Below are 142529 nucleotides of genomic sequence, written 5' to 3' on the forward strand. Positions count from 1 at the left end.
ACATCTTATGAGCTAGCGTTGTAAACAATTTGGATATTGATTTAATCCAAGGGGATTCCTTGCACCTTTCTGCCATATCTGCGAACTGCTGACTTCTTCTCTTTGAGTCTTCGACCCGAAACGCTTAGCATAGTTGATGGCTGTTATACAGATGTTTCGTCACATAGATTACTAGTGATTGAAGTCAAGCACTCCTCATTATCTAGAAATAAAAACACCCACAATGTACTACAATGTCCAAGGGATTTGTGAGTTCAAGTGGTATTCTATTAAACTCATTGCTACGTCCTGTCGAAAAGTTTTACATTGTTTCTCACGTGTTTTCGGACTATAGGCGAAAATAGGCCCTACTACGTTAGCAGTCATATTTCGGTAACGGTAAATCCTATGAAGTTCCCCATTGCCTATCAGATACTAAGACTACCAGCGCGCCGTAGTTAGAGCAACTTTGGTAAATGTCGCCTTTGTCTAAAAGAGCCTAGGCTTAAGCTTTAGGGGTAACTGAGCCATGTGACTTAATGGTAATTGGTCCCTGTTTAACACGGGTTTAATATGCACTGGACAGACATTCGACACAGCTGTGCACTGTGTATATTTATTTATTTATTTGATTGATGTTTTACTCCGTACTCAAGAATAGTTCTTTTATATATACGACGGCGGCCAGCATAATGGTGGAAGCACTAGCGTGCTAACCAACTGAACCACGGAGGTCCGTCCCCAGTCAGCCATTGAACGCCCACAGGTGTACAGAGTCCAGAACAACTGTGTCATCCAATATTGTTTTTTTATATTCTTATTAAAAAAAATAAAGGGCATCTAAAAATTTCTTTCAGACTGGCAGGTGTGAAAGTTGAATTTTAGGTGTGGCAGATTTATTCAAGTATGACCAAAATTGCGGGATTTAACCTACAGGAAACCCTGTCATTCAACCAGCGTCGATTCTGTATCCCTTTAAGATGTAACTCAAGTTTTATGTAGAAAATATGCCACAATATATACGAAATATGCCGTATCTTAATCAGTGTTTTCGGACTTTAACTTAGTGTGTTCCGTTTTGTGCATTGTTCAAGTACTACTAATGAAAAAAAGATTGACAACTCAGTACAGGCTTACGCACACAGGCCTATACTTGGTCCAGGTGAGCAGTGTTAGCTAACATTGCTTCTGAGAAGATATTAAGGTTTAACACAAGTGTTAGATACAAATACGAAATATATCCTACCTTTATCAGGGCACGTGGTTTCGAAGGTTAAACAGTGTTGTAAAACACAATGACGACTTAGTATAATTCTTTTCACTGTTTTACTTTATGTCATTGGCAAATTTATCATCGCTCATTTTATATATATCCTATATTTTTGTTTAGATGCTGGATGTGGAAATGTCAGATGACATAAAACCCCCAGTATTCATTCACTCATCAGATGTTTATCCATGCATACATCTGATAATCGCTTGTGTTTGCCTATAATTTAATCAATGAACTGACTTCTAAAAAAATTAGAACTAATTGCTCCATGGAATCAAGCGATACAAAAAAATTTACGTCAGCCGAACTCGTCATACTGTGCATTTGTCTCCAAATGCCATTATAAAGGGAACTTTAATTTTATATTCTCTATCTATATGCCCTTGGGGTTCATTACCAGTGGGCTTTATCCGTGACCAGCTCTAACGTGTGTCAACATCTGTCGTGTAAGCATGCTTTATTAGAATGGCAATTATTCTATTCAGCTATCAAATCAAATTTAATACGGCAATCTATATATAACACATGCGATGTCAACTAGAAATTTAATGAGTGAAAAATGTCAAACAAAAAACTCAGCCAGATCATGAGCCGTGTAAATCAATTTAATAAGAAACTTCGAGATCTATTTATCTTTGTAAACATTTATGTTCACTTTGCATACCGGTACTCGGATATGCACATGTAGGTATATGTAGGCCTTTCGTGTAGCAGGATGAACGTAGTAACTTTCGACATAGCAGACAATATATATATATATATATATATATATATATATATATATATATATATATATATATATATATATATATATATATATATATATATAGGGGGCCTATATACAAGTATCTTGGGCCTTCGTCTAGAAAACAAACTGCTAGTTGAATTTATAAGTATGTCCATTTCTTAATAATAAAATTAACAGGACCAGAAAAAACGCAATTGTTGAGAACAGAAGCCGTTACCTCTGCGACTGGCCTGATGCAGGTTTATGACTCTATTGTTCTGAGGTTGCATTTCACCCAGGTCTTCAAAATCGCACAGCATGAAAAATAAAATTTCCTGGTAAACAACACACTTTCTTCATCCAGGAACGAATCCTTTGCGTACTGCCAGAGCCCGTCCAGATTGGGATGCAATTTAACGATGTATGTTTGAGATGAAACCACCAGGCACATGGGCGAGTCAGAAACATTATCTATGATCTACTGTCAGTTTGTCCACAGCCTTATATACGTATTTCAGTCCATTGGTATTGTCCACTTTCACCGCAAATGTGGCCTTAGTCATCTTTTCCATGTTTTCAAGTCCTCGTCTACAAATGTAAAGTCTCATGTCAAACATAACTTTATGTAATAGCCAATAAGGGGTTTTGGGACTGAGGTGAATGGAGGAATAAATCTTCTTCCTGTAAGCTTCCCAAATGACAGGGTAATGGGCTGTTGTACCATGGCCAAGTTGTTTCAGTTCATTAATGGCTGTTATGAACATTTCATTTACATCGGTAAATGCCGGGTATGTGATAATGTCAAATTTCTTAAAATGGGACGGAGCTTTCAGATAGAGATTTAATCCATACTGGAAACTTTCTAGGGAATAGATGTGGTAGTGAGTATTGTCTTCTTTGCGACAGTCAATGTAAAAGTGCGATAAAGCTTCATTAAGACTCATTCATTAATCCACATCTTGTTGTTATTCGAGGAGGTATTCCGGAACTATTCTCGCCGCGGCTGAATTACACTTTTTCGTCGACTTTGGAATAAGAGTAACTTTGGCTTTTTCTTCTAGCAATTTTCTTCGCTGGTATGAGATACAAATTTGTTTCTTGCTGCGCGCAGACACATCGACGTTATCTTCCATTTTAGGCGACAGACAACTCCAGCAGACGACAGTAGGCCGAATTGAGTTCTGCCCCTTATTATAATCCTGCGCGGTAATTCTATGACATTTAAACACCCGATGTGATTCATATACCCTATGTGGGCGTGTCCTGCAACTGTGACAAGTGTATGTCAATATTTTAACCCGTCTAATCAGCCAATGGTAATCGAGGATTACACATGATGTAGGGACAATAACAAATATCCTCCAAACATTACACGTGTATGTAGTGCCGATTTGATGCATATGTCAATTATTTGGTCGTTGAAAGCTGGCTGGCTGAATTGTGATTTTCGCACTATAGCTAGGTATAGTTTCCCTCGCCATTGTGATACATGCTATAAACATAAAGCCCCAAATAATACACACCGTAAAAGTCTAATTTACGTGCTGTCCAGATAATTATAATTCGCGTCAAGAGTAAGATTCTCTCCAAGATGAAAACAGGCCATCGGCCCCAAAAGAAACAAATCAATGGAAAAAAAACCTTTTTTTTAGAGGAAAAGACCAAAATTTTCAGGGGCATCCAATCCTGGTAATGGGTCACGGGAGACAGCGTTACACACAGGCTAGTACCTCATCGACAAACAATACACAGGCAGCTTTGAAATTGTGCAGTTTGAACATATACCCAGGAATGTAATTTCCGGATCCTTTTCGTGTGACTTATATTCCTCCCGATGATATATATATACAATATTTGTACGTTTTGGCATAATCTTCCGTGAGATATTTGACATTTTTGTTTCATCTGTCTTTTATTGTTAATGTTGTGTTTGTTGAATGGGTCATATATTCAGAGTCTTTTTTTTTCTTTCCTTTATTATTGTGAATGTAGACCTGTGAGAATAACAGAGATAAAAGTGTTTTGGTACATATAATCTCACACGCAAAAATACACCGCAATTCACAATAAAGATGCTGTGTGAAGTTAGAAGTGTGAAAATTATTTAAGCATTTGCAAACTGTATTTCGTTTATGTATTAAAGTATTGCAAACCATTCCTGATAGTGGCAGGCATTCACTGGTGCGGCATTGCAAACGCCGATGGCATCTCTCAAACTCAAAAGACAAGTCCTTGTACAACCAAAATAAGCTATGTTTATCGTTAAGTCGTAAACAATGGATTTATTTCCATCTGGTCGGTACGTAGAACAGTACATTTCCAAACCCCAGATAAACCTGCGTATATCTGTTGTGTATATGACACGTGTGCCTTAGTATGTATATCCCGGGGTTAAATTTTTAAATAAATTAAATATTTCTGAGAAAAAAAAATTGTGAGACGCTCCGACGTCGCCTCAATAACCAGGAAAAAAGAAAGAGTTAACTTGCAGAGATGACTACACGGTTGAAGCAGTCAGAGGGACTTGAAGCAAAGGGGAAGACCTTTTTTTAAGATTTGTGCACCAATCCATATGTCGAGCAGTAGCAAAACGAGGTCAGTCGAACTGTAGAGTTACGTGTGCAGTTACGCGTAGAGATGAAAACTTACCTGGGGATCTGTGCGCAGGAGGAGCGTTTTGTGACGGAGAAGCAAAGTGACACGACTATGAGAACTCAAAGAGACACAACTCGGGGACCCGGGAAAGAAGGTGGGTATGGCTTCAGATTTTAGTGAAAATGGCTTCGTGAATCGTTGTTTTAATTCCAGAGGTTTCTGGTTGTCTTTAAGCAAGATGTGGACAACCATTCAGGCGTGACGCACATACCGAGAGTACCGTCGAATACATGTATATATATACTCATACCATATGTTCCGAAAGATATGGTAGAATGGAAACGATAGGTTGCAGCATATGCTAGATTTATTTATTTTATTTATTTGATTGGTGTTTTACGCCGTACTCAAGAATATTTCACTTATACGACGGCGGCCAGCATTATGGAGGGTGGAAACCGGACAGAGCCCGGGGGAAACCCACGACCATCCGCAGGTTGCTGGCAGACCTTCCCACGTACGGCCGGAGTGGAAGCCAGCATGAGCTGGACTTGAACTCACAGCGACCGCATTGGTGAGAGACTCCTGGGTCATTACGCTGCGCTAGCGCGCTAACCAACAGAGCCACGGAGGCCCAATGCGCTAGAGGGACGTTTTATACATATACATACATACCTATCCTCATATACACAGATAACAAGGGGTTTCTTTAAGTCAAGGCCATCATTAAGCTCCTCAAGGTCTTACAGGTCGCTTATTAGAGTGTGAAAGAAGGTAATAAAAATAAAAGATTATGATGTCATTACTCGAGTAAATTAACAGAGAGTAATTCAGCAGAACATGGGTAGACAGTATGTAGTAAAAATACGAAGATAGTTGCCCATGTATTAGGTATATACATTTACCGTAATATCCTGATGGTGGCTAAATAAAACGCCGAAATATTGAATCACAATGAAGTCTTTTTTTCAGAGTTGCATTACTTGTGTAATACGTTTACCGCTTACAAGCATTATAAGGTCATTATGTTTTCTGACATTACAAAACTATCTTTTCCTTCCCTCCAGCCGGTTAGTTAAAGCCCCAGAACCAGGTATCTTGAGTGAAGTGAGTCAGTTTTATAAGACATTTTTTTATAAAATTACGTTATATGTAGTAACATAATTAATACATATCATGGTATACTTAACAACGAGACTAATAACACTAATGAGCGTTTCAGGAGTTCCGCGAGTTCAGTTATGGACCGTTATGGAGCGGGGGCTCTCGCAAACTAGTGCAGCTAAAAGGCGAGATTTTACGGTATTTGCTAGACTGACTGTACATCTCGCACAGAGTCTGTCGCCCGGTCTCCAGCTACCGTAAAATCACACCTTTTATTTGCTTTCAATCGTGAAAGCGCTTACTCTGTCTCGTCCAAACAAGCGTGAACTTACGAGATTCCTGAAATGCCAACTCGACTTACTGTGTGACCATTTCTATGTGTATTTCTAAAAACTATTAAAAACACAGACTTTTAATATCTCCGAGCAGAAACTTCCAGGTAAATTGTACCAAGAGTCGAGGAGCTGATCTCTGCTGGTATACAGACTCTGTCTACCTCCAGCAAGATTCTTTGGCCAACACTGTGAACAGCGGGTTTGAACCTATAGTAAGCTCAACGTGACCCATCTACCTCGATAGACCGCATAATGTCAGCGTTTGAGTAAAAACAACATAGCGGAAATGTAACTCTCCAGTTTGCCAGTACATATGCTCTCCAGCCGGAAACTCAACACGTCCGGTTTTCCGGTTTAACTTCATGAAGTTCTGCGAGTGTGTCAGACATGGTGTTACGTATTGCTATGTCTATACACCCAGAGCCTAAGAGAGCCTGTGAAATGTAGCTTTGAGGCAATAGTTATGTTGCAAAGAAGAGTGCTTGCATCAATCTGTTTTGGTCGAAGACATTTTTGTGCGTACGAGAATACTAAATAAAAGAGATTCCTTGAGAATGGGGTATGGTTGAGTAAATCAGGTCTGGCTTCTCTTATTCCACAAAAACGCCTAAAAGAATGGTCCGTGAAATATATCTCGCGTGCAGGTCGTAAAACATACACCGTCCAGTCTTGAATTTTTGACAACACTAGTACAGACGTTTCGGGAACATGCTCTATAAAATCTCAACAGATGATTTGAAAAAGACAAAATAATAGCTTGTCTCTAGTATTAAAAGTCCCACTTCAAAGCTCATCGTCTAAGGTATTGAGGTTTTATCTTTTGATCGAGTCAGCTCCTTGTCTTATTGTCCTAGATTTCGTGCTGCGATAGCAACATATACATGCCCTCAACTATATAAATACCATACCGATGCAAAGCTAGGCGATTATGTGTGTGGAACAATGGAAAGGTTGTTTTGCAGTAGTGATTAGTTGCATCTATTTGTTGATGAGTACGATAGACTGTCGTTCGGGTGCATATGCTCGGCTTGGACCAGATGAAGGGATAAGGTTAGCTGTCGCTGAGCACGACGACACTTTGAGGGGCCGTGGGTGTGCTGGAGTGGGGGGTGGGTGTATTACAGAGATTGTGTAATTGTATTGAATAGACCTTTGACAGCACATCCTCGCGCACGCTTATCCCGTACGCAGACCACTCGAGCAGGTGAAAATCAACCAGTCATTCCGGCATTTTCGCTTTAATTAAAGGAAAAATATGACAGGCACGATATATAGGATACAGTGCAATACTGAATCTTGTCCCCTCCGCCCGTGCCTGAGGTCAGATGGGTCGATGTACCTGCTGATCCCTCTACCATTTTTTGGTGGTTACAACACTACTGGAGATAGCTGATCCTGACCTTGCTTATCCATTACGAAATGCTATCTTTGAGTTTGCTAACGGTCATATGTTCCTGAAGATGGCCAGAAAATAGGGTCTACTGACATACCTAGTGGGAAATTGTCCTAATGATGTGTGGAATACTTTGGCCTAGAGACAGCCCGTTGCCGGTGCACGGAGAAGGTGAAGACACTTTTTTGCGCACGTTGAGAGGTAAAGTGCAGACATTCTGTGAAAAGAAGATGTTTGTAGTTTTTTTTTTTGGGGGGGGGGAGGAGTAAGGTACAGATATTCTGTGAAGACGCGATGTTTGGGAGGGTAACGTGCAGATATTCTTTGACGACCCGATGTTTGGGGGGGGGGGGGTAAGTAGCAGATATTCTGTGAAGACGCGATGTTTTTTTTTGGGGGGGGGGGGGGGGGGTAAGGTGCAAATATTCTGTGAAGACGCGATGTTTGGGGGTGGGGGGTGGGGGAGGGTAAGGTGCAGATATTTTGTGAAGACGCGGTAGTTGGGGGTAGGGAAGGGTAAGGTGCAGATATTCTGTGAAGACGCGATGTTTGGAGGTAGGGGAAGATAAGGTTCAAATGTTCTGTGAAGACGTTGCAAATGTTCTATTTGGGAGTGGGGGAGGGTAAGGTGCAGATATTTTGTGAAGACGCGGTAGTTGGGGGTAGGGAAGGGTAACGTGCAGATATTCTTTGACGACGCGATGTTTGGTGGGGGGGGTAAGTAGCAGATATTCTGTGAAGACGCGATGTTTTTTTTTGGGGGGGGGGTAAGGTGCAAATATTCTGTGAAGACGCGATGTTTGGGGGTGGGGGGTGGGGGAGGGTAAGGTGCAGATATTTTGTGAAGACGCGGTAGTTGGGGGTAGGGAAGGGTAAAGTGCAGATATTCTGTGAAGACGCGATGTTTGGAGATAGGGGAAGATAAGGTTCAAATGTTCTGTGAAGACGTTGCAAATGTTCTATTTGGGAGTGGGGGAGGGTAAGGTGCAGATATTTTGTGTAGACGCGATGTTTGGGGGTGGGGAGGGTAAGGTGCCGATATGCTATGAAGACACGATGCTTGGTGGAGGGGGTAAGATGCAGATATTCTTTGAAGATACGATATTTGTGGGTGGGGAGGGTTAGGTGCAGATATTCTTTGAAGACACGATATTTGGGGGTGGGGAGGGTAAGTCGCAGATATCCTGTGAAGACACGATATTTTGAGGAGATAAGGCGCAGATAGTTTGTAGACAAGAAGGTTAAGGTGCAGACGCTCTGTAAATACATGATGTTTTGGGTGTGGTGAAAGGCAAGGTGCAGACCATTCTCCAAAGACGTGAATTTTGAGCACGTTGGGACGTAATGTACAGACGTCCTGCAAAGACACAATGTTTTGGGAGGGGGTGCATTTTGAGAGTTAAGGTGCAGATATTGTGTAAAGGCATGATATCTTAGGGCGTATTCAGAGGTAAGATTCAGACACCTTGTTTTGTGCCACGCAGGCATTTTGTAAAGACAATATCTTCTTGCTGGAGCATGTAGAGAGGTGAGATGCAGAAATAGAATATGGATGTCTTCTTGGCACTGTTATCAACAACTTATATTCTAGCATGGTACACGATTTGAATACTGATTTCACTCTGTCGTCCAATCACTCAGTCCCGTAGAACGTATCTTGCGTCTTTCAAGCATCATTGGAAATTGTTGACTGCTTCTCTTTGCATGATTCCGTCCTATTTTCGTACTTTATATACTTTGTTTTCTGATGGTTTGCGTTACACGTCGTTTTAGGAGTTGACCTTGTGATAATTGACCTGGAACCTCCTTATTGACTGACGGCTGGTATACAAATGTCTGTTTCGACGTGTATATTTTAAAGGCTAACTGAAGTCGTCCAGGGGGGGCCTCCGTGGCTCAGTCGCTTAGCGCGCTAGCGCAGCGTAATGACCCAGAAGCCTCTCGCCAATGCGGTTGCTGTGAGTTCAAGTCTAGCTCACGATGGCTTCCTCTCCAGTCGTACGTGGGAAGGTCTAGCAGCAATCTGCGGATGGTCGTGGGTTTCCCTCAGCCTCTGCCCGGTTTCCTCTCACCATAATGTCGGCTGCCGTCATATGAGTGAAATATTCTTGAGTACGGCATAAAACACCAATCAAATAAATAAATAGAATGAAGTCGTCCATTGATCGATAGATGAAGGGAAAAAGGGTTGATACCTAATATGTTGCGTTGACATATTATTATGATGTGGTTAGTAAGCATTTGCCGGTCGAAAGGCTAAATGGATATAGTGCAATTGTTTTGCCCAACAAATAAAAAAAACACTTATAATATACCGTATAATTAAGACAAAATCATCAACCTGTTTAGACATGCACCTACACGAATACGTCTGTTAGGAACATAGATCAGTGACGTCTAATAAATTGCAAGTAACATCACTGTATTTCCTTACGCCATGGAGCTAGGGGTGTACAACTTGCCTGTGTTAATGCATTTACATGACCAGTTAAAATAAAACCATAACCTAAGTAAACTGACAGGAGGCCGTATTTCACTGGTTATCACGCTGTCGTCGCTGCTCTGGTTTTAGACTCCAAGTTGTCTAGTATATGTCTTTGTATTTTAATCGGATGGCCGTGCTCTGTCCGCTACGAATCTCCACCATAGCGTACTATTGTGTGGTGCAACAAAAACCTGGAGGGAATCTGAATTACTGTATTTTAGTCCCTAAGGAATCTCACATGTCCGCCTCAAGGCAAGGTGTTGGCTGTTATGCAAGCCCGCATGGAGGGTGTTTACAATGACAAAGACAAAGGCCTTCTTCTCGTTATCGAATGGTACTGCAGTGCACCTTGATCTGGAAATTCTGTGCTTGTTCGCCATTGCATTGCACCTTGAGTTGATCATTGAGGGTTAAGAAGTCTTCACTGAACTGGTATCTTTGAAGCATGGTGTTAGTATGACCAATATTTCAGATTTGATGTCTCGAAAAGTTTTGGCGTTCATTAGAGCAACACTTACCGTTGTGTGTTAGAGATTTGATCCTTGATCAGAGAACGTTGACTGCCATTTTTGGTATACACGTTTCTAGAGCGCTGATCCTGGCTAAAGAGTTTTCTTGTTTATCTACATTGACCCATGGGTACTCGGGTAATTCTACACTGACCCATGTGTACTGGGGCAATTCTGCACTGACCCATGGGTACGCGGACAATTCCACACTTACCCATGGGTACTCGCTCAATTCCACACTGACCCATCGGTACTCGGGCAGTTCTGCAACTTTTGAAATATGATAAATATCGCCAATTCCCAATGGATTCTCTGCTGGGTACAGTATCATTTTGATGACATGAGCAACAATACATCATGTATATGGTAGGACCAACAAGGTTATTACCTCAAAAATAAATCTTGACATATGTTTAACACAGGACCTTATCTAGAAAGTTATGTCAGTCAGCAAAGTCAAAAGTGAGTTACTCCATAAAGCTTCAGTAAAAGTACTCACCTTACTGTGAACCAACAACACGGTGGCAGAAAAAGATTCCTTCGATAGGCAGTCGTTGCTAACAGGTTGATTTTCAGATCACATGGATTATTTGGGAGCCTAAGAAAACATTATGTTTGACCACTTGATCGTGACCACGAGTTATGACATACACACATTGAGGTACCGGGTTTTGGACATTGGCTTATAACTATTGTTGAATGCCAAACCGCTGTACACACTCGGAGTAAACAAAGTCTGCTTTGGAGGAGGCCAAGAATAAGTGTTGCTTCTAAATACGACGTTTACCAAGGTTCTGGTAGAACTGAGAATAGAACTTCCTATGTGTAAAACCATATACGTCCCAAGAAAAAAAGCACACCTGAAAATTTACCATGGCATCCTTATTGCTCAAAATTATCGCTCCAACGCAAACCCGATAAGAGACAAAGAATACAGCAACATTTCCCAGCCGCCTCTACTTAATGGGCTAGCAAAAGTGAAGTAACTACCTTCAGTCAAAATATTACGGTTGCTGCTGGTTTCGTTATCAAAACCTGCTGATAGCCATCAGCTGTCTTTCATATCTTCGTGTTTCATATTTAATACCATGTTTAATAATTTCACGTATACATAATGCTGTTTTGCTCCGTCGTTATCATGCGTAATTTAGATGAGCACGATATATTATAAGCCCACTGGGTTTCTCAATCGCATCAAGGATTCTATGAAAACTGTTACGTTGCTACTAACATATTGTATTGGCCAAATGAATTATATAAGGTATCTATATACAGAACATATGTATTGAAGCTTGCATGAATAGGGTGCATCTATGTATGTACGTTTGTACACATCTGTTACTAGCATTACCTTCCTGTCTACTTCAAGTACCGAGACAATATAACAAAAATTATTAGCACCGGAATAGCTACCAGCGCCATAGTGAGGTATGACGACCCCTAACGCGATTGTCCATAACACATGGTGTTTGACTTCCCATCTGATTGGGACTCGGCCACGTGGTCGTACTCAAGCCCCACCATAAGACTGACGATAAATAACATCAGCCCGGTTAAGCTCATCTGTGTCGCCTGCACAAAGACGCTGTTGTCTGCCCCTAAAAAGTATGTAGAGACGCGGGTAATTCCCTCTGTTACACCGATAAGCCACAAACATAAGAAGCACTGTTATATTGTCCATCCAAATGGCGGCGAGGAGAAAGGATAATGTACTTAAGGTGGAGGCAACTGTTAGGCAACTGATGAGAACCTTTCGGTGAAGGTGGCCGAGTGTATCATAGACAAGACCGGAAAACAGATGAAAGAGAAGGTTTAAGGCTGTCATCGAAATTACCATTAGAATGCTTTTCTCGACCAATTGCATGGATTGTAAGAAGAGACTAACCTGGCCAAATGAAGACATGGTATATACCACTGAAACAGATTTTGCGGTTAGGGTTGTCAGTATGAATGTCTCTTAGGTTTCCATTAAGGCAGAAATGAAACCTTGTTTTTTTTTTAATTTGTCGACGTTATCAATGTTATCTACTTAACTTTTCCTATCCACTTCTGAATATTTTGAAATCGATGCGGTTTTCTTGTTGATGACTTAGTTGCTGGTGATGTCTATTACAGAATCACAGCCATAGTTCTTGCATTTGTCGGAAATCTCTTAGTCGATGGACCGATGCTCTACTGGTCATTCGAAGAACTCCCCGAAGTCAAGTAATAGACGATAAGGTAGAGCACTTTGGCCACAGTCGTTACTGATAATGTCAGCAAAAAGTAGCTGGTAAGTTTCTCCACAGGAAAAAAGTACGCGCTATATATTGCTGTAAACAGCCTCTGCCCTACCATTGACAAAGATTTATTTTATTTATTTATTTGATTGGTGTTTTACGCCGTACACAAGAATATTTCACTTATACGACGGTGGCCAGCATTATGGTGGGTGGAAACCGGAGAGAGCCTGGGGGAAACCCACGACCATCCGCAGGTTGTTGGCAGACCTTCCCACATACGGCCGGAGAGGAAGCCAGCATGAGCTGGACTTGAACTCTCAGCGACCGCATTGGTGAGAGGCTCCTGGGTCATTACGCTGCGCTAGCGCGCCATTGACAAAGAGGTGATAGGTGACTGCTTTCCCAGATTGCTGAGAAGGCACTATTTTTGACGTGGCTTTTAAACTCAGGAAGCACAGATATTGATGGCCATTTGCTGTAATAGAGAGTGAGTTTCATTTAAATACCAGAAATGGTACTTGTAGGTATCAGTTCCAAAATGTCTTCATTACGCATCTTTATGAATATAAATTAGCGTGAGAGTGCGTAGTGCCATGAGTTTGTAGATTAACAGTGAATGTACTAGAAAGTATTAACGGGTAATTCTGACGCCTAATAAAGCCACCGAAAAGGAAAGAAGCGAAGAAAGAACTGGATTTTCTTAAAGCGAGGATCTTTGTAGACAAGGTCATCTTTTATATTTATTTATTTATTTATTAGATAGGTGTTTTACACTGTACTTAAGAATATATCACCTATACGACGGCGGCCAGCATTATGCTGGGCGGAAACTGGGCGGAGCCCGAAGGAAACCCACGACCATCAGCAAATTACTGCAAAACCTTCCCACGTACGGCCGGAGAGGAAGCCAGCATGAGCTGGACTTGAATTGGCGACCGCATTGGTGAGAGGCTCCTAGGTCATTACGCTGCGCTAGCGCGCTTGGCAAGCCGTCCATCGAGATCCCAATGGACGCGACGTTTGTCAGGGAGAACCCCAGACGGCGATACATCGGATAAACCGGTAACATAAGGAACATCCCTGTCAGGAGCCCGAAGGAAACTCCCCTGCAATTAGTTCCACTACAATCACATTATAACGGAGAATGTTAAAACAAAGTATTGTGTGGCATGCGTTTTGTTTCACTTGAGACAACGAGAAATTAAGCTAGCAAAAAAGAGTGTAAAACGTTTTTGCTGGGAACGCTAAAAAATAATCTGCTAAATGTATAAAAAGTCTGTTATCTGAATGATGGTAGAATGTATTCTGCTATTGCAGCAGATTATTCCGTTAAACACAACACACATATTCTATCAATTCAACATAAATACTTTATTATACTAACAGGATATTATGTTGAATATTGTGTTTTTTATAACACAATACATTCCAGATTAATGTATTAATGTCAGTAAAAACTGACAGATTATATTTTTTAGTGTAGAGGCAGAGTTTACCCTGAGTTTGAGTTAGTTCCGTGAGGCTCTTCACGTCCACTATATACACCACGAAAATGACTTGAATACTGCAGGACAGTAAGTCAAAATGCAAGAATAAACGTAGAACACTACCACTGTAACAGAAATACCGATATCGCTATATTATTGAAATTACAAAAACAAACCTAAAAAACACAAGGAAATCAGATGACCAATGAGCTGCTAACTTCTAATACGCAAATACTATCCTTAGTATTTATATTATGATAAACGAGCCTGTGGAAAATGTAAGCTTGACTTTTTGCATTAGTAATCTGTGAATTTTCGGTTTTTGCCTTGCACTTTCCTTGGTTCGGTTTTCATTTTCCGCTCTCTGGCCATTTCGATCTTGTATTAGTAACTTGGGGACTATGAAAACCCAAGTGGCCACAACCGTCTTCCATAGTAATTGTCATATCCACACAGAGAGATGATTTCTGTTCACCACATGCATATACAGTTTTTATAAGGTTAAACCTTTGCTGTTATACATAGAATAGATTCAAGTATGTGGATTTAACCGACTGATTTTGGTTTAGGCATTTACATAGCTGCAGCAAAACATTTTTATTTTTAAACATTATATCCCGCGATATAATTGGACATTCATCTGTAAAGCTGTTGGAAATCTTGTAGGTAAACACGTTTATATGAACGACGATACGATGTTGCTGCGTCTTTAAAATGATGACAATCAGTGACACAAACGGATTCTCAGGGTCTTCATTTCCAAGGTAAATCTGTCTGTGCCTTGGAATAACTTTATAATAATGGGAACTGTGGCAAAACCAGTACAGGTTTGAACTGTTGAATAACTTCTATAGCGTCTTGTTAAACATATCGATGTACTTACACTACTGAATAAGCAGCTAACACGTCAGGCAACTACATCAAACGTGAATACCTGACTGTTCGACTTCGCGGAGGTGCAATGATGCAGTCATGGATATTTTCCACAGCACAACTATGTCCTTGCAACGCTATGGGTGAAATATTGCCGACGTGGCGTCAAGACTAATTTTTAAGACACGACAAATTCAGGTAATTTTATCACAGACAAACAAATCAACCACCTTGCAAGATCATACACTCCTCTTTCAAGGTCAATTTCGGAACAAGGTGTTATCTAAACATTCAGGACACTTTTGCATAGAAATGACGTAAACTGACGTAATCAATTTGAATCAAACCTTTCCATCCTCGGAAGTCACCTTCTGCATGAAAATCCATGATTAAACCCTTACGGGTTACACTCCCGCTCGGAAATGATTGATCAACATCTATGAAAACTGTAGCTAAGTCTGTAAAATAGCATGTTTGATTTGTCGTTTTATTATCTCTAGCACCAGGATTACTGAGTAATGTTCAAACAAAATAAAGATCGGGACGGGCTGATAGTGAGAGACATTTTTATATTTCTCATTTACACAGATGCCGCTATGTCTAGTTCATTTGTCTACTTCAAGAAAATTTGTATAGAAAATACACCACTGCCTTTTTTAACTTAATTCTATTGCAGTGATGTTTTTTTTAGCAGAAACCTAAACATTCGGAATAAAACCCTGACAGGTAGACTGGCAAGAGGCCTCATTTCACAGATAATGCGTGTGGCCTTTTGTCAAGTGAAACAGTGTTGTCACTGCTCTGGTTTTATTCTGAATGCTGTAGTTTTTTATACTGTGTTCCTATATACACAGGGTTCTGCTAGTGGACCACGCACCCCGAGGACTGGGCCCACTTGTACGTAGTCCACATAACTTTAAGCGGGCGTAACGGCCATGTCGACGTAATTCCTACAAAGCTGGTTGTCATGGCGTCATGGTTACGTGTTCGTAATATTGAGAATGCCATGGTCAGCCATGCGAGCCATGGTTTTCCTTACTTTGTTTTATTGTATATTAAATGTAATAACAGCACAGCATTTTGAATACTTCTAGACCAGTGACATCGAGTAAATTGAAACTAACATCACATCAATGTTTTTACCTAATTCGTCTTAAGAGATGGTGCCAGTTGAAGTCCACGTTGCTATTTTGCGAACGAAAATCCTGACCTGAGGTGAACTGATAAGAGGAAAAGTTCCCGCGGTTACTTGTGACCATTTGCAAACTATCACACTGTCGTTACTGTTCCGTTTTACTCTCTCTGTAAAAGTCTTTTATATTCAAGTGCTCATAAGACAGACCTTTTGTCTTCTTAGCTCCGTATGGTTTCATTCACATACCTTTGACTAAATGTAATCGTTTATCTGCATTCACAAGATTTCTTATTAAGTTTATGCATATGTCAAAATTGTTATTATCCAGTTATGCTTCATTTTACTTAAATTCCATTATGTACTTAGAGGTCCACTACATCACTGATTGCTAACTTAGTTGTTACCCCAAAGGCAGCGGACGCGGTGGTAGTCAAGACAATTCAGGTAGACTCGCTCAACGAAAGATTCGTTCTGTAAGACAAGTGCTCTAAAATCTCGAATCAACTGTGTAACAGCAAAAATCATATAATCATGCACACCAGCTTTTGAAACAAGAACTTATAGATCGAAATCATCACATTTAAAACCTAAACCAGCTTTCAAACTCGAGCTCAGACTAAGCTGGCTTCAACTAAATTAACCACTAAAATTGCTTTAATAGCTGATAACAAATATTAAACCACCACCACCACCACCACCAGATGACTCAGTTGTAACAGATCCGTCATTTCAGGCATTTCGTTTAATAAACCCTATATTTCCTCAATAAACAGCCAAGTTCGTTTCCTACAACACTCAGAGTAAAGCAGTATCATTTCTAAACATCACTTATTTTTCTACACACATTTGATTTTTTTCCCAAGTAAACGCTTTTAATTTGAGTGATGCAGATGTTTCATCTGGTCTGTAAACTCTAGATATTTAAAAAGTATCAAACACAATAGAAGACCATAAGTCCGTTATGATCAGTATTGTTTGGTTCATTAGTCAAACCAGCTGTTTTGAGGTCACACTGTAACCTTTGTTTGTACTCATGAGTGGTTTCAGTGTCGGATTCTAATTCGTCAATGGACGACCATGGATTTCCTAAGAGATCAAGTCCGACAGTGGAAAGGTTTGTTTTGAATTTGAGCACACGTCTCCCTATGTTGTGCATCTTTAGTAATATTCCATCCAGATTTTGTGCTTAGTATAGTTTCTTAGTTCTGTGGTGATTCGTTTCAGGAATTTTCCTTGAGATCACTGACCTGAAACGTCCGTTCTGGTTGACGGCTGATATATCAATGTCATAGATTACAAGAGTCGTGGATGATGTGGGTCGTGCAACTTGTCGTTCAGTAGGTCGCGCGTCTTGGCATGTGAGGGATTGTACCAATAGATCTGCTCTGAATGACCTATCTTCTTACACGACAGCCACTATGACGTAACGCAGGCTTAGTTTTTGAAGGTGTGAAACTAAGAGAAGTGAGACCTAACACCTTACATCATGCAATATGCAAAATGTGCAATGTCGAATGTCACACTGAGGCCTTAAGTTGAAGTTTTAATGTTAAAAAAGTGGAAATTTGTCGAAATATTTTGACAGCAATTAAGCAAGTTTTCCGCTCATCTGGGACGTTAATCATTTTGCATTGATCTAAGCACATTGGTTTCCAAATAAGTATGTAGAGCAAAATGGTTTCTTAAAGCTGTTATGATTAGTTGAGCCATTGTTACGTTCAACGTATTAATTATATAGCAAAGATTGTGTTACATCTTACATACAAAACAGTTTTAATGAACAATTCACAATATCAAGAGCTTAAGAATTGGTGCTTTTATTGCATTCTGTTGCCAATGTTACCATTTCTTTAATTTTACAGTGGTAGTCTTCTACGTTTATACATGTATCTTCACGGTGCTTTATGGGGCTGAGAACATTTTAGTGGTGTATATAGTGGACGTGAAGAACCTTATGGAACTAACTCAAACACAAGGTAAACATCGCATCCATGGAAAAGTACAATACTGTAACAAGCCGAATTTCTGACGAAACAATGCATGTCAGAAATCCTCGGTAGTGTAACATTTGTTTCCAGAGATTTCATTCACCTTGACAAATTTTAATAGCAATTTTGAGCTAACTGGTGTGATATAAGCCATCAGCATTTACCACTAATACATTTCTTTCATCTTGTTTTCAGTAAAAAAAAAACGAATATAAAAGGAATAATTCAAAAAGCTGAGTTTCGAGTTGGAACCCTTTTGTCGTCAAAGGTAAAAACAGCCCTTCTGTGCCATGTGACTTGTGAAAATGGTAGGCAATCTTTGTTGACGTTACTTTACTGATCACCTGTCTCAAACGTTTCCAGAGGTACAAATGACACCTCCTCCTGACAATCCTCCTAACATAAAGGTGCAGCAGTTAAGTTAATTCAGTTATTCGATTTATTGCTGTTCCAGGTGAAACAAGACACATTCACAGTCCTGGTTGATTATACCATTCTCTGTTGTTTTCCGTTTGCAGTGGAGCTAATATCTGCGATTTTCCTGATAGGAGCCTTCTTTATGTTGCCCTTTTATCCGATGTATCGTCGTCTGGGGTTCTTCCTGACAAACGTCGCATCCATTGGGATCTCGACACCCGGATTGGTCCTCCTGACACTGGCTGTGTATCTGTCAACTATCTTCCATCAGCTTTCTGTTCCTCTAGTGGTGGCGCATTTTCTAATTGGTGAGTTAGAGAAACCTTAAGCCAATGTAAATCTAAGCCTGTCGTACAACGACTATTCATTCACAAAGTTGCATTAAAAGTTTACCTCCTCTTGTAAAAAAAATCAATCGCCAAAATGGTGACACCTCGCAAAAATGTCATAGACACAGAAAAGCCATGGCCTCACAGTACAAAAAGCTTCTTATACACCGTGGTTGGATCTCTCCCCTGATTACAGTTACTGTAAAAACTTCACTTTCAAGGCACGCAATATTCCACAGAGAACGGAATGTCCGTTTTACAACAGAGACTTGGCTTAACTCCCATGACAATATAATGAAGAGATACGCCACCATTACGCATGTGAATGACATAGCTTTGCTCCAGCTTTGTAAAACGGGCTCCAGACTAAATATTATCACTTCATATTAACTGGGGTATACTGTAATTAGTAATCCAGAGTCCATGGCACTAAGCACCCATTGCTTTTGTCAAAGTATACGAAGACAAATACGTTAATGACACTCGTCACAACCAATTTGTAGCACTTAACTAGATACATCCTCCGTTGCAGCGAACTGCTACTACTACCTGATCATGCTGAATTTACAAACAGCCTTAGAACCTCCTCACGATTTCGAAGAAATGATTAGCTTTCGCAATGTAGTTTTACACATTACATCTCAATACAGAAAGAGCATTCTATGTATCCGTGTTCCTAGCAATCCATCTTATCATTTAGCAACTGACGACTGACTGACTAAACGATAACCAATTTATTCGATATCTAATTTAATCTAATTTAATCATAATTTTAATCTCTTTTGCAGCAAACGGCCATTACTATCTGTATTTACTGAGTTTACAAGTCACGTCAGAAATAGTGCCCTCTCGGCATTCCGGGAAAGCAGCCGGCGTCGTCATCGCTTTGTCAATGGCTGGACAAATGCTGTTCACGGCAATATATAGCGCGTACTTTTCTGGTATGGAGAAACTTACCAGCTACTTTTTGCTCACATTATTAGTGACGACTGTGGTCAAAGTGCTTTACCTTATCATCTACTATTTGACTGTAGGGGGTTCTTCACATGAACAGGAGAGTATCGGCCCATCGATTAAGACATGCATTGAGAAAAGCAATACCTACGGTAGTGATTCTGTAACGGAAGAGACCGTTACCAAATTAAGCTACAATAAAAAGCAACCCCTTTCAAAAGACTCTGGGGCCGAGGCGAAAAGCACCGGCACCTGTTTGGATATCGACAAGAAATCTGAAACACAAGAGCCCATTTCTTCCTCAAATGGAATCATGAGTGACAATAACGCTTCCAGCCATGTCAACAAAATCTGCTTCAGTGGTATCTACCATCTGTTCCTTTGGCCGAGTGCCATCAGCGTGTGTTTATGCTATGTATTTCGCAATAATGTTACGTTGTTGTTACAGTCCATGCAATTTGTTGAAAAGAGCAGTTTCATGGTGATTTTGATGACAGGCGTCAATCTACTTTTTCGTATGGTTTCCGGGTTGGTCTATGATAAACTCGGCCACCTTCACAGAAAGGTTCTCCTGCTGGCAGCTGCCTCAATCTTAAGTATTTTCTCCTTCGTGCTTGCCGTCATTTGGATGGACAATGTAACAGTACTTCTCGTGTCTGTGAGTCTTATCGGTGTATCAGAGGGGATTACCCGCGTCTCTGTATATTCTTTAGGGGCGGAAATTTTCGGAGTTGACAACAACGTCTTTGTGCAGGCGACACAGATGAGCTTAACAGGAGTGATGTTGTTCATCGTCAGTCTTATGGTGGGGCTTGAGTACGACCACGTAGCCGAGTCCCAATCAGATGGAAAGTCAAACACCGTGTGTTATGGAAAATCGTGCTACGGGTCGTCATACCTCACCATGGCAATTGCCTCGATCCCTGTGCCTCTTGCTTTTGTCTTCTTGTCTTGGCGTCTCAGGGCAAGCCACTTTGAGCAAACTGAAGTATACTGACACCACTGACAATGACTAATTCTTCTTACCCACAAGCTGGACAAGGAATTTGTGGATTCGTCTGCGATTACTTAGTAATATTTTATGTAAACATCTGTTTAACTAATATAATTAATAAATATAATTATATAATTATACTTCCAGAAAAACACTACTGTAGCTGTCAAACACAAGTTCAGAGTAAACTGAACCAACCAGATGATTTTAATAACTGATTAAACAATACTAAACCACCACTAGATGGTTCACTGGTAATCAAAGAATTTAAAATATATAAACAAATACGTTGACTAATTTTATGTGCAACAACAATAGAGAAATTCAAGGGAAAAAAACATCCTTGATATACATGTAATGTTTTATAAATTAATTACCCCTATTGGGAATGGTTAGCTGTGTTTCCTGTCTAAGCATAACTAATTTTTCTTTCCAAATATACGTTTTCAATGCGGGTGCAACAGTCCATTTCACTTGGTGTTTTGGTAAAGAATATATTAAAATAAAACGTGTAAAACAACGAGAAACCAATAGTTTATTTTGAACATCAGTGAGTTCACATGTCGCTGAAGACAAATATTTGACAAAAAATCACATCTGCTGATACTGCCCAAGCTTAAAAAGGTTTCTTTTGAATTTAACAACACATATTTTCTACATAAAGTGCTTTCTGCAGAAACTGGTTTTCTTTATGCAAAAGGTAATTCAAAAACTGTTGAAAAGTGACATCCTTTGACTTTTTTCATTAAATGGCACGTTCGTGTCCTGTGCTGCCCTGTACTTAAACGGTAGTTGAACTAAACCAAGCCGCTTAAATTATCCGCTTTGGTCGGCGTTTTCATTAAATGAATTATCAAGATCGCTAACAGCCCACTGACATCCGCGATAAGACTACTCCCCAGCTCTACAATGCGTAGAGATCTTTTGGTAATGGTCTGTCGGGATCGGTTTCCCCAGATTGAACCTCAAGATATTTTTGCAGTCACGCTTAAACTGACCCTCGATTTCTACAGAACTCCAGTTTATTCGCGGTAGTAACGTAATTACATGAAGACACTCTGTGACAAAAGTCGGACGTATGATTAACACAAGTCGTTTTCGAAGATTGTACTGTATTAAAACAGCAACGCTCAATCAATTTTTCATTAGTCCAAATTTATGTTCGATAACCAAAAATAACTGTTTCTTCTGTAGCCACATGCGATCTCTCCGACCTTGTCGCGTTCACTTGCTATATTTTCAGATTCATTAAGATTCGCCAAGATCTTCTGCGACTTATCTTATGATCCTCTGCATATTTTCAGATTCATTAAGATTCGCCAAGATCCTCTGCGACTTATCTAATGATCCTTTAAGACTTATCTAATGAACCTCTACGACTTATCCAATGATCCTCTGCGACTTATCTAATGATCCTCTACGACTTATCTAACAAACGGTATAAGATTTGCTCCGGACAGCCGCTATGTTTGGTTACAGGTTGCTACCTGGCAAATGAAGTATCAGGTACGTCAAAAACGCAGACAAATTGTAGAAAGAGGTTGAGGCCGGTCACCAGTGTTGTGGGTGATCGCCAGAGCAAGAAGGTTGATGATCATTTCAAAACTTGTGACCACGATGGGCACGATTGAGCTTACGATCTGAAACAGATCGCCACGACGAGTTTCACGATTATATACGACCTACCGTGCCACTGACCTCCATTCGTGAGTGATTGCACAACAAGGCATACCACCTACCACCAGTCGCATGTTGGAACCTTCGATGTGTGCAAATAGCAGACAATATTTCAAAGACTACAGTAGGGATTCTATAACGGAAAACACCGTTACCAAATTCATCTACAATGAAAAGCAATCCATTTCAAACGACTCCGGACTCGATGCCACAAGCAACGGCAAGTGTTTGGACAATGACGAGAAATCTAAAACCCAAGAGCTCATTTCTTCCCCAAATAAAATCATGAGTCAAAATAAAGCTTCCGGACATGCCCACACAATCTATTCCAGTGGTATCTATCATCTGTTCCCTTGGCCAAGTACCATCAATATGTATTTATGCTCTTTATTTTGCAATAATGTCAGCTTGTTGCTACAATCCATGCGATTGGCTGAAATGCGCAATCTTTCACAATCGGTATCTTTCACCACAATTTTCGCTTGCTGTTAGTTGCCTCCACCTTAAGTATATTATCCCTGCTGCTCACCGCTATTTGGATGAACAATATTCGTACTCTTTAGGGGCGGATATTTTTGGAGTTGACAACAACGTCTTTGTGCAGGCTACACAGATGAGCTTAACTGGGGTGGTTATGTTTATCGTCAGTCTTCTCCTGGGACTTGAGTATGACCACGTGACCTAGTCCCAATCAGATGGGAAACCGGGTACTGTGTGTTATGGAATATCGTGTTACCGATCATCATACCTGACTATGGCACTAGCCTCCATTTTTGTGCCGGTTGTATGTGTCTTCCTGTCTCGGTATCTCATAGAGGGTAGGGCAAACCATTCTGAACAAACCATCCGGTGAAATCTAGTTACACTATCCACAAGGTCTGCTTTTTCCTACGAACCTCCTGGACAGGGAAATTGTAGATAAACCCTGTTATAACTAATTGTGGGTGTCACCTTATTGTTGATAATTCGTGTGCCAGGTTCAGTTGCATGACTGCTCGCCTAGTCCGGCGTTGTTTATTGTTACAAAAAAAAATAATGACATTTGTGTGTACGTTTGAATCTGGAGGACATTGCTATGCATGAATGAATTTTATATAGCATGCATTAATATTGCCTGAAAAGTGTTTTGCACAAAATTAACATAAATAAATTACAAAACTAAAATTAACTTTTAACGTTCGCTTTGGGGGTTACACAGAGAATGTCCATATTCATTTGCTACTATCTGTGGACATCCGGGTTCAATGGTACAGCTGAAGTGTAAAACTAGGAATCAAGACTACAGTGCTCCCAGCACCTTCAAACCCGCGGACATAGAGAAGTCAACGTATTGTTTCAAATAAAGCTTTTAGGTCCACGTTGTTTTGACATACCTCTGCACGTAAATATGCGGAGAGATTCCAATGTAAGCAGAATACAGTATTTCCCACTCATTTAGTAACAACATTTATTTGAGAGCGTATAAAATGTATCTGTTTTAGAAAACCATGTATCGTATCTCAATTGAAGGAATTCTCTACCGGTGATTTCAACTATTTACTCAGGGAAGATAATTCAGTTCTAAGTGCACATATATACTTAGCTTGCTTCATTTTATGACACGATATGCTTTATAGACATATATTTCTAATCTACGCTTTTTCCCACAGGTTTGTAAGACACAACGGTCCTGCTTTTATGAATAAATACTTGTGGATGTTTTCATTATTTTCATTAGCTGTGTAATACTTATTTTATATACGCTATTTGGTTTAACACTGGATACATTTGTATGTGATATCCTCGTATTAAATGTATAAAATAAATGAATCAATATATAAAACTGGTACTGGAACATATCAGCGTTATCTTATTCTTGTTTAGTGTTTCCGTTTCTGCTCGTCTGTAAATTTGGCCCACATAAAACACCCCATTCATCGTGACATCATCGTGACAGTAGTTTGAGCTTGGCACATTATGGGAGTACTACTGTTTTTAATGCTTACCCTAAATGTAAAAGAACGCTAAAATATGAAATAATGCTCACCGTACAGACAACTGAAAACTATGGGTAAAAATACTTTCCTATATTTTTTCAGATTCTTTCAAGAGTGTTGAAAGGCACTCAAATATTTGAAGACTATGGTGGGCTTTAAGAGCCATACTGCGAGTATCTAGGATCTCTGACGTCACAAAATCTTGTTGGAAAAAACTGTTGGGAACATTATTTCAGCATAATCTTTTACTCATAAGTTAATAGTTATTCGAAAATTCAGTCTCGTGATTAGAGTTGGATAAACTTCCTGTGACGTCAGAGTTCCTAAACTTTGATAACATGGTCCATAAAACCCACCTTAGAATTCAAATGTTTGAGCGCCTTTAACTCTTTTCACGAAAATGTAAGAAAATGAATGAAGCTATGTTCATACATAGTTTTAAGTGGTCTTATTAGTGATGCCTACTTCGATTTCTAGAGGTCTTTTCCATTATTTACAGATCAACTAAACAAGCAATCCAATTGTTTAAACATATGCAAACATTATATATTCATAGTAAAAATTTTGGACCTTTGATTTCAATTGCCTGTTTCCTGATTTAGCATCAGATTTTGTTTTCGCCGTTCAATTCCGGAGTTCCTTTCCCCACTTTGTTCTTAACACAGAGCTTTTGTGTGTGAGGCCTTGATAGCCGATCTAGCCAGTGCTTGGTCAGTTAGCTCCTTGTCTCGATTGATCCATCAACCACGCGCTGTCTGTGCTGCGGCTTTGTGTCAGACGGTTTGCCACGTGCACATCACGTCATCTACGGTTACCACATGGTAAGTAACAAAGTCCCATACAGTAGGCTTGACCTCGCCATCATAAAGAGAATTTAAAATTGTTTTTTCATGCGTAACATTGTCCAAATATTGCTTAACAAAGCAAATTCTGAGTACGTTATATTGTAAATCAAATTTCAGTTAAAAGAGCGGAAATAAACACGTTGAATCACTGAAATTTTGGCCTGGGCTTAAGATGGATTCATCATCTCGGGGAATGGCTTAACGGTTTTCAGCTTGCGGTACGGGATTGAAATCATTCGCCATGAGCGAGGAGAAAGAAGAAAAAACAGACCGTCAACTGCATGACGTGTTGCTTTCTTCTCTTTCTCGATAATTGCCCACACTGTTTCACTCTTTGGCCAGTTGATAAATCCATTTTGCAAACGAAGGGGTGATTAACCCTATCACTCCTATGTTCCCTTCGTGTGGACCACCTTGATGAGGCTTAATTGTAATTCATTATATTTTCCTGAAGTATGCCTCTAAGGTCAGAAAGATCACGCTTTCGTACTGTTGCTTTTGTTGTCTAAAGAGCTGATCATTGATTTCTTGTGTTTGCATTCACATGTATTTAAAACACACTCATTATGAATATACGGAGATGAGTTCCGAGGTGTATTTATTTATTTGAGTGGTGTATGCCGTACTCGAGAATATTTCATTTACACGATGGCGGCCAGCATTACGTTGGGAGAAAACCGAACAGAGCCTTCCAGATGTGTTGTATAGTTTGAGTTAATGATTCTACTCTTGTCATCAAATGTTCGACCTTTATTTATCCTTACTGTAAAACACCAAATCCATATACGACATGTATTTTAGAATCTTGCTATATATATATATATATATATATATATATATATATATATATATATATATATATATATATATATATATATATATATATATACGTGTATATATATTTTTCTGTAGGAACGTTATCCTGTTTGGTACCCTAATCTTCAAAGTCGTAGTCGGATGAGTAAATTGCAACTATCAAGGCAACATATAAGACATATATAACCATTGACAGGCAACGGGGCAAAGGTAGATCCGTTAACATCAACCATACATTTCCATGATGTATTTTGTTTCAATCAATGATTCATTTTCGTGCCGAAATCGATGTACTCTTTGCAAGTATATAGACCACAGAAGCTTGTAAGCCCACTCTCCAAAAATAATTTTTTAAAATTTAACAGAAATTTTGAGAATTTACTCTTATTGCAGCAGATTATTCTTTTAAATGTAGCACACATATTCTATTCATTCAGTATAAACATTGCATCAGACTAACAGGATACTATGTAGAAAAGGATGAGGTCTTATGTTGTAAAAACAGAATACAATCCAGCATCACTCAGGCCACATATTTTCTGTTAAAATTAACAGATTATGTTTTTTTTTTTGTATATACACTATACACGCGCCACAATGTTACAACAGAGTTTTGCGGCTGTTGTTCAAAGGCTGCGATCAAGGATCCAGAGGGCCCCCGGACGTAAGTGCTGGTGACTACCTGTATTTTCATTTGGCCTATAAATTATTCACAGACTGCTAATCTAAATAGATTACATATCGACAGTCTTAACTTTCTTTAATCCTGGGCTAGGGGCGGTATACTCATCGTGTTGAATTAGTTGGCCACATTGGATATCTAAACAGTTGCAATCAAAGCGCACCTGATATGCATGTTTTATCAACAAATGATATTATAACATGTCCAAAATGGCACAAAGATAAGGGTCCATCTTGACTATAACATAATTATGACTTCTCTTAAATAACCTAATTAAGATCAGAAGAACAAGACAACTCCGAAATAAATGAACTGTGATTTTATATATTTATTTGATTGGTGTTTTACGCCGCAATCAAGAATACTTTCACTTATATGACGGCGGCCAGCATTATGGTTGGAGGAAACAGGGCAGGGCCCCGGTTTCCGGCAGCCCATGACCATCAGCAGGTTACTGACAGACCTTCCCACGTACCGCCAGAGAGGAAGCCAGCATGAACTGGACTTGAACTCACAGCGAGCGCATTGGTGAAAGGCTCCTGGGCCATTACGCTGCCCTGGCGCGCTAACCGACTGAGCCACGGAGGCCACCTATGAACCTTGAAAATTATTCAATAATACAACTGCTGTAAATGGCAAAATTTATTTTCTTATTAAGAGTGGAGTTTTACGCCTTATTCAAGAATATTTCACTTACACGACGGCAGCCAATATTGACAGCGTCCGGTAAAACCCACGACGATCCGAAGGCTGCTGGAAGACCATCCGAAGGCTGCTGAAAGACCATCCGAAGGCTGCTGCAAGACCATATCACGTACAACCGGAAAGGAAACCAGCTTGAGCTGAACTTGAATTCTCACCGATCGAACTGGTGATTTTGATTCAATGTGCTACGCTAACATGTTAACCACTAGGCCACAGAGAATAACCGATGGCAAATGAGAACAAAACAATCCGGGTGCAAAGCAATATGAGCGCCATTGGCCCCGCTAACGTAACATTTTGCCAGGTGTCAGCTTCTCACGAGTCAACACACTCGTTTTATTGAGCGACTTTCTAAACAGGCAGCTTTATCTTGTGCTTTCTGCATGTGCCGAACATAAAAACCTCATCATAAACGTACAAGCGCGTTTGGAGCAATCAAAGGTCTGTCTGGAATGATCGCTTTAGTGCATCGTGACCACAGTGTGCTTAAAATAGTAAAGTATATGATTTTTGAACGACAATGTTATATCCAGTACTTATTTATTTGAGTCGTGTTTAAAGTCGTCGTCGTTTCCCTTACACAACCTAGGGATCAACATGCTGTGGAAGGGGAGGGGGGGGGGGGGGGGGTATAATGTGCCCCGTTTGAAAATAACTGACAAACTTTCCCTAATGTGACTTAAAACTTCACCTGCACAGCGACCTCAATTAGGCGAAAGCAGTATTGGTTGAAGACAGGTGATGGCCGACTTTGTCTAAGACCAGATGAACGGCCTTACAAATGTTGTCACTTTAGGTAGCATGTTTCTTTCTTGACACGAAAGTTCCTTCGACGGTCTCAAATATTTCCTGACAGACGCTTGAACTGATCATCTGGTTTGTACTACATTCATCCGGTTTTGAGAATCTGCATGGAACTATGTGAATAAATGGATAGCTTCTTTGTTTCAGGCTCACTTTGAGAACGCCGATTAAATGTCACAGTGGTGATATCACACATTTATGTGATACATGAGAAAATTATAAATGTTGGTAACAAGCCCACGTCATAATCATTGAAACGAACAAATAGCCGGTCTGGAACTTGTTTTGGAATAAATAACATACAAGATCGTAAATTCGTATCGAGCGCCTTCTGTGCCTTTAATATCTGGATGTCCCCGAGCTCTGTTCGGTTTCCTTTACCAAAGAAACCGACTGTCGCCATAATAAGTGAAACATTCATACAAAGTACAAAGTACAATCCCATCAGTACAGATTTAGGTTATCTCACCCACCGGCTATAAAGTCAGTCATGACTGAAGAGGGTAACCAATCTACGACTTTGCACCAGAAAATTTGGAAACCAGATTATAATATGTTATGTAGAGCGTTAGAAGTCGGTGCTTGAGGATAATCTCGGGCATGAAATAAATGTGTGTTTTTCATAATGCACCCATTCACCTTGTCAAAGCACCTAGTTTTGCCTAACGTAAATCTATACAATAGGTCGTCTTGCTATAACACTTGAGTCGGGTACAGATTATAGTATATTTGTGCCGTACATATATACATTACCCAAACATCCGCTGTAGTGTATATAAATAAGTAATAAAGCAATAGGTCTTCGTTAAGATGATTGTTTGACATTTCCGACCCGAGATATGAACTAAAATTGTTTTATGACTGAAGATAAAAATCCGGATGTATATAAAAGAGAAATCCCTTTGTATACATACACGCAGAATTTTCTCGTCGGTCATTTGAGACTTTTCCATAAAATGGCCATTTTAACGTTTAGGGTGTTAATAGCTGTTACGTTGCTGTATTCTGGTGAGTACGTATATGCAATGTATTTTTTCAGAAGTCTGAAGTATCACCATAAGTACTGCATAATTTGTACATCAACGTGATGGTCAACACAGATTGTCTCATAAAGTTGTATTAATATTCCAAATGTAAGACTGTCATATTATTTACGCAGCCACATCAGAGTATTCCTGAATACTGTGTTGTTGTTGTAGATTTTCCGTTTTCGTTTTACTTTTTTCCTTTCATCCTAGTTTTGTGAAAGTGGATCTTTTAATTTACTTTATTTTAAAATGATTGACTGATTGGTGTACTTTGCATTTTAAAAGCTGAGAAGGCTATTAATAGCAAGCTTTGGAATCTGCACGGAACATAGTTTGTAATTTGGAATCGAAATTCTACTTCTAAGAGGTTTTAGTTCTGTAAAATGGCATGTTTAGAAAGTAAGATATACATATTTGAAACCAGACCTTTAATCCCTCATTCTCTGTATGGGAGAATAAATTATATACATATATAATTTATATTACTGCTATACACATTTAGTTTAGTGAGTTTTATTTTTAATTTTTTTAAATTTCTTTATTTATTAGATTAGTAATTAACGCCGTATTCAAAAATATTTCACATATTACTGCAGTCAGCATTACTGGACCATTCAAAGGCTCTTGACAACGTACGTACCCACGTACTGCCGGGGGCGGGGGGAACCCAGCATGAGCTGGACTTGAATTCACAGCAACCAAATTAGTGAGAGGATCCTGGTGTGCATAGTTCTGATTTTAAATACTTTAAGTGCCCGGTTTCCTCCCACCATAATGCTAGTCCCGTCGTATAAGTTAAATATTCTTGACTACGGCGTAAAACACCAATCAAATAAACAAATAAAATAAATACTTTAAGATTGTTCCAATTTTAAGTTGTTTGCGCTATCTTAACAGTTGTATGTTATGTAGAACTATTGACAGCTATTGCAGTCGAGCTTTCAACCTTCCCCTAACATATCGCGTTAATGAACTTATTTTGTTTATTTATAATTCTCCCCATTTTTGTGTCTCGTCTGTAGTAAAAACGACTAAGGTGATTTATGAAACAGTGACAATACAGATGTGACCTAACTCTTTGCCGAAAATGGTGTACCATGTGTAATAAGTTCAAAACACAGAAGAGTTCAAAGTCTGCAAACTGTCTGATTTCTTTTGGACTGTGCACAATTTGCTTAAACAGCGTAAAACAGAAGCTAAAACAGAATAAATTCAGTTATCTGCAGTTCTGCTTGTTAATATTGCAATCTCTAGTACTGTAATGGTTAGAGTGACATTGTCGTAACTCTTGTTATATAACAGTGTTATGTTCAACAGCTCAACCAAATGCCAGCAAACAAGCGCAGATATATATTTCTGTGTATCAATAAGGCTGTAACAAGGACTACTGGATCTATATCGTCATGTTCTGAAGTACCTCATGCTAAAAACTGTGCGTGCAGGTCGCAAGGAAGCGGGAAAAGTGCATGACGTTCTAAACTGTTTTATGTTTTAATGATAATAAAGCGCGCCGCCTGTTTTTGTCCACTGGTTATTGGAAACACATGTTGCTGTGTCTTACTTGCTACGTAGTGGATATACAATTTTATTTTCACTTGACAAAAAAAATTTCGTTTAATCACTTATTTATACTGTATAAATTAATACATTTGTTTGGATATTTTCTCTTTTCCCTTTTTTATATATCCGAGTTTAACACAGGTGTTGATATACCGATAGGGAAATCCTGAATTGTCATACAACCGATATATAGGTCATATGGTTACATTTTTTTCGCCACAGTTTCTGATATATTTGTTTAATCATACTAGTTAAATTTCTCCGAAACTGGTATAAATTCATATAGAACACAGGTGGCTATTATATCCCTTTCTCACGCATATTAGTCCTACTGCTATCCTCATTGAGATGGATTTGAGAAACTTTTACATTCATTTATTTATTTGACTGGTGTTTTAGTCAAGAATATTTCACTTATACGACGGCGGCCAGCATTATGGTGGGAGGAAACCTGGCAGAGCCCGGGGGAAACCCACGACCATCCGCAGGTTGCTGTCAGATCTTCCCACGTACGGCTGGAGAGGAAGCCAGCATGAGCTGGACTTGAACTCACAACGACCGCATTGGTGAGAGACTCCTAGTTCAGTACGCTGCGCTAGCGCGCTAACGAACTGAGCCACGGAGGCCCCTCCTAAGAGAAAATGTCCATCACATGTAACAACTGCAACCATCAAAGTCTTATACTCGATTAAACATATTGGTAGTTTTCTTAACTACTGTATCTATATTCGATGTTAATGTTCATTGTAAATACCACGTATATTATTTGTCTTAGTTACTAGAGAGTAGGTTGTGGCCGTGTAGCTAAAGGTGCTACAATTGCAAGGTCACACAAGACGTAAATACTCTCGAACAAGGAATTTGCTTGAATTTGCTCATTCTGTTGTTCGCGGGGCACATGTGGCAATCAGCTTCTGGTAGTGTTCTCTTGCGACGTCTTTCTTGACACTTAGTGTAAATCACTTTGTCCCACCAATGTCATATTGCTTACTTGATAGATTTTGCCAGACTTAATTGCCATTTTGACAGATTTTTAATGCAGTTACAAAACGGGTTTTCATTGTATAAGTGAAAACTTTTTCAGACTGGTTGAACAACAACCAAATAAATAAATATTCCTTATCATGCAGACTTTATAACATTTACAACCTTGGTACCTCTATACTTGCTGACCAGAATCTGTTGACCGGTAAAACACTGGTCTAGTACTAGTAGCTGAGTGATTTTGGTGGGCGTCATGATGGATTGGCGGCTTTGACAAGGCACCCCAGTGAGGTAGCGCTTACAGATGTTTAACGTAGTCATGTATGACGTGTGAAATTTTCTTTTCTTTTCGATGGTATTTCTCGTTCCGTGTGTCATTTGACTTACAAAGTAATCAGTTATACCTGTACTTATTTCACACAAACGTATATACTTCCACAGTGTGTTCGATCATGCTTCCAACAATTTACCCTGGCAATGTTAACCAGCAACAAACAAAACATCAAAACACCAATATTTCAGGCAGAATTTATTTAAAGCGAAATCACAATATAGAGCGAGATTTGCATGTTTTCAGATAAATGTCCACGTGTTATTCCTTGAATTTTGAAGGAAATTCACGTTGAAAATTCTGAAAGTTCAACAGAAAACCTTGACGGTTATTTTGGGTACACAATGGGTGGTGTACTAGCAAATATTGAACTGAGATATACATTCCTAGCGATGTCCATTTTCTGTCCACTGAGTTATCAAAGGCAAAATAAACTAAGGTCCCCTTACCGTTTGCCAATAAGGCCACAGGTTCAAATCCAAAAGCCGGTGCTTTGGTTGCGGGTTTGTCGTTTAGTTTTTGAGGTGCGGCGGTTTCACCAAACGTTATCCAGCTACCTTAATTCCAAAATTTGATCGTGATAGTGAAATGTTCTTCAGTTTGCCGTAAAACAACAATAAAATTGCCTTTTTTTCTCGGCAGGTCAATCTGCTCCTCGCCAAAGTGGGTGGCTAGACCCGACCTGCGAACGAAAACATGGCATCTGCCAGCCGGCGTCCTCGTGCACTGGAAAACCTGTAGAGTATATGCCGGAGTGCACAAGCCCGGATATCTGCTGCGTACCCAATCCATATCTCAGCCTCGATTTTGAAAAACCATCCCCAGGTAACAATTCAGTCCATACATACATATATATATATATATATATATATATATATATATATATATATATATATATATATATATATATATATATATATATATATATACACTAAATCCTAAATCTATATATTTTTGACAAATTTAGATGGATAACGCAGAAAGACTTGTTTGAATTCACACTGTCATGGAAGGCATAGAGGCAAAAGGGTGAACAATACCAAAATCAGTGTTAGTATTCCGAAAATTATGTGATCAATTTCTGCATATTATCGTTCTTATTGATTTATGGCTTTCAGACGACGGTCGCTGTGGTCTGATAACCTACCAGCATGACCTCATGGAGTCGTTACTTCCCTTGGGGCGTCAGACACGTGTTGTTGGTGGACAGCCCGCGGCAGCCTGGAGCTGGCCCTGGCAGGCAGCCTTAAGGTCCCGCATGTATGGTCACCTGTGTGGCGGGACTTTGATCAGTTCAACCTGGCTGCTGACTGCAGCACACTGTGTGACCCGGTGTGTCATTTGTACTATTTCCCGTATTCCTATTGTAACAACATACAGTAAAACAAAAGCGATTAAACAAAACAATGCGGCTGCGCGTCCTGTAATTTGACACCGGAGTAGAAACTGTCCTAGAAAGATGCATTGCATTAACGATAATAATTATGTTAATGATGGTGTTGACAACGATGGCGAGGATGATCTCAGATGTGACCGGCCCGGATAGCACAGTTGGTAGAGCGTCCGCTTCGGGACCGGTAGATCCAGGATCAATCCTTGATCGAGTCACACCTAAGACTTTAAAAGAGGAAGTTGTAACTTCCTCACCAGGCACAATGTACCTATGGAAACGAATGAAGCAGACGACGCACGACACATAGATTACAAGAGGACACAACCCAAGACACGACCAAAACAATGTGATGTATCACAGCTTGAATTTGTCGCACAGGCAACGTCACAAGGTACATCATCATGAATTAATGAGCCCCATGAGAATTAAATAAATGAATATGTCTTTTCTCAGGTATCTAGAAGATCGGAGCGACGTATACGTTGTCCTGGGAGACCATTACAAGTCCCACATGTCCGGGGTGGAAGTATACCGTGGTGTCAGACAAATTGTGTCGGTGCGTATATAAGTGTAATTGATTGGTACCAGACATCATTGGTGGGCCTGTATAGAAAAGTTAAAAATTAATTAGAGTAGAGGAACGATGGGAAAATTGATAAGTTTAGTGTTCATGAGCTTAAAAAGTTTCTAGCACCTAGAAAGAGGTGCTATTCTTGTTACTGGATTGCACTGACTGGGCATTTAGTGTTACTGGATTGCATTGACTGGGCACTTAGTAACACTGAGTGATACTGGTTTGCATTGTGTGAGCACTTAGCAACACAGTGAAACTGGATTGAATTGAGTGGGCACTTAGTAACACTGAGTGTTACTGGATTCCATTGACTGGGCACTTAGTAACACTGAGTGATACTGAACTGCATTGAGTGGGCACTTTGTCACACTGAGTGATACTGGTTTGCATTGAGTGGGCACTTAGTAACACTGAGTGATACTGGATTGCATTGAGTGGGCACTTAGTAACACTGAGTGATACTGAACTGCATTGAGTGGGCACTTTGTAACACTGAGTGATACTGGTTTGCATTGTGTGGGCACTTAGCAACACAGTGAAACTGGATTGAATTGAGTGGGCACTTTGTAACACTGAGGGTTACTGGTTTGCGTCGACTGGGCATTTAGTAACACTGAGTGAAACTGGATTGAATTGAATGGGCACTTTGTAACACTGAGTGTTACTGGATTCCATTGACTGGGCATTTAGTAACACTGAGTGATACTGGATTGCACTGAGTGGGCACTTTGTAACACTGAGTGATACTGGTTTGCGTCGACTGGGCATTTAGTAACACTGAGTGATACTGAACTGCACTGAGTGGGCACTTTGTAACACTCAGTGATACTGGTTTGCATTGTGTGGGCACTTAGCAACACAGTAAAACTGGATTGAATTGAGTGGGCACTTAGTAACACTGAGTGTTACTGGATTGCATTGACTGGGCACTTAGTAACACTGAGTGATACTGGTTTGCGTCGACTGGGCATTTAGTAACACTGAGTGATACTGAACTGCATTGAGTGGGCACTTAGTAACACTGAATGATACTGGATTGCATTGAGTGGGCCTTAGTAACACTGAATGATACTGGATTGCATTGATTGGGCAGTTAGTAACATTGAGAGATACTGGAATTTTCCATATGCAGTGCCTGCCTTCACTGTTTGTAGGGCCTTGTCGATAATAAGTGATCAGAAGGGGTGATAGGCACTTTGAAGTAGGGCATCTACTTTGGGCAACTCGGTGTCCTCCACCCATTGAACTGATTATCTTCATATAAGTAACCAAAGTTGTATAAATAAAATATCTCTAGCACATACAAGTAAACATCTCCCACTGGTATGTCTGCAGCATCGGGGCTATAGTCGGGATGGTTCTATGCCTCACGACATCGCACTTCTACGGCTGAACTCTTCTGTGGATATCAGAGGTCACCACGTGCGCACCGCGTGTCTCCCAGGTCCGGGAGACGTCTTCGACTCCCGTGACACGTGTTTCATAACAGGCTGGGGTCAGACTGAAGGTAATCTTTAATATTAGCGGGTATTACACCTCACAATGCTTTTTCTGATAAATACAGTTCCGTTCTCCTTCACAGAAACAATCAAATGGCGGAAAAGGGAAAAGGAAAATCCGTGTATAAAACATCAATAGATAGTTTCCGTCATATGACCCAATTTACATCTCTAACAACATAACTGACTTCACGTTTCAGAAGGACAAGAGAACCGTAAAGGAGATTAAAAAAGAAAAAAAAATTCAAGATTATAGTAACTGAAACCGAACTTTTCAGAACTTGTCTGGTAAATAACAGCGGCAGTACGAGCAGATAGGCCTGTGTATGTGTGTGACGACTGGCTGTGAAAAGTCAATGTGCTTCAAAGCGAATCACGTTAATCACGAATCACGTGGAACGACTCAAATTCAAGACAACTAAAGCCAATTAATCAGTTGTCCGAAATATTTGAAGGCTATGCTGTTACCATAGTATCCTTACTTGTCAGCCTTATCAATATGCACGTGGATAAGCTTACAACCTGTGGATTCAAGTCATAATGTGATGGGAAATTTAGTCATAGATGTTACTGCTCCAACGATTAATGGACTAACGTCCAAAGCTCGAAGTTCGTTCAGGCACAGTTCAATGTAGGTCAGGTGTTTAGGCTACAACTGCGTGAAACAGAAACATCGAGGAAGCCCGCCATCTGATCATATCTTCCTCACAATGCCGCTATACCTTACTAGGAACGAAATACCTCCTATTCGCTCAACTGAACAGGTGATTAAGTAACCGTCAGAGCTATTGTAGCTAATGTTACTGCCAAAGGGCACTTTAACGTAAACATTCTTCGTACAACAGCCGATGAGTAGCCGCATTTCATTGGTTACCGCATCTTGTAAATTTCATATCCCGGGGAATTCCCCCACTAGGTCTATAACGGAGAACGAAGCTATAATTCTCAGCGGGTAAAGCGTAAAGCATTGTGATGTATGCCCGCTGATATTATCAGCGTAACATATCGGCGCTGTGCAGGGTGTCCCAGAAGTCGTGCACCATCCTGATTTTTTTTTCTGTGTTTCAGATTTAATACTGATTTTAAATCTCCACTCCCACCCCCACCCCCTCTCTTTCGGAGTTAATTATGGCTAATAAACTAACAGTACAAGAAAGAGTAATATTGGTTTTTATGTGTGGAGGAGATGGGGCAGCACACAGCTCTGGATGGCGCACGACTTCTAGGACACCCTGTACATGTACAGGCCTACGTATGCTTTCTGAATTGGTTCACGATGCTCAGTTCAGAATACAATTAGTTTATGTGTTGATTCTTCCGGGATTAAACTTACTGAACGTTATTTGTCTGTCTGTCCGTCTGTCTGTCAGGAACAAAACCGTTAGAGAAAAAATCACTATGCACAAATTGACCTTGAATCAAGTACCAGCACACAACATTTTGGTTGTGATTTTGGTGGTGGTGAAAGCTCTTCAGCAATGGCAGAGATAAGACACAGGTCATGTTTTTCGTTTTCCTTGTAACAGTGGCTAGCAGAGTGCTGTCCCTTGGTTGGAACCTATTATGTGGTATCTGTGGCAAAGGCTTTCGGAATGCCTTCAACCTTAAAAGAAAATTTAGACGAACTTTTAACAATAATAATATTTGCTATGATCGGTAGCAAGGCTATATCTGTGAGATGTAAGCATGTTCACGTTCATGCGGCAATTGTTCAGTTTGAACAGTTTAAACAGTTTGAACAATTGCCTACCTCAAGCCTGAATACAACCGATAGGCATCAGGTGAGCCTTGGAAAATACACCCCATGACAGAAGACGGCAAGTTTCAACGATATATGTTCCTCTCAGAAAACTATATCACTTACATAATAATGTCATCATCAAGTGGTTCAATTACGATCCATTCATTCATCGCTCAGTCACTCATTCCTCTTTTCAGCTGCCATGGAATCTGACGTCATGAAGCAGCTCCAGGTCTCAATCACTCCACAGGACGTCTGCCGTCAGAACTGGGCTGCTGTCGCCGACATTCAGCCGTCCCAGATGTGCATCGGTGATGGCGTTACGGGAGCGTGTAGGGTAGGATCTTAATACACCGAGTCACAGTAAATACATTACAAACTGCCCGACACAAAGGTGTCGTTAAAATCATCACAGTGTAGTTATTTGTTTGATTGGTATTTAAAACTCTTTTCATGTATACGACGGCGGCCAGATTTTTGTGGGTAGAAAAAAAACAGAGTGTCAAAAATAAACCATTCACATTTGGCAAGTTACTTGTGAATTGCCTCAGGTGTGATAACAGTGTGTCCTATTAGTGTCAGGCAAGTGATTTCCAGGCAGATTCATGCAACGCCACACAAGGGAGCACAGTGGATGCTGACTGGAAGGCAAGCACCTGAAGAACTCAGGAAAGCTCAGCACTACCCACAGGAATATATGTGTTCAAACACGTTGCATGAGCAATGAAAGCGAAAAAAAAGGTTTAAACCTTGAAAAGGACGAGGTCTATGACTTAACATGTCCACATTCTAAAATAGAGACGTAGATACTGCTTCCGTTGAGATTACATCTCTGATAGGACACAGGCCTCCATTACAACCTCCGTTTTTCGGGAGGGAATGTAATTCTGTGTATTTTAGGGTGTAAAGTATTTTTTGCTGCCAGCATGCCGTTTTTGGTGCACAGGTGCATGCTTGGTATCAAAATGATTGAAATTGTCTAAGCTTTGGGCAGGTATGAGTTTTAATAATGAAAGTTTGAAAGTCTGTGCGAGAGGACACAAGCAGACAGGTGGTGATGAGGCTTTGAGTGACGTCCCTTTGGCGCTGCAAGGCACCCCTCCCAGCTGCCGGCATAGAAAGGTGCAGATTTTGACGGTCAACCTATGTCAAGATTTTTATGGCTTCTTTCTCACAGGATGGGCCAGGTATGCACCAAAGCTTATTGGCCACGGAATGTTTGGGACTGAGCTACAGCGCTAAACGTTAACGTTGTCGTTTATGGAAAACTAATGGGGGTCTGTGACGTAATAGACTTGGGCGACATACTTTTTACAACAGCGACATCGAAAGCGAGGCTCGTGCATTACGTCACCTGAGATGACTTCTTTCGCCTTATGTTAACAACTACACGCGATGGCGAACGTACCGAACTGTTGAGCAGCGCACTATTTACAGGCTTTCGTGGGTATTATCATCTCCGTCCGTGCTAAAGCTGAACCATGGCAGTTTAAATTACATTTACACGCTTTCCACTTGATTTTGCATAGCAGAATTCACGGGGAATACAAAAAAAGTTGTCGTGAGCTCTTCACTGTGTTCTCGGTGCTGGATGACCCAAGGCACAAGCTGACATACAAGACATTTACCATATCCGGTCGGTTAGATTGCGATGACATCTCACATTTCTTATATGCCGCACGAAGAGCGGTGACCTGCTTTGCCTTTGACTCTACAAAAACGCCACCGCTGGCCTTGGCACACGCGATTACTACTTCCAACTCTCTTTTCATGCCGTCTTTGGTGCCACCATGTTGAATAAGTTAATATTCATTAGAGTATTATACGTGAGTAAATAGTTCATTTTTATTTTGGATGGTTTTTTTTATTAATTCAGATGCAGGTAGTTGCTTGATTTCATACCACTGATACCGATTTAGACTCGAGGAATCTGAAAATACTTATTAAATATCTGATACTCCTCTATTAACGATTATCCCCAAATTTTGGGGGAAATCACTGCGCTGATGGCGCCCATCTATACACGAGCCTTGTCTCGGTACCGTAGAATCACGTAGAAAGGCGCGTGATCTCGAATGACATGTCCTGTCTTGGTGTTTGATCATCCCGTGATGTCGCTCACAGATGCTAGGCTTTGTGTTAAGTATACTGTTATAGAATGTAATCCCGCATCTGGTGTCCTCGACATGGTGTTTCAGTGAGCATTATATACATATGAACCCTAAAACCTGCATCTGCTTGAACTGAAAAGTCTTGATATGACCAAAATAATGCCCTTTTCTGAATAAACAAGAGATAATGGGAAACCTTTCCCGTCTAATGCAATTCGGTGGGGCGCATTGTTCTTCCCTGCTTTTGCGATGACGATTTGTCATTATGGGAATGTTATTTATTTATTTTCATTGGTGTTTTACGCTGTACTCAAGAATATTTCACTTATAAGGCGGCGGCAAGCATTATGATTGGAGAAAACAGGGCCGAGCCCGGGGGAAACCCACGGCCATCCGCAGGTTGTTGCAAGACCCGTCGCACATACGGCCGGAGAGGAAGCCACCACAATGACGATTTGTGGGCAAGCTCGTAACGTGGTACTCATGAATCGTAAGAGACCAATAGTCATTTCAACTTGACCCCTAGTCGCAGATACCCCTTTTACAATTGAATTTCCGAGAATTGTGGGGGGTCAGGCCATGGCTGAGATGATAATGTGAAGGTCAACCGTATGTGTAACATAAGTATAATTCCACATTCTACAAAAATTATATTTACATACATCGTTATACTAAAGACTGTTGCACCTGTTCAATCCATGTATTCAGGAATATTGTAAAATTAGTGCTGATATATTAACTATAATTCAGTATCTAATATCCTCGTTTTCTAATGTTACAGGGCGACAGTGGGGGGCCGCTGGTGTGCCTCAGAAACGAGAGGTTCGTACTGGTGGGGATCACATCCTGGGGGTCCTATAGCTGCCAGGAATCAGGACAGCCTACTGTGTATACCAGAGTCAGTTCGTACTTGGAATGGGTCACGGATCACACTCAATTCTAACTAATCGTATATTCGTGTATTCTTATTAAGGATATCACCCCGGATCATTCCCATCTATAGTCAGCACCAGCTGACAGAATTGTGTTTTTATACACATCTAAGGGCCACCGGCATTGTTTATATTACAACATGTGGAGCTATTATGGGGAATAATAAAAGACATACATAATGCAATGCGTTGCCATTTGTCAGACAAATAATCGGCTGTATGTAAGTCCCAACTACGGTCAATGTGGCGTTCCGCAACTTAATTCACCCCTAACAGCATGTTAACTACTGTTTAGTGACAGACGTTTTTAAGCATCAAGTGCACTCCACTGGCTCTCAGTTTGAATCTTCATCTACATGGTAGCACTGGTGTTGTATTAAAAAAACACACACACACACCCTTTTAGCAATATATATATATATATATATATATATATATATATATATATATATATATATATATATATATATATATATATGTGGCCACACTTTTATCGGAAGGGTAGAGTCTGAGTTACGTGGCCCATAATTTAGTCGACTCCACTTGTGGGGCAAGGCTCCACCAACCAACCTTAGGCTTAGGTCAACATCTCGATTCGAACCTAATCCCTCATGTCACAGCTTATCTTCAACTTCACGATCTAGTCTCAAGTAAACTCTGAGGCCTGTATCAAAAGTTGGTTTTGTTGGGCATATATATTTTTTTTATTTTAAGTATTTGCTTGATATTTACCACCGCATTTAAGAAGTTTTTACTTACATGACGGCATGCAAGATGACAATTGGTGAAAACTGTGGTGCGGGGAGTCAGCCACCTACCCCGAGACTGACCAAGAACTGGAACCGAGAGACTGGTCAGGGTTAATTCGGCTACGGAGAGGCCAAGGCTTAAAGAGAATGAATCAGCATTAATGTAATGTACATTTCTTTATTCGGGGTTTAACATGGCCTTATTCAGCATTAATGGCAGGTTATTAATACTGCTGACACTGTAACACTGTGCTGAAGAAACCACACTTTATTCAGCCATGGTATACAGATACCAGACTGACTGGTCATCATTTCACCATGTAGTTAATCTCGGTATTCTGTGAATGAGAACATACATAATGATTTAGGCATTTGTGAAATATGGCATTACGAGCCCTTGACATGTATACCAAATAAATTGGTACACTGGCAATGGGGCGTAAAATGGACGGTGCACATTCATAATTGTCAGATAGGCAATTTAGGCAAAAATGTTCTGAACAAAATCTTAAAATAACCTATAAACTAAATAACATTATAAATTTAAACAGTGTCATGCAAATGGAATGAATGAACGGTTTTCAATACAAAACACCCATTATAACCTTAAAGGAGTGGTATCTGCATTGAGATTCCTGAAACGCAGAACCGACTGATTGATTGATAGTAATTGATAAATTGGCTTTTAACGCCGTGTGCTCAAGAATTTTTCACCTTTGTGACGGCCGTCTGTTTTTTTGGGTGAAAGAAACCAAAAATTGCAAACGGCAAACCATTCCCAAGTTCTTGATAATTCTCTTGCCTTACAGCCGCAGTAGCAGAAATGAGAGCTGGTTTGGACCGGATAAAATTAATCAAAATTATATCTGTGACGAGTTGATTACAAATGTCCAGAAGCATGTATTGTGGCGATGTCTTGCAATAACCTGTAAAAACTGTTTAGTAATTGATGACCTTGAGGCTTAATAAGTTAATAATAAGCTTAATAAGTTAATGAGTTAAAAAAACTCATTTGCATCTAAGTCATGGTGCTAGGGGCGTGTAATTTGCTACTATTTAAGCATTTACATTTAGTATAAAACCATTGATGATGTCAAGAGGCCGTATTTCACCGGTAACGCGTGACCATTTGCCAGACATCACACTCCTTGTTGTCGCTGCTCTGATTTTAACCTCTATGCTGCACGTCCTTAATTATACAAATTAATATGGCTTGTTTTAGTACATCAGCTAACTTGAGACGCTAGTACAGATCTTACAGGAACTAAGTCCTAAGTTGATTCGTGTTGAATTAGACGGGACAAGGCACGTACAAGCATAATCTAAATCGCACCAATCCTCTTGTACTTCCTGGCAGACCTAAGAGCATTATACATTCTAGACGGCTGTGAATTTCTCACCAAGACTTGAAGTATCCATATTAGGGCCGTGCAAAACGGCAACGAGCGACATCGTTTAATGACGAACTTACCGCGACTATTGCCATTCAAGTTTGGATTTCTTCCCAATAAAAAGCTAAATTTAAGGTTATGGGCTTTGGACTGTACGCTGCGCTGTAGCCATATATGTACGATTTGTGTCGGGTAACAAATAAAATCATTGACAGTCTTCATTTAAGGGTAATGTACGGCTTGGCGAACGCCCAGTCGCTGAAGGCCCGCGAACACTGAAGTGGTGGTAAGACACCGCGAGTCTCTGCACAATGTCACGGTCCGGCGTATATCATCAAGGCAAACGCCTCCGCAATTACGATGAACGCCTAAACCAGACTGGACAAAGAGCAGCATGGATGGCAACTCCGCAAACTGCAACATCGTAGATGATATCATAGATCATTCTCCAGATCGCAATTACAGTGGACCTGTAATGGAGGATTATTTCGAGTATGCTGTTTTCAAAGTTATTATGGATTTATGTCTCTCCAGTTTTATTAGGATTAGGGACTGTTGGAAATCTACTCTCTATTTTGGTCTTTGTCGGCGTCCAATATGGCGTCTTTCTACATCTCCGTTTTTTGTGGCCCTGGCTTTGCGGATATGTTCGTTTTGTACAGTGGTCTTCTACGTCGATGGTTGGTGCACGTGTATGACGTGGACATCCGGTACTCTCTGACATTGGCTGCAGGATCCACATTTTCTGCGTCTACGCGTCACTCCATTTCTCGGCATGGGTTTTAGTTTCTTGTAACCCTAAGCCGTTTTCTTAGCGTATGTTTCCGCTAAAGGCCAAAGCAATTTGTAGTAGGAAGAAAAGCAAAAATTTCTATATGTCTTGCGTTTGTTGCAATCCTGGCCGTCAATTTACATGAACTGATCGCGCGCCAGTTTCAAAACACCTACGTTTCCGGACCCAACGGTACATTTACTGTCAAGATCATCTGTGGTCATATTTCATCGGGTTATGCCGAGTTCTTCAAAAACGTCTGGCCATGGATTGATCTAGGTATTTCCTCTGGTGTCCCGTTTGTCGTGATTATCGTCTGCAACAGCTGTATCGCGTGGAAGGTGATTGTTTCACACCGCTTTGGGAAGAAAGCGTTGTCTCGCATCAGCAGGGTTCAGGATAGACGTGTGTCATCCATGACAGTCGTCCTCCTGGTGCTCAACACCGTCTTCCTCGTGACCACAGCGCCCTCTAGGATTTTCCTCATCGGGTCACCCGCGTGGCATGAAGGGGCGACTCCTCACAAAGAAGCCGTGCTTCAGCTGTTTTGGGCGTCAGTCAACCTTCTGATGTACTTGAACAATGCTATCAATTTCATCCTGTACTGCGTCAGCGGCACACAGTTCCGAAATGAACTGAAGTCTCTCATCTTGTGGAGCAAATCTCAGGTGTATCCTATACGCTCGAAAACGCTCGTCTTTCCACCAAAAACTGTTCAGGCATCGTCTCCCACTGAGGACAGGGGTACTAACGCTCTGAAGCCCTACCAAGAGTGGACACGATATTAGCCAATGGATGTGGTATCTACCTGAATGTAAACGATGGGAAGTACGTATATCCGAAGACCGATCAGATAATTTTCAACTCGCACAATCCACAATGAAGAACCTTTCCATCCTAAAGTAATTCGTACCAGATCTGTGTAGTCTATACTGCTATATCCTGCATTTGTCATGATGATTTCTGAGCAAACTGCATGTTCACAAGAGAACAGTGGTTTTAACAGCATTATCGGAAAATGGTTCACCACTGCAGGACATTTCAGCCTCTCGGTAATACATTCCGACGTGTCGGGAATACATTCTTCACAGTATTTCCTACAATAGGCCTACGTATATATTTAATTGGAGACATTTTACTAACCCAAAAAGTGATTCTCATGATATTTTATGGGGTTGTTTGTTTCATTTTGTACGGTATTCTAACCACATGTCGAAGGGGAAGCATGACCAGCTGATCAACAAACAGGTGGTTTTCTTTTCTTCTGTACGTTGCGCGGCCTTAAGTCATGAGGTTTGTCAGCAAGCAACTGGCGAACGGGTGAGGGTTTTCTCCAGACGCTGGGTTTCCTCCGAGCACTTGTTTCCTCCGGGCACTTGTTTCCTCCGGGCACTTGTTTCCTCCAGGCACTGGTGTTTTCCACCCATAAACACGGCCACCGCTATGTTAATGAAAAATTCTTGAACGCGGTGTTAAAAACCGAACAATTAGACAGAAAGGTCTGCAACAATTAAGATGGTATTCACACACTTGCAGATATAACATATCGGTACCCAAGATCATTAATTGTATGCATTCGCTTATGAGAAGAACGCAAAGAACCCAATCAAAAAACTATGTGACACTTAGTTATTTGTCCAACTCTTGTTTCGATGATCTTGTGAATAGACTTGTGTGCAGTAGAACTTGATACATGTATGCGTTTTATACATATGTATTTGTGGTATTTGTGTTATTTGTGTTATTTATGGTATTTATGTTATTTGTGGTAACTGTTTATTGATCTCAATGGATTTATGATACATGTATGTGTGATGGGAAAATGTTTTACTTAAATATATTTCAACCATACTATTCTATATTTGGGCGCTTGTTCATAGTTATGTCTATATATCCACTCTTAGCCTTAAGTAATGTTGCTCGTGCCGTTCTCGCCATTTGGATTGATGTTTTTTTTTATTTATTTATTTAGTTGGAGTTTTACGCCGCACTCAAGAATATTTCACTTGAACAACGGCGCCCGATGTTATTTTAGGAGAATAACGGGCAGATCAGCCGCTGGTTTCTGAAACATCTTCCCACGTGCGACCGCAGAGGAAGACAGCATCATCTGGACTTGAACTCACAGCGACCGCATCGGTGAGGGACTCTTGGGGCATTGTACCGTATTTACATACAAACTGCTATAGGCCAGGAAAGCCTCTTGAAGTTTTTAACTTATGTATTACATGCTGTATTTATCTTGACAACTTAAGGGCCATATTTAAAATATCTGAAATACAGACCTATGCTTGATGGCGAACCAAATAACTAGTAATTTACCAAAGAATGTTCCGCATGTAGTTATGCGACACTTAAAAGCAGTGTCGTTCAACCAGCTTCATTAAACTATCACGCTTAGCTGTATCAAGTTTCACCGTGCGACACAGAAGCAATAACAGTTATAATGGCACGGAGACAAGCTCGTGTGGTCTAGAAAAATATATCATTGGCAAGTGACCAGGTTTCTCATCTTTCTGTGTTGACGAAAAACTGACTACACAGATCATGGCAGGCATTTCATAAAACTCATGTTCTTGTAATTGTTTCACATTTCGTTTTTTCCGACCAGCTCTAACTTATTATCGGCTAACTTCCGCTAACCATAATATTCACGTTGATTCAACGATGATAATTTTGTAGTACATTATTACCCGGAAAGCACGTTAGCCACGTTCTGAATCACAATACTTATAAGCACACTGACATCATAGGCAAAATATTTATGGGTAGGACTGGAGAAAACTTGAACATAGCGGAACTTTAGAAATTGCAAATCCTGACGAATAATATGAGGTTTCAGACCTTGTATCTCAGTTGCACAAGGTTTCAAAACTCTAAAGACAAAATATCTGTCTTCGTTTATCCCAAGGGTTCCGTTTTGCACAAAAGGCACAACTTGCGTCAAAGGTAACTGTCATGACACTACATACATGTACTGGTACTGTACAGAGATACGTCGCCATGGTAGAGTGTCTGGGTGGCAGGTACATCGTGTTTAAGCTCATATATATTTGCAGCTATAAACCCATATTCAATATAGGATTCAGCGGTTTGATTTTTGTTAAGATTTTAACATTTCACTACGTCTCAGCATCCATGGTTCTCATTTGCTGTAAGTTCGTTTAACTAAAATGGGATTGCTGAAACTTTATGAAATATATTTATTGAAAGATATCGCCGAATTAATGCAACGATAAAAATGCTCCATCCTGTCTCCGCCTCAGACAATTTTAGGCCCCTTACATGGAAGCAGTCAGTTGTCATGAATTAATGAACAGTGCCTGTGTAATCAATCTATTGGTGACGGAACAGGCTAAAGTTCGTGCATTTTATTTTCGGGCTGGAAAGAAGATTCGCCTTACAGTTCAAAAAATCACCTCATTTTCTGTTCTCTGCATGTTTCTACGGGGATTGCTAGATGAAATCAAGATGCCGATTGTCTGTCACTATCGTTACCTATATGCATTCTAACAGAATCTAAATTTAACAGATTTTTTAAATTTGAATTTAAAGGAAGGCATGCGTATTATACACATGTTTACCTTCAAGCGCAAGCAATCTCGGAAATTTCGGTTGCTGTTCACTGTTACAGATAGTAGGAGAGCGGGATATGGCTCGGTGGCTTATGAATGAAGGAATGCTTGGGGTTTAACATCGTATTTAACAATTTTTCAGTCATAAGACGTCGAGGAGTCATCAGGTGTGTGTGGCAGGGCGAGTCCATGCCGCCAAAGTGCTGCCAGAGACACCAGGCATGACACTCCACTCATGTAGCCACATTATACTGACGCCGAGCCAACCATTCCTGTTTTCTTTCTCTAACCTCTCTGTGCCGAGTGCCAAGCGAGGCAGCAACAAGAACCACTTAACAAGTACCAAGTCTTCGGTGTAACCCCACCAGGGTTTGATTCCGGGTTTCTCGACTTCGTGGTGGTATGTGGCGCACGACTCCAATCACGAAACACAAGAAGGCCAGGAGCGCGTCCAGTTCCTTTTTTGGACATGGAATTTATAGATTCTTCCACATTGTTTGTTTGTGGGTTTGAATGAGAGGCCAACAGCGCTCTTACAACAGTTTGGACAGAGTTACGTCCGGTGAAGACCATTTAATTTCCACCAAAACACGTCACAAATGAGAGGGTAAATCAGTTACTTTCCAAAGGTCCTTGGTTTATCCTAGGCACGCCAAAATGTTTGTTTTCGCCCATTAAACTAACCACCATCGTATAAATGGAAACGTCTTGTCATGCCATGGTTAAATAAAACCATATAAATACTTAAAGTCGAGGGATTTATATAGTAGGTTTTTTATTCGCCAATCATACTTTCTTATAGAGAAGAATAACTTTCATATTAAAAAAAAAATAAGATACGGTTATAACATTCAAAATCAAAAACAAAAGGTAAACAAAATTCAAATGAGCTTTTCAGCGTGAAAGTATGAATTTTCAGCCAAGACTTCATAGTGATAGGGGATTTTTTAAGTAAAAATGATACCTTCTAGAATATTTCTCAACTAAAACCCATAACTTTGAGAACGATCTCAATCAAAATCGACAGCATCAAGATCTGTATAAAATAAAAGTTCCAACCTTGAGGACTACCTCATAACCAGTTGTTCCCAAATTCGTGTCTAGCTTAATTCATTTGAGAATGTAAAGATCATTTGAAATTACGAAACTAAGGTATCTCTTAACGGTATCGAAGAATAGCGGCAACGAGAGACAATCGGGCACAAAAACGATACGCACTCGAAACATTCACAACACGTCTGGACACAGAAGGCATATTTCTTCAAAATACTCGATTTGCTACACAAAAAAAACACGACGAATGCACGTACTCACAAGAAGTTAACACCAATATCACAGATATAGCTTGTATTCTGTACCGTTCAAATATCGCCAGTGAAAAAGTTGGAAACAACAGGATAAAAATGTTTATAGCCAAAGCTATTTCAAGACAGTCTCATTTGATCAATGACTGAAGACTTATAAAAGGCTTAGATAATGATTGCTTCATATGATTTGGCCAGGCTGTTTTTATCTGTTTCTGACTACATCCTTAAATTTGAAAACAAAACTTACAATAAAATGTTTCAGCACTTTGTGTAGTTATCCGAAATAAGACTACCCTCCTTATACCTCCAGAATACACATGGTTGTCGTTCTATCGGGTGTAATACTATAGCGTACACGAATGGTTTTGTCGAAAAGTTTGTCCATTTACCTGCTATTCCCAGTATAATACCACATTTCCAACAGCTATCTTAGCCAAAATTTATTAATCAATCAATAATCAATAGTTTATTTAACACAATTAAAAAATATTATTAGTTTCTGTACAAAAGCCCCTCCGTTTGTGTATTTATTTACTCATATACATGAATCTGCATGATAATACTGTTAAATCACGGAAAATTTTCTCAAAGCAGAGAATATCCTTATTCCATCCAGTCATGTTAAGTTGTCCTGGACAAAATGTACATAGAAACTTGGGTGTCCCAATGTTTGCATACACATTCTCCTGATTGGACACGCGTACAATTTATATTTAACGGGGGTATAACACAACATAACCCTCCCACTTCCCAAATATATCTCATCCACAAATGGGGAACGGGGTAAGATCTTGTAAGATCTTGTAGATCATCTTTGCTTGAAAAAAAAATTTGTGAAAACAAAAACTTCGTATTTACGGTGCATGTTTGAAAATACATTAAGGGAGAGCTGAGATAAATATGATGGTAGATTTGTGGAAGAGAAGTTCCTATATATGATGCATCTGTTGGAGGAGCGCTTTCCTCATGGGATGTTGTCGCACGACCTCCGCTGTGTCCATTGCTTCCTTGATCTTCCACTGTAGCTCCGCCTCGGCCGCCACGCCCATACGGTACTCCTCCTCCTCCCGGGCCGCCTCCTCGGCACGCCGTTCCCGCCGGTACGCGATCTGGCTCTCAAGGTCGCTCTGGTGAAGGTGGTTCTGTTGTTGTCGCTTCTGTCGCTCCGCTGCATCCAGGCGTTTGTTCTCTTCGATCATTTCGTTGATGGCCACTCGCTCCCTCTCGGCCTCCTGCTGACGGATTTCGTTCTGTCTCACTGAAAGTATCAGAAATATTAGACGGTCAGCTTATACCGATGATCTGTTCATAGTTGAACACATGAAAAGATTTGACTGCTGCCATGCATAACATCGGCGGCCTCAGCAACTGCAAATCAACGAGACACACTAGTTCTCTTTGCGTCCTAACTACTTACACTATATATACTGTGGTGGTTTGTGTAGAGGGTTGTTTAGGAAATGGTCATGCGATTTTTGTACCGGAACGTCTGTTATGGTTGACAGATTGTGTAGAAATGTCTGTTTCGGCGCCTAGATTCTGAGGTTTGTCGTTCATTTGCAATGCCAAAACAGACTGAGAGTCAATCCATAGATCCTGTGATTTTTTCCTTTGCTTGATGTATTACGCCCGTTTAATGGGTTTTTTTTTTGTCCTACGCAAGAATATTTCATCAATGATATGCCAACAATATGGGCTCTTTTGTGTTTTTGGAATGTGGGTATATAGGCGAGGGTGGAGAAGGGTGTGGACTGCGATTGGAGACAACCATGCAACGCATCTGGCTGGGTAAACTTACTAGTCGCAAACATACTGAATACGCCACTTTACTTAAGAAAGGATTGCCGTTGTCAAGAGACTTCATCACACCACTTTGCCAACAAAGAAATTCCAGTTGACAAGATGACTTTCGCTGTCAAGACTACGACCAAATGCCACAAAATTTCAACTCATTTTCTCGTATTTCTCATCTCTTATTTCTCTTGGATTTTTGCATTCGAACATCATAAATTGAAAATGTTTAAAGATGTTTGTGGCGTGCGGGCTGACTTTTCGCCTAAAATACCACAAATTTGACACTATCACCAAGGTGGTGCATCAGTTTGGTTACAAATAACCATCTGTCGTTTTGCTTACCACTCTCGCTTTTCACTCAACCTTACGCAGAATACATGGCTCCAAACCCTAATGTCAGGTTCTATACGAAGGGTTACTTTAAGTGTAACAATCAAATACCATGCTGACACAACACATGAATTAACAATCGGCTGCTATACCATTATAAGGGCATAAAGCTGTTCGTAAATGGTCTGTCGGCCTTTCGCCAAAATACGGCACATTTATCCACAAGAAGCTGGAATAGGTATAAAATGAGCAAAGAATCTTAAAGTGACATTGAGCTCACTTTGACGGTGCAGTTGCGTTTTTAACTGAGAGCACGGCACCCGATAAGTTCAGTAAATTGCTTACCGGTAAATGGGTAGTTTCTTGTTTCGGTCCAACAAGTGTTTCTCGAAAAGAGTTAAGTCAAAACTATCTAAGAATGGTACAGAAAGTTTCGCGAAACTGCGCTCTCTAACCATCATCCCGGCCCCCTAGGTGTACGTCTGTGACTTACATCTCTCCTGGATCTGTCCCTGGCGGACTTGTAGCACCTGGTCCAGCAGCTGTTTGCGGGCCTTCCTCTCCAGAGCCCACTGGTCCAGTCGCTTCTGCCACATCCGCTCTACCTCTTCGTTCACCAGACGATCCAACTCGGCCTCCTTCGCCTTTTCCTCAACTATTAATTTCTTAAGATATTCTCGGTAGCGACGATCCTCCTCCTTCAACTCTTTCTGTAGAATCAGAAACAAATGGGTTTACACGCTAATCTATATACATGTAGATGCTTCTGTTAAGAATTAACCTACAAAAACCTTCTCGGCCGCTATAGCTTTGAATGGGACAGATTTACATCATAATCAGATGTACTAAAATGTATTACCTTTGACTATCATAATTAGAACACGTCTTACTATTTTCTCAGCGTCAAATGTACCTTAATTCTTAATTCGTTGTACTTATGCGAACACACACCGTTATTTTTTCCCGAACAAAGCAGTTTGTAATCGCTTGGTATTGATGTACAATCAGCACAAAAGTTAATAATTTTGGTTTTTTCTTTGTTGTCCTCATAATGCCCTGATCATTTCACACATTTTTCTCATAAATTTATATTTTCTTTGGCAATTCATTTTGTCTGTCTGTCTGTCTGCAGGCGTCTGAAGTCGGGAACGAGCACGACTATGTCTTTATATATCTTCCAGAACAGATACAATAATGCTTGTATGCTAATAATGCTAATAATAATGCTAATAGCGAAACTTGAGTGACATATTTCACACATTTAACTAAGTACAGTCGCACTGTCTTCCTCGTAGATCAGGGGCGGATTCCACATAGCCATTTCTGACGTAAGCCAAAATTTACAAACCTTGACACAGTTCAGAATTTTGGGAATTCGAATTTTAAATTTGGATACATTCGTCGTAAAATAACATTGATGAGGTGATCAAAATGTTACAACCCAAAAATAAAGTCTAAATTCATATTTCAAAATCTGACTGAAGTCAGAAATGGCTGTTTGGAATAGGACCCAGATCGGCATGCTGAGAAGACCACAGATTGTTGGTCATTTTAGGTTCGCATACCTTTCTCTGAGCCTGTTCCATTGCCTCGTTGCGGGACTCTTCCAATAGCTGCTGGAGAATCTTCATGTCAAAGGCGAGCTGTTCCTGTTCTTCTCTGGCCTTCTTCCTCAGTTTTAGCTGTAGTGAGTGGTCTAACATGTTTCGCGTCTCCTCCTGGCGCCTCACTTTCTCTTCCAGGTGCTTCTGCTCCTCCAGTTTCCTTAACATCGCCTGTTCTTTCTAAACATCAGAAAACATGACAAATGAACCTCGGATAGGCACCTAGCAAAATCTGTGACAATATACAGTCGAGTGTTTGTCTTCAGCCAAACTGTCCTTTTTTTTCCCATCATCGCTTTATGAACTTGGGCTTTTCTATTGAGTGCAATGTTTGTATATTTGAATTACATACAAAGTGACTTAATTTTTGAAGTCAGAATTAAATCCTTTTGTATCTATGATTAGTTTTCCACCAGCCTTGACACCCAACCATATGAAACTTTTCCACTGTTACCACAAACTCACCAACAAAGCTGCCTCCTCTAACTTGAGCGCTTTAGCATCTGCTTTCTGCTGAGCCAGTGCTGCCATCTGTTTCTGCAGGACATCCAGGCTGCCTCGAGCACGCTCGTGTTTCTCCAGCATCTCCTTCTCTTCTCGAGCAGCCTTCATGGCTATGTCGTCATACCAGAGTTTAGCAAACATGGCTTCTTCAGCCGCCCTCTCCAGTTCCTGCTCTTCCTTCATGCGGATCTGGTCCAGACGCTCTGCACACACCTCGTCCTGCTGACGCTTAGACAACGTTGACCGCAGCTCCTCACACTGATTCCTACGTACAGATGCAAAAGTAATTAGGCCTACTGATCCCTAAATACAGTTACAATATGCAACATGAAGGCCCCATGATAGCAACATGAAAAACTAAAGTTGTCCAAAGATAATAATACATTCCTGGAAAGGGGCATTGATATTTTTGTACTAAGATACGTCAACTTGTGTGAGGAGTTAGCCCCGAGTCATCAAACAAAATCTGGTAAAAATTAGCATATGATATTACCTTTAAATCTGCATAGGCCTAGAACTAGGAAAACAAACACCACTGTAGTACTCACCTGAAAAGTCTGTCTAATTTTTCTTGCACTAGTTCTAATCTTTCTGCTTCTCGTTTTTCTTTCAGAAATTTGGCTCTTTCTCTCATCTTTGCTTGTCTCTCTAGAGTTGTCTCCTCTTTAGCTTCCATTTCCCGTAAATACTGCTCGTCTTCACTGCTTAACAGTTTCCTGAGCCTGCGGGTGACAAAGTATTGCCAAGCATTAAATGTGGTGTAACGAATACACAAAGGCAAAAGGGACAGTGTCACATAAAGTGTGGCACACTGATCCCTAAACACAGCGACAAAATGCAAACATACAAGGCACACTGATTGCTACAACGTGCAGTAGCATTATATGTGGTATAAAGAATACACAACAATAAAAGTGAATGTCTCAAATAAAGTCTGTTGATTCACATTAGATAATGAAGATTTCAAAATTAGACCCAAAAATTCAGTCACAACTAAGTCATTCATTTTGACTAAGTCATTCATTGTTTGAATTATAGGATGATATGCTGTTGGAACAATGTAAGTTTCAGCACCAGCTGTACTATTTAATGATTCTTTTCCTCTTTAAATGCTCTTTTTGGATTGACTTTTTAGGGCACACACAGTAAAATGCAATATCTTTATGTCAGGAAAAGCATTGGTTTCTTCTGAATAATTTTTGACAATTACATTCCAATTCCCAGACTATGTTATTGTAAAATAAACCACCAGTGCTTAAACACATCTAAAAACATTAGATGACATTGTCTCTGCTCAACCTGTTTAAATCTTATTGCAAAATTAACAGGCTACTATTTTCTTATTTTGAATATTTTGACATTGAAATCATGTAAAAATTCTGAAGAAAACAAAAACAGACAACAAGTCAGAAGCATTTCTTTAGGTGGTTACTAAACTCTATAATGACAAATCCATGCAAATTGGTAGAGATACACATGAGTACACAGTATATTTTATCAATACACTCCTAATGTCCTGTTCAGTTCAACATACCTTTCCCTTCTATCCTCTACAGTGAATTCTTCCGCCTGTAGATAATCCCTGACTCGTCGTTTTACTGTGTTGACCTGAATTTTCCTGTCTGTCATCTTCTCCCAGTCATTTTTCATATCACATAATTTCTGATAATGTGTCTGAGATTCTGCGTCTTCTAAAAATTTCTCTTTTTTCCTTCTTTCCATGATTAGGTAATCAGCGGGTCGTCTGTTTGGAGGTCGAGCCAACTATAATAATAAGGATAAAGAGATAGAAGACCCTTACCCTTATAAGGTATACTTGAGGTACATCTGAGGTGTACCATTGGGGTGTAGCATATCAGAACTGAGGTGTGTCTAAGGTATACTTGAGGTGTATCTTAGGTGTACTGAAAGTGTATCTGAGGTACTGCCAATTATGCAAATTAGTTCTTCATGTACACCTAAAGCACACATCAGGGGAGGTGTACCCTGAAAATATTAGGTAAAAAATATGATGCCTGAGATGTGTCTGAGGTACAACTGAGGTATAGCTGAGGTACATGCTTATAGACAAGGTGGATATATACTGTTTTCACTTTCATTTGATAGAAAAACTGGCTCAAAACACCTAAATATTGGTGGTATAAATTATAGATAAGCTTAAGTAATTTTTGTGATTGTATGCTGTTCTTTGTTTACAGTATCTGTAAATCTCAACTGAATTACAACAACAACAGTGATATACATTTACATGGGGCTTTCTAGCTGTATTTTTCTATGCCTTTTAGAACGTCATGGGCCCAAACGTGTTACAAATTCTGTCCCAGGAAGCATCAATCAGTGCATAATTGGGTTGTTTTCCCACAGCCTGAAATATATATGCACCTAGTTTAGGGCAGCCATCTTGGAATAATCAGGGGCAAATATACCTGAGGTACATCATTTCTTTCGCACAAAAATATTTGTAATTTTTTACTGGCCATTTTGTCTGAAGTAAAATGTAAATCTGATCTCTTGTTTCAAAACTTGAAAAAAGTGGCTGAGGTGTACCTGAGGTACATGACCATTAATTTATAATCAAAAACTCTCAAAGGTGTACCTGAAGTACATCACTTACTTCTTTTTTAACTTTCAAAGTTTCTCAGGTGTCACCGAGGTACATCTTCTAAGCATTGATCATTTTCAAAGTTCCTGAGGTGTATTTAAGGTACATTACCTCAAAAACCACTTCAAAACTCTTAAAGTTTCTAAGGTGTACCTGAGGTACATCTTCTAAGTGTTGATTTTTTTCCAAGTTCCTGAGGTACATCTGGCCAGGGTGAACTTGAGGTACAGTAGGCCTACATCTCAGATAATACAGAAGGGGTGTAGACCTACGCCTAATCTATACCTCACACTAAGGTGTACATGAGATGTAGACCTCATCTAGTATTTGTTTGCAGAATAATCAATTATTAATGTGCATTATGAATGAATGAATGAATGATTATGGCTTAATGCCACATCAGCATAATATGTGTTATGAATTACGGTACATAACTTTTGGCACAGAGTACTGAGCAGTTTGGTTCTTACTGCACATATTACACAGAGTGTGGCTGGATCATGTATTCGATGGGAGTGCAGTAGTTGCAGGGTGCTGTCTGGCATAAAAGAGATCGAGATATAATTATTTTTAATAAAAGTAATGTATAGCTTACATGTAATTTAGGCCTAAGCTGAATTAACGTGTATGGTATACCTTTTCGTCCAAAATAACGTGCCCCATCAGTAACTGGCACATGGGTCGCGTAAAGTTAAATACTTGCATTTATTGTAAATAACATTTATTGTAAAATAACAAAAACACGAATGACATGTTATACGGTAAACGTCTACATGAATAGACGTTTTTTCTGCGCTTTAAATAACATATCAACACAACAGTGACTAACTCATAATATTCTTTATGTTTTACAACACCGGGAAAATAGTGTAAATACTCACGATAGCCACTGAATGGGGAGAAGGACCGGTAAATTCCCGTGTCCTCCGAGGCCGCTGCGATATCATCGCCATTTTCGCAGTTTTTTTTTTGACTTCGCAGAAACACGAAGGAAAGCTCAACGAAGTCCGAGGTATCCCTGTACAAAGAGCCTTCCTCTACATTCAAAAGTACTCAGCTTTTTCTCCTATTGTAACAGAATGTTCAAATGTGGCTCAGGATTGTTAGGTTTTTCGATAATATAATGAAATTACCCCCCTCCACCGACCTCAACTGTCAAGCGTAGCGTGTGTTTGTATACATTGTGACGTCACGTTACCAGGCGAACCGATGATACTCTCCCAGCAGAAGTCTTGCAAGCCATATAAAATCAGTATCGGTAAATGGGAAGTGTTGAAGTAAATAAATATGGACAGCAGACGTTATTTTACAGAACATCTTTGAGTATCTCTGTTTCTGGAAACGTTGCTTTATAATCCGACTGGAAACCCTAACAGAGGCCGGATCTCTCACAAAGTCTATTGTTTGAGAAACCACATGAGCGAAAATAACTCAACATAACTTCTCTGCGTGGTGAATTGTGATATAATCTAGTTTAATTATACAGCATATACTGGGTACATATTATACTTGCATTGCAGTTTTAATTTAGCATAATTCAACTGTAATATTTCATATCAAATCCAACTGCTTTTCTGCAGTTGGAATTCTATCATCTAACTTTTTGTGAATGTAATTTACTTTTTTTTCCCAATCAACATAAAAATACAATCTTATTACATAGACCTACTTTTTTCACTGCAGTCTGTGTATGATATCAGATAAGCTGTTTTATAAAATTAGAACCGTACATGTAATATCAAAATTTGGATGAAAAAAAAAAAATTCACATCAAGCTACTAAAAATTGAAACATGCAAATTTGATGTCTTACTAGTAGAAATTGTGCACAAAGATTGTCATAGTTTTTCACTAATTTCATACTTACTCTGAGCCAATCATCAGTACACACTTTGGTCACGTAACTGGAGGTGAAAACAAAGCCAATTTACGGAACCCATGCAGGGGAGATAATTATTGAAGAAGATTTTAGCATAAAAATGAAAAAGAATCTTTTTTAGATGAGAAATTCTATTTGGAAAAGTAATCAGAATATGTCATGCCTTTAAATATGATATTTTCAATGTTCTGTAGTACTTTCAACTTTAGGAATTGGCCAAAATCATAGGAGAGGAATCCGGCTGGGTGCTCGAAACTATGCTATTTGATTCAACAATGATAATCAAAGATGATTTCATTGTCCTTTGTCTTAGGTAAGATGTGCCCATCTTCTAATCATGAAAAATTGGTGTAAATATATATTCCCTTGGTTGTCAATATAAAGTTTTAATAATAAAAAAAAAAAAAAAACACCAATACGTTTAAATGAAAACGGACTTTCGTATCTCCGAAGGGTTGGCGTTTTGAATATACCCTAAAGTAACAGCTCTGCCTGGAGATTGGCCAATGTCGACTGGAGCCGTTTGGCGCACATTTTGAACGTTTTATTGAGCGGTTTATTTACGGGCCCTTGTTGCTTTTTCTTCGAAGGTAATGCCACATAGTTTGGACATATTTTGGAAGCTGCGTTTGTCTGCGGACACTAACATTATACCTAGCCAAAATCATTGAACATAATAAATGTTAATCAGTCAAGGGTCCAAATCTCAAACTGAAACAGAAAATGTCAGCATGTGTAATGATGTAGGCCTGACTGTCAGAATGAACATGGAGAGCTCCATGGAATGACGAACTAAAACTCATGCGCTAGGATATTAATCTGCCTGAATCTTATCACACATGCAACAAAACGAAAAACATTGATGATTAGGCGTACATGTAATTGCTTTTTAAGCTTAATTTGGGTTCAGGAAACCTAATTCATCACGTTCATTCGCACGTGGCAGCAGCAAGCAGGTGACTAGGTGAATATTGGGAGGGATAACAAGTCACGTGATCATAGCTATGTATAGGGAAATAAACAACATTGAACGATATTCTGAGTACTACAGCTGATAATAACCAGAATTTATAGTAGAATACATGTATGTAAGACAATGTTCACAACAATCTACACAGCATACTTAAGTCCTGAACATCAAGTACTTCTAGTTTTGTATTAACTCCCCGTATTTAGACAATGTTGTCAATGCTGTGTCTGAGCAAGTAAAGCATGTTGAGGTGAGAAAAATGGGAGTTGCCCTGGTCTCGAGATCACAAGGCGGAAAGGAGCATACCAAGTTTAATCATTGAAATTTTTACTTAAGTCCAAGATCACTTTGTGATCCCAAAGCCTCAAGTTTGCATCACAGAATTATCCTACATGAGGTTCTAAAAAGCATAACTTTTTGTTTTTGTAATGTTACATAACTGAGATATCGCAGTCGAAAGTAAGAAAAAGTGCATGGATTGAAGAAATAGCATCGTCACTCAATAAATAAACTAGCTCACGCTTGATCGATCAAGATTGATAACATGGCAGTGCTTTCGATTTTCTCAGTATGTATGATTTAACTCACATTGAACTGAAATACCTTAGTTATGCATTATAATAATAAAAAAATTTGCCGGTGGGATTTTTTCAATGCATATCTATGCATTTGACATAATGTTCAGGCCACAACATAACTTTTAATTTCAATGGTTGCATTACCCTGTAAACCACATCAAACTTGAATCTAAAGTTTGATCAAGAAATAAATTTGATAATAAGTTTTTAATAAATAAAAGATTGATACAAAATTTCCCATTATTAACCACACAGAGCATACAACATATATAAAGCTACTGCTGTGCATGAGCATTTATAATGGGATAAAAACCAGCCCTTTTTCTAGGTGTGGGGGCCAAAGGTTAGCATACTAGCATAGTACAATGATCCACAAACCTCTTGCCAATGCAGTTGCTGTGAGTTCCAGCTCATGCTGGCTTCCTCTCCTCGGCTGTAGGTAAGAAAGTCTGTCAGCAACCTGGTCATGGGTTTCCTCCCACCATAATGCTGGTTGCCATCATATAAGCGAAATATTCTTGAGTACAGCATAAAACAAATCAGATAAATAAATAAATTTTCTGGGGGCAGTTCTCTCGTAATCATTCCCTGCTGGATTGTGGGACCTTATAACTGCTATTCACATATCACAAAAGTCGCCATGTTATGTTTGATGTGTGAATATTCATTCATGTAATCTGGCCGATATGACTTATAAACACATAATGTTGGTACCTACTGTAATGTAGTGTGCAGTGCTCTGGATATTTGCTATTCGTGGAACTATTAACAGTATACCAGAGGTTGCTGGAGCTCATGAATCTCTCTTTGTTACACTGTGGAAGATCCCATTAGCATACATGTGTAATGGTAACAGCTTTTCAGTGCTTATAACTTCGTACTTGCTGTGCTAGACGAAATTTCCATTTAGATCATTTGGTAGAGCGCTGGAAATTGGCTGTGGAATTCCAAGTTCAGATCTTGGGGTGACCCACAAAGGAAATCCTTCAACCATTACATATGCATGTGTTACCAGCGACTGTTGAATCATCAATTTACTGTACTGGTTACCCAATTAAACACACAATCAAACTATAGTATACAGGTGCATGATATTAACATTTTTAAGTTTGTGACAGAATCACATCAGCACAGCGTAAAGATGATCTGTAAGACCCTGGAAGAACTGGCTGCACATTTCAACAGTCAGCTGGCATCCTTGAGGCTACGGGTGGAGCTGCGAGATGCCGCAGATGGAGACATGACTCAGTCTCTCCTGGCTTCCATCCAATCAGATGTCAATGAGCTGGCAGTGATACTGAGGCTGATTAGAGGCGAGATTTCCAAGCAGAAAGAGCAGATACAGCAGACAGAGGTAGTATTTAATTGTATCTAGGATATCTGGTATATACAGGAATGAAAACTGTCTCCTCATCAGTTGATTTTAAGAGAAGTCAGTACTTTCAAAGCGTCTAATTCTTCACCAAAATGGACGGAACTAATTAATTTACTACTGGGGGTCAGGTAGTGGAAAAAAATTCAGCTGATTTTGCCGGAAAAGGTAATTCTCTTTCCTGGATTAAGGTAGTCTATCTTAATCCCAGGTCGTGTTTATCCAGAATGCTTACGTGTTTGTGTCATATGGGTAGTGTCTGTGAAAATTGGCCTTGACTACGTAGTCTTCATTTGACTGCCTTCCAAGTTTTTTCTTCCAGGTGATAAAGGAATCTATTCAGGAACTAAACGCTAGTCTGAGGCATGCTCTTGATAACATCCCTGCCAGACTGCCACAGAAACAAAAACACAGGTGAGTTTCACTTAACAGTTTTAATTAGTTCAGCTTGTTTTGAAGATACAGACATATCAAAGAAATGGGTTTTTTTTCTTTGAACAGTTGAACGAGCACGCAGCTTTGTGTTACTTCTGATCAAACTTAACATGCTTATTACATATATAGCACATATTTTAAATGCTTAGCATTACGTGGTATGTTTAACTGTCTTACTTGTTTGTTCAGTTCCCCAGAGGCACAGCAGGTGGAGATACGCCCCACACATGTGGATGCGCCTCCAATGGAACGTTGGCATGTTCAGCCGAGGCAACCTTCTGTTAAGACCAAACCAGCATCATTCTATGTCCAGCAGCTAGATCTGCTCACTGTGGATGAGTTCCAGTCAGTGCCAAAGTGAGTCCCTGGATGTCAATAGAGTGAAACATCAAAAAGGAGTTTCTTTATTGTGTCGGGATAATGTTTGTATATGATATTTAGAATCGATAACCGGTTACATTTGACCTTACATGTATAGTTGATAGTGACGTGAAACTACGCTGCAGAGATATAACCTCAATGCTGAATAACAGTATTTGTGCAGATTTAAAACTGGTACTTCACTTCATTGCTTAGTGGTGTTAGGCCGAGCAACAGTTAGCCCACTAGACTGTTACTGGGTTTATGGTGTCTTGTCAGGTGTCTGCAGCAAGACACTAGCTTGTTTTATTGTAGAAATTACCATACGTGGGAAGGTCGGTCAGCAACGTGCAGATGGTCGTAAGTTAATGTGTAAAAACTTGCTGGATATGCTGCAAACAGTTTTCTAGTTGTGCCCAACAGCTGTCATCTGGCTCAGGTGGTTAAAGCCCTGACTCTGTGGCCATCAGACCCTTGACCAATGAGGGCACATGTTTGAATTTAGCTTTCGCTGCTATGGCTGCGGCTGAGTAGGTTTGTCACGTACCTTTTGATTGGCAGTAGTTTACTCTTGGCAGTGTGGTTTTCTCCACCCAGAAATCTGCTGGCCATCATACAATCAAACAATGTTTGAGAGTGGCTTGAAACATCAGTCAAATAAATGAACAAAAGCTTTCTTTGGACCTTAAAAGGTCAGTGAACTTAAATTTCTATTGTTAAGATGTCATTCTCCAGGTGGTAGTTTTCATCTCGTGTGATCATGTTACAGGTACATGCGGGGACGGATAACCTATGATCAAATGAACAATGCTGTTGAGGAGTTGAACAAGGCCCTCAGCGCTAAGTACAAACTGCTCGGACAGAAACGCACCAAGCTTAACGATGCCAACCGGAAAAAATGGGAGGTGTATAAGAGCCAGGATATCAAAGAATCAACTGGTAAATACCAGCTCATGCATGACATCTTGTAGACATTGTGTAGCATGGCACAAATGTCATGGTGCAGCCTCCCTGGCTGTTGGTTAGCATGCCAGCATGTCACAGTGACCAACAAACCTCTCACCAATACAGTCATTGTGAGTTCAAGTCCAGCTGTACGTAGGAAGTTCTGCTAACAACTTGCGGATGGCCATTGGTTTTCCCCGGGCTCTGTCTGGTTTCCTTCCACCACAATGCTGGTTGCTGTTGTACATTATTAGTATTATGTCTTGAAACCTACTTGCCTATTCATATATGATGACTTAATGACTGCTAGTTTACAATTGTATGTAGAACATACTGTCGCACCAGCTGGAAGTTGGATTAGAATAAATGTATTGAAGTAACTGATTCGCATATTCAACAGACCAGAACCTTTGTTCTAATTTTAGAATGGCTTCCACAGGTATGAACCAGCAGTGATTTCTGTTTTTTGTTCTGCAGGATACTTTTTCATTGTGGATGCTGACGTTAAAACCTACAGCAATTTGAAGATTGACCGTGCCTTTAGCAGCTTAATGACCATTCTGCGTCACTGTGGACGCATCAAGGAGATTCGTGGAGGAGGAATAACGAGATACGCTGTGCTCATTGCTTGAGGAGCAATTGAACCATAACGTCCTGTGCAATGAACTGCTGTGCCAATGTCTTTGTTAAAGAGGTTAAGCCATAGATTTTTGGCAAGAAATACATATTCGGTAATAAAATCTAATTTTGTATATAACAAAAGTAGCTCAGATTATCTTTAAGTGTTGACTGACTGGTTTGTGAATATTACACATCATCACACAATACAAGATTTCATATCAGTAGCTGGAATACCTTCATATTCCACAAAATCTTAAAAAAAAACAACAACATGCAATTCAGTTACAATTTTCTCTCCAGTCACGTTGTAGCTTCCTCGCTTGGTGTTCAACATTAAGGGGAAGTGCACGGACTAGTTGACCCATATCAGTATAATATCATGGGTGGGGCGGCTTATTTGCCTTTGGTAAGGCTTCTCAGTGAAGCAGTACTAAAAAGAGAGGTAAAAATCCGTCCTGCAACAAGGAGGCACATTACATGCACTCTAAGGACTCATTCGTCGTTATATGACTGAAAAATTGTTGAGTATGGCGTGAAGCCCCAAGCAATCACTCACTCCTCCTGAGTCGTATGTGGCAAGGCCTGCCAGTATTTTGTAGAAAGCCATAAATTTCTTCCGAGCTCTGCCCAATTCCACTTCCACTTTCACTGTAATGTTGGCCACCGTCCTATAAGTGAGATATTCTTGAGTTTTTTTTTTTTTTAAATTTGACACCTGCATACCATTGTTATTTCTAAAGAGACCTCTTCCTGTCTCTACCATGTGCACTCTGCCTTAGTTTTCATTTTTACTTTCATTTTGGGGTGCATACATTGTAATTTCTAATAAAACACATTGTTACAGAATAAATACATCTATATTATTTCGCAAATATATTGTGTTATATTTGATTTTTTTTTTTTGTATTTTGTGGCAAATCAGTCAAGAAAAATGTGTTTATTAATAAGGTGCCAAGAGGCTGTTCCTCTAATCAAATATTTATATGAAAGCTGTTATGTTGGACCCCAAGATTTAAAGCTGGGAACACCTAACAAGTGTTGTGGTGAGAAAAATGTATCACAATGTGCTAGGTTGTAAATTACAAATTTTGATGTAAGTGAAAATTCACTTTGTGGAGTTGAACCTACTGTGGTCATCTACATTTACAGACATAGTAAAGAAGGTTAACCATCTCCGCCTCATTGGGTTTGCTTGCTTTTAAATCAGCCTGTCAGAGGTTAAGGAAAATTATTGCTATGTTCCTGTTTGAGGATTGGTACAAGATATACCAGTGTTCATCAGTAAAAAAATGTATGACTTTAAGCCAGATCATAATTTTAGCCACAAGTTGATAAGTGCACTCATCCACAGGTTGAAAAGCTGTATTTAGATTTCCTGTAGCTTTAGAATTTGAAGAAGGGAAGGTGGTGTATGGTAAACCCGTCAAAATTGGGAGATATAAAAGTACCCTGTAAAAAAACAAAAATAAAAACAAACAAATCATCTCATTTAGTTTTGTCTAGATTCACAAATAGCATGCTTATTTTTCCAGTGCAATGTCATTAAGAACTGGTACCCATTTTATAAAAAGCTTGTCACTAGAAAACTGGGTATAGGTTCAAATCGGTCCTAAGGCAGGGAATTTGTGGATTCCCTCAGTCTTGCTGCTTGCTTGGTGTTGGTGACAATAAGCGGTCAGTGATGCTCACAAAGCCATTAATCCAGTCTAACATTCGTTGAAAACCACTTATCTTTCACTAATATGAGCACACATCTGTGCATTATGTGTGGGGAAAGTTCATCAATAAGTTACCAAAGGTCAAGGGATTACCGCATGCACTTCAATTTCTTGATGGGTGTCACATCAAAGTATTAACATCAAGTTCACAAAATCAGTTTTATATGTATACATAAATATTTATAAACTTCTTATATATTTATATTGAAACTTTGACTCATATTGGTATTGGCAGCCTTGTATTCCGGGATTCAGCTGAATTCTTACAAAGTGAATCTATAGGAATCATTTAGATTCTGGTAAAAATAAAAGTCTTGGACACTCAGAACACAGTAAAGACTATATCTACAGCCAGACAACTGATAGGCCAATGGCTTAAACTTTTGACAGCACTAATGCCTGGGACCAGCATAATGGATGTTATGTATATTAGTCCCAGCTAATACGTAGGCTAAGAGGATGATATTTTAAAAATTCGCACAAAAAAACACCACCTGTAACTTTCAAAAAATAATTCAACACAGTTTTGTTAATAAGTTGTAGATTTGTTCACATTGTTCTTATCATTAACAAGTTTGTTTAATACTGAATTATGTGAGTGCCTTGTGCTTGAGAAGTTAGGCTGTGTTTGAGAAGCTGTTGTCCACAGTTATCGCCCCTGTTTCCTGAGACCCGAGGAAGGCGAGCGGTGTGTTTGAATTATCTGTGTTGACATTCTTCATGGTTGAGAAGTCATCAAGTGGTTGCTAATGTAAGCATTCGTATCTAAGGAGCTGGTTTAAGTTGTGATAATGTCGTGAAGTTCTGTTTTTTTTTTGACATAACCCTTAAAAAGTTCTTATTACTTGATGGTAAACTTTGAAGAATAACGTAACAACAACAACATACTTTATGAGTCCTTCGTGCTGTCAGGTTTGACTTCAGTGTCACGTCATTCATACTCCATAAAGAATTAAACGATATGGTTTGAATTTTGCTGTGCCAAACGAGTTAATGGGAGTATCTCAATTTTTGCTTTAAATGTTCCAAATGTATTTTGATTATTTCATGACTAACGGACTGCGTGCGTTTAATCTTGATACGATTAACTTCTGTAATAATTATTACATGTAATATTTATGTCAAGATTCCAGGCACAAAGCGCCACGCCCATATGGACATATTTGGTGGGATTAATATATGATTATGTACATCATATAGTCATCACTCTATAGGCCTATTGAAAATGTGAAAAGTACTGATGGTTGAGTGATCAGACTAGGTTACATGTAGGTTACATGCTTGTGTTCTCACAAGCACTGCTTAAGTGACAAGATGTAAGCATCCCCTAGCAGCCATTTGGCACGACCGAGTCCTAGAATGATGCAATTCTCTTGTAGTTCTCCGGCTACCTTGCACCTCAGACTTTTGTTTCCTGCGAAAGCACAGACCTGAGTGCTATATTTTCGAAAGTAACATTGGTGATGAATTGTTGCCCCCTTATCAGACTGCCTGCCTGCCTCAAACATCAACATACCACATTAAAAGCAACACTGAGCCTTGATTTGGTGTTAAGTTAATTTGTGCCGCAGTCCCTAATCTGCTCATACATTCCACAATAATTGATCATGCAAGTGATGACTATGTAGGATATTTGCCCATTATTTGTTGATTTTGTGTTCCTTGCAGTTCACCCTCTTACGGTCTTAGGTTCACAGCTGTTAGGTGCAGGCAAACATAAAAATAAATGCTGTCTCTAGGAGTACAGATAGATGGTACAGAATCACAGTTGATTTGAAAATACCACTACCTCTACAACCAAAGTATTTGTGGTGAAATGATCTTGTGTTGGATGTGCTACATTGTTACTTTATGAATTCCATTGCTGGTATTAAAAGTACTCTTACATAACAAGAAGTTATTTCCTCTCAAAGCCATTGCTGTGAGTGTCGAAACAACTCTTAATACCCATGAGGAGAAGGTGGTTTGCTAATGATCACCAACATTTTCCCAATTGGTGAATAAAACACCTCTGTCAGTATGATCCAACATAAACCCCACCTTAGAATTCACTTTTTTTCTTCTTCCTTTTCGAAAAAAAAAAATTAAAATATTTGTATGCATGGATAGGTCTACTCTGAATTACCTCCCCTGTCACATGACAGCATTATTATGATATGATGCGAGATTAGTTTTTTAAGCCATGAAGCTGTGAGAAGTGGAATCTCTCAGATTGAGGTATGCCTGTGCCGTATATAGGTCTAGGTTATGTCACAACAACTATTTTCTAGCCAACAAAATTTGAGAAAACATGACATCAGCTATTCAGTGGCAGAAATGTCTAGAGGTCTGAAATCAAGTCAATGATTGTATATTTTGATAGAAATGAGATTTTTGACAGAGTTTGCCAGAACTACCTGCTGTACATGTAGCCTACAAACATGTACATGCATTTAATTAGCCTGTTTTCTAGGGGATTTAAATTTTCTCTGAATGGCTGAAACAATACATGATGTTTCTATTGTGCACTCCAAATGAGTTCAGAAAATTAAAATTGTTCTTCAAAAAGTTGATACATCTTCAACTAGCTTAGGCCACTTTAACTTTGAAATGCGCCATTAGCCATTGATTATGACAGGTGCCATCTAACAACAGCTTACTCCTAAAAATGCTCTAGGGAAGTAATCAGTTGCGGTCCTATTGCACTATAAAATGTCTGAACAAGTAAGATTAGTTTTCAGCAGACTTGAGTGTATGTGTTGATCCTGTAATAGTAGTCCTGAATGTTGACTCAAGACTCTCCGCTTTCAGATTTTCGTGACACAAGCTAAAGACGAATTATTTTCTTAAATTTGCATTTAGGATAAGCCTACGGAAGGATTTGTTGAAGTGTCTGCATTAGTTTGTTCACTTATAAAATATTGTCAGGTGTTTTTGTGCCCGTAGGTATCTTTATGCACCTTGTGGATATGGTACAGATAAAATCGCACTTTGTCACACTGACTCCTTTTACATTCAGTACTTTTAATCAAGGGATCACAAATTTTACCCAAAGAATCACACATGAATCTATTACGCCTACTTAATGTTTGACTTGGTTTGTCTTGTCAGTAATTACTTCCAGGTGATGTTTGAAAACGAAGACACAATCACGTTCACGTATAAATGTTAATAAACGTTGTGACAAGGACATGTCAAAATGTAATGCGTAAAATGAAAAAGGAAAAAAAAAGGTGGGGGGGGTGGGGGTGCGCTAAACTGCTGATGAGGCACTGTGCATGTATAAAAAATACCTCATGTAGTGGAGTCAAATGGATTTTATCATCAGTCATACATCGGTATTAACTGAAGCGTACCATGAACACAACAGATGACAGCCATATGGACCTGTCTATGATTTTTCTGAACCACGAATCCCCTGTCAGCTATATATTTGTGGATAACACATGGCACATACATATAGCAGTAATTGGATACCTTTTTCAAATTAATAAATCAGGTGTGTTCTGTTTTAGAGCAGAATTCTTTTGTCCCAAACCTCTGCTGTTCTCTGCTTATTATGTTCTCTTGTTACCAGTCACCATAGCAACGCGTCATTAGAACTTGCACAGGTAGCTGGTGGTCAAGGATAAATCTGTTACCATGGCAGCTGCATGTTGAACTTCAGATTTACTGGTCACTGTTAAGAAATGTATTACATCCAACTAGCCCATCATGTCAAAAGACCACAGATTGGGACCACTGAGTGATGGTGTAAATCTGGATCATATTGATTTTGAAGTTAAAAGTTATCCTGCAGTTATGTTTACAGTGCATGAATCTTTCTTCCGGTGTCTGGATTATCATACATGTTAGCCTCTTCACAGCACTCTAGGCTCTTCACTGGGCTCTTGTGTAAAGTATGTAGAATCTAATTAAGGATAGGATGATTAGTGCTGAGGCTAGGCACAGTATAACAGGTGTGGCTACAGACAAGTGACATACAGGTAAAAATGTCAGAATGGTGCAGGTAATCTCTGTGCAGGTAAAATGCTTTTGCATTATGAATGCTAAGGTATATGAGGTGTGTGTTCAGGAGAAGCATGTTACAGTTGCTACAATTTTTATTTAAATATTAAGAAAGTGATTTATTGGCTTCTGAGTATTAAAAAATGCATTTGAAGAAACACTAGTCATATTTAATTGCATGATTTAAACATTTGTATACATGTATGTATTTTTTCATACATTTCATTTGAATATTAATGTTGTGTTCAGTGTTTGAAATGCATTTTAAGTGCATTTTAATTATGTTTATATTGTGCAAATTGTTAACTTTGCTGTTTTTAATTATTTTACATGATGGAATTGTGACCAATCACAATAATACATGTATTTTATTTATTTCTATTCCAGAATTAAATTTTGAAGTTATATATAATTTTTTTTCCAAACAAGAATATTGAAGATTTTAATATTTGAGTTGTAGTTGTTATATTTGCAACACTCGCATGTTTTAAACTATACTTACATGTATCTATAGTTTGTGTTAATCTGCACTGCCATTGATCTTTTCAACATGTTTATATGCATACAATATTTGGAGGTTAGGTATGAAATTAGAAAAGCTTTTGTGGGTGCACTGATCTGCAAAATGGCTGCACAGGTAAACATTTTGGATGCACTGGCTAAAAAAGTGTGAGCATATATACGCACTCATGCACCTTTAATTTTGATCCTTGATTAACATTTATTTACCTTACTTAGTACCTGCCCAGTTCAGGTGTGCATTTAGTGATAAGACCATTCCATACCTGTCCAAGTGTACAAGACATTAGGTATCTTAGTCTGGTCTTAGTCAAAAATCAATTAGACTTATTGATAGGGATTATTGATTCTACACACAGAGGACTTGTGGGTGGTTTCACATTAAAAACATGCTAATGCACATACCTGGTAGACCGTAAGTAGTTTTATAGGTTATAGTCATATGCATTTTCACACTGTGTAAGTTTGTGACTTTTTCGCAACTGGCAATGCTTTACCTGTAGGAGACTGATTGACATACATAAAGGTGAGTACAGATTTAGCTTTTCAATTTTTTCTTGCAATTATCTATATATATGAATGAAGACTATATTATTCTGCAGGGTAGTGTTCAATCAAATCAGTGTAAACATATTTGATATACTTGTAAGCAAATATGAGTATTTCAAATATACACCGTGATGATCGAATTTTGATAATAAAAACATATTTTAGTCTCCATTCACTAAAACATTATACACGAACGTGAAGTTTGATAAATCGAAAGGTTTGATTTCATTTTACACTGCACATTTTATTAAATGGAGACAGTAGAGTAATAACTTGTTTTCTCCATAAAATTACATGTAATTTCAAAAGGAGTTATGGAGAAATGAGACACAGTAGGCTACATGTATGTTTTTAGGCTATGTCATTGCACATGTCACTGCATTGAACCAGTCATGTCATTATGGTGTAATCAGCACCCATGTGTGAGCTGAGACCACCCAGCCTAATGGATGACAATTAGTCAAGCCTAATTAACTGTATTGTATACTTAGGCCCCTAAAAGGGTTACCTTACACCCTCAGTCTGCCATACTGGGACTCTAAAGATTAAACTCTGCTCATTCACGTACCTGGCAGATACCTGTGATATACCTGCCCAACTACAGGTGTAGTGCCAACTCCCAGCCTTGTTATCCAGTTTGCTCCTGTCCTTAACTCGTTAACATAGTTAACAGCTGCGAAGCACAGTCTGAATTCCCACTAGGGGAATTCTATGAAGACAGCATGGGGCAATCACCTTGCCAGGGTGAGGAAATTTAATGGTGGTTTTTATCCTGAACATTCTGTACATGTGTCTACAAATGTATTTTTGCACATTTAACATTTAACAGCTCACATGGGGGGCTTGTTCATGTTTAATAGTCTGCAGTTGTGAGCATGGATCTCTTCTACTTCAACATTTCAAGAAACATGTAGCAGGTCATTAACCTCTGTCCACCAGCATATGTAGGCTACACGTTACATTTTATTCAGTGTGTAATTACATGTGTTGCCAATAATTTATTTGAATATTCTGAAAAGTGGTAACAACATGTACATTGTACTTGGAGGCTTCTCAGGTAAATGTACGGTAGGTGGCACAGTAAGCATTTGCAGTCATTGGTAGAGTATGTGTTTACAATGTTTAATTTGTACATCATCATGAGATTACAATAATTTTTACAGTATGTTTTCTTTATGTACACTTGTATCTATCCATAAGGCTGACCACCATCATATACATGTATAAAGTGAGAAATTCCTGAGTGTTAAACAACAATGGGTATATAATTCTGTGTACTTTGTGTTCATGTACGGAGAGAATGATGATCTATTTTATTATTAGATATGCAATAAATATATTCCTGGAAAAATTTTTGTATAGGTCATTTTCATGAATCTCCACAAAATGAATGTGTGAGTGATGTCTTCTGTAAAAACACATACTGTATTTCACCAACAGTTTCATATGTAAAAATGCACTTTCAGAAGGGCATATAGGCTTTAAAATGATATGTTTGATGTCAACACTTAAACTTTTGGTAATAAGGAATTAATGAAAATTCAGAAAATCAGTCAGAATCAGTTAAAATGTGTCACTTTAAAAATGAAAAACTTCAAGTGAAATACATATACAGTCTGTGAGAATATTAATATCCTAAATGCAGTCTTCTCTTGTACATTGAATTACAGAGTTGGCAGTCCACCTGTGATGGTTGGAGCTTATGAGGTGTGCGTTCTGCTGAACCTAATGTTTGATACACCTTCTCACAGTTCCTTGATGACAGCCCAGCCTGGCCAGCATGAACCTCCTGTCCTCTGAAGGATGCCAATCTGACCTCTGACCTCAGCATGGAATCCTTCAGCAGCAGCTATCACCATAACAAAAGCATCAACGGGGCTCCACTGGGGCGTATCGTCATGATGGGACCCAAAATCCTTTACGGGAAACGTGAGTACTCCTCAGCGTCTGAAGCCCTCGAAGATTACATCTGTGAGTTTGAAGGCAGTGGGAGGAAACTGAAGTTCAGCTACTCACAGCGGAGTAAAAAAGATGTCCTTGACTTGCTGACAACTGGGTTGTCTCCAAGTGTTTATGACGGCACTCGTCGGGTTAACGGGGTGTCTGAAGACGACACTAGAGGCTCTGTTCCACAAGATCCAAATCGTTCAGCGATGAGTCTTGGAAATAGACTGAGTCTGCGAGATCTTCAAAGCAGTAGTACGCTCACAGGCAATCTCAGCAGGCTAGACATTTCCCGAGCCAGCATTGAAGAGTCCTTTCGTAGGATGAAGGAAGTCGACGATGCATTTAAAGGTAAACTGTGTATATACATGGCATGTACATTTATATTTTTTTTCAACTGGTGTCATTACTTTTGTTTCATCTGCAATTTTATGTGTGGCATTTCTTGGGCCGTTTTGACTGACATCTTGATAATTCGGAAATCACTGTGACCCAAAAACAAAATTAAAATGAAAAAACAAAACAACATTGAAAGAGCAATGAAATGCACATGCAAGTAGCGTATATTTATTTTTTATGGACATAAAAACATGGGTAGTTATTATCATCTGCATGTAGTTTGAATAAACTGAAACATGTTGAATGCATATGTTTAATTGTCATCAAGTGTGTTAATCACAAAACTGAGAGTAATTGAAATCGGATCTTGAGTATCGTAAAAGGACCAACTGGGTTTGTATGAACTGAATTAAATGGATTTATCTCTAAACGCTGTCAATATGTGGGTCAGTTCTGAAGTAGTAACATAGTTCCCATGTTTTTGCAGTGGCTCACACATTGAACCAGTCCCATGATGTGTTGAGGAAGGTGGAAGAAGACAGGCTGTCTGACATAGGGGAATCCCCTTCCAGGTGTGACATGCGGTCTCTGGCCACCGAGAGTCTCATCAGTGTCAACCCCTACCCATTCAGCAATGGCGTCCCTGAGGTAACAGCTGTACCACAGAACCCAGAGCCTCAACGGAGAGGTCACATTTATTCCTACAGGACCCCACGGTCGCGTTCACATACAGTATCTGGGGTCAACTTTACTCAGGCCAACAACAAGTTTGTCGGTGAAACAAATGGTGCTTTTAAGAATGAGGCTGCTTTCGGGAGCACTAGTTATGGAGCCACACGTCCTCACAGTGGACAAGGGAGACAACTCTCTGCAGACAAACAGCTTTTTCCCACTTCCAGGTACAGAAGCAGATCGGCCTCACCTAATGTGGACAGAAGTAAGTATAACCCAAAGACAGGGAGTCGACAGGCACCCAGCTGGCTGGAGGATCTGGATAGCTCACGAGACAGTCGGCTGAGTGCTGCTGAGAATCCGAGGGCGCCCTCTGGTGCCAGGAGGACCCCAAGCTGGATAGAGGATATTGTAGGGTCCACAGCATCATCGGTGACTGACATCAAACATGTGCCAGTGTCATCTGACAATCTGTCAGTCGGGTCAGGATGCTCCACAGTAAATGACTCAAAGAGCTCTAGCTCTTGCATGGCCCCAGTGCTTTATGTGTCTGACCTCAACATTGGGGCAGGGTCAGAGGTCAGGCAAGCTGAAAAGCGCAGGCCTGCCAGTGCTCAAATTCACACGTCTACGCCTTCAAAACCAAGGGGTGCTAGAAATGATGTTTCAGCAAAAATTGGTTTGGCGAATGGCCTTCCCGATCGATTTCGAATTCCTTCTGACTCCCTGGATGGAAAAACTGTCAGCTCAATTTCTTTCTCAAATGCTAGGCTAGCGAGGAGTTTAGACAACACAACAGACTTGCGAGTTAACTGTGCTGAAAATGAGGACAGGATAGGCAAAATGCTGAAGGAGTTAGATGTGATCAAGACAAAGCTTAAGTCTTCCAGTGAGGACGCCACCAGTTGCCTAAGGGAGATAACTATAGATCAAAGAGCAGATAACTTCACAGAGACTCCAGAAATTTCCTCAAGCCAGGAGCCAGGCAAGGCTGACCGTCGTTTGCTTGACAAGGACAGCCCAGCTGTTAGCTCCTACCTCCAGGGAAATGAGCAAGGTAAACATAGTAAAGTGTCAAATCAATACTAAACTCAATAACTTGCAACCCATCAATATTAATGCAGGGAAGGTCATGTTAAAACAGGGAAGACATGTGAAACCTCTTGGGTGTACTCAGCAAACAAAATTATACATGCACATGTTTGGAGCAGTGCCGATGGCAGATGATAATAGCATGAAGTGGGTAATAGTTTGCATTATAGAATCAGTGGTTTGGGTGGGAGGTAGATTGACTAGAATCATGTTGTCGATCTGTGTAAATACATGTACACCTGTCTGTCATGCTGGATGTAAGCAATTTTAAATCTGATTTGAATATTTCACGTTTTCTGGAGTATGCGTACATGTATATGGACATGGACTTATTCAGTTTCAATATTAAGACTCTTTTCTTATTTGATTTACAAATATGAACAGATCCATGCACAAGTACAGGACAAGCACTGACAATATGGTTTCTTTACCTTCCCTGCCTAACAGTATAACACAGATGATAGTATAAGGAGGAGTCTAAGTACAGCCAAACAGAAATTAATTGACCATTGACCCTAATGAATGACATTTTTTCCCCTGGAAACCTAATTAACACCTACTTATTTTGCAGGTATTGTGTGTGTTCCTGTGTGATGTCTGTCAGGTGGCAGTTTGCAAACTTGCAGTTTGTTTGTCTGCATTGATGATATTTGTAGCAGGCAAATATTATTACAGCCTTTATTGATTATAACAACAGTTGTGAGATAATTTGAATGTGCATGTAAATAAAGTACTGGCCTGTGTCCTTAAAAAAAAACTTCATTCCCTGGGTCAGCATGACATGGTAAATGAAGGTTTTGTATGATGGACAAATGGAATAGTGCGCCTATATTCATTTGCATTATCTCTCTTGACAAGTCATTTACAGTGAAAAATCACAAATAGAATACATGTATATATGGAGAAACATTTACAAGCGTACAGTTTTAAGCAACCATCAGGAAGATGAAATCAATAATGTTGACATGTAGTGTATACATGTGCCACTCTCAATGTTCGCTTTACATCACTGCCACCACTAGCAAATATTGAAGAGAAATCTTGAGCAACGCCTATGGCACTGGGGTCATGGTGGTGAGGCAGCAGGTGATGTCAGAAAACACGAAAGCTCTGTTTCAAGCTGTTGCTTTTAGTAATGCTTTTTATACATTCATTCCCAGTACCGATATCTTAAATATGCACCACATGATTCCAGTCAACACCTGCAACAATTTTATTGATGAATGCTGATAAAATAGTTCTGCACAAGGACACCAGTGATGAGGGTAAGCCTAAATTAGCCTACATGTATCACACTGGTTCCAAAGGTCAAGCTTGTCTGGTGGTGGCAGTAATGTAAAGCAAGCACAGAGAGCGGCACACGCATTGCAGGGAACATATAAATTAGAGTTACCGCCTAGGGTTGAGGTGTTCAAGCTAGATGATCAGCCAGAGACGACCAAGACTGGGTGGTCATCTGGCTTGACACCGAAACCAAAGGCGGTGACTGACTTACACAGTGGTTTCATTGTTTGGCAAGAGTCATTTGTTTCATGAAATTGCCAAAGTCGGATGAATTTTTCTAAAGGGTTATTAAAATTCACCTTAGTTACTATGTATGTATGTGACGCTCATGTATAGGCTTGTAAAACTATGCATTTGACCAGGATATTAGTGATATTGATGTGGTCTTATATGAAGCTCTTAAGATGTTATCCATTACACATAGTGCAATGACAAAATACACCACATATGTTTACTGCATATTATCATTTATGTTCACATTAACCAGCTTGGTAAGTTTTTCGAACAGATGTACCCAATAAGTTAACTTATGTTAGATTTAAAGAAGGATGCAAATTTCTGTGTTTATATAGCCTTCAATCAGTTTTTACCAGCAGAGCTTGACCTGTTGAGGGACTCAAGGTAAATGATATTTCTCAACAGGACAATTTCTCTGAACAGATACCCAAAAAATCCTCAGCAGTGTAGTGTGTACTGCTTTAAATAAATAACTTTCTGCAGATACATGAAACAACTCATTTAGAAGCTTTAATATATATTTTCTGATTATTGCAAATAACAAATTTGCTTAAAAAATAAATACAGTAGCTTGTAAAATTTAATCTGCTGTAATGTAAATGGAAACAGGTTTGTCTTTAGTTGTTTTGAATAGTTGGGACAAAGTACATTATTCTTGACGCGGTGGTCTTGTTGAAAAGTGTCAGTATCGAGAAAAGATAGAATGATGGTATGATGATGGCCTTACCTGGCTTCCATAGAAGGGTGTAACGTGATGACCTTTTTAGTGCTTATACTAGCAGTAGCAAACGAGGAATACCCAATAGCTCAGATGGCAGGGAGGTGGACTTCAGACATAGAGATCCGATTTCAAATCCCCATGAGTGAAGCAATCAATTGTTAAATGGAATCTGCGAAATTAGTATGTCACTTGAACACCTGGTATACATCACTTGAACACCTGGAATACATCACTTGAACACCCAGCACGTCACTTGAACGCCTGTCATCCGCTAGCTGACTGGAGATGCAGGATGAATGACCCACGACAAACAATGGAACCAGTGTGTAAAAAAAAACCTGGTCTCATGATATATGTATATAACCAATATAATGTGAAAAATTTCCAAGCAAGCAATATTTAGCTTGGTACAAAGCAAATAAATAAATGTATGAACATTTCATCTAACTGGGGCCTCTGCAGGCTCATGGTTAACATGACTTAGGACCATCTCAACAATAAGATTCTTGTGTTCAAGTCCAGCTCAAGCTGGCCTCCTCTCTTGTCACCCCTGGGGATCTGCGCGTTTTCCTCCCACCATAATGCTAGTCGCTGTCATTCTATAAGTGAAATGTTCTAAATGTACAACATGAAATACAAATAAAATAAATCTAATAGTACTTACTACATGTCTATGTCTTTTAGATCCACACATGTTGGCCGTGAGCCATGACCCCTGTTCCAGCCCATCATCCGGCGTGACAGATGAGATTCTCCAAGGGGACAGGCCCTGGGAGAGAGCTCCTGTGTCAGTGTGAGTGCTCAGCCTGCATTAACCACACCATGGTATTGGGGCTAGTCAGTTGAGAATAAAAGCCTTCTGCTCTTATGTCGTAAATTATTATACTTGTCCACGATATGGATGGGTTCAGTCTTAGACTCTCAGACAGGGAATCATTGAGATTCTTCTACCTGCAGTGTTCTTGGAACCTTGGTGGTTAACAGTGCTCAGGTGGTGGTTTTATAGATGTTTTTACAGGACATTTGTTAGACTCTGCTGGCATTCCACCATTATTTTTGATCACACTAAGCTTGTTCAGCAGATGAAATGTGTGAGTCAGCATATTAAGAGAAAGTTTGTCAGTTAATTACCAAGGACTGGTGGTTTAATCTGAATCCTTGCTTTCCTCTGCCATTAAATGTTTTTCTTTAAAAAACAATCTATTAAATAAATATTATACATGCTGTGTACATGTATATTTAGCTTCAGTTGGCTGCTGTTTAGTGTATTTGGATGTTTGTGTTCAATGGCTGTGAAGCTGGCAAGAGTGTGTTGATGAAGTCATTATTTCCTCTTGTCTCTGCCCAGCTCCGTAAGCTGTACATGTATATCTTGAAAACTGTGATAAGTTTAGTGTGAAATAGTTCTGTAAATTTTAAAGCACTCTTCAAACAAACATGAAATATCCACAAATTAAAAATCACATGATAAATTGTTTTCACAGTTTATAAAGCATATAGATAAAGCGTTTGTTTTGTAAAACAGAAGGCAAACTGATTTGACTTTTTCAAATATGTTCTGTGGAATGTACTTTCTTAAATACAGTTAATTTGTTTAGAGAACTTTAAATGAGTTATTACTTCTTCACGGTGTTTGTGAGACTTGATGGATTTGTTAGTTTACTGGGCTGTGTCATTTACCTGGATTTTATAATTAAGTTGTTTCTTTACCATGTTATTTGTCAGACTTAATTGAGTTGTTACTTTTATAATCCCATTTGCCTGACTTAATCAAGTTGTTACTTTAATACACTGTGTGCCTTTAAATTTGTCAGACTTTTATTGGAGTTTACATGTAGCTTTATTATGTTCTTTGTCAGAATGAAAAGCTCATTCGGTGATGGAGATACAAGGGTGTGTGGTGCTTCACGACCAGGTGTCATTGGAGATTTTCTTAATGACTGTCTTAACGAGAAAAACAAACAAGCCACTCAGGTAAGACCAAAATTCAAATTATTAAATCACTATAGTATTGAAGTTTTTGCTTTTGCAATCATCTTTTTTTTTTCCCCCAATATGCCCTCGTTTACTTCTCATCCGTACACTTGATCTTAATTGTATAAATAAGACAAGACAAGCATAAAAGAAATAAAGAAATGAATCATTTGAAATCATCAGTGATTTATATGAGCATGTACATGTTAAAGCCCATGTAGATTGAAATTTCATCTGAAGCACAAATGTATGGTTGATTTAGTGCATATTTCATGCCAACAGTCGGTGCACATTGTACTCCGCAGTGCAGGTTTATTTTGATCAAAAAGATTCTCTGAGGGGAAACATTTTTATAGTGTTCTATGTGCTGTATACACATACACTGTGTACATGTATGTATGCTATTAAAAACAGAATGGTCCAGTAGATAAGGTTACAGAGTTGATGTTCTACAGTATTAAATGCGTCTGTGTGCACACTAGTCCCATCCGGACTGAAGTCTTTACTTGGATGGTACATGCAGGCAAAGGATGATTGTTCAAGATAAACCATGTAGGTGTATAAAGACTGATCAGCCGATCTTTCCATCTGATTCCATCGTACAGAAAGTCTGCAACAATATCATAATGACTTCTTTATTTGGCGAGTGTATGCTTAATATGCAGTGTGTATCCAAATTATTCTAATGAAAAAGTAAAAAATGATTTTTGAGCAGGCATATTTTTACATACGATTTATTGCAGCAGAGATGGAATATGCTGGAATGCATGATTTTTTTAAAAATGGTTCATTCTTTTGTGCACACTCAAGAAGACATTCGTTTAAACTACTCAAATAAAAAAAAAATCATCTCGTTGATAGAATCTAGGAAAATGCCATGCTGTAATTAAGTATTAAATACCTTCATTTCCAACTGATTTTTCAAGATTTAACATAATTAAATTTTGGGGGGTAAAAGCAAGCGGCGAGGTCACGTTTGATTTCATTTTGGTGGCTTAATTCATTTATGTATACAAGTACGGGCTTAAACATAACAGTGAAATTTGCATTTTAACACTGCATTTATACATTTACATTTGTTAAAGTAGAATTGTTCTACTTAGTTGGGGTTTTTTTTGTGAATTTCGTTTTCATGAGGTTCTAATCAGTGTAAAAATACACTGGATTCTTGCAGATAAAGCACTGGGACTCCCTGTTGTGTCCATTCAAGTACATATATGTGTGTTATTTCCCATCTAATTAGCTTGCCAGTACAAACTAAGGAGAGGTTTTGTGAAAGGGTGATCAGATGTTGTCCATGGTAGTGTTAGTGTCCAGTGTAGTTAAAGGTTTTGGTCAATCCTAGGGTTGCAGTGGCCAACCATACATGTACGTGTAGTACACAGATAGCCAGTCATCAGTAGCGATTTGCATATCAAAGACGAAGGAAGTTTTTTTTACCTCATAGCTCAACATTTCCTCAGCCATTCACAGGGATACAGTTTGCCACTCATAGTACATGGCTTGCCAAATGCAGTTTGCTGTTTGCATTTCAGAGACCTCTGCAGTAATTTTGTGCACGAACTCCCAACAGTATCTGTTACCACTGCAATGATTTACAACTACATAATATACAAAGTCACTGCTCTGCAACCCTAATTTTGTAATAATTTTGGCCTTTCTTGTTGATTTAATTTTAAAATCTTGGCTGTCTAATTAGAGAATAATATCTGTGTATGACAGTGTCAGTCGTTCTACTTTATGTTGGTTTAGAGGTCAAGATTTGAAAGTATCACATGACGTGAATTATACAGTTTTACGAACTGCTCAATCAGGCGAGGTCCCGGTATTCTCTGAATGCCTTGTTCTAATGTACTGGTTACAATTCGGTAATATTCTCATTTCCCATCTAATTGTAATCTGTTGATGGCACATGGTTACAATCCGGTAATGTTCTCATTTCTCATCTCAATCTCATTTCCCACCTCAAGTCCAGTTCATGCTGGCTTCCTCTCCAGTCATACAAGACCTGCCGATGGTCATGGGTTTCCCCCACTTTACCCCCACCATACTGGCCACCGTGGTATAAGTGAAATATTCTCAAGTATGCCGTAAAACACCAATCAAATAAATAAATGAATCATTTCCTGTCTAATTGTAATCTGTTGATAGCACATGGTTACAATCCGGTAATGTTCTCATTTCTTATCTAATTGTAATCTGTTGATAGCACATGGTTACAATCCAGTAATGTTCTCAGGATTATGCGACATGTGGAATTCAGCTCATGGCAAACGATTGTGGGTTTGCGGGTGTTGGCGCTAGGACGAGGAGGTCTCAGTGGGCACATTCGTCCGTCAGCTCACTACAACTCGCCCGGTGGAACGTTATTGATGCGTTTGCGGACCTGTTCCGTGTTGAGCCGCCTAATGTGGAGTTCTAATCCGATCTCTGCTGGGCCCTGATCCAACCTTAAGTGAATTACAGCTAATGACTGGCCCCCAGGTAGTCTGTGTAACCCACTGTACATGGTGTATTATGTAAATGTAGATATCTGTAGTCGGTGGATGTGACTCAGTATCATAGCAGTTACATTAATGTTGGTTTTGCTTGTTCGTATACTGGTACATCTGTTTCTCTCAAACTTCATGGCATGCCAAAATTGATTTGCGCTCAACTGGTACATGTACATGTAGACTGTCTATATATCTATATGTAGCTTTTATGTTGGTAACAGTGATGCAGTTTTCTTTATCCTCTGAATATTCATTATGATATGCTGGAAAACATAAATAAATCATACACAATCAGTTATTAGGGGGACAGTGCATTTCCACTATTATCTTAAATAGCTATTAACATGTCATGAGACGTCATTTTAAATCAACATCAATAGTTACACACAAAAGATGGTGTTCCCATTGTAACAGCATTACAATGGATTACACAGGAAAACCTGTTCTTGTGTAATGTTTTTCTTCGTTTTTTGGGGGTTTTTTTGTTTTTTGTTAAAGAATGTGTTTTATGATATACGTAGCAAGGAAAGGTTAATGCCAAAGGGTAAAATTTTATTTTATTCTGTATGATTTTGGGAAAATTTCAAAGAACACAATCAGCCCTAATAAAACGTTAAGTCAGAACTCCGAACATTTAATAGTAGGCCACTGAATGGAGTGTAATTTTATTGTAGTGCTTCTTGGTTTAAACGGTCACCGTATTCAATGCATAATGTTGAAGGAACAAAGATAGACAGTCTGTTGTACATGTACGTGTATCTCACTACGCTGCCCAATTCAGGAAAACCTGGCTCATGCCAGTTCATATACAATTCCAGGCACCCTACGGTTTTTTTGTCAACACATTAGTATAAGCTATGGGTCAGCAGGTCAAGTATAAAAACAAACATTAGTCAGATTCGTGATTCGGTAGAAATGAAAAAGCTTTGTTCTGAATTGAGTCAGCCCAACCTTGAGCTCCTAGATGCCATCATCGGTACTAACAGTGCATGGGTCATTATTGTAGTACTGTACATGTATAGGCGCCTGGTGTGTGCACTGACCATTAATAATGTTAATCTGACTGATGGCTCTGGGGTTGGAACATAATGCATTACTTCCCAGTAATCCAGGCCAGCTGTATGTGTAAAATCTAATTGCCTTGCTGGGGCCTCTCCATGGTGTGCAGTGTTACTTTTGTCGAACCTGACAAGTCCATGACACAACCAGCTGGCTATTTTCTCCCATGCAGCCAGTTTCAAAATTACCTCTCAAATTTGCCTGCCAGGGAAATTGAACCATTTATGGCAATTGACCAACATTTTAGACCTTTAGCAGGCCGATTCCCTGCCTCAGGTCTGCTTTTGTGTAACATGTAAACGTCACCAATTATGTGAATCACCTACACACACAAATGTCACAACAGTGATGCCAATTTGTAGTGACCAAAATTAATTCTTATTATTGTCATATTTGTTAGGCAGAAAACTCGTGGTATATGCACCCCTAATGACTCCATGTCAGTCATTACCTGCTTGATAGTGGTTACTGTTATTTGCCAAACATCCTCCCACGATCATGCTGGCCATCGTCCTATAAGGGAAATAGTCTTGAGTATGTCATAAAACACCATTGAATTAAGTAAATAAATTAGTCAAACACAGCAGCAGCGAGTAGTAGAAAGGCAGAATGAAGACTGTAGAATTTACAAATGGTACCAGTATGCCAAAAAAAAAAACCCAGTAAGAATGAAAGAAAGTGTTACCGGGCAGTCAAACTAATATGTGGAGAATTAAATCCTTTAGTTTCCAAATGAAATGATTCAATTTGAATTTAGTGGGAGTGGTTTACAAATGATATGGAAAAGATAATAATGAAAGATCAGCGAAAGTATGCTGAGAATTGAACTCTTTAGTTTACGGATAAAATTTGATCTTTGAAAATACCTGTATTAGGTGTTTACTTCTCTCTTCTTCCCCCACAGAATCTATTGTTCTGTTCCGTGAAGCTGTCGCAGGACTTGGTTGCACCTGTTTTTGTGGTTAGGTGGTTTAAACCACATGGTATAGGTTAAAGGTTGTAGGCTAGTCAAGTATTAGTTTTTTTGAAGAGTCTTCATCCTTACCTGGTAGGCCCACTCTTGACACAAGTAGGCATTCGGTGATGGAAACATAAATAGCATCCCCTTATGCAGGTGTCATTATTATTATGGTACATTCTTTCATTCCTCCACAGCAGTCCTTGTTTCTGACAAGCTTTACATGTACAGTTCTTCATACAAACTACATATAAACCTGTTGTCATATCCATATGTATGTTGTTCCACATGTTCATCTATATCAGGAAAGAAAAGAAAAATTGCCATACGATTTTGAAGTCGGGGAGACTTTTGGCCTGAAAGGCCACCCTCCTTCCTCTGTTGTCATAACACTGAGTGGTGAGGGGAGTTCAAAACCTAGTGTCATTTCCCCTCATTCCAGTCAGATATGTTCAGTAAAATTAAATGTTGGTCAAAGTCCCAACTTATTGAAAATAAATGAAGACTTGAAATAGTATGTGTTGTATAAGAACTGGTATGGCATTGTTTATTTTGCATGCGTATATCTACTTTATGTGAATAATGTTCATATGTAATGCCTGGGTATTGAGTACAGTGTTGTGTATTTTGTGTTGTGACCTTTTTGGAATAGCCGTATTTTAAAGGTTTAAGATATTTTTGTTCTGGGATATATAATTCTGAATCTTCCTCTGCTGGAATCAGATTGTTACATGTAACTTCAGAGGGCAGTAAGTTATTGCATGTATTGGCTTCTATCATGAATTCACCACTTGGCTGTGCTCATGTAAAGAATACATTTAATGTTATGACAAGATTTTGACGCATGCATATCAAAGATAAAAAGATGTAAGTAAATGTAGCTGCCACATTGATAACATTTAATTTTTTCTGTATGTGGTTATTGATTCACTTTGCAGAAGTCAGCTTTCAGGAAAAGCTACATTTAGAGATATACAGTGTATTCAGGTTCCTATCTCATTGCTGTATTTGTAGAAAATGTCTTCAAATTTAAGAAGTTTTCAGATTTGAAATCAAAACATTTGCTAATACATTTTCTTTCGTCTCTCACTCAATACAAGACTGATACTTGTGCACCGAGTTATTGCTCATCGTATTTACATTTTGTTATCAGACTTCTTCACATGACACTCCGAATGCGAGATCTTTGGAAGATCTGAAGTCTGAGGAAACTCCAAGATCTCTGGAAGCATTCCAGACCTTAGGCCAAGGATCTCAACATCGATCTTTAGATGCATTGAAGGTTTTGAGCAGGGAATCTCAGCAGGGATTTACAGATGCCATGAAAATCTCAAGTGGGGAATCTCAACGGGGATCTAGGGATGCAGTGAAAATCCTGAGTGGAGAATCTCAACAGAGATCTACAGATGCAGTGAAGGTCCTGATTGGGGGATCTACAGATGGAGCGAAAATCCCAAGTAAGGAATCTGTGCAGGAATCTCCAGATGCAGGAAAAATAACGAGTAGGGAATCTCAACAATGTTCTATGGATTCCATAAAAATTCTCAGTGGGGGATCTCAACTGGGATCTATGGATGCCGTGAAAATCCTGAGTGGGGGATCTGAGAGTAGATCTAGGGAAGCTCTAAAAACTGTGGCATCCCATCCAGAAGCTACAGAAGCCCAGAAGACTTTGAGTGGGGGATCTCAACCAGGATCTATGGAAGCCCTGAAGAACATGTTGTTCAGATTACAATCTGAGGCTTCAACTACCCAGCAAGAAGGCTATGAAGAGAGAGATATGGCTGTACGGTGTAGAGATTTGGCAGTCCAGTGTATCCAGGTACTTTTTTGATTCCTTCAACATGTTTTCATTGATGTGACTTCTTCTTGTATTTAATGCTTTTATTTTGTATTTCTAATATTGAAAAAAAAAGTTTGTTCATGTGACTTCATCTAGAATTAATTGCTTTTATTTTAAATATCTAATTTTGAAAAAGATTTATGTGATATAAGCTAGTACTATGTAGTATAAAAGCAATTTATCATTGGAGGACATAATGCATTAAATTGGCTTGTAGGATTTACCCATTGTGTTGTCTAACCTATTTTGTTGTCTTACGACTAGCCGAGAATGCAAAAATGCAGTAGACTAGAAAACGTTTGTTTAACCCAAAATATCTTGACGACAAAACGCATTACGATGTTTGCTGTAAATAGCCTCTTTCATTAATGCCTAATGTCAAAATGACAAAATGGCTTCACCCAAATACATAACTGTACACCTGCGTTTAATACAGCTTGTCCTTAAATGATGAATTACATTATGACATGTATGATAGCTAAATGTTTTACTGCATTTTTAAGTCATTCAGAAACTGGTGCCCATTTTGCTACATGTACAGAGTCGGTGTGCTGTAATCAAATACGTGATAGAATCATTACTTATAGGCATGATTGTTTTCGTTAAGTAGGATGCTATTAGGGTCCGTAATTGGATGTTGTTCACCTCATTTGTTGCATTTTATTTGCGTAATCACTACATGTATGTCAGGCTATGTCAATTTACTGAAGGATCTTAAGTAGAGTAATTTAACAGACGGCAATAATCACACGTCTGACTTCAAATTACCCTTTCAGATTTAATAAGGGTCACACAGGTCAACAAGCCTGTGCGCCCTGACATTTTAAACAATGTTAAAAAAGATCATTACTAAGCTGTCAGTGTTGAACTTAATTTCCACGTAATTCCATTTCATCAATCATGTATATACCAATTACTCAAACTTGTGTCCGTAGTAGCTGATATTTTCTATTTTTTTATTGTTTTATGCTATACTCAAGAATATTTCACTTACACTTTCACTTGCATGAAGACATTTATGGTGGGATGAAACCAGGCAGAGCACAGGAGAAGCCCACAACCATCAGCAGGTTGCTGGCAGATCTCCGTAATATTTTTATCAGTCCCAATTACATACATTCTTCTGGTTTTCCTTCATCTGGTCCCAGTATATAGTTTTATAACCATTATTAGGGTTGTCTTGTTACCCTCAGGACAATATATTCATTAATATTTTCTTCTGGATTAAAGATATAAATTACAAGTGACAGTATTCATTATCTTCTGAAACTAAAAAGTTTAGGGGCTACAAGCTTATTTGCATGTATATTTATTTGTTTTCTTGTCAGTTGTATAATACAGTACTGTCAAGTGTTAGGACACACAAATATTGGTTCAGCCTCAGCCACAGATATGGAACCCTATCGATTTCTCAGCCTGCACTGACTGTGAGGGACTTGGTGCCAATAACTGAGGGACAACACTAATGTGGCCTTACATAAAGTTCAATTGAAATTCTTTTGCATTCCACCATCATGGCATACACGTTGAGCTTGCTTTGAGGGGTGAAAATCTGTGTCACATAGGAAAGTTTGTCAGTTGTTTACCAGAGGCCTTTGGTTTATTCATAGCACTCTGGATTCCTCCTTGGACATTTTCGATGTGAAACCGGCAGCCATTGCAGAAATAAAATTATTGAGTGATGCATTTAACCTTTTAAATACCAAGCAAATGAAGAAATGTATAACTGTAATTATTATAATTATTATTGCCAAAGTATTTTCACTAAAAGCAGAGTAACATACATGACTGACTTGCATATCTTGTAATAACATTGTACTGTTTTCTCTGTAGATATTGTATGTCATTTGTTTATAGATAGATGATGTGGATGATGTGATAGACCCAGACAGATTATCTGTGGCTGATGACTTTAACACGGGCCCAGGGGCAGAGTGTTTAGAGAGGTAAGAGGTCACTGAATGCTAAGGCTGATAGTGATTGATGTGAAGACATCATCTCATTGTTCTTTTATAACCACTAGAGTATGCATGTGACCTTACCACCCATAATATAAACAGACCAGTAACTTAACGGTGGTGTTGGAGGGGCCTCGCTGGCTCAGATGGTTGCAGTGCTGGTTGGCTGCGACTGTCAGGCCCTTCACCAGTGAGATGGCCTGTTTGAATCCAGCAACAACTTTGTATTGCCATATTTCAGGGGATAACCATCACTTATCTGAAATCATTCATTGAAGAAATGATGCCAGAGATTTTTGGCATAACAGCGGTCGGCAGAAATCCCATTCAATTTTTGCTATTATTTCAGAACAAATAATTACCTTTCCCAGAATATCGTCTGTGGATGTGTTATTATTCAGAATCTGTCATAAAGTTCATTAGATTTATATTGCGGGTCCCATTATAACTTTTTCACAATAAATGATATTAGAATCATGCTAACACTATAAATAGTACTAGTACATGTGTACTAGTCTGATATTTTCTATCATAGCCTCTTAGTCATTCAGTAATGAGCAGCATTTAGTGAAGTCTTTGACATGATATCTGTTGTTGTTACCGACAGACTGGAAATGATCACATTTCTGTCATGTATTCAGTTGTGACAGTACCAATGATGATATTGCATGTATTTGCTTAGGTGGAGGCAGAGACAGTTACTTTTGCTATGGTTTTGAACAGCAAAAAATGTACACTGTTCATCTCTCAATTCTCCTAGAACTTGTTATTTTTTCAAAGTGTTAACTTTTTGACAGGCTGTATGATGTGTATTATGATCATATTATAGTATAGCATCATAACAATGTTTGATCAAATTGTGAGCTTCTAAAACATTCATGAAAGCAAATTGTTTCCATGTTGCAGTGAAATAATCATTTTCTGTTCAGTCATCAAAAGCTGATTAATTAGATTATGTAGTATGGTTGTTCATCAGCATTGTCAAAAACTCACATGATTACAATTTGTCAAGAAGATCCAAAAAGTTGGGAAGGCCATGAAAAGTGTTGCTAAAGAATATGTTGATTTTTTTTACTTCAAATTGAGGCATGAAATATGGATGTGCTCAGGAAATCACAGTTGCATAGGCAGCCCTCAGTAATGAAGTAATAGTATTTGTTACACTCTTAAGCATGGATGTGTCTGATATATCCAGTCTTCCTCTGCACTACAGTAGTTCTTGTTTGGACACATAAAGTTGCAGGCTAGAAAGACAAAAAAAAGAGGGAGAAAAAAAATCAAGAAGAACGAAAGAAGATATGAACTAGGTATTTCAAGAATGAAATAGAGAGCCATAAATATGCAAGCGGAAAAAAATGTTTTATTGAAATATTGATTGACGGTTTCTCTTGCAGAGCCTTGGTTCATCTGTCACGTTTGAAGACCCTGGTTCAGAGTAGCGCATTTAACCCGGAGCCCAGAAACAAGTCAACTTTCAACGCCTTGCCTTCCAATCCGTAATGGGACATCTATCATGACTACAGCGAATGAAAACGTCTTCCATAGCAGAATTTATTGACTGGATTATAGATCTACCATCAGTAATAAATCACAATAGAAGAGATAGAAAAAAGGCATTTTGTCCATTTATCTAAGTAACTCCAGAGCAATCGTATTTTACTCTGTGGTAGGCGATACAGAAATTTTTTTTCCTTTCCTTGATCTGAATACTTCATAAGTAGTTTAGAGTTAAGTGAGCACGCCAGAGTCTCACGCCATATTTTCTATCTCCGGTTATAAAGAATGCATCTCCGACCTGTCAGATGCAGATCCTGACTGCCCAGATGCCTTAGTGGGATTTCGGTATAAGCAGTGGTATGATGTGCTGCCCCTTAAAGGTGTCCTGTGGCGTATTATACACTCTATGCCACAAAGTTTGACAGGTACACGTGCTTCTACCAATATGTGATAGTTTATCCTGCCCCCAGGATCACGAAGCCCTCTCAGATCTAGTCTTACCTTGTGCCATTATTCAAGGTCTTAGATTTGTCATTAAATTATGATTTTTCAATTTAGTAGTGTTGGTGTGCGATATCTCTTAATATTAAAATAAAACTTTCTATGTATACTCAAAATTTTAGTGCAGTAAAAAGTTTTGAATTTAAGACTTTGTCTGACTTAGGTTTAAGACAACTCCTGGGTCCTGGGTCATGGTGTGTGTTGTTTCCTTGCCCCTTCTATGATTTGGCTGCAGTCGTACATGTGAACTGTTCTTCCCTATTTAAACACTTCTAACAACACAAATAGGTGAGTGTATGAAGCACCCCGATTAATTGAAGATTAGTTTATAAATCATTCACTGATATGATTTCATAATATTTGTAAATTAACCTTAAAAGATACAAAAAATGGGTTTTCGATGTTCCGTGTAAAAATCATTCAAATATATGCTTATTACAAATATTGTCCAGAAACTCCTTATTCGTGGGGCCTAAGTGACAATAAGCCATCGACATCGATTATGGGATCATTAGCGCAGTCGACTGCTTGTCTTCCTGCAATCCCGTATGCATTGTCAATTGTAATAGTCTTTTATTTCACCAGAATCATTGGGTACTTTCAGTGAATGATCAGTAGGCATAAAGGTTTACAAAGAGAAACGTTTTAATATTATTGCTGGTATGGATCTGGCGGGAATAAAGCTTTCTTCTGTGCGTCGAACATGGGGAAGGATCGTCCGGTACCTTGTCGAAGGTGGTTGGTTTACCCAAGTTTTACTCTGGTTTTCCTCCACTCCATAAAACTAACTTCCATTGTATAGATTAAAAAGTCTTGAGTTTGGTATTACAGCAGCAATCACATAAAATCGTGCAAGTGAAAGATAGTCGAGTTCGACGTTAAATAACATTCAGACAAATGATAGCATACAGATGTACCCGGTGTCTGTATTATCTAATGACTTACTTGAGAGCGTTCATATGGCGTGTACATATCTTGCCTTGTAGCATTTTTTAGATCCTTTGTCTTATGTGAAAATTTCAGTCAACGTCAAAAGTTATTACTGCAAAAACTTGTGTGTCAAGGTTATTACATCAAACGTCTTCACTCTAAGTTTCTTAAGTTTTACAATGGGTATAATTTTCTTGTAAGTAAATATGTCCAGAATCTCTGGAGGTTGGTTCATGTTTGTGCCTAATTCCGCTTAACGCGGTACAAGGGGCGGTATATTCATCCTGTTGCATTGGATCGCCACTTTGGATATATGAACAGTTACAATCAAAGCGCAACTGAGGTACTTTCATTATCGACATCTTGTGTTCTAGCATAGTACACAATTTGAATACTGATTTCTCTCAGTCGCCTAGAACATACCTTACGCCTTTCCTACATCACTGAAAACTGATGGCTGCTTCTCTTTGTATGATTCCGTCCTATTTTCGTACATTCTTAGTTTTTTGGAGGTTTGCGTTATACGTCGTTTTGGGAATTGGCCATGCGATTATTTACACGGAACCTCCTTATTGGTTGACGGCTGGTATACGAATGTGTTTCGACACATAGATTTCGAACATCTGAGGATAGACCACGAAACCTGCTTGGCACCAATTTACATATAGAATAAGTTAATTATACTTCATGAATGACTGGAAAATCCGCATTAAGGTAAGCTTATGGTTTCCAGTCACCCATCACAACCGATGTGGCGTAATTCAACTAACACAGTGCCTTACTCCATTTTCACATGCTGAGCGAACAGCAATGTGCCTACGTGTATACGATGGCGGATCCCCTGTTTTGGGGGGTTTTTTGTCTCTTTTTTTTTTTTTTTTTTTTGACTGATTGCGTTTGTCTGGCTTGTTACGATGATGATGTCCGTATCAATCACAATCAATCAACATTTACGTTGCACACACTAACTTTTGGAGGAACTATAAGTATATATTAGACTGGAAAGAGACGAACACTAAACGCGGTCAGCGAAACGAAAAGTCACAAAACGTATTCCTTATAATGACTGACCCAGTCAGAACCTGTATTCATTTATTCGTATACTGACAGGACATTTCTCGAGATATATACATATATTCTGCAAGGAGGGTGAATGTCATTGGAATTGGATGTAAGGTAAATCAATTGTGTTGCAATAAAACAAGCAGGAACACGGCTAAAATGTATTTTGTTTCAGCATTATTCATATTATGAGAGTAAGTCGTCTTCCTGTATGAAAATGTCTTTCATATTGAATGAGGTAGAAGCAAGTGTGGAATGAAATACTACGGTGTGTCGCCATTGCTGCAATGCAATATTACACACGTATTGTGGCGACCTTTTGACTTAAACCTGATTTTAAAATTTAATTTAAGCGGGTTTGTAGACCCTTGGAGTTGAACTAACTGACAACACATAAAAAATGTTATGTCAACATACACATTAGTGGAATCAAGCTCCTTAATTTTTATGCTTAGCAGTGTAAGAACCTGCTGGAAAGTTGGAAAGTCCACCTAGCTACCTTCTCTTTGCTTGGAGCCCAGAAAGATTTACAATTTGTGCTTTGCTCGATGTGCTTATCTAGCCATAACGCGGCTTTTACTCTTTTGGGAAATTAAAATGTGTAAAAGTGGGACACAATGTATCATGCCTTATTTAAACTAGCCCCATGGACGGGCACACTTTGGGACTTCCTACAGCAACACTTGCAGAATAACGCTGCATAGCCCAAACGGATTTCGGGATCCACCAACCAACAGAGAGGCCTTACAGCGGAGCTGCTGAAGCTGATCCAGTATAAAGTGAGGTAAACCAACGGACTGATTTCATCGATCCTTGAATACGGCAGCACCATGGATAAGAAGGCGATGAGGACGATTGGCAGCATCATCAAGATCATAGACATCGTGACGAGGACCAATGCTATTGCTGGCGATACGGTACCGCCCTGGGCGTCTCCTTCGTTGCCTCTACACGCGACGCGAAACGAGCAGCCCACAGCAGCGAAGAGAGTGACGACGACGATTAACAAAGGCAGGAAGTACAAAGACCGCAGTGAAGATCAGATAGATAGATTGCTGCCACTGGGTGGAACAGACCCTGGTTTCCGAAGCACTTATGGGATCTTCATTTTGCTGAGTCCCTACGACGTATAGAGGCACGCCGATCACCAGACAGCAGCCCCACGGAACCCAGATGAGCAAGAAATGTTTCCAGGACCAAATTTCCCGCCATAGACGATACGTGGGGCGGCAGAGCTGAAGAAGGCGTTCCACATGAATCACAGAGCACGTAACAAAGATCAGAATGGGCAGGAAATAGTCTAGAGTCACCCAGAAGTCGCAGACGATGTCACTGTAGTGCCAGAAACTGTTACGGTACTCGTTGGAGACGCTTATGGGAAACACGCACGCTCCTACAGCTACGTCCAGCGCCACCATGTGAAACACGCACACGGTGAAGGTGTTATAATTCTTCCCAGCAATCAGCGACGCAGCCAGCAGTAGATTAAACAGCACCGTGGCAGCACAGAGACAACATCCCACAATCAGCACTTTGACATTTGTGGGCTCTGGGTTGTCCGGATACACCGGTGCCTCCAAGTTGGTAAAATTTGTCATACTCCAGAGTGATTTGTCCAGATCGTGCTCATCCATTTTGATTTCTGGTTCGACTTCTGTGGAATTTTAATTAAACAATTAAAAAAAGATTGTTATCTGAAAAAGATAGAAATTTGTTTTTTAAGTACCAGACCCCATCGATGGAAGCATAGATTTATTTGACTGACATTACAAATCAGACCTTAGGTTCCATGCAGATGTGATTTTACTTGCTCTTTGTGAATTGGGCTGCCAAGCTGTAGGTATAATGTCGCCATAAATTCATACCTCGAGATATAAACTAAAATAAAATGTAGAAAAAAACCCACAACTTACATGTACATTTACCTATTTTCCATGTAAAAATCACCATGAAACCCTTTATATAGAATTAAGCTGCATCATAAACTGTTGATTTTAACAGAAAGTCTGTTGTTTGAGTGATGACAGAATGTATTGTTATTATAATATTCTGTCATATTCAACAGAACATTCTGTTAGTCTAATAGAATCTTTATGTTGAATTAAATGAATATGTGTGTTATATTTAACAGAATAATCTGCTGCAACAGCAGAATACATTCAGCCATCACACAGACAACAAACTTCTTGTTAAAATTAACAGATTAATTCTTTTTAGTGTACGCATGATGTGTCACTCACATGTGTTTTAGTATTCTGATGTACATACTAAGGCATTTAAACCTTTAAACTAAGGCCTTCTTTGTGTCGAAAACGAAAGATTTGGCCTTATCATGACTTTCAACTTGATAAACACTCACTCCCGTTTAATCTTCCAATGTGCATTTGAGAATTTCGTTTTATGTATATCGAGAAATGAGTGTCACCATATTACCAGTATTATTTTTTTTAAATAAGCCTATGTATACAAGGGTGTATTATATGTACACGTCCATGTTTCAGCTGATGTTTTGGTCAATCTCTCCGACCGTACGTGGAAGGTCTGACAGCAACTTGCGCATGGTCGTGGGTTTCCCCGGAGATCTGCTTGGTTTCCATCCACAATAATCATTGCCGCCGTCGTGTAAGTGAAATATTCTTGAGTATGGCAAGACCAGTTAAATAAATAAATAAATAAATTATGGCCAATCAACTTGGCTCCATTTTTAATCTTCCATACGATAACTCGACTCAGCTCTTTTCTGTAGTCTGGAGTTTTAAAGAGCTCAGGCCCATCGACAGTAACCCACTGACAGAGGCGTTCATTGTATTAGCTTAGGATTGTGAACATAGGCCTTATTTTAGCACAAATATGTTTGAGTCAGGCATGGTTCTTTCTGTATTGTTTTGATGTCGTGAGTTCAGTAATGTTTTAAACCTTTTGGTTCTAATTTCGCCTATGTTTTTTAAAACCATGGTTCCAAGCCTTAAATACCATCAGCACGTTAGTACACCTGATAAACCTGCAGCCAAATCAGTCAGAGCTGGATTCGAACTCCCGACGTCATTGGTTAAGTGGTTGTTAGTGGCAGCGAACCATTGCTTTAACCATCTCTGATAGAGAGCCTTTTCATTTGTCTCCATTCATGAAGTCGAACAGAAGCATAGCAGAAGCTGCGACCTGAATCGTTGCCATATGCAACCTAACCTGTTGATGCTACGGTATTGGGTGCTGATCAAATAATATATTTTCCTTCCCTTAGGAATAGTAATTTCTGATCAGGCGATGCTTCGTCTGGTAGAAGAATATATATTATGGGGGTCCTCGTTTGTTGATCAACCTAATTGGTTGTCTCGGAAATGATTGCATGTAACGAGTGGGTTTCACCGGTACTGTGGAGGGCATCCCCACTCACTGGTTTTACCATACTAACAAATCGAACTGTGAAGGCATATATTACATAAGCATATATATATAGTTTTTTTTAACGTGAAGCCAGACTTTGTTCGGTGAAATTACACTGAACGTACATATGATTTATTTATTTATTTGATTAATGTTTTACGCCGTACTCGAGAATATTTCACTTATACGACGGCAACCAACATTCTGATGACAGGTAACCGGGCAGAGCCTGAGGGAACCCACGATCACCCGCAGGTTGTCACAGGCCTTCTCACGTACGACCGGAGAGGAAGCCAGCGTGAGATGAACTTTAACTCACAGCGACCGCTTTGGTAAGAGGCTCCTGGGTCATTGCGCTGCGCTGGCGGGCTAACCACCTCGACCACGGAGGCCTCCAAAAGGGCATATGAAATATGCTATAAAAAAATTATGCATCAAAACATGGTGCTGATCTTAAATTTTATGGTATCCTTTTTTCCCAACGGACCTCAAAGCACTTTTCTATGGCCATTAAAACAATAATAATAACGTAAAAATAGGTAATTTAGTCACGAACGAAGTTTTAGGACATATACAGTTTATGATAATGTCAGTCAAAATGCTTACAAGACGCAGTCTAAGCCAACAAACCACTATTTATTTTAAAACGCTCAAAGGCTTTTTAGCCACTTCCCTGACTTCAGCTGAGACAACAAACACACGTGGCTGCCGTCTATCAGGCTTTTACACTCAGAAACGACTGTATTACGTGAAGGAATGGTGCAAGCATGGAGTTGAGAGCGCATCAATCAACGTATGTGTTATGTCAGCCAATCTTCAGTAGCCTATACCACCGTAGTACAAGTCTTTCTGTTTTGTAGAAAGGCTTGGCATATTTCCTGTGTGACTCAGACGTGGTTGCCAGTGGTTAGTACAGCGCACATAAATCATGTCACACACCTCACGGGGTAGGTTATCTTACATCGTGAAGGCTTTCCATCGTCCTCTTATCTAACCAAACTCGTTAAACACAGCAACTTTTCTGTCAACACAGCATCGTTTCGCTGTATGTAGACACGTTTCCTGCAAGCACCCAGTCCAGCAAACGCTTTCGGACATCTGTTTTTATCTAGGCGCACAGCATTTGATGCGCTACGATTTACACTTCTATAATATAAACATTCCATGATTTATGATCTAACATTAAACAACAGACACTCTGCTGATAAAAACCAATCCTTGCGGTTCTTCTTTCCGTGCATGGACCGGATGGTTGCAAAGTTACTCCACTAATGAAGACTCCTAGTAGGTACCACTAGTAAGTTTGTTGTGGAGAACTGACTATAAAACTCTGCTGGAGAGTTGCTGACGCCAAATGACTGCTGTGAAATTTGATGGGTTTAATTCCATGTGATTTATCAGGAGGTAACTTCAGGCACTGAAGGCAGAATCATTAAGCTATTTTAACCCTCGGAAGTTCGTTTGTCATTAGAAGCGCAAGTTGCTATTTGGCTAACGTTAGTTACGAGCCCTGCTCTTTAATCATAAATATCTTTCATAGTCTGAGGTGAATTTTATTCTGGAGGAGAACTGAGTGAGTGAGTGAGTGAGTTCTTAGAGTTTAACGTCGTACTTAACAATTTTTGAAGTAATATGATGACGAAGAAGTCCTTAGAGTGCACGTAATGGCCTGCAGGACAGACTTTTTTTATCTACTGCTGCTTCACCGAGACGACTTACCGAAGGCAAGTACTTCAAGCAGTCGTTGCACGATCCCCTTAATACTCAACGCCAAGCAAAGGAAGGTACAACTTCCTCTTTTAAGGTCTTAGGTGTGACCCGAGCCAGGATTGACCCTGGATCAACCGCTCTACCAACTGTGCCATCGGGGACTGCTTCTTCTGCACGAGGAGCCGATGGACAAGAAGCTGCAGTCTCTTCAAAATATGCAAGATAAATGAAACTGCTGAGATGTACCCTCGAATGAGTGTTGTGATTTTCAAGTACAGTTTTTATACATGAACAAATATATGTGCGCTTTAGAGCATCCAGTGGGAGGCCATGATGGTGCATGATCCTTGGGCAACTTTAGTACGGTATATGTATTTGGCATTCGTTTTAACCTTATGTTATGAGTTTACGCGATGGCTGTGATTTCAAGTCCAGCTCAAGCTTACTTCATCTCCTTTTGTACGTGGGAAGGTCTGCCAGAATTGGATGCCATGCCTAGAATACCGACTGTTTTCCCCCCATCACTGAAAACTGGTGACTGCTTTTCTCTTTTTTAGTTTTATGGACCATAAATTTATAAATTATTTCTCACATATTTCTTGTATACAGTTTCGGAAATGGGTCTTGTAATTGTCAACTTGAAATACCTCTTGACAATGTCGGACTTACGATTTAGATTTGTGATGACAAGACAAATATGAAATTCCACAGCATAGAGTAAACCTCAATTTACCTCTGTTATCTTTTGTTTTATTTTTGGCTGTTCGTATTAAATCTTTAATATTAGCAACTTATACATCCGCTGCCACTATAAGATACCCTGAATTATCAAATGAGCAAATATAGCCCCTAAATGAATAATAACCCAACAGGTATTCATCAGACTATAAATCAGGCATTAACCAGAGTATGTAGCGAGAGTGTCGTCGATAGAAAATCAACAATAATCAAAACTCAGGCAGGCCATGTTTCCTGTCATGTATAACCCAGGACTATACACCTCGTGGTGCAATGACTGTAATACGGTTGCCGCCTCTGATAATGGCTTATAACACGACTGTAGACAGCTCTAGGGCAACCGCCATGGTTCACATTCCGTGGAAAAACGACTTGCCGCTCTGGTGGTTCCATGATTACCAGAAGCAGTGAAGATAACGCGAACTGTTTATAAATAACACCTTTGAACCTACGTATTGACGTCCCCGGGGGCCATGGGGAGATATTTGACAGCAGGACGAACGACGAAAGAAAGCTTGGGATAATAGACTGTAAAGACATCCATCGTCTGAGCCACGCAATTTACCAAGACGCTCAAAAGAAAAGCCCTCCAAATCTCTCACATCTGTGTCCGAGTAACAGAAAACCAGTTCCGTCAGTGGTAGTCCGGATGCTAACGAGTATCTTGCTGTGTCCTTGGACTTCATTCGGTCTCTGGAGACATTGTATATAGGTATTCTGTAACATTGACCGAATCCCAGAAGCAAATCCTGTCAGATCTCTTCCTGGCCTGTATACAGTGCCTGCTCATTATTGCTTAATCCGATCAGGAGTCAGAGCTGGGAGTTTACGGTTGTTAACTTGAATAGCCATTTGAACTGACATGGTGAAGGCCGAAATATACTATGCACAATGGTCAACAATATCTATACGTTACAAGTCCATCCTAAACCGTATATTACATGTGACTTTAAACGTGGACAGACCGAAAGATATAGACACGGTTGCCTATGTCTTAAGCTGACGCGTTTTATGTTTTATTGTCTACATAACGAGGTCCAGACTTGCTTTTTCCCTGTATTTCCCTGTTACTTTCGGATCAAGAAGATATCTCTCCCTGGGTGACATTGTCAATTTTTTTGCACTGTATGCAATTACTGGGTGACCTTTCCAATGCTGTATGACGGTTCGATTTCTCTAGGATTCTGTGTTATCTTACATGACAACCCAATATATCGATTGGCTTATTATCTTATCATCGTTACGAAATCGGAAACGCCAGCTTTCACACGAATGTATAGAACAGCACGGAACGCCCTTGGTTGTAATAGAGGAAAAGGAGGTGATGTCCATTTTGTTTAGAGAAAAAAAATCAAAAACAGCGCATAAAATACAAAAACATGCCATGGAATCTCAACCAGTTCTGGGTCCAACTTATAAATGGTGGTCACTGTGACCATTTAAATACAAAATATGCACACAATTATAGACCATATGTAAAGATCAGAATATTAGCAACATATAAAGTCAGTATTGGAGTAGAATCCTGGGGTATGTGAGCCTACCTGAAGTCATTCGTGCAGTATATTCTTTCACAATCTAGAGGCCTTTTTCATGACCATGTGGGCCATCTTGTGTGTGTTTATCCCAAACGCTGTTGCCAGCTTGTACACTTATCCTCTTCTTTAGTCAGCATATCTCATTAAAGTAACATGGGTCCTCCCTTGCTGTGTTTGCGCCTCGCCTTCAGTCACTTCCACTAGTGATGTAGCACGCCCTCTAGTTTAATCACAAAATCGTGCCGTACGGTTTAAATATTGCAAGGATTACACTGTGTTATTGTCTTATCCTACGTGAGTGAATGAAGAAGGCTTTGGCGCACTATCCCTGGCCATTATTTAACAGGAAATCTTTCCGGGCTGTCGGACAAATGTACAGCCGGTTCCCATACGGCCATGTTGCCAACTGGCACATGTTGAACATTTGACATTTTGAATCAGAAGTGAAACGTCTCTAAATGAGCTCACTCCGTTGCGTGACGTCACAAGGGCGTGAGCTGTGAGTCATAAGGCTGTGTTTATATCTCCTCTTCTTCCAGTGTTTTATTGTTTTGATTATCAGGAGTGGGTCAGAACATGTCTGCCGACGTCCTACAGAAACAAGACGTGCAAATAACTTGCAAAACGTTGCCAGTTTGGCGCAGCTTTTCTTACCGAAAGGACAAATGACTTTAATGAAGCAGACCATAGGCATCTTATATCACCCTGTTTTCGGGCCAATTTCAGATCACAGGCAAAAGGAACAGCATTTTAAGTAAGCTCTAAAACAGCTTATTAAAATGTTAACATCATATTAAACAAAAAGCGAAGAGTTTTGTTAGTGGTTTTATGATTCGATTTGTAAACACTTGACTCAGGCTTATTCCTACTCAAAAAAAATGACATTCCAAGAACCGAGATCTTCTCGGGCATACACCAGGGTAGACCATCACGATTTGGTAGTAAGACATTCCAGTGACGCCAGCCATGGCTCTGGTAATATGAAAGTCAGGGACCCGCCTTGCCACAAAAATCCATTTGATCAAAAAATTTGGTCAAAATACATGAAATGTCAAAATTGATAAACGCCAATCAATCAAATTCAAGAACAGGGTACTATACATGTATTAGTGCCAAAGACGGATGATGTTAATCTATGTATTAATTCTTGGTTTACGGGAAACTGGGCATATAATACAACTCAAATAGACGAATCAATAACACATAAACGGGTTACTACATTCGGGTAACAACCGTCCGTCCCTTTTATGTCATAATCATTGCTAATAGCATAAATCACTGGCCAACACGGATTTTTAGTACAGAAAGCATTTTACAAGTGGGACACGGCGTAGCCAAGATCATCTATGTATATGATGATTCAAGTATGATCAAAAGGACACAACTGTAAAGCTGTATGAGCTCGTATAGCCCTTCACAGTGTACATTAAGAATCTGTCTATCGAAAACGCGCCAATTCGATTTTTTACCAAGGATTTAATCTTAACGCCATTCACATTCTTGTAGTTATGCATAAATAACGAGGCTTTAGTTCAGACTAAAGGTATCACCACCAGACTGCATCCTTATTTCACTTTGAACAACAGCGCCCTGGAGAACAGCTTGTCAGGGCATAGGGTTAATCTAAAGCTCCCGAAAGGCCATGCTCAGAAACATTGAAGGAATTTACGTTCAGTCTGCCATCGCATGTCGGCGCCGTCCCGCTACGAAATAATTGAAATATTGCCGACTGGGACGTTAAACACAAATTCGGTGCACTAAGATGAGGCCATGTCTTAACCAGAGGGCCAGTCCTCATGTGTTGAGACTTAGATGAGAAAGTGATGAGCCAGGACAAGGCTTTTGCGTGTTGTTTCATCAATAATGCATTTGTAAGATTCGGAGTCACGTATTCAAGGCGTTGTAGACGTTCATATCAAGAGGAAATTGATCTCTAAATTTACCCTTGGAGAAATGGGATATGCTCCACAGCAGACGTGGGCAAAATAATATGTTTCTGCAAAATTCGAAGCTCTATTTACATGAAAACAACTCGTTGAAATAAAGATATATGATAAGTACAAGACTATATTTGAAAATGCCTTCACATATATTAAAAAAAAATGCACTGGATTAACTGTAGTCAGATGTTTTGAGTATATTCTGCATGGTCTTTATGCACTGTATGGAGGATTTACTTTGCCTATGATGTAACATCAACCTAATTTTTCTACCCTAAAGCAGCTAAGTCATGTCATGTTAACTCATACACAGGTACACCTACATGAGTACAATTTACTAGAAACGTATTAAGAACACAAAGGTATGTGACGTCATTGGCGACACACATCATCAATATGGTCCTTAAAGCCCACATTACACTGAAAAAATAATCTGTTGAATTGATTACACAGAGAGCTTGTAGTCTCAGTGATGCTAGTGTATTCCGCTATTGTAGCAAATTATTCTGTTCAATACAACACATATTCTATTAATTCAACATAAACATTATATTAGACCAACAGAATGTAGTTGAATGTGTTTTGAATATGAAAAAATGTTGTTTTATAATAAGAGAATACATTCCAGCATCACTCAAACATCACACTATCTGAGTAAGTTTTTGAGTGTAAAACCCAAACACTTGACTGCGCTTTAATAAGTGAAAACTATAAACCGTGATCCTGCCTTCCAGATGAATTCAAACTTCGTCTAAGTCTTAACGACATATGCTCAGTGACCCCAGCATAACGCATAGCTACACTTTGGCTTCCAGCCATGACCAACGGCCCCCGATAGCATAGTTGGTAGAGCGCCCGCTTCGGGAGCGGTAGATCCTGGGTCGAGTCACACCTAAGACCATAAAAGAGGAAGTTGTAAATTCCTCGCTTAGTGCTCAGCATGAAGGAGACAATGCAACGACTGGTTGACCTGTATCAGTATAATGACTCGGGTAGGGCGGCTTAGTGAAGCAGAACTACATAAAAGAGCGGTGGAAATACGTCCTGCAACAAGGAGACACATTACATGTACATGCACTCTAAGGACTCCTTCGTCGTCATGTGACTGAAAATTGTTAAGTACGATGTTAAATCCCTAGCACTCACTCACTCCAGCCATGACCAGTCTTTGTGTAACATTTAGTGACATATTTGCAGATCGACACCGTTACACTGGACCAATCTTCGTGTAAATCAAAAGAAAATTCTACAATATAAGCATATCCGCACCATAACACCGACTTGCAAACAGAGGCCAATCTTTTTGTATAAAAATACCATAACGCTGCATTTTTGGGGTTCGTGTAAACTTTAGCAACCGGTGCATACCGACATTGCGATGCTAACTTACACAGATGCCACACAGGAGCCCAATTTTCGTTGACACGTTTAATGGCAACCTGTGCATAGCGACAGCGCGATGCTAACTTTCATAGACGACATATAATGCATGGCAGCATCTTAAAGGTGAATCTCATTTCAGACAAATCCGTGCGTAAATCATATGCGACATAGGATTTATTTATTTATTTGATCGTGTTTTACGCCCTTCTCAAGAATATTTCATTTATACGACGGTGGCGAACATTAAGGTGGGTGGAACCCGGGCAAAGCCCTGGGAAAATCCACGACCATCCGCAGGTTGTTGGCAGACCTCCCCACGTATGGCTGGAGAGGAAGATGCGATATATGTATAGCGACAGCGTAACTTCCACTCACCAGCCTTCGTGTACAGACAGCGGTGTTATTCTTAGATATTCTTAGATCCAGTGTTGATCAAATAATGAAACTATGCCTAAGTTTTGAACATTTTCGTTTTCACACTGAGAGTAACCTGTTGTTTTATTCCCGGCTTCGGAATGGAATAACACACTGGCGATGAGACGGAGCCAATGTGTACTGCGGAAATCAAGACAACATTATATTCTATCATAAAGTGATATAGGCTATGTACAAGTCTGTATTGTGTACCAAAGCCTCCAGCGAAATATATTGCGAAAGCATGTTATATAAATAATTTCAGACACGGACATAGTAAAGGAACGAATAAGTAAGGAAACCCTAGGGGCTGATGGAAGTAGAAAAAAAGACGATCTCGAAATCACACACGATGTTGCCATACATGTATTTAGCGTCCTTTATGCAATAAGCCATCCTTCCTATCACTTACAATTTTGAACAACAACAAAAATAATATTGGAAACAAAGAAAACAATGTAACATACGCAAATGTATCTCATAGCACTACTTGACAGTAAATGTAGTGGCATTAGCTTGTAGTCAGTCTCTGGCTTTAATAAACAATTGGTGAGTGATATGCGGACTATACTTTAGCAGACACAAACATGTGAGATTTTGAGTTAGAGATGGACCAAACGCATGGACTTTCCACTTCTCCATTGACGGACATAGCAATGGTAAGCCTCACACATCCGCGGATTTTAATTTACTACAATCGAAGTCTTTGAATCTAACTTCCTTTTCCCGGAACGTTTGAGTGCTTTGGTCTAGGGAGGGCGGCTTTCTACGACACACCAGGTTACAGAACGACATGCAGCCCTGCCTTAGGTCCTTCAGAATAAACCAGAAAAGAGGCCGCACGGCAGAATTGCTGTAGACTATCCAGTATAACAGATTTAGCACCCAGTCATCCACATCCCTTCTGTAGCCAGATACAACTACCGCCAGGGTAACAGAAAAAAATGGTAAACACATGACGACGAATGTGCAATTTGTCAACCCCAATATCACAGTAGACTGCGTGGCTATTTCGCGGTCCTCAATATCACTTACGCCTAGGGCACACGAAGAATTATTGCTTCTTCGCTTCATATATTTGTTTTTATTGCGAGCCAATAGCAAGGCCGTTGCCATAAGAGTCACGAGTGATACCACCAAAGGCACAAAAAAAGTCAACACTAAAAAAATCATGTAGAATTTCAAAGCCCAGACGTTGTAACATTCTGTGCTAGGAACGTACGAGTCTGTGATGCTCATATAGAATAAAGGGCCTGCAATAATTGAGCAAGTGACCCATGGAATCCACACCATAAGCATGGCTACCCAGCTCTTGACGACGTTACGGTATTGACCCGGGCGTAATGTGAAGAGCAGACGATCAACGCTGAGCACCAACCACGTGACTAATATGAGCACCAATAGAAAATGGTCCAAAGCTATCCAGACGGCGCACACGCTTTTTCCTAAATCCCAGTATCCCATGCGCACGTAATGCAACATAAAAGGTACAGCAAGTAATCCCAAAGAAAAGTCCAGTGAAGAAAGATGAAGTAAGATGATTTTGTAGGGATCTTTAGTCAACCCGCCGCTGAAAATGACAGAGGTGACGAGGAGCAGGTTTGACAGTAGTATCCAGATGCATACTAAACTCCCGAGTGCTGTGACGAGCCTGGACTGAGGTCCGGGTGTTTTATCAAAATCCGGGTCCCAAGAAACATTGGTGAAGGTCTCATTCCACAGAAAGTCCTCCATGCCAGTGACGTTGAATAAGCCGTCACACCCAGGATGAGAGGCGAAGTGGCAGAGTGAAGAAATTGCAGGGATAACTGTGGAAGAGAGAACGTAGAAATATATAGAGGTGATTGATTCAACCAGACATGCGAAATTCACAAATAGGACGGAGAGAGAGAGAGAGAGAGAGAGAGAGAGAGAGAGAGAGAGAGAGAGAGAAATAAATAATAATAATAAATAAAAACAAGCGCTAGTTTAATAGAAGAAACATGCCAACAAATTAGAATAAAAATGCAATTTAGATTCGGATTGTCGAGGTTCCTTCTATATGAGCTGTTCCCGAGAACGAATGATTTAATTCAACTAATGGAAGCGTCGGACTGGAAACCCAAAACACGGGAAGATTTTCTGTACAGTAAGCCGAGTATTACATCCATATATCCTTGAATTGTTAAATTCGGAGCCAGTTTTACCGATGACGTTTTAGTGGTCGAGTTGGATTCACGGGGAGTAAGCAATGAGCAGGAAATATCTGATTAGGTTTTAACCGCAGTGTACGGCTCCGCGCCAACAGTTTGTACGTGGTTCTCTTTTCTTTACGCCGAGCAATGTTTACTCTCCTGTCCTAGTGAGGTCCGGACATCGAAAATGTTAGCCGATGGCTGAATATGACCCATTGATTTTCACCACACGCTGTCCATTTAATTAGGAAACGTCTTTAAATAGACCCATAGAAGGGCGAAAACACTATAACTACGGGGCAGTATAAGGTTAATTCCCAAGAATGTTCCCTTGGGTAATTGAACAATATTTTTCCCCATGTGCTGATTGTAAAAATATCGGAAGACCAAATCAGTTTAAAAGCGCCGTTGAACCCCTTAAAATCTAAATGTGTTCAAATGCTCTGATTCCGCAGTCAACAGTATTATACAGCCTCCCATTCTATCAACACAAAATGTAAATAAAAAAGAGCCATTTTTATTTGGGATTTAAGTGACACTGATCTCCAGGCAAAAACTTGCTCACATGCCCATACGTTGCATGAAACTTAATCGAAAATTGAAAATTAGAGATTGCTGGTGAATTTGCGCAACACGGGCTAGTGATAAAATTACAAATTTATGGCAATATTTGAGAGGTGGGAGAGTTAAACATATAGAGACTCGTAAATTGTGGTGTTTTGCTTCTGTACTGTAGCCAATTCTGTAAGCAAGTTTGAGTATTGTGGCGATTTTGCTAGAGACAGTATATGATTTCATATAATTGCATGGTAGGTTAGGGGTTAATTTTCTGCCTTGTCCATAACGTACACAGGTTTTACCAGTAGAATGTAAATTTTTATGGGTTAGACATATCCTCAAATTAAATTAGAATTTTTGTGGAATATTTTGAAATATATATATGTTTTTTTTTTTTTTTTGTAACATATAGAGACAGGATATTTTGTGGACTCATGAGAGCAAGTTGTTTTTGGCGCCTTAATATAACTTTTGAAGGACACAGTTTCCGTGGACCCCTGTCCCTTCCAACGTAAGAATTTTAACATTTGATGACTTAATTAGAACACCATATTTCACGTATAATACACTGACATGTTGAAGGAGTTTCTCTCCAAGCTTGGTGATCAGATATTGTTTGACTAGGTTGCAAACAACAGTTTTTTTTTTTTTTTAGCGACCTTAAGTTTGGCGAAACATCCGCCATTGTTAATATTTTGAAGTGACAAATTCGAGTAGAGTTTCCATTACTTTTGGACATATTCTTGCTGTAACAAACCACGTACGGCATCTTTCCTGTTAAAACAACATAGTACTCACTGACTGTGGCATGATTTTGGCATAAAACGTCCTTTATACCAAGTTTAAGACACTAAATCATTTTTTTTGTGGTTGTTGTTGTTGCTTCGCCGCGCACGATCGTCGTTCACGGTGAACTGCCGCTAGACGAGGTTGTCTACTTTACGACATCCTTTAATGTTAAACTCATATTGAAGAGTTTCAAAAGGGGCATTAACTTGTATTTGCGAAAGTAAATAGTTTCACTCCACAGGCTCATCTCCTTTCTACCTACAAGTTATTGTTCATCTTTCCATTATTAAGAAAAAGAAAGAAAAATGTGCCATGACATTAGATACGCATGTACATGTATAGTATTTCTATACACAGATGTTGTTACTTTGGTATTAGCCAATCAGTGCTCTGAGTACCATCCTTGGTACTCATGAATATTTATGAGCGTAGACTATAAATACCGGGCAAATTCCCACTTTTAGTCCCAGATGATCTCGGACCACCGTCGTGTTAACATCTAAATTTCCACCTAGTTAGCTTTCTAAGGCAGGTATTTTACATGTATATAAGCAGTGTGAAGTGGTAGCTAGATAAGTTGTCAGCACTGAAGTGGGATTTCAGCTTCAGAGCATACCTAGAGACAGTGGGACTGCTAGTTCCAAATTGTGACACAAGTGTTCCCAGGCTGTGGGACTGAATTTCCCAGGCTGTGGGACTGACTTTCCCAGGCTGTGAGACTGATATTCCCAACCATGATTGAGACAGTATATCTCAATAGTTTGTCACTGGGATTTTCTGGACCAAAATTTTATAATTCCCAAGTATGAGCTGAAACATTTATACTGGGAGAATTTGTGCATAAGTGCCCCTGAGCAATCGTGGGACTGGGATTCCCAGTTTCAGCACAGTGAGACACCGAGTCCCAGAATTTGAAACTCGTTTTCCCAAGTTATTACTGGACCAATTCTGGAACTGTTACTCCCAGAGAAGACCTGAAAGTATTATTTACGGATAATGTCCCCACACATGGCTGACATATTGTCTATATGACACCAGTAGGACATACCACTATCACAGCAGTACTAGGTTTAATACCTCCCTGAGATATCCCTAACACAGTTATCTGAACCATCTGAAGTACAGATGTTGTGCTTGTACACAGTACTGGCACTTTTACCTATATATATATATCAACATACTCCTGTCACTCTATTTTAATAAAACTGTTGCTGCTGTTTGTTGAACTTTAAAAATCGGACTTTTCTTGGTTATTCGAAGTTCAGAGCTAACTAGTGGTTTTCCCAAACATACTACTGAATGACACGGACTGACCGAGCTGACATTCAAAAGAATCCATAGTAGCGAACGTCTCCAGCAGTATACAGATATTGTTCCAGAGTTCGACACTGGGTGATTCACGCTACCAATATTGTGCTTTCCCCTGTAGTAAATGGTGTGATTTGGAACTGGGATATCTGTATCGTTAAGAAGATATATACATAAAAACAAAATCGCTACAGTATTAAGTCAGATGTGATCGAAAACCGGTATTGGATTACACAGGCCTGGGGCACAGATTAGTAAAAACGCCTTCTATTGACATTTCCAACGGTCTAATTCCGTCATACTTTGCGTAAAGATTTCACATCAAAGGGATTTTTGCACTAATCATTTCCAAACGAAGGATTGTTTTACCGCGACATTAGACGCCTCAGCACATGAAAGACTCCTTTGCTGTTTGAAGACGTTTTTGTAATGTTAATTTCTTACGTAAAATACGGCTTAAAAATTTATCTTGGACTGCAATCAGGAAAATAATTAAAACGAAGACGCGTGTACAACTCGTATAGGAACATAAGTTCGAATCATTTATGGATACTAATACTGTAACGTTAGTACCACGAATGCAAAAACTAAAGGAAAAGGAAAGGTAACGTTTATAGTAACGTTAGAGCATTGTAGACCACACAAAACATCACCAATGCTATAAACACTTTATTATACCACCATCATATATCACAATAAACACTAGAATAGGTAAACATGTTATTACATCATCGCCATGTCTCCCATAAACACCAATAATGGTAAACACGTTATAATATTACCACTAAGCATAAAAATAAACACCAACAAAGATTTTACACGTCATTATATCACCACCATGTGCCACAATAAACACCAAGCATAACACGTAGTTATATCACCACCATGTGTTACAATAAACACCAACAAAGGCAGACAAGTCATTATATCACCTCCATGTGCCACCATAAACACCATCAAAGGTAAGCACGTTATATATATTACAACCAGGTGCCACAATAAACACAAAGCATAACACGTTATTATATCACCACCTTGTGTCACAATAAACACCAGTAAAGGTAGACACGTATAACATCACTACCATGTGTCTCAAATAAACATCAACGAAGCTCAACACCTCATTATATTACCACCAGGTGCCACAATAAACACCAATAAAGGTAGACACGCTATAACATCACTACCATGTGTTTCAAATAAACATCAACGAAGCTTAACACGTTATTCTATCACTACCATGTGTCACATTAAACACCAATAAAGGTAAACACATTACATTACCGCAATGTGTCACAATAAACACCATCAACACGTTTTTATACCCCCGCCTTGCATATATTACAACAAAAGCATGCAAAGGACAAATGTGATTACAATATACAAAAACCCAAAAATCTAATAGGTTTTAAACGCCAGCAAAGCTAAACACGAAGACGTATCACAATGAACACGAAATATATATAAGTCACTACACCACCACATGCATTACAACTCCATCTCATAACGGGGAAGTCTTAGATATAGACATGTGCGGTGAAAGGGTATGTGTAAAAATTTAAAAGACAGAACCGGCAAACTAACCTGGTTATTTTCTTTCAAGGACTAAAGCGAATATTTAATCTTTTTCTTTACATGCAATGGCTGTTATATATGGAAACCAATTAGTGTCACGCTGAAAAAGTTCCGAGAAAAAATCTCGTAATTACGAGAAAAATACTTGTGCATTGTTGCAATATAGGTGTCAAATGAAGCCGTTGTCGAAGATACAGGAAGTCTTGCACTACACTTGGACCTTGATACTTCAAGTCTGACGTGAAATAACTTTTTCCCCAAATATTTTTTTCAGCGTGACACTAATGGGCTTCTGTAGCTATATGATTAAAAGCAATTGAAAAAGGCTAAAATGAGAGGCATATTTCAGGGAACAGCCTTCCCCACTTAATAAGTATCTTTTATCTGTCTACAAAAAAAAAAAGCATCGTAAAACAGTTTACTTTGCTGATAAACTAGAACCACAGAGCTATATCGCATTATGGAGCCACATTTACGACAGACATTTGCAATATGGCCCAGAATCCAGCTGACTAGAAGCACTCGATTCCATTAAACTCAATATCCTTCTACTCAGTCGAAGGAACTATGTGGTTTATTAATGATCCCATCTATAAATTACAAAACAATCTGCTCTGATATTCGATAACGCTTCAAAGCTTGGGGTGGTTTCGGAAGCAAGTGCAGTATAAGGTTATCGCGTTGGCTATTGGTGAGCTAGTAATTGTATCCACCATTGTCGTCTTCTAATCTAATACGTGCCAATGGCTTAAGCTGACCTTTTGTATTAAGCCGTAAACTCTGGCAACATTGGCGGACTCGCGGTTGCAAACAGAGCCGTGCGCGCAGCGAATTGTCTCTGGACGAAGTTATAAACAACGCTAACGCCTGTCAGATGTTATTGCAAGGATGCCTGATATTAAGATAGCATTCCCGCGGTGTTGAGTTTCTACTCCATCAATCCCAGTGCTGCATCACCAGGGGATGTTGCTCAATAGGGTGGTCCGGCTGCTTAGCTTTGTTCTACGCGAGCCTTGATAATAAACGGAAGAACAAAAAGTACAACAAAGCTTTTTCTGTTATTATCGATTCACACAATCAAACACTGAATCCCTCCATAGCAGAAAATTACACGCGATGAAACACAAGTCTTGCATTCTTCGTATTTTTCTTTGCTGAACGGATGATGTATTCATTGATTGATTTATCAACATTCTTTTACTATGGCCTTAGATTGATTGCTTGCGGGTTTGAGTGATTAACCGATATTTGATAGTGGCAATTCTTCGTTTGTTTTTGCACTTTCGCAATCAGAAACAAATTGTTCTACTTTTTCATGCCACATATTGAGAAGTCAAAAACAGAACAGCTAAAACAGCGTAAATGGCAAATTACTTAAACAGCATATTAATTGTATTTTCCCTGGGGCTGTCATAGTTTAAAAATGTCCATTTTTATGTTTGGCGAACAGGTTTATAACATGCATTTACATAAATACGTACATACATGCATACATATATACATACATACATACATACATACATACATACATATATACATTGTTTTTATGTAAATACATACACTGTCTCGTGTAAGTTTCCTAAATAATTTGTTTTATATGCTAATCCTATCTCGTCTATATACGATTCTAGAAGATTTTGGCTGTGCATATACATAACGCATCTAATATGCCTGCTTAATCCTTTGCATGCTATATGAGAAAAGCTGTATTAATACGAAGCATCAGCAGTCTTATAGATTCAGAGATTGCGCTATTTCTAATACTTAGCTTTTTCCCATTTTATTCAGGATTAAATCCTCAAATAAATTAGCTTTGCATGAGTTTGTCACAGTGAAAACCTTTTACCATTCTGACCAAAGTGCATTCCATTTATTAATACAGGTTAATTATCACATGTAGGCCTACGTCAATGGGCCATGGGAACAATGCCAATTGACAGAGATTCCTCCCTGCAGCTGAACCGGAAGCCAAACTGCAAGTCTTTGCCAACAATCCATTTGACAGAGCGACTGAGAAACACACACACACACACACGCACACATCTCGGGCGAAATGGGGAGAAATGAAAATTTGTAGCCTCTGGTATCGGCGATTCAGTGATGGAGACGAAATTCACATTTTCCTCTTTGAGGGCCGTCGTCTGTTAACGGAGTCCACATTACCATTTTGATTGAGATGTAATTTGACATCGGTTCAACCCAGGGTAATTTGTGCTGCTCTCAGATGGAATAGCTGTTTTCTTTTCGTTCGATACCCGTGGATAATTTTCGTTGTCAAATCGACAGTATTTTATTCCAACAGTGACATTAAAAAAGTAAACACCTATCTACACCAACAACATTCTGCGAGCTGGATGTTGACATTTTCGAGAGAAGAAAAAAAGGTAGGCATAATATGTGAGGTATTAAAGGATCTTTAAAGAAATGGCATCTTCAAGGACATCAGAAAGGACTTTCTCAGGCGGCTTATTTAGCACAAATCTCGCGAGTCTGGTGAGTTTTAGCGAGAGAGTAATTCACACTCTGCTGGTATGCTGAACGGGCACGCTCCTACACATGGGTAAACCATTCCATAAAAAACTGCGCTTTTGAGTTCTCCGAGGGTTGTATGCCCAAAAAGCAGAATCGTAAAATTCCCAAGTCAAACCCAACTGTCTTGGGACATTATCCGACAATCTAATAACAAGGGTTCTGGCCACTAATAACAAGGAGTTCACGGACGTTGATTGTCTGTTCTATTAAACACCGCCGGGATATTGGCGATTGGTAATAACCTATCATTTAATCCATTAAGTCATCAATCAAGGAGGCGTTATTAAGGGTTGACTTGATGAGTGCCTAGAGCTACAGGATCTTACAAAGCATACACGCAATCTTTCACATGAACAGATTCCCTCTGATAAATTGTAGCAGCAAAGCGATAAGAAGGTCATAAAGTGCTCTGGCGTCTAGGAGCCGTGTGTAACGTTACAGATAGTTATCCTTCTTAGCTCTATCCAAAAGGATTATACATCCGATATCATACAATTCTGGTACGTCACCAAGGTAATCGATCGGCTGTCATAAAATAACAAGCTGTAACGCAAATCCCATGTGAATCTTCTGGGAGGATGTATGGTTGTAAATATGAATTTACAACATGTATATATATATATATATATATATATATATATATATATATATATATATATATATATATATATATATATATATAATTACGCAATACAAGTTAGACTATATATAGTTCATGGAATGAAAATGCATTTAAGGCAAAAACATAATTTGAATACTAATAATAATAATATGCACTTAAACGTAAACGTAAACGTAAGGCGTAAACGCGTTATTAGAAACTAAACTGCACCACCTTGTTTGTATAAATGTATATATAGCGACAAGGAGAGAGGCCTGCATACCTGCATCACTGGGGGCTCAGAGATCTAGGTATATGTATGTATACGTACATACTTACCACTTATCTAGATGATAATGGTGGAGACAGTTTAGCAAGGATGTTGGCGCCAACTTCCCAATCGTCTTCAGAACACAGACGATTTAGTAACAGGTCGCGAAACAATATGTGTTAAAATCATACACAGCCGCTGAGTCGTTCTTGATAGAGTATAGAGTGGAAAGGCTCCTGCTGGTGGGTTACTAAGACTGGTATTATTGCACGATCCCCGCTCGATGCTTTCTGTTCCCGCAGCTCGATCGCGATAACCCACAGAACTGTTGGGTGCTCAGAGAGGCGGTACAGTTCTCTCTTTTCCCCCTGCCAGTCAAAGCCGATGTGGTGTGTTGCTTGTTTTCAGGCCTGCCAGCAAATTGACTATTATAACCGGTAGGAGCAATTTGTCAATGGGACTCTGGATTGACTCAAGTGTAAGGGATAAACACAGTTGTAACTCTATAATGATGGCTCGACTCTAACCCACAATCAGCACCCCCCAGGAAGCTAGTAATTATGACTCGTTAGAAAACTTACCTGCTAATACGCTGTCGACCCATGGCAAAGACATTAGGCTACGATGTACTTTTAAATCATTGTGTGGATGATGGGAAATCCCCTTACCATAATGCAAATACCATGGCCATGAATGGTAACTAGCTCACGACTGAATTGAAAAACATAATTTGTTAACTTGTTTTTGTTTTTCTTTAGCGTTAATTTTTTCGGTCAAATTACAGTGTGAACATCCACATTTGTACTGTTAGCTCAGCGGAATGCCATGCCTAAGGCAATATATATATGTAGTAACACATGAAGCTGCATGCACTCTCACAATTGAAAAAAAAAAAAAACAAAACAAGGCAGATTAGAGAATATACTTGATGTATTGGAGTGAGTGAGTGCTTGGAGTTTAACGTCGTAGGCCTACTTAACAATTTTCAGTCATATAACGACGAAGGAATCATTAGAGTGCGTGTAATGTGCCTCCTTGTTGATGTATTGGAAGTATCGAATGCTTTGCTTAAGTCTTCGCTTTCATTCAGAATAGTCATGTATTTGGTATTTAGGTTTGAAACATAAACAGAAGACATCACACGTGTGGTGTGGTGTACATTGTAATTTAGCGTAGTGTGGTGCTAGTGTACAGTGTGATGTGGTGTACAGCGTGATGTGCGTACAGTGTGATGTGGTGTACAGTGTAATGTGGCGTAGTGTGGTGCTGGTGTATAATGTGATGTGGTGTACAGTGTTATGTGGCGTATAGTGTAATGTGCGTAGTGTGGTGCTAGTGTACAGTGTAATGTGGTGTTCAGTGTGATGTGGTGTACAGTGTAATGTGGCGTAGTGTGGTGTTAATGTACAGTGCGATGTGGTGTATAATGTGATGATAATGTGTAATGTAATGCTGGTGTACAGGATGTGATGTACAGTGTGAAGTGGTGCTTAATTTTCATGCTGGTGGGAAATGTAATTTGGTGTACTGTGTGCTGCTGGTATACAGTATAATGCTTGTGTACAGAGAAATGCTGCTGTACTGTGTGATATGGTGTACAGAGTGATGTTAGTGTACACTGTGATAGGGGTGTACAGTATAAAGTTGGTGTACAAATGTGATGCAGATGTACTGTGTAATGCTGGCATCCAATCTCCTGCTTGTATACAGTGTGATGCCGATGCTGGTGTACAATATGCTGCTGGTGTACAGTGTGCTGCAGGTATACAGTGTGATGCACGTGTATTGTGTGATATTGGTGTACAGTGTGCTGGTGGTGTACAGTGTGTTGCAGGTTACAGTGTGATGCAGGTGTACAATGTCATGCTGGCATACTGCGTGATGCTACCATGCTGTGTTATGCTGGTATACAGTGTGATGTGGTAGTACTGCGTGATGATGATGCACTGCCTGATGTTGGTGTAAGGTGTGCTACTTGTGTACATTGTGATGCAGGTGTACTGTGTAATGCTGGTGTACAGTACGATGCAGGTACACGGTGTGTTGCTGGTATACAGTGTAAAGCAGGTGTACAATGTAACGCAGGTATACCGTCTGATGCTGGTGTACAGTGTACTGCTGGTGTACAGTTGGATGCAGATGTATAGTGTGATGCAGGTGTAAAGTGTGCTGCTAGCATACTGCGTGATGCTACCATGCTGTGTGATGCACTGCCTGATGTTGGCGTAAGGTGTGCTACTGGTGTACATTGTGATGCAGGTGTACTGTGTAATGTTGGCATCCAATCCTCCTGCTTGTATACAGTGTGATGCCGATGCTGGTGTACAATATGCTGCTGGTGTACAGTGTGATGCACATGTACTGCGTGATATTGGTGTAGAGTGTGCTGGTGGTGTACAGTGTGTTGCAGGTTACAGTGTGATGCAGGTGTACAGTGTCATGCTAGCATACTGCGTGATGCTACCATGCTGTGTTATGCTGGTATACAGTGTGATGTGGTAGTACTGCGTGATGATGATGCACTGCCTGATGTTGGTGTAAGGTGTGCTACTTGTGTACATTGTGATGCAGGTGTACTGTGTAATGCTGTTGTACAGTACGATGCAGGTACACGGTGTGTTGCTGGTATACAATGTAAAGCAGGTATGAAATGTAATGCAGGTATGCCGTCTGATGCTGCTGTACAGTGTAATGCGGGTGTATAGTGTGATGCAGGTGTACAGTGTGATGCTGGTGTATGGTCTGATGTTGATGTACAGTGTGCTGCGTGTGAACAGTGTGACGCAGTGTACTCCGTGATGCAGGTGAACAGTGTGATGCAGGTGTATGCAGTTGTTCTGCGTGATGATTGTGTACTGCGTGATGCTGGTGTACAGTGTGTTGCTGAATGGTGTACAGAGTGATGCTAGAATACAGTGTGATGCAGGTGTACTGTGTGATGCTAGGATACAGTGTGATACAATTGTATTGTGTGATGCTGGTGTACTGTGTGATGCTGGAATACATTGTGATGCTGGTATACAGTGTGATGCAAATGTAGAGTGCGATGCTAGAATACACTGCAATGTATGTGTACAATGTAATGCTGGTGTACAGTGTGATGCAGATGTACTGTGTGGTCCTAGTGTACAGTGTGAAGTTCATGTACTGTGTGATTCAGATGTACTGTGTGATGTTAGTGTACAGTGTGATGCTGGTGTACAATGTTATGCTGGTGTAATGTGTGAGGCTGGCGTACAGTGTAACGCTGGTGCTCAGTGGAATACATGAAGTAATGGTGCTGAGTAGTGTGATGCTGCTATTCAGCTTAATACTTGTGTACAGTGTGCCGCTCGTGTGCAGTGTAATAAAAGTGTGCTGTGTTGTGTAAGCGTACAATGTGATGCTGGTGGGAAATATAATGCTTGTGTACAGTGTGATGCTGGTGTACAGTGTGATTAGGGCGTAATGTGTTATACTGATTACAGTGTGATGTTGGTGTACAGTTATGAGGGTGTACAGAGTTATGTGGGTGTAGCTTGTGATGCTAATGTACAGTGTAGTGTAATGTGTATTGTGTGATTCTGATGTACAGTGTGATGCTGCTGTATAGTCTGATGCTGCTGTACAGTGTGATACTGCTGTACAGTATGATGCTGATGTACAGGGTGATGTTTTAGAGTGTGATGCTGGTATACAGTTATGTGGATGAACAGAATCATGTGGGTGTAGTTTCCGATGCTAATATACAGTGTAGTGTAATGTGTGATGCCGATGTACAGTGTAATGTGGGTGTAATGTGTGATGCCGATGTGATGTACAATGTGACGATGGTGTACAGTATGCTGCTGGTGTACAGTATGCTGCTGGTGTACAGTGTGATTCTGGTGTACAGTGTGATGCTGATGTACAGTGTGACGATGGCGTACAGAGCTATGTGGATGTATAGTGTGATGTGGATGTAAAGTGTGATGTGGGTGTACTTTGTGATGTGGGTGTACTTTGATGCTATATAGCCTGCAGTGTAATGAAGGTTTTGCCTACTGGGTGATGCTGGTGTAGCCACTATCAGACTGCACACCAGCATTACACTGTACACCACTATCAGACTGCACACCAGCTTTACACTGTACACAACTATCAGACTGTACAGCAGCATTACACTATACAGCTGCATCACGCTGTACACTTGAATCGCACGGTACACCTGCATCACACTGTGCGCATGCATCGCACTGTACACCTGCATCACACTGTACACATGCATCACACTGCACGCATGTATCACACTGTACACGTACATCACACTGTACACCTGCATCGCACTGTACATATGCATCACACTGTACACATGCATTACACTGTACACCTGCATCACACTGTACATATGCATCACACTGCACGCATGCATCACACTGTACACATGCATCACACAGTAGGCATGCATCACACTGTACAACAGCATAACACTGTACACATGCATTACACAGTACACATAAATCACACTGTACGCATGCATCACACTGTACATATGCATCACACTGTACACATTCATCAGACTGTACACATGCATCACATTGTACACCAGCATAACACTGTACACATGTGTCACACTGTATACATGCATCACACTGTACGCATCCTTCACATTGTACACATGCATCACACTGTAACCCTGCATTGCACTGTACACATGCATCACACTGTACACCTGTATCACACTGTACACATGCATCACACAGTAGGCATGCATCACACTGTACAGCAGCATAACACTGTACACATGCATTACACAGTACACATAAATCACACTGTACGCATGCATCACACTGTACATATGCATCACACTGTAGGCATGCATCACATTGTACACCAGCATCACACTGTACACAACATCACATTCCACACCAGCATTACACCTGGTAAATGATGCTGGTGTAGCCTACAGGGTGATGCTGGCGTATTATACAGAGTGATTCTGCTGTAGAGTACAGACTGATGCTGGTGTAGACTACTGGGTAATGCTGGTGTAGGCTTCAGAGTGATACTACAGTAGTCTACTGAGTGAAGCCAGTGTATCCTACAGAGTGAGGCTGGTGTAATCTACAGGGTGGTGCTGGTATAGCCTGACGAGTAATGCTGGTGTAGTTTACAGGGTGATGGTGATGTAGTCTAAAGGATAAAATATCCACTTCCTGTAATCAGAGATCTCTCTGTGGAGGACAGGAAACTTTCTCATCTTTATTTTGTTGTTAACTCGATCGTATATTAGAATATATAATCCCGAATCTTTCATAGTAATAATTTCTACCAATAAAGTTTTCAGATATAGTTTTAGACAGTTTTAAATCTTTTCTTGTGTCAGATTTAGCTAAATCACACATCGTTACAAACGCTTGTCGAAATATAATTGTTTTCCATCCAACTAAGCATCAGTTTTACATGATAATGTACATTAAGCATAAAATAAAGAGCAATTCAAAAACACCTTCCGATTATTTTGGAGGGCGAATCGATGCAATGCCATAATACATCCATGCGGTTTAACTTTGACATAAGCCATAAGCATTCATTCATTCATTCATTCTATGCAGTTTACTAAACTAAGTGTGTCATCAAAGTGGGTATTTTACATTTTGACGACACACTGGATTTACCAGTTTTGGTAGAAACAAGTCACAATATAAAAATTAAAATACATACATGATGGTCTTCAGGTGAGCCATTCTACCATGGTGTTCCGGATAGCAGACACTTCTTGAAATTATTCATCTTTTTGAATAAAAACGGCCCAAACTAAGTCAAACGTCTTTGAAATTAGGTTCCTCCTTATTGAATCCATAAAGTGAAACAACGAGGTGTGGCCCTACATAGTTTCGTATTCTTTGACCTCTCTGATGTTTAGAGAAGGATTAATAATTATGGTAAAGTGGAATGTAGATCAGGTTTTTGTAAGAAAGTTGATATCTAGGTGAGAGTATTCAAAATTTGTCCTAGTTAAAACACAGAAAATGCGGCTCTGCTCTCTGCATAGGGATGAGGTGGGGCAGGTTGCATGACAGTAGTAGGGTACTACGACAAAAACTAGTCGCATTTGGGTGGCGTTATTGGGGCGGCATCGTGTCGTTGACGGTGGGTCAGCCGTTATCACAGGGATGGTATCTCAACGCTTAACACTCAAAAAAGGTGTCGCCCTTAACTGCCAAACCAACTTGCAAATTTTCGTGCAAACCATCCCATACATCGCCACTCTGGTGGGAGGTGGTAAAGCGGACGACAGCGACGACGAGAAGGTAGACCCTATGGCATTCAGCCAACAGGAAACGGCCTCGCTCGAGTCAGAGCTTGAGGTGGGTGGCCCTGACCTAAGTGCTGTGCAATGCGCACGAAGTGGCCCTCCAGTCCTAAATCTTTCAGTTGCAGCACAAAGTGTGTGCTCCAGGCCTCAACAGAGTCCCGGGCACGACCGACCTATTTGGGGGGTGTCAGCCAAGGGGGTCAAATGTATTTAGTCCCGACGTTGGCGGGGCGTCTGTCACTTCCCATTGGTCTGCCTCAAGGGGTGAATCGGTGCATCGGTGCCTGCGCGAGAAGAAAGGTGTAAACATGACGAGGACGACCTTGTCACCGATCAACTTTTCCACTTCCGCTTATTCTTGTCTCAATATGACACGGAGCATCCAGTCTACCTCGCAAGACACTGCACCTCACCCTCACCCGTACGACACGACCTAACCCATTTTCTCGGACGATGGGCACTCGATGGGAGCACCTGTCTACCTGCATCGTCAGCAGATCGACGGGGAGTGGCAGCCGTTGTACGCCACTACCAGACCTTCGGTTTGAAGAAGGCGTGCCCAGCCCGTCTGCATTTGACCAGGGGAAGCGGACGTTAGTCGAGGTGGACGGTTTGATGGCCGAAGCGGACCAACGCATTACAAAGGTCTTTACCAGAGGCAGCCACCACCTCAATAATAGCGTCGTGTAAATTGTGCAGACACCAAAGTTATCGCACCATAAGTCTAAACGCCCACTACCTGATGTTGTTTATAAACCGGCGACACCCGTCTCAAATTATCACAATCGCCAAACAAATGGCCCCTAGGCAGAGGCAATACGTGCGCGGGGCGTTGTGGGTGCCACCGCCGAACCTCGCGGGTACTGGCTGGTCGATTTCAAGCAAGACACACCCGACCATCTACGACGTCTTACCCACATCTTAACCGGAGAGATTCAGCACGTCTACCTATCCAGGTTATAAAACATTGTGTGCACAGTCCGCCAAATCAATTGCTTTAACGTCGGCGACTGCGGTGTCGCGACGTCTTCATAGTTAGGCTTCCTTGTCGTCCCTGTTGGCTCGAGCCACGCCGCCCATTCAACGCGCCGTGTTTGAGTGAATGTGCTAAAATGAATCTGTTAAATGAGAACGTTCCACTCACACCGGCGCAGAAGGCGAGGTTACAGCAGCTCAAGACGTGTCTCCAAAAAATGTTCCCCTGCATAAGAAAGGACGCATTGCACAGGGCGGTGGTTTTCTTGGATCACTACTCACGCTCGACCAAGAGATGGTATCCATCCTCCGCGAAATGACCCTCTCGGGCGATGAGAAAATACAGCGGTATCACCACACCTTTCAATGGTATCGCTCGTTTCAAGACAAATACCAACAAATACCAACTATACAGACAAACAATACCAGCAAAGTTTGAGCGAATCAAAGATTTTAGAGAACGTCCCCCTCGCTTTACGACAAAAGGCCGCTCTGCTTCTCCAGCGTGACCGCGGAGAATTTAACCTCAATGGAAAGATCGTCCCCGAGAGTAGCATGATCGACTTGGTCAACGACGCCTGGTGTGAAAGACAACACTTTCAACTCACTGGTCGAGAATACTTTACCTGCGAGCCGAGAGCCGTGAACATCTGACGATAATGGGCACGCCAAGGAACATGGTGGTGCGACACAGAGCGATCGGAAGATCGCTGGCGCGAGTGGGTGCGCGTAAAGATGGATACACCAGTCCGGTCGAAAAAATCCTCTACAACACCACTCTATCCGTTCTCGACTACCCACCATCGCTACTACCATCACGGCCACCATGCCACAACGCCCCACGGGTCGAAAATAGCGGCAACCCGGACTGCGCCCGCCCCCAGCTTTCATGCCACCGCAGAAGTTGTGTCGGTATTGAATACCGCGCAGGATGGAAAGACGGTCAGTTCACCCGGAGGAGATCACCTCACCAACATGTTTTACGTGACGCTGCCCAGTGACAGTTGGCTCAGCTACTTCCCCAACAATACCCTGGCGCACTTCAAAACTCAACTGCAACTGTCCATGAATTTAAGTTGCAGTGCCCCTGCACCTGGTACGGCCGTTTTGGAAATCGAAGTGTGGTATGTTATAGACTCCGAAGACGACACGCACCTTGCTAGCCATAAGGTATCCTTGCCGGAAGTCTATTACCCCTCGGCCAACGCGCTCGCCAAGGACTATTGATCGACACGAACGTCGCCTTGCTCAAGTCTCGCCCAGTTGATTGGACGTTTCAGTTTTGATAATGTGCAGCGGAAATACACCGTGTGCTTTCGGAAACAACTGGGTCTCAGTTTTAGCTCGCGTCTGCAGCAACTCTTGAATTTGAGACAGCTTGCACATGGGGCAGACGGATCTGATACACGTCGGCACTGAGGATTTACAAGCGACCAAGCCAACGTTGTACGTGTACACGTACATTTTTGGCGCCATTGCTGCGGCTGGTGACCAGGAAAAGAGACGAACGGGCAGCACATCTCCAATCTATGCGTCGAAACAGACATTCGCTCACCGAGACCTTCCAAAACGTGGAATACATCCTCGTACACTCAAGCTTTTCTTGACGGTGGAAGTTTACACTAGGGACACACTTCACATTCGACAGCGGCGCGCCTTACCTTTGCGATGACCGTGTCGGAACAGTGCGCGTTGGCTCAACCACCAATCGACTAATACATCAAGCAAGCTGGCTGTGGGGTGCAGCCGTGCAGCGAAGTCCCGGTTTACTGGACAATTTCGCAAAAATGCCACAACCCTTGCCATGTTTGCGAGACTGCCGCTCAAGAGTTGGGAAAACGCATTGTGTTCCGGAATGACAAGTCGTGGACGACGTAAGGGGTGGAGCGAACGAGGACATTTGTTGGCCAAAGCCGGTTGCTTCGTCGAGGACATGGAGGGGGCCAAGCCTATAACACCGAAACCCCGACACACCGCTCCCACTCTTCACCACCACGCCGGACGAAGGTACACCAAGCCATGCTCCTCATCAGATATTTTTAGCTAGCGCCATACTCTTCCCTACACGGAGTGTTGTTCTTCGGTGAGCAGTGATTTTGATTTGTGGACGTTACCTCCTGCCAACATCAGGGTTCAAGAAAGTCGTTGGTATGCCTACAGCTGAGTACCCCATCCGCCGTGTGCTGACCAAGCATTTCTCTGTACCCAAGGCCACACCCTCATCAATGGACACAGGCTGGTTGTGGGCAGCTTATGACGAGTTTGATGGTGGGATGCAGAAGCTACGATAAAAACCCTTTCCATTTTCAGCACTTCCACACAAACTTTGCAAGTTGGTGGACATAAAAAAAATTCCTGCCAAGCCCCAGACACCCGACTTTGAGAGCGGGAATTTCTTCAGAACGTACATGAATCTATGTGTCGAAACAGACATTCGTAAACCAGCCGTCAACCAATAAGGACGTTCCAGGTCAATAATCGCCAATTCTCAAAAACGGCATATAACACAAAGCACCAGAGAACTAACGAAGTATATAAAATAGGGAAAAAAGGAAACGTGCAAAGAGAAGCAGTCAACAATTTTAATGATGTTAGAAATCGCCAGGAATGCGACTGAGTGAAATCAGTATTCAAATCGTGTACTATGACAGAATATCAGTTGTCGATAAGAAAATATGTATCTCAGTTGCGAGTTGATTATGACTGTTTATATATTCAACGTGGCGGTCTAATTCAACACGATGAATATGAACTCCTATCCCCGGGTTAAGCGGAATTAGACACACTCATTAAACAGACCGCCAGAAATTCTGTGCGTTCTGTTTATATTTACTTACAAGAGAATTATACTCATTGTAAAACTTAAGAAACTTGGATTTAAGGTGATTGGTAAAATAACGCTGACACACCAGTTTTTGCAGTAATAACTTATGACGTTCACCCAGCACGCAGGATCTAACAAATGCTGCAAGGCGAGATACGTACACGCCATATGCAGGAACCTGTCCAAGTTAGGATAATTTACAATATCAGAATTGAAACTATCCCTCTTGTCATAAACTCTGTGGGAGAGGAAACCGTTTTGGTACTTGGTATAAATATAGATCCAAATATGATGTACCATCTGAAGAGTCTGGTTTCCTTCAAATCCAGCGAAGGTAGATAAGTATCTTTCTTAGCCTTTTCTATATATGGTTTGCTTAAAGCCAGCAGATCATCAATATACCGTTTAGTGAATGAAAAATATCGCGCCTGGTGAAGATTACTCCGTAAAAGTTTCTTTCCTTTTTACCAACACGAGGAAAGTGGAGGACACATTTACCCGGGCTCGTGCTGCGGGACCACCTCACCCGCCGAGTGACTGACGGATCATGGATCTGCGTTATTGAGACGGACACGTGTCTCCGCCTCGGGCAACACTGGGTTGGCTTCTTTATAGACGTGCACCCGAACCCATCCCGTCTGCGGGGCTCAACCGGAGAACACACCACCCGACGGCTACAGCGTCTGAACACGGCTGTCTGCGGCCAGTATTGCGTGTATTACTTAACCCAGCGGGGTCGAGATCGTCCAACGGATGCTATTGTACATACGTTTGACACGTCGTGCACAGCGTACGATAAAGACGAAATGGTGTTTGATTGGGTGGACCGCCAGTTTGGGGTCCAGTTCACGTATTTTATTGCGTTTTTCATCACTTAGACGTTCAACGTTCTTTGAATAAAAGGCCAAACAATGTCCAGGTAAGTGGTGCTCCACCGTAAAAGTAAGAGAAAGCGTTTTTGTGGTGCGTGTAGAAATAATTTGCTGTTCCCCCGCATATGCATACCTCGGTTCACTCCACTCGCGCTTTGGTGATTGCGCAACACGGACAGGTACACGCCCTTGTCCACACCCCGAACGGTAAGGCCTTTGCAGGAGAGGTTGTCTTTTGCTTTGAACACAAGCTGATGATAACGTCGCCGGTCCACTCAACTTTGGACGGCCCCGTCGTGTGTTTATCACAGTCATAATGATCGGGGGGGGGGGGAGGACTGATTATCCCGCTTCGCATCGTACGCCGCCCGCAGCTGAGGTTTGACTTGTTTTGCACATCTATTCAACCCTTGCATAGAGCACGAACTCAACGATAGGACGCCTCCCAAATAACGGCAACCCAGTGCGACACGTTGTCATTGTGGTATACTACTGATTGTGTTAGGCAACAGTTCCCAATTAACGCTTCCGGGCCGCGAAGAACGAATGTAGTCCCTTTTATTTTTAGATACATTTTTCTTTCGCCTTTTCCAGGTGCTCATTTTTGCTGATTGCTGCTGTTTGGGTGATATTATGTCGTTGGAAATTCCACAAAGTGTTATTGTGGGTAAAAGTTGTTTTGTAGAAACTTGGATCGAACGCACACTTGGCAAAGAAGTGATAGGTCACGATTCGTCGGCCTGTGAGTGATCATGAGTGATTCAGACCGCGGTCAGTTGATTCAGGGTTTCAAGGTTAAACATGCGCAATTCAACCAATTTGGCGATTTTGGAGTAAAGACTTAGAGGGCAGACATTGCATGATTATAACAATGGACAGGTGGACCTGAGTAATGCGTATATGGTATATTTTAAATTTTGAATTTTTCCATAGTCAATAAAAAGAATTGAAAGCTATTAGGTTCCTTACAGCGATACCGGTGACCAAGCATCAAGGCCCAAATGAATGTCAAATAAGTAATGCACTCAACTAATTTGCCAGAATCGGAAAATTAACCTTTGGAAAACATCAGTTTACGAACAGATATGATAACACACGACGAATAGCTTGATAACGACGAATAGCTTGATTTAACTTCAAAGTACATAGACAATGAAAAATTCAACAAATTCAACCTGCATGTACAAACTGAAACAGCAATTACAAAAACAGACAACCCGGGGGAAAAGCATGTCAAAAATGAAAAATAATCAACTGTGTTTAAACCTCACACCACCAGGTATCATATCCAGTCCGTCTAGTACTGAAAACCACCACAGCGTCTTGCCCGTATCACTGCACTGGTTAAGTATGTACATTTCAGGTTGCTCACCACATGGTGTGCTATCACCCTGACTCTAGTGTCCCATCTGGTTTGCCTGAACTCAGTTCAGCCTTGAGAACATGGAATTATGAGTGGAAATGCTAGAAAACTATAAAGATTTTGGTCTAAGTAGTTAAGGAATCAGCGGTGTTGTGTGTTGTTTTTCATTAAAGAAAAGATATTCAGTCCAAACCCATGGCGTACGGTTTTGTGGTTACTTTTCTACGCGGCACCGCAAAGCCCGCCTCTTTCTTAAGGGCATGTAAGGTCTAGACATAAAAAGAAACTGGAAACCGTGATATTTCTTCAACCGTTGAATTTAGCCTAGTAAGAGTTACATTTTTTGGCTCGTAGTGATTCAAGGTACATGTGTGGATAGAAATGTTTAGTATATTTGGCCATGGCTTTGAGCTTACATTATTTTCCTGATACGGGGATATGGGGGAATGCCGTCAGAATTGTTTAGAATTGCCCATTACGTATTGCGAACAGGGCTGGCTTATGTGCATACATTCAAAATTGTCCGTTGACAGCTGTGGAGAGTAGGGAGAATTGTTCATTTCGCGGTTTGAGTGACAGGCGGTCAACCTATATGGCAAGTTACCTGCAGCACATGTATAGTAATACAGTATTACCCCCAAGTCTATGTTAAATGCACAGGCTCACATTTCCGTTTCTGAAGTAGGGTGGTGTCATTTAAACATTTCTAGGGAGAAAACTGTTGATCATAGGTCAAATCTGTTGGCACGTGTCAGAAACTACATCTCTTGGGCTAGAATTCGGTGCAAGTCTCAGATTTGTAGCTTCCGTAGTTCTCGAGTTACAGGTCAAACTGAGGTTGTCATTCATAGGTTACTTTGCATAACTGAATTTCCTTTTACTGCAAGTGGGAAATCAGTATTAGGCAAACTGAAAAACACCAGTCCCCCGGTGACATATAACCCCCGGTGATGGTTTTGGTGGAACGTATAGTAATGTGGCTCGAAGATAGCTTAGATATATACATTACAAATGTACATTACGATATAAATTACAAATTGGTTCGACGTTTTGGGTTACAGGTTTATATGCAAATTTCAAGACCCCTTGATGCGGCAAAGGTGCATTTCGGCCTTGTATAAAAGAAGACGGCATGTTAAACATCATTCTGTAAATGGTTTTTAAAATAAGAAGAGGACAAATGCACGCAGGAATTATTCCAAAATAATAATAACGAGGTAAAATTGTTCATCTCTTTTACACCCATATATAACTAGAATCATTAATTCACGCGCGTTTCCCTGTCGAGATAATACGTCTACAACATCGGTAATATCGCCACTAACGCAATTGTTCACAGAACTATTTAACAGATTACAAATATTTACAAACCCTTCAATCGCGGACGAAGTGAAATATTATTGAGTACGGCGTAAAACACAAATCAATTAAATAAATAAATCAATCAATCGCAGACGTGGCCAGAGTGTGACCAGAGCGCAGAGTAGCTACAGGCTACAGACAGTGCACAGCCTGGGCGCGAAGAGGGTACCGACAAAGCGCGGCCTGGCCGCGTGAAACAGCGCGCCCGATTTACTGTTGGGCGTGGGATATTCTATAAGCTCCGCTTGATATGCTCCAAAGTATACTCCACAAATTTTTGCATTCTTAACTCTGTTTTAAGACCAACATCAGGAATAACTGTTTCAACCCACTTACCATTCGGGGAGAGCGTCACTTGGCCAAGTTTAGATTTACTCCCGATGCTTTACCATACATAACAGCTACCTTAATCAGCTGCGGAACTGAACTCTCCTCAGAAACAATTGCAGTTGTATCATCTGTAAAAGTAAAAGCCTTTGCCTGTCTGTCCGTCCCGGGCATTCCTACACCTCTAATGAAGTTATTGTTTCTATCTGCTGCAATGAATGGCTCCAATGACAACACGTACAGTCGCAGCGAAAGGGTGCAGCCCTGAAGCGCACCACGAGATAAGCTAAATGATTCTGTCACGTGACCATTAACAATAACACTGCTAGTTATATTCGTATAAAACAGTTTTACCCAGTTAAAAAAGTCTGGCCCAAAATTATACTTTTGTATACATTTAAACAAAAACGACCATTCTACTCTATCAAACGCCTTTTCCTGGTCCAAATTTATAAAACAGGCCTTAAGGTCCTTTTGTTCAACATAATCATGCATATTTCTTAAAAGATGCAAATTATCGAAAATAAAACTCCTTCTAAGAATATCACAAGTTTGATTTTGTAGGACAATTGTGTCAATAACGGACTTCAGGCGGCTACACAGAGCTTTTGACACAATTTTGTAATCCACGTTTAACAGACTGATTGGTCTCCAATTTTTAATATTGTATGGATTACTAAGCTCTTTACAAAGGAGCGCTATCAAACCAGATATCTGGGTTGACGAGGGTAACCCTGAACAAAAACAACAATTGACAACGTTTGTATACGTTTTACCAAAGATGGCCAAAACTGAACATAGAATTCCGCTGGAAGACCACACTACTGTGAGAACGGTATTTAGACACATGTTTTACAGTAAGATACACTTCATCCTCAGTTAGTATACCCTCACAAGTATCTGCGACAATTCCGGTAATTTTGACAAAAAGGTATCTTGCAAATCAGTATCAGTTGTCTCCTTAGAATGCAAACATTTGTGATAAGAGCGGATACAACAAGCAATATGACTTTGCCCTGTATGAACGTTTAAGACTTCATTGTGGCATTTAATATTTTTAATCATTTTCTTTTTGGCTCGGCCGACCTCTCGCTTAAAAAAGTACCTAGTGGGCTTTTCACCCTAATCAAAATACACAGTTTTGGCTCTGATTACCGTTCCATCGCGGGCTGTTTTGTGAAGGGCATTTTTTGTTTTCTTCACATTTTCAATCCCCTCAGCATTATTAACAGGATCATCCTTCAAGCAACTCAGTTCTTTCTTTATATCCACTAATTTGCCCTTTTCCTAGCGGTAATAATACCACAATGTGTGTGAATAACATCCTTGCAATCACATTTAAATTTACCCTAGCTGTTAATTAAATCTCTTTTATTCATAGTATCTATATTAGAAAAATAGTATACAATCTGATTATTAACAGTCAACTCCGGGTCTAACAACGCAGACACATTACATTTCAAGTGAAATGGACCCCAGTTGATAGCATCTTAAACACACATCAAAATACACACATGAGTGTTCAGACAACGGGACATGAAAATGATGAAATCAGATGATGTTACATCATTTTGAAGAGTTGTTTGTAAATAAAATGGATCAATTCGGCTAATCATCTGGCCTCTTGACCAGGAATAAACATTTCCTATCAGGGTTAATTTTCCTGAATATGTAACACCAAAGTCTTTCTTTAGCGCACTGAATTCATCTAGACCATCATTCCTTGCACTTGCATTACCTCCACATTTATCCAATATATTGTTCCCGAGAAAATTAAAATCCCCGCCTAAAACAAGAACTTCACTACCACATACCAATGAGTTTAAATTGGCAACAAAGTCTTTGCTTTCTTTACAACCGTTAGGGGCATATATGCACAAAAGTTTAAGGGCAGTGTTAATCTCCACCTTCATTGTTCAACTACCTCTGCTTAGCTGGAAGATACAAGTCAGACTAAGGGCGGTCACTCCGCTCCACATTTGGCCACACACCCCCATTATTTTTCCATAAGCGACAATGTTAACGTTTAGCGCTGTAGCTCAGCCCCAAACATTCCGAGGCCAGTAAGCTTTGGTGAATACCTGACCCACCCTGTGAGAAAGAAGCCATTAAAATCTTCATATAGGTTGACAATCAAAATCTGCACCTTTCTATCCTGGGAGGGCTGCCTAGCAACGCCAAGGGGACGTCACTCGCAGCCTCATCACCACCTATCTCCTTGTGTCCTCTCGCAAGGAATTTCAAACTTTCATCAGTAAAATTCATACCTGCCCAAAGCTTTGACAGTTTCCAGCGTTTTGATACCAAGAAAACACCTGTGCACCAAAAACGGCAGGCTGGCAGCAAAAAACGACTTTACACCCTAAAATACACTGAACTACAATCGTCCCTACCGAAAAGCGGAAGTTGTAATGGCGGTCTGTGTCCTATCATCGTCCCAACCCCTGTTCCATGTCAACCACTATACTTGTACTTCATTTTCTTTGCACCTAAATTTTGTTGGCAAAATATCATTTTAGTATGAGAAAAAAACGAAAATCCACAGGCTGTGAGCGCACCCATTTAGATAGCGTCTACTGAAAAAACCACGATTAAATACGTTGGTTCTACGTTTTGGGCTACACGTTTATATGCAAATATCAAGAGCCCATCATGCGGCAAAGGTGCACGTCGGCCTTGTATAAAGCAAGACGGCATGGCTGCTACTCTCGTACTTGCTTCGGCAGTACATATACTAAAATTGGAACGATACAGAGAAGATTAGCATGGCCCCTGCGCAAGGATGACACGCAAATTCGTGAAGCGTTCCATATTTTTCTTTTCTTTTCTTTTCTTTTCTCTTCAGCCCCAGTCTCTCCCAGCGCTTGTAACAGACTTTTGTTCTCCCAGCGTTTTTAAAAGATCGTCTGGATGTCCTGGAGCAGAAAAACAAAAAAGCAAGAATTCGGATTCATATCGTTGGTTCAATTCAGTTTATCCTTATTTATATGGGTACATACATCTTGGTATTAATGAAGAAAAAGAGAGAGAGAGAAAAAAAGAAAAAAAAAAAAAAAAAAAGAGGTTGCTAGCCTACAGCACCCGGTGTTCCCAGGCGGTCACCCATCCAAGTACTAACCGGGCTCGACGTTGCTTAACTTCGGTGTTCGGACGAGAACCGGTGTTTTCAACGTGATATGGCCGTAGGCACTGGTTTGGGTAAAACTTTGCTATATATTGGTGGTGAAATAAAATGCATGGAATATCAGAACAAGTGCACCAAACAGTGAAGAGGCTGGATGGCCGTTTGAACGAAGACAACAAACTCCCTGCCATCCCACGTCTGTCTTGGCTTAGATGGACCATACAAGTCACACTAGGGGCGATAACTCATATCCACATTTCCCCACCCACCATGGGTACATACATCTTGGTATTAATGAAGAAAAAGAGAGAGAGAGAAAAAAAAAACAAAAAAAGAGGTTGCTAGCCTACAGCACCCGGTGTTCCCAGGCGGTCACCCATCCAAGTACTAACCGGGCTCGACGTTGCTTAACTTCGGTGTTCAGACGAGAACCGGTGTTTTCAACGTGATATGGCCGTAGGCTCTTGTTGGGGTAAAACTTTGCTATATATTGGTGGTGAAATAAAATGCATGGAATATCAGAACAAGTGCACCAAACAGTGAAGAGGCTGGATGGCCGTTTGAACGAAGACAACAAACTCCCTGCCATCCCACGTCTGTCTTGGCTTAGATGGACCATACAAGTCACACTAGGGGCGATAACTCATATCCACATTTCCCCACCCACCAGTGTACATAGCGTGTGGCTGCGTGTGTGTGTCCGCATTGGGAGCATCGTCCCAACCCCTGTTCCATGTCAACCACTATACTTGTACTTCATTTTCTTTGCACCTAAATTTTGTTGGCAAAATATCATTTTAGTATGAGAAAAAAACGAAAATCCACAGGCTGTGAGCGCACCCATTTAGATAGCGTCTACTGAAAAAACCACGATTAAATACGTTGGTTCTACGTTTTGGGCTACACGTTTATATGCAAATATCAAGAGCCCATCATGCGGCAAAGGTGCACGTCGGCCTTGTATAAAGCAAGACGGCATGGCTGCTACTCTCGTACTTGCTTCGGCAGTACATATACTAAAATTGGAACGATACAGAGAAGATTAGCATGGCCCCTGCGCAAGGATGACACGCAAATTCGTGAAGCGTTCCATATTTTTCTTTTCTTTTCTTTTCTTTTCTCTTCAGCCCCAGTCTCTCCCAGCGCTTGTAACAGACTTTTGTTCTCCCAGCGTTTTTAAAAGATCGTCTGGATGTCCTGGAGCAGAAAAACAAAAAAGCAAGAATTCGGATTCATATCGTTGGTTCAATTCAGTTTATCCTTATTTATCTGGGTACATACATCTTGGTATTAATGAAGAAAAAGAGAGAGAGAGAAAAAAAGAAAAAAAAAAAAAAAAAAAGAGGTTGCTAGCCTACAGCACCCGGTGTTCCCAGGCGGTCACCCATCCAAGTACTAACCGGGCTCGACGTTGCTTAACTTCGGTGTTCGGACGAGAACCGGTGTTTTCAACGTGATATGGCCGTAGGCACTGGTTTGGGTAAAACTTTGCTATATATTGGTGGTGAAATAAAATGCATGGAATATCAGAACAAGTGCACCAAACAGTGAAGAGGCTGGATGGCCGTTTGAACGAAGACAACAAACTCCCTGCCATCCCACGTCTGTCTTGGCTTAGATGGACCATACAAGTCACACTAGGGGCGATAACTCATATCCACATTTCCCCACCCACCATGGGTACATACATCTTGGTATTAATGAAGAAAAAGAGAGAGAGAGAAAAAAAAAACAAAAAAAGAGGTTGCTAGCCTACAGCACCCGGTGTTCCCAGGCGGTCACCCATCCAAGTACTAACCGGGCTCGACGTTGCTTAACTTCGGTGTTCAGACGAGAACCGGTGTTTTCAACGTGATATGGCCGTAGGCTCTTGTTGGGGTAAAACTTTGCTATATATTGGTGGTGAAATAAAATGCATGGAATATCAGAACAAGTGCACCAAACAGTGAAGAGGCTGGATGGCCGTTTGAACGAAGACAACAAACTCCCTGCCATCCCACGTCTGTCTTGGCTTAGATGGACCATACAAGTCACACTAGGGGCGATAACTCATATCCACATTTCCCCACCCACCAGTGTACATAGCGTGTGGCTGCGTGTGTGTGTCCGCATTGGGAGCATCGTCCCAACCCCTGTTCCATGTCAACCACTATACTTGTACTTCATTTTCTTTGCACCTAAATTTTGTTGGCAAAATATCATTTTAGTATGAGAAAAAAACGAAAATCCACAGGCTGTGAGCGCACCCATTTAGATAGCGTCTACTGAAAAAACCACGATTAAATACGTTGGTTCTACGTTTTGGGCTACACGTTTATATGCAAATATCAAGAGCCCATCATGCGGCAAAGGTGCACGTCGGCCTTGTATAAAGCAAGACGGCATGGCTGCTACTCTCGTACTTGCTTCGGCAGTACATATACTAAAATTGGAACGATACAGAGAAGATTAGCATGGCCCCTGCGCAAGGATGACACGCAAATTCGTGAAGCGTTCCATATTTTTCTTTTCTTTTCTTTTCTTTTCTCTTCAGCCCCAGTCTCTCCCAGCGCTTGTAACAGACTTTTGTTCTCCCAGCGTTTTTAAAAGATCGTCTGGATGTCCTGGAGCAGAAAAACAAAAAAGCAAGAATTCGGATTCATATCGTTGGTTCAATTCAGTTTATCCTTATTTATATGGGTACATACATCTTGGTATTAATGAAGAAAAAGAGAGAGAGAGAAAAAAAGAAAAAAAAAAAAAAAAAAAGAGGTTGCTAGCCTACAGCACCCGGTGTTCCCAGGCGGTCACCCATCCAAGTACTAACCGGGCTCGACGTTGCTTAACTTCGGTGTTCGGACGAGAACCGGTGTTTTCAACGTGATATGGCCGTAGGCACTGGTTTGGGTAAAACTTTGCTATATATTGGTGGTGAAATAAAATGCATGGAATATCAGAACAAGTGCACCAAACAGTGAAGAGGCTGGATGGCCGTTTGAACGAAGACAACAAACTCCCTGCCATCCCACGTCTGTCTTGGCTTAGATGGACCATACAAGTCACACTAGGGGCGATAACTCATATCCACATTTCCCCACCCACCATGGGTACATACATCTTGGTATTAATGAAGAAAAAGAGAGAGAGAGAAAAAAAAAACAAAAAAAGAGGTTGCTAGCCTACAGCACCCGGTGTTCCCAGGCGGTCACCCATCCAAGTACTAACCGGGCTCGACGTTGCTTAACTTCGGTGTTCAGACGAGAACCGGTGTTTTCAACGTGATATGGCCGTAGGCTCTTGTTGGGGTAAAACTTTGCTATATATTGGTGGTGAAATAAAATGCATGGAATATCAGAACAAGTGCACCAAACAGTGAAGAGGCTGGATGGCCGTTTGAACGAAGACAACAAACTCCCTGCCATCCCACGTCTGTCTTGGCTTAGATGGACCATACAAGTCACACTAGGGGCGATAACTCATATCCACATTTCCCCACCCACCAGTGTACATAGCGTGTGGCTGCGTGTGTGTGTCCGCATTGGGAGCATCGTCCCAACCCCTGTTCCATGTCAACCACTATACTTGTACTTCATTTTCTTTGCACCTAAATTTTGTTGGCAAAATATCATTTTAGTATGAGAAAAAAACGAAAATCCACAGGCTGTGAGCGCACCCATTTAGATAGCGTCTACTGAAAAAACCACGATTAAATACGTTGGTTCTACGTTTTGGGCTACACGTTTATATGCAAATATCAAGAGCCCATCATGCGGCAAAGGTGCACGTCGGCCTTGTATAAAGCAAGACGGCATGGCTGCTACTCTCGTACTTGCTTCGGCAGTACATATACTAAAATTGGAACGATACAGAGAAGATTAGCATGGCCCCTGCGCAAGGATGACACGCAAATTCGTGAAGCGTTCCATATTTTTCTTTTCTTTTCTTTTCTTTTCTCTTCAGCCCCAGTCTCTCCCAGCGCTTGTAACAGACTTTTGTTCTCCCAGCGTTTTTAAAAGATCGTCTGGATGTCCTGGAGCAGAAAAACAAAAAAGCAAGAATTCGGATTCATATCGTTGGTTCAATTCAGTTTATCCTTATTTATATGGGTACATACATCTTGGTATTAATGAAGAAAAAGAGAGAGAGAGAAAAAAAGAAAAAAAAAAAAAAAAAAAGAGGTTGCTAGCCTACAGCACCCGGTGTTCCCAGGCGGTCACCCATCCAAGTACTAACCGGGCTCGACGTTGCTTAACTTCGGTGTTCGGACGAGAACCGGTGTTTTCAACGTGATATGGCCGTAGGCACTGGTTTGGGTAAAACTTTGCTATATATTGGTGGTGAAATAAAATGCATGGAATATCAGAACAAGTGCACCAAACAGTGAAGAGGCTGGATGGCCGTTTGAACGAAGACAACAAACTCCCTGCCATCCCACGTCTGTCTTGGCTTAGATGGACCATACAAGTCACACTAGGGGCGATAACTCATATCCACATTTCCCCACCCACCATGGGTACATACATCTTGGTATTAATGAAGAAAAAGAGAGAGAGAGAAAAAAAAAACAAAAAAAGAGGTTGCTAGCCTACAGCACCCGGTGTTCCCAGGCGGTCACCCATCCAAGTACTAACCGGGCTCGACGTTGCTTAACTTCGGTGTTCAGACGAGAACCGGTGTTTTCAACGTGATATGGCCGTAGGCTCTTGTTGGGGTAAAACTTTGCTATATATTGGTGGTGAAATAAAATGCATGGAATATCAGAACAAGTGCACCAAACAGTGAAGAGGCTGGATGGCCGTTTGAACGAAGACAACAAACTCCCTGCCATCCCACGTCTGTCTTGGCTTAGATGGACCATACAAGTCACACTAGGGGCGATAACTCATATCCACATTTCCCCACCCACCAGTGTACATAGCGTGTGGCTGCGTGTGTGTGTCCGCATTGGGAGCATCGTCCCAACCCCTGTTCCATGTCAACCACTATACTTGTACTTCATTTTCTTTGCACCTAAATTTTGTTGGCAAAATATCATTTTAGTATGAGAAAAAAACGAAAATCCACAGGCTGTGAGCGCACCCATTTAGATAGCGTCTACTGAAAAAACCACGATTAAATACGTTGGTTCTACGTTTTGGGCTACACGTTTATATGCAAATATCAAGAGCCCATCATGCGGCAAAGGTGCACGTCGGCCTTGTATAAAGCAAGACGGCATGGCTGCTACTCTCGTACTTGCTTCGGCAGTACATATACTAAAATTGGAACGATACAGAGAAGATTAGCATGGCCCCTGCGCAAGGATGACACGCAAATTCGTGAAGCGTTCCATATTTTTCTTTTCTTTTCTTTTCTTTTCTCTTCAGCCCCAGTCTCTCCCAGCGCTTGTAACAGACTTTTGTTCTCCCAGCGTTTTTAAAAGATCGTCTGGATGTCCTGGAGCAGAAAAACAAAAAAGCAAGAATTCGGATTCATATCGTTGGTTCAATTCAGTTTATCCTTATTTATCTGGGTACATACATCTTGGTATTAATGAAGAAAAAGAGAGAGAGAGAAAAAAAGAAAAAAAAAAAAAAAAAAAGAGGTTGCTAGCCTACAGCACCCGGTGTTCCCAGGCGGTCACCCATCCAAGTACTAACCGGGCTCGACGTTGCTTAACTTCGGTGTTCGGACGAGAACCGGTGTTTTCAACGTGATATGGCCGTAGGCACTGGTTTGGGTAAAACTTTGCTATATATTGGTGGTGAAATAAAATGCATGGAATATCAGAACAAGTGCACCAAACAGTGAAGAGGCTGGATGGCCGTTTGAACGAAGACAACAAACTCCCTGCCATCCCACGTCTGTCTTGGCTTAGATGGACCATACAAGTCACACTAGGGGCGATAACTCATATCCACATTTCCCCACCCACCATGGGTACATACATCTTGGTATTAATGAAGAAAAAGAGAGAGAGAGAAAAAAAAAACAAAAAAAGAGGTTGCTAGCCTACAGCACCCGGTGTTCCCAGGCGGTCACCCATCCAAGTACTAACCGGGCTCGACGTTGCTTAACTTCGGTGTTCAGACGAGAACCGGTGTTTTCAACGTGATATGGCCGTAGGCTCTTGTTGGGGTAAAACTTTGCTATATATTGGTGGTGAAATAAAATGCATGGAATATCAGAACAAGTGCACCAAACAGTGAAGAGGCTGGATGGCCGTTTGAACGAAGACAACAAACTCCCTGCCATCCCACGTCTGTCTTGGCTTAGATGGACCATACAAGTCACACTAGGGGCGATAACTCATATCCACATTTCCCCACCCACCAGTGTACATAGCGTGTGGCTGCGTGTGTGTGTCCGCATTGGGAGCATCGTCCCAACCCCTGTTCCATGTCAACCACTATACTTGTACTTCATTTTCTTTGCACCTAAATTTTGTTGGCAAAATATCATTTTAGTATGAGAAAAAAACGAAAATCCACAGGCTGTGAGCGCACCCATTTAGATAGCGTCTACTGAAAAAACCACGATTAAATACGTTGGTTCTACGTTTTGGGCTACACGTTTATATGCAAATATCAAGAGCCCATCATGCGGCAAAGGTGCACGTCGGCCTTGTATAAAGCAAGACGGCATGGCTGCTACTCTCGTACTTGCTTCGGCAGTACATATACTAAAATTGGAACGATACAGAGAAGATTAGCATGGCCCCTGCGCAAGGATGACACGCAAATTCGTGAAGCGTTCCATATTTTTCTTTTCTTTTCTTTTCTTTTCTCTTCAGCCCCAGTCTCTCCCAGCGCTTGTAACAGACTTTTGTTCTCCCAGCGTTTTTAAAAGATCGTCTGGATGTCCTGGAGCAGAAAAACAAAAAAGCAAGAATTCGGATTCATATCGTTGGTTCAATTCAGTTTATCCTTATTTATCTGGGTACATACATCTTGGTATTAATGAAGAAAAAGAGAGAGAGAGAAAAAAAGAAAAAAAAAAAAAAAAAAAGAGGTTGCTAGCCTACAGCACCCGGTGTTCCCAGGCGGTCACCCATCCAAGTACTAACCGGGCTCGACGTTGCTTAACTTCGGTGTTCGGACGAGAACCGGTGTTTTCAACGTGATATGGCCGTAGGCACTGGTTTGGGTAAAACTTTGCTATATATTGGTGGTGAAATAAAATGCATGGAATATCAGAACAAGTGCACCAAACAGTGAAGAGGCTGGATGGCCGTTTGAACGAAGACAACAAACTCCCTGCCATCCCACGTCTGTCTTGGCTTAGATGGACCATACAAGTCACACTAGGGGCGATAACTCATATCCACATTTCCCCACCCACCAGTGTACATAGCGTGTGGCTGCGTGTGTGTGTCCGCATTGGGAGCATCGTCCCAACCCCTGTTCCATGTCAACCACTATACTTGTACTTCATTTTCTTTGCACCTAAATTTTGTTGGCAAAATATCATTTTAGTATGAGAAAAAAACGAAAATCCACAGGCTGTGAGCGCACCCATTTAGATAGCGTCTACTGAAAAAACCACGATTAAATACGTTGGTTCTACGTTTTGGGCTACACGTTTATATGCAAATATCAAGAGCCCATCATGCGGCAAAGGTGCACGTCGGCCTTGTATAAAGCAAGACGGCATGGCTGCTACTCTCGTACTTGCTTCGGCAGTACATATACTAAAATTGGAACGATACAGAGAAGATTAGCATGGCCCCTGTGCAAGGATGACACGCAAATTCGTGAAGCGTTCCATATTTTTCTTTTCTTTTCTTTTCTTTTCTCTTCAGCCCCAGTCTCTCCCAGCGCTTGTAACAGACTTTTGTTCTCCCAGCGTTTTTAAAAGATCGTCTGGATGTCCTGGAGCAGAAAAACAAAAAAGCAAGAATTCGGATTCATATCGTTGGTTCAATTCAGTTTATCCTTATTTATCTGGGTACATACATCTTGGTATTAATGAAGAAAAAGAGAGAGAGAGAAAAAAAGAAAAAAAAAAAAAAAAAAAGAGGTTGCTAGCCTACAGCACCCGGTGTTCCCAGGCGGTCACCCATCCAAGTACTAACCGGGCTCGACGTTGCTTAACTTCGGTGTTCAGACGAGAACCGGTGTTTTCAACGTGATATGGCCGTAGGCACTGGTTTGGGTAAAACTTTGCTATATATTGGTGGTGAAATAAAATGCATGGAATATCAGAACAAGTGCACCAAACAGTGAAGAGGCTGGATGGCCGTTTGAACGAAGACAACAAACTCCCTGCCATCCCACGTCTGTCTTGGCTTAGATGGACCATACAAGTCACACTAGGGGCGATAACTCATATCCACATTTCCCCACCCACCATGGGTACATACATCTTGGTATTAATGAAGAAAAAGAGAGAGAGAGAAAAAAAAAACAAAAAAAGAGGTTGCTAGCCTACAGCACCCGGTGTTCCCAGGCGGTCACCCATCCAAGTACTAACCGGGCTCGACGTTGCTTAACTTCGGTGTTCAGACGAGAACCGGTGTTTTCAACGTGATATGGCCGTAGGCTCTTGTTGGGGTAAAACTTTGCTATATATTGGTGGTGAAATAAAATGCATGGAATATCAGAACAAGTGCACCAAACAGTGAAGAGGCTGGATGGCCGTTTGAACGAAGACAACAAACTCCCTGCCATCCCACGTCTGTCTTGGCTTAGATGGACCATACAAGTCACACTAGGGGCGATAACTCATATCCACATTTCCCCACCCACCAGTGTACATAGCGTGTGGCTGCGTGTGTGTGTCCGCATTGGGAGCATCGTCCCAACCCCTGTTCCATGTCAACCACTATACTTGTACTTCATTTTCTTTGCACCTAAATTTTGTTGGCAAAATATCATTTTAGTATGAGAAAAAAACGAAAATCCACAGGCTGTGAGCGCACCCATTTAGATAGCGTCTACTGAAAAAACCACGATTAAATACGTTGGTTCTACGTTTTGGGCTACACGTTTATATGCAAATATCAAGAGCCCATCATGCGGCAAAGGTGCACGTCGGCCTTGTATAAAGCAAGACGGCATGGCTGCTACTCTCGTACTTGCTTCGGCAGTACATATACTAAAATTGGAACGATACAGAGAAGATTAGCATGGCCCCTGCGCAAGGATGACACGCAAATTCGTGAAGCGTTCCATATTTTTCTTTTCTTTTCTTTTCTTTTCTCTTCAGCCCCAGTCTCTCCCAGCGCTTGTAACAGACTTTTGTTCTCCCAGCGTTTTTAAAAGATCGTCTGGATGTCCTGGAGCAGAAAAACAAAAAAGCAAGAATTCGGATTCATATCGTTGGTTCAATTCAGTTTATCCTTATTTATCTGGGTACATACATCTTGGTATTAATGAAGAAAAAGAGAGAGAGAGAAAAAAAGAAAAAAAAAAAAAAAAAAAGAGGTTGCTAGCCTACAGCACCCGGTGTTCCCAGGCGGTCACCCATCCAAGTACTAACCGGGCTCGACGTTGCTTAACTTCGGTGTTCGGACGAGAACCGGTGTTTTCAACGTGATATGGCCGTAGGCACTGGTTTGGGTAAAACTTTGCTATATATTGGTGGTGAAATAAAATGCATGGAATATCAGAACAAGTGCACCAAACAGTGAAGAGGCTGGATGGCCGTTTGAACGAAGACAACAAACTCCCTGCCATCCCACGTCTGTCTTGGCTTAGATGGACCATACAAGTCACACTAGGGGCGATAACTCATATCCACATTTCCCCACCCACCAGTGTACATAGCGTGTGGCTGCGTGTGTGTGTCCGCATTGGGAGCATCGTCCCAACCCCTGTTCCATGTCAACCACTATACTTGTACTTCATTTTCTTTGCACCTAAATTTTGTTGGCAAAATATCATTTTAGTATGAGAAAAAAACGAAAATCCACAGGCTGTGAGCGCACCCATTTAGATAGCGTCTACTGAAAAAACCACGATTAAATACGTTGGTTCTACGTTTTGGGCTACACGTTTATATGCAAATATCAAGAGCCCATCATGCGGCAAAGGTGCACGTCGGCCTTGTATAAAGCAAGACGGCATGGCTGCTACTCTCGTACTTGCTTCGGCAGTACATATACTAAAATTGGAACGATACAGAGAAGATTAGCATGGCCCCTGCGCAAGGATGACACGCAAATTCGTGAAGCGTTCCATATTTTTCTTTTCTTTTCTTTTCTTTTCTCTTCAGCCCCAGTCTCTCCCAGCGCTTGTAACAGACTTTTGTTCTCCCAGCGTTTTTAAAAGATCGTCTGGATGTCCTGGAGCAGAAAAACAAAAAAGCAAGAATTCGGATTCATATCGTTGGTTCAATTCAGTTTATCCTTATTTATCTGGGTACATACATCTTGGTATTAATGAAGAAAAAGAGAGAGAGAGAAAAAAAGAAAAAAAAAAAAAAAAAAGAGGTTGCTAGCCTACAGCACCCGGTGTTCCCAGGCGGTCACCCATCCAAGTACTAACCGGGCTCGACGTTGCTTAACTTCGGTGTTCGGACGAGAACCGGTGTTTTCAACGTGATATGGCCGTAGGCACTGGTTTGGGTAAAACTTTGCTATATATTGGTGGTGAAATAAAATGCATGGAATATCAGAACAAGTGCACCAAACAGTGAAGAGGCTGGATGGCCGTTTGAACGAAGACAACAAACTCCCTGCCATCCCACGTCTGTCTTGGCTTAGATGGACCATACAAGTCACACTAGGGGCGATAACTCATATCCACATTTCCCCACCCACCAGTGTACATAGCGTGTGGCTGCGTGTGTGTGTCCGCATTGGGAGCATCGTCCCAACCCCTGTTCCATGTCAACCACTATACTTGTACTTCATTTTCTTTGCACCTAAATTTTGTTGGCAAAATATCATTTTAGTATGAGAAAAAAACGAAAATCCACAGGCTGTGAGCGCACCCATTTAGATAGCGTCTACTGAAAAAACCACGATTAAATACGTTGGTTCTACGTTTTGGGCTACACGTTTATATGCAAATATCAAGAGCCCATCATGCGGCAAAGGTGCACGTCGGCCTTGTATAAAGCAAGACGGCATGGCTGCTACTCTCGTACTTGCTTCGGCAGTACATATACTAAAATTGGAACGATACAGAGAAGATTAGCATGGCCCCTGCGCAAGGATGACACGCAAATTCGTGAAGCGTTCCATATTTTTCTTTTCTTTTCTTTTCTTTTCTCTTCAGCCCCAGTCTCTCCCAGCGCTTGTAACAGACTTTTGTTCTCCCAGCGTTTTTAAAAGATCGTCTGGATGTCCTGGAGCAGAAAAACAAAAAAGCAAGAATTCGGATTCATATCGTTGGTTCAATTCAGTTTATCCTTATTTATCTGGGTACATACATCTTGGTATTAATGAAGAAAAAGAGAGAGAGAGAAAAAAAGAAAAAAAAAAAAAAAAAAAGAGGTTGCTAGCCTACAGCACCCGGTGTTCCCAGGCGGTCACCCATCCAAGTACTAACCGGGCTCGATGTTGCTTAACTTCGGTGTTCGGACGAGAACCGGTGTTTTCAACGTGATATGGCCGTAGGCTCTTGTTGGGGTAAAACTTTGCTATATATTGGTGGTGAAATAAAATGCATGGAATATCAGAACAAGTGCACCAAACAGTGAAGAGGCTGGATGGCCGTTTGAACGAAGACAACAAACTCCCTGCCATCCCACGTCTGTCTTGGCTTAGATGGACCATACAAGTCACACTAGGGGCGATAACTCATATCCACATTTCCCCACCCACCATGGGTACATACATCTTGGTATTAATGAAGAAAAAGAGAGAGAGAGAAAAAAAAACAAAAAAAAAAAAAAAAGAGGTTGCTAGCCTACAGCACCCGGTGTTCCCAGGCGGTCACCCATCCAAGTACTAACCGGGCTCGACGTTGCTTAACTTCGGTGTTCGGACGAGAACCGGTGTTTTCAACGTGATATGGCCGTAGGCTCTTGTTGGGGTAAAACTTTGCTATATATTGGTGGTGAAATAAAATGCATGGAATATCAGAACAAGTGCACCAAACAGTGAAGAGGCTGGATGGCCGTTTGAACGAAGACAACAAACTCCCTGCCATCCCACGTCTGTCTTGGCTTAGATGGACCATACAAGTCACACTAGGGGCGATAACTCATATCCACATTTCCCCACCCACCAGTGTACATAGCGTGTGGCTGCGTGTGTGTGTCCGCATTGGGAGCATCGTCCCAACCCCTGTTCCATGTCAACCACTATACTTGTACTTCATTTTCTTTGCACCTAAATTTTGTTGGCAAAATATCATTTTAGTATGAGAAAAAAACGAAAATCCACAGGCTGTGAGCGCACCCATTTAGATAGCGTCTACTGAAAAAACCACGATTAAATACGTTGGTTCTACGTTTTGGGCTACACGTTTATATGCAAATATCAAGAGCCCATCATGCGGCAAAGGTGCACGTCGGCCTTGTATAAAGCAAGACGGCATGGCTGCTACTCTCGTACTTGCTTCGGCAGTACATATACTAAAATTGGAACGATACAGAGAAGATTAGCATGGCCCCTGCGCAAGGATGACACGCAAATTCGTGAAGCGTTCCATATTTTTCTTTTCTTTTCTTTTCTTTTCTCTTCAGCCCCAGTCTCTCCCAGCGCTTGTAACAGACTTTTGTTCTCCCAGCGTTTTTAAAAGATCGTCTGGATGTCCTGGAGCAGAAAAACAAAAAAGCAAGAATTCGGATTCATATCGTTGGTTCAATTCAGTTTATCCTTATTTATCTGGGTACATACATCTTGGTATTAATGAAGAAAAAGAGAGAGAGAGAAAAAAAGAAAAAAAAAAAAAAAAAAAGAGGTTGCTAGCCTACAGCACCCGGTGTTCCCAGGCGGTCACCCATCCAAGTACTAACCGGGCTCGACGTTGCTTAACTTCGGTGTTCGGACGAGAACCGGTGTTTTCAACGTGATATGGCCGTAGGCACTGGTTTGGGTAAAACTTTGCTATATATTGGTGGTGAAATAAAATGCATGGAATATCAGAACAAGTGCACCAAACAGTGAAGAGGCTGGATGGCCGTTTGAACGAAGACAACAAACTCCCTGCCATCCCACGTCTGTCTTGGCTTAGATGGACCATACAAGTCACACTAGGGGCGATAACTCATATCCACATTTCCCCACCCACCATGGGTACATACATCTTGGTATTAATGAAGAAAAAGAGAGAGAGAGAAAAAAAAAACAAAAAAAGAGGTTGCTAGCCTACAGCACCCGGTGTTCCCAGGCGGTCACCCATCCAAGTACTAACCGGGCTCGACGTTGCTTAACTTCGGTGTTCGGACGAGAACCGGTGTTTTCAACGTGATATGGCCGTAGGCTCTTGTTGGGGTAAAACTTTGCTATATATTGGTGGTGAAATAAAATGCATGGAATATCAGAACAAGTGCACCAAACAGTGAAGAGGCTGGATGGCCGTTTGAACGAAGACAACAAACTCCCTGCCATCCCACGTCTGTCTTGGCTTAGATGGACCATACAAGTCACACTAGGGGCGATAACTCATATCCACATTTCCCCACCCACCAGTGTACATAGCGTGTGGCTGCGTGTGTGTGTCCGCATTGGGAGCATCGTCCCAACCCCTGTTCCATGTCAACCACTATACTTGTACTTCATTTTCTTTGCACCTAAATTTTGTTGGCAAAATATCATTTTAGTATGAGAAAAAAACGAAAATCCACAGGCTGTGAGCGCACCCATTTAGATAGCGTCTACTGAAAAAACCACGATTAAATACGTTGGTTCTACGTTTTGGGCTACACGTTTATATGCAAATATCAAGAGCCCATCATGCGGCAAAGGTGCACGTCGGCCTTGTATAAAGCAAGACGGCATGGCTGCTACTCTCGTACTTGCTTCGGCAGTACATATACTAAAATTGGAACGATACAGAGAAGATTAGCATGGCCCCTGCGCAAGGATGACACGCAAATTCGTGAAGCGTTCCATATTTTTCTTTTCTTTTCTTTTCTTTTCTCTTCAGCCCCAGTCTCTCCCAGCGCTTGTAACAGACTTTTGTTCTCCCAGCGTTTTTAAAAGATCGTCTGGATGTCCTGGAGCAGAAAAACAAAAAAGCAAGAATTCGGATTCATATCGTTGGTTCAATTCAGTTTATCCTTATTTATCTGGGTACATACATCTTGGTATTAATGAAGAAAAAGAGAGAGAGAGAAAAAAAGAAAAAAAAAAAAAAAAAAAGAGGTTGCTAGCCTACAGCACCCGGTGTTCCCAGGCGGTCACCCATCCAAGTACTAACCGGGCTCGACGTTGCTTAACTTCGGTGTTCGGACGAGAACCGGTGTTTTCAACGTGATATGGCCGTAGGCACTGGTTTGGGTAAAACTTTGCTATATATTGGTGGTGAAATAAAATGCATGGAATATCAGAACAAGTGCACCAAACAGTGAAGAGGCTGGATGGCCGTTTGAACGAAGACAACAAACTCCCTGCCATCCCACGTCTGTCTTGGCTTAGATGGACCATACAAGTCACACTAGGGGCGATAACTCATATCCACATTTCCCCACCCACCAGTGTACATAGCGTGTGGCTGCGTGTGTGTGTGTGCATTGGGAGCATCGTCCCAACCCCTGTTCCATGTCAACCACTATACTTGTACTTCATTTTCTTTGCACCTAAATTTTGTTGGCAAAATATCATTTTAGTATGAGAAAAAAACGAAAATCCACAGGCTGTGAGCGCACCCATTTAGATAGTGTCTACTGAAAAAACCACGATTAAATACGTTGGTTCTACGTTTTGGGCTACACGTTTATATGCAAATATCAAGAGCCCATCATGCGGCAAAGGTGCACGTCGGCCTTGTATAAAGCAAGACGGCATGGCTGCTACTCTCGTACTTGCTTCGGCAGTACATATACTAAAATTGG

At 40.4% G+C, this 142529-nt stretch overlaps 6 protein-coding genes and 33 non-coding genes across 44 annotated transcripts in view; 17 read left to right on the forward strand and 22 right to left on the reverse strand.

Annotated features, from left to right (window-relative positions):
- Positions 1 to 29235: 29235 nt before the first annotated feature.
- LOC135473249 (elastase-1-like) lies at positions 29236 to 40386 on the forward strand. Its single transcript, XM_064753095.1, has 8 exons — positions 29236 to 29312; positions 32850 to 33032; positions 33326 to 33539; positions 34054 to 34156; positions 35510 to 35681; positions 37612 to 37751; positions 38592 to 38601; positions 40307 to 40386. Exons 1-8 carry the CDS (start codon positions 29261 to 29263, stop codon positions 40384 to 40386), a joined length of 954 nt encoding a protein of 317 aa, XP_064609165.1. The 5' UTR covers positions 29236 to 29260.
- A 2705-nt stretch (positions 40387 to 43091) lies between these two features.
- Positions 43092 to 44157, forward strand: LOC135473250 (probable G-protein coupled receptor 139). The gene is given in 4 exon segments (XM_064753096.1): positions 43092 to 43179; positions 43182 to 43232; positions 43235 to 43307; positions 43431 to 44157. Coding segments are annotated over 4 exon segments (939 nt in total).
- Positions 44158 to 47704: 3547 nt separating this feature from the next.
- On the reverse strand, positions 47705 to 56227 carry LOC135473052 (cilia- and flagella-associated protein 53-like). The gene is made up of 7 exons (XM_064752836.1): positions 55967 to 56227; positions 54018 to 54247; positions 53032 to 53205; positions 52445 to 52748; positions 51941 to 52159; positions 50869 to 51085; positions 47705 to 49509 (listed from the first exon to the last, which is right to left on the reverse strand). The coding sequence occupies exons 1-7, from the start codon at positions 56036 to 56038 to the stop codon at positions 49181 to 49183; spliced, it is 1545 nt and encodes a 514-aa protein (XP_064608906.1). The 5' UTR covers positions 56039 to 56227; the 3' UTR covers positions 47705 to 49180.
- Positions 56228 to 57472: 1245 nt separating this feature from the next.
- Positions 57473 to 62930, forward strand: LOC135473733 (spindle and kinetochore-associated protein 1-like). 3 transcript variants are annotated; one of them, XM_064753606.1, is made up of 6 exons: positions 57473 to 57553; positions 59630 to 59865; positions 60206 to 60297; positions 60508 to 60675; positions 61448 to 61617; positions 62101 to 62930. In XM_064753606.1, the coding sequence occupies exons 2-6, from the start codon at positions 59653 to 59655 to the stop codon at positions 62253 to 62255; spliced, it is 798 nt and encodes a 265-aa protein (XP_064609676.1). In that variant the 5' UTR covers positions 57473 to 57553; positions 59630 to 59652; the 3' UTR covers positions 62256 to 62930. The 3 variants fall into 3 exon arrangements, with proteins under 3 accessions (XP_064609676.1, XP_064609677.1, XP_064609675.1); XM_064753607.1 differs by having other exon boundaries at positions 57476 to 57553; positions 59620 to 59865; XM_064753605.1 differs by lacking the exon at positions 57473 to 57553 and having other exon boundaries at positions 58932 to 59865.
- Positions 62931 to 64632: 1702 nt separating this feature from the next.
- LOC135472753 (uncharacterized) lies at positions 64633 to 87669 on the forward strand. The gene is made up of 8 exons (XM_064752415.1): positions 64633 to 64713; positions 70688 to 71312; positions 71788 to 73029; positions 75991 to 76099; positions 77166 to 77280; positions 82946 to 83614; positions 85493 to 85581; positions 86988 to 87669. Exons 2-8 carry the CDS (start codon positions 70847 to 70849, stop codon positions 87091 to 87093), a joined length of 2796 nt encoding a protein of 931 aa, XP_064608485.1. The 5' UTR covers positions 64633 to 64713; positions 70688 to 70846; the 3' UTR covers positions 87094 to 87669.
- A 1905-nt stretch (positions 87670 to 89574) lies between these two features.
- LOC135472978 (D(1B) dopamine receptor-like) lies at positions 89575 to 110854 on the reverse strand. Of its 4 annotated transcripts, none has more exons than XR_010444568.1 (2): positions 110567 to 110854; positions 89575 to 91237 (listed from the first exon to the last, which is right to left on the reverse strand). XR_010444568.1 is itself a non-coding variant. In XM_064752731.1 (2 exons), exon 2 carries the CDS (start codon positions 102422 to 102424, stop codon positions 101357 to 101359), a length of 1068 nt encoding a protein of 355 aa, XP_064608801.1. In that variant the 5' UTR covers positions 102425 to 102498; positions 110567 to 110854; the 3' UTR covers positions 101049 to 101356. The 4 variants fall into 4 exon arrangements, 1 of the variants encoding a protein (XP_064608801.1); XR_010444567.1 differs by having other exon boundaries at positions 89575 to 91277; XR_010444569.1 differs by lacking the exon at positions 110567 to 110854 and adding an exon at positions 96960 to 97418 and having other exon boundaries at positions 89575 to 91277.
- Positions 110855 to 127208: 16354 nt separating this feature from the next.
- Positions 127209 to 127315, forward strand: LOC135474350 (U6 spliceosomal RNA). Its single transcript, XR_010444835.1, has one exon. It is a non-coding gene; the product is annotated as a U6 spliceosomal RNA (small nuclear RNA).
- A 252-nt stretch (positions 127316 to 127567) lies between these two features.
- LOC135474131 (5S ribosomal RNA) lies at positions 127568 to 127686 on the reverse strand. Its single transcript, XR_010444628.1, has one exon. It is a non-coding gene; the product is annotated as a 5S ribosomal RNA (ribosomal RNA).
- A 279-nt stretch (positions 127687 to 127965) lies between these two features.
- LOC135474270 (5S ribosomal RNA) lies at positions 127966 to 128084 on the reverse strand. The gene has a single exon (XR_010444759.1). It is a non-coding gene; the product is annotated as a 5S ribosomal RNA (ribosomal RNA).
- Positions 128085 to 128614: 530 nt separating this feature from the next.
- LOC135474351 (U6 spliceosomal RNA) lies at positions 128615 to 128721 on the forward strand. The gene has a single exon (XR_010444836.1). It is a non-coding gene; the product is annotated as a U6 spliceosomal RNA (small nuclear RNA).
- Positions 128722 to 128973: 252 nt separating this feature from the next.
- LOC135474249 (5S ribosomal RNA) lies at positions 128974 to 129092 on the reverse strand. The gene has a single exon (XR_010444739.1). It is a non-coding gene; the product is annotated as a 5S ribosomal RNA (ribosomal RNA).
- A 279-nt stretch (positions 129093 to 129371) lies between these two features.
- On the reverse strand, positions 129372 to 129490 carry LOC135474271 (5S ribosomal RNA). The gene has a single exon (XR_010444760.1). It is a non-coding gene; the product is annotated as a 5S ribosomal RNA (ribosomal RNA).
- Positions 129491 to 130020: 530 nt separating this feature from the next.
- On the forward strand, positions 130021 to 130127 carry LOC135474352 (U6 spliceosomal RNA). Its single transcript, XR_010444837.1, has one exon. It is a non-coding gene; the product is annotated as a U6 spliceosomal RNA (small nuclear RNA).
- Positions 130128 to 130379: 252 nt separating this feature from the next.
- Positions 130380 to 130498, reverse strand: LOC135474366 (5S ribosomal RNA). Its single transcript, XR_010444850.1, has one exon. It is a non-coding gene; the product is annotated as a 5S ribosomal RNA (ribosomal RNA).
- A 279-nt stretch (positions 130499 to 130777) lies between these two features.
- Positions 130778 to 130896, reverse strand: LOC135474272 (5S ribosomal RNA). The gene has a single exon (XR_010444761.1). It is a non-coding gene; the product is annotated as a 5S ribosomal RNA (ribosomal RNA).
- A 530-nt stretch (positions 130897 to 131426) lies between these two features.
- Positions 131427 to 131533, forward strand: LOC135474353 (U6 spliceosomal RNA). The gene has a single exon (XR_010444838.1). It is a non-coding gene; the product is annotated as a U6 spliceosomal RNA (small nuclear RNA).
- A 252-nt stretch (positions 131534 to 131785) lies between these two features.
- On the reverse strand, positions 131786 to 131904 carry LOC135474484 (5S ribosomal RNA). Its single transcript, XR_010444961.1, has one exon. It is a non-coding gene; the product is annotated as a 5S ribosomal RNA (ribosomal RNA).
- A 279-nt stretch (positions 131905 to 132183) lies between these two features.
- LOC135474273 (5S ribosomal RNA) lies at positions 132184 to 132302 on the reverse strand. The gene has a single exon (XR_010444762.1). It is a non-coding gene; the product is annotated as a 5S ribosomal RNA (ribosomal RNA).
- A 530-nt stretch (positions 132303 to 132832) lies between these two features.
- On the forward strand, positions 132833 to 132939 carry LOC135474355 (U6 spliceosomal RNA). Its single transcript, XR_010444839.1, has one exon. It is a non-coding gene; the product is annotated as a U6 spliceosomal RNA (small nuclear RNA).
- A 252-nt stretch (positions 132940 to 133191) lies between these two features.
- LOC135474513 (5S ribosomal RNA) lies at positions 133192 to 133310 on the reverse strand. The gene has a single exon (XR_010444989.1). It is a non-coding gene; the product is annotated as a 5S ribosomal RNA (ribosomal RNA).
- A 279-nt stretch (positions 133311 to 133589) lies between these two features.
- LOC135474274 (5S ribosomal RNA) lies at positions 133590 to 133708 on the reverse strand. The gene has a single exon (XR_010444763.1). It is a non-coding gene; the product is annotated as a 5S ribosomal RNA (ribosomal RNA).
- Positions 133709 to 134238: 530 nt separating this feature from the next.
- LOC135474356 (U6 spliceosomal RNA) lies at positions 134239 to 134345 on the forward strand. The gene has a single exon (XR_010444840.1). It is a non-coding gene; the product is annotated as a U6 spliceosomal RNA (small nuclear RNA).
- Positions 134346 to 134597: 252 nt separating this feature from the next.
- On the reverse strand, positions 134598 to 134716 carry LOC135474138 (5S ribosomal RNA). Its single transcript, XR_010444634.1, has one exon. It is a non-coding gene; the product is annotated as a 5S ribosomal RNA (ribosomal RNA).
- A 530-nt stretch (positions 134717 to 135246) lies between these two features.
- On the forward strand, positions 135247 to 135353 carry LOC135474485 (U6 spliceosomal RNA). The gene has a single exon (XR_010444962.1). It is a non-coding gene; the product is annotated as a U6 spliceosomal RNA (small nuclear RNA).
- Positions 135354 to 135605: 252 nt separating this feature from the next.
- LOC135474275 (5S ribosomal RNA) lies at positions 135606 to 135724 on the reverse strand. The gene has a single exon (XR_010444764.1). It is a non-coding gene; the product is annotated as a 5S ribosomal RNA (ribosomal RNA).
- A 279-nt stretch (positions 135725 to 136003) lies between these two features.
- LOC135474276 (5S ribosomal RNA) lies at positions 136004 to 136122 on the reverse strand. Its single transcript, XR_010444765.1, has one exon. It is a non-coding gene; the product is annotated as a 5S ribosomal RNA (ribosomal RNA).
- A 530-nt stretch (positions 136123 to 136652) lies between these two features.
- On the forward strand, positions 136653 to 136759 carry LOC135474357 (U6 spliceosomal RNA). Its single transcript, XR_010444841.1, has one exon. It is a non-coding gene; the product is annotated as a U6 spliceosomal RNA (small nuclear RNA).
- Positions 136760 to 137011: 252 nt separating this feature from the next.
- Positions 137012 to 137130, reverse strand: LOC135474151 (5S ribosomal RNA). The gene has a single exon (XR_010444645.1). It is a non-coding gene; the product is annotated as a 5S ribosomal RNA (ribosomal RNA).
- A 530-nt stretch (positions 137131 to 137660) lies between these two features.
- On the forward strand, positions 137661 to 137767 carry LOC135474358 (U6 spliceosomal RNA). Its single transcript, XR_010444842.1, has one exon. It is a non-coding gene; the product is annotated as a U6 spliceosomal RNA (small nuclear RNA).
- A 251-nt stretch (positions 137768 to 138018) lies between these two features.
- Positions 138019 to 138137, reverse strand: LOC135474162 (5S ribosomal RNA). Its single transcript, XR_010444656.1, has one exon. It is a non-coding gene; the product is annotated as a 5S ribosomal RNA (ribosomal RNA).
- Positions 138138 to 138667: 530 nt separating this feature from the next.
- On the forward strand, positions 138668 to 138774 carry LOC135474359 (U6 spliceosomal RNA). The gene has a single exon (XR_010444843.1). It is a non-coding gene; the product is annotated as a U6 spliceosomal RNA (small nuclear RNA).
- A 252-nt stretch (positions 138775 to 139026) lies between these two features.
- Positions 139027 to 139145, reverse strand: LOC135474328 (5S ribosomal RNA). The gene has a single exon (XR_010444814.1). It is a non-coding gene; the product is annotated as a 5S ribosomal RNA (ribosomal RNA).
- Positions 139146 to 139432: 287 nt separating this feature from the next.
- On the reverse strand, positions 139433 to 139551 carry LOC135474174 (5S ribosomal RNA). The gene has a single exon (XR_010444667.1). It is a non-coding gene; the product is annotated as a 5S ribosomal RNA (ribosomal RNA).
- Positions 139552 to 140081: 530 nt separating this feature from the next.
- LOC135474361 (U6 spliceosomal RNA) lies at positions 140082 to 140188 on the forward strand. The gene has a single exon (XR_010444845.1). It is a non-coding gene; the product is annotated as a U6 spliceosomal RNA (small nuclear RNA).
- A 252-nt stretch (positions 140189 to 140440) lies between these two features.
- LOC135474186 (5S ribosomal RNA) lies at positions 140441 to 140559 on the reverse strand. Its single transcript, XR_010444678.1, has one exon. It is a non-coding gene; the product is annotated as a 5S ribosomal RNA (ribosomal RNA).
- Positions 140560 to 140838: 279 nt separating this feature from the next.
- On the reverse strand, positions 140839 to 140957 carry LOC135474197 (5S ribosomal RNA). Its single transcript, XR_010444689.1, has one exon. It is a non-coding gene; the product is annotated as a 5S ribosomal RNA (ribosomal RNA).
- Positions 140958 to 141487: 530 nt separating this feature from the next.
- Positions 141488 to 141594, forward strand: LOC135474362 (U6 spliceosomal RNA). Its single transcript, XR_010444846.1, has one exon. It is a non-coding gene; the product is annotated as a U6 spliceosomal RNA (small nuclear RNA).
- A 252-nt stretch (positions 141595 to 141846) lies between these two features.
- Positions 141847 to 141965, reverse strand: LOC135474208 (5S ribosomal RNA). Its single transcript, XR_010444700.1, has one exon. It is a non-coding gene; the product is annotated as a 5S ribosomal RNA (ribosomal RNA).
- A 530-nt stretch (positions 141966 to 142495) lies between these two features.
- Positions 142496 to 142529, forward strand: part of LOC135474363 (U6 spliceosomal RNA) — a 107-nt gene continuing 73 nt past the window's right edge. The window contains exon 1 of the small nuclear RNA XR_010444847.1: positions 142496 to 142529. This exon is cut by the window's right edge and continues 73 nt beyond it. This is a non-coding gene — a small nuclear RNA (U6 spliceosomal RNA).

Source organism: Liolophura sinensis, chromosome 8 (genome assembly GCF_032854445.1).
Source record: "Liolophura sinensis isolate JHLJ2023 chromosome 8, CUHK_Ljap_v2, whole genome shotgun sequence".
NCBI classification, from domain to species: Eukaryota; Metazoa; Mollusca; class Polyplacophora; order Chitonida; family Chitonidae; genus Liolophura; species Liolophura sinensis.

Bases quoted from the DNA above. Each gene is read 5' to 3' on its own strand.
- LOC135473249 (XM_064753095.1), top strand. From the start codon at position 29,261: ATGGCCATTTTAACGTTTAGGGTGTTAATAGCTGTTACGTTGCTGTAT. The intron at 34,157-35,509 runs GTGCGTATATAA...GTATGTCTGCAG, and splicing joins GTGTCAGACAAATTGTGTCG to CATCGGGGCTATAGTCGGGA. The intron at 35,682-37,611 runs GTAATCTTTAAT...TCCTCTTTTCAG, and splicing joins AGGCTGGGGTCAGACTGAAG to CTGCCATGGAATCTGACGTC.
- LOC135473052 (XM_064752836.1), bottom strand. From the start codon at position 56,038: ATGGCGATGATATCGCAGCGGCCTCGGAGGACACGGGAATTTACCGGT. The intron at 52,749-53,031 runs GTGAGTACTACA...ATCTGTACGTAG, and splicing joins AAATTAGACAGACTTTTCAG to GAATCAGTGTGAGGAGCTGC. The intron at 51,086-51,940 runs GTATGCGAACCT...CTGATTCTACAG, and splicing joins TGGAACAGGCTCAGAGAAAG to AAAGAGTTGAAGGAGGAGGA.
- LOC135473733 (XM_064753605.1), top strand. From the start codon at position 59,515: ATGTGTTACCAGCGACTGTTGAATCATCAATTTACTGTACTGGTTACC. The intron at 59,866-60,205 runs GTAGTATTTAAT...TTTTTCTTCCAG, and splicing joins AGCAGATACAGCAGACAGAG to GTGATAAAGGAATCTATTCA. The intron at 60,298-60,507 runs GTGAGTTTCACT...TTGTTTGTTCAG, and splicing joins CCACAGAAACAAAAACACAG to TTCCCCAGAGGCACAGCAGG.
- LOC135472753 (XM_064752415.1), top strand. From the start codon at position 70,847: ATGGAATCCTTCAGCAGCAGCTATCACCATAACAAAAGCATCAACGGG. The intron at 73,030-75,990 runs GTAAACATAGTA...TATGTCTTTTAG, and splicing joins CCTCCAGGGAAATGAGCAAG to ATCCACACATGTTGGCCGTG. The intron at 83,615-85,492 runs GTACTTTTTTGA...ATTTGTTTATAG, and splicing joins TGGCAGTCCAGTGTATCCAG to ATAGATGATGTGGATGATGT.
- LOC135472978 (XM_064752731.1), bottom strand. From the start codon at position 102,424: ATGGAGGACTTTCTGTGGAATGAGACCTTCACCAATGTTTCTTGGGAC.